The sequence below is a fragment of the Cheilinus undulatus genome, linkage group 15, assembly GCF_018320785.1.
Source record: "Cheilinus undulatus linkage group 15, ASM1832078v1, whole genome shotgun sequence".
NCBI lineage: Eukaryota > Metazoa > Chordata > Actinopteri > Labriformes > Labridae > Cheilinus > Cheilinus undulatus.
In genome coordinates, this window is record NC_054879.1 from 13,994,225 (window position 1) to 14,137,167 (window position 142,943).

A 142,943-nucleotide genomic window follows, 5' to 3' on the forward strand; every position below is an offset into this window, starting at 1 on the left:
AAGGAGTGAATTCAGGTAGTTTCCCCTGGGATTAGACAATTTTTCTCTGGATGACAATCTGTTTTGTTTTTCCAAGATAATAAGGAAATTACTCAAGAAATTTCCCACACTTAGTCTGTGGAATAAAATGCAAACATGCTTGTCCATCTAAGGTCCAAACTGCAGCATTTTCCATTTGTGTGAATAATATAAAAATGTAAGAAATTTGGGTGCTGATTTTTTCATAAAGAAGGTAGTAGTGGGTCCTGAGGCTGGAAGCACTGTTTTAAATGCTAAGGCAGTGGTTCTCACCTGGTGGGTTGGGACCCAAAAGTGGGTGGTGGAGCTGTTTTCAATGTGCCTGGCAAAAAAGTCAACAATGTTCTGAAGGCTGAAGCAGACATGCATCTATTTTTGATATGTATCCCCATTTTCCCATTATGAGGAGTAACTTTTGGCTGTTTTCCCAAGAATATGACTATTTTTCTCCATTTCCTGGGATGAAAAACCTGATATTTCCCATGATCACAACGCAATTCCTCAAAGAATTTCCAAAACTTCCGACCCTCAGAGGAAAATTGAGTGAAATAAATGTATGCAGGCATGTTTTCCCAGGACCTCTGCAACATTAAATTCTTTAAGCATGTTTGTCTCATCCTGTCTCTTTGTTTAATCTCGTGTCCTTTTCCACTTATGCTCCAAACAACATTTTTATAAAATGCATTCAAGTGGTTAAGAAATTTTCATAAATTTGGGGAATTCTGATTGAAAACACGACGGTGGTTCCTCTAGTTGAGACTAACTGTGCAAAGGGATGTAAATCAAAAGCAGGCAGCCCTTCTGAGTTCACCTGACGATAGCATCATTTAATGGAAAATCTGTGACTTTTTTGAGCATGTTTCAAGATAAATGATTGCTTCAGGATCATACGACCCTCCTTTGATTAAAAGGTATATTCAGAGAAAAAAATCCTCACAAATAAACTCATCTTACTCTCTGATCTCATGCATCTGCTAACAATAAAAAAGTCTTTCATGCAGCCTGTTCAGCCAAGCTGTTCTCTTCCATCCAAGCCACTACAGCCCGAGTGTCATGTTTAAAACTTGAACTTGTGCAGCCTGCAGGCTCCGATCGGCAGTGATGCTTGAACACACATCTGCTGGGTGTCAGACAGACTAACGCACACCAGCTGTGTGGAGCTGTACGCCCACCCTGCCTCCCCCCCTCCCCTGTTCTTCTTTTAACTCTATCATCGATGCTTCTCTCATCTGTGGCACATGTGTCACATCACACCCCCCTCAGCTGTGGGCTGAGACAGTCTGAAGGTCTTCATATGGACTCAGTTATGTTAATCCATACTGTATATAAATAATATTTCCCGTGGTTTTGCCAGAGAGTGGCGGTGTGGAGCCGTCTTACACTCAGAGGCCACATTACACTGTAGGGATGAGTCATATCTCTTTAGACTCCATTTATCTAAAGATGGAGAAACAAGATCTTTCTTCAGTGATATACTTGATTTAGTATTAGTAGCACTTGTTGACAGTATAATTAATTTGTGGATGTTTTTACTCTGTAATTAAGAGTTAAACCTGCTGCTTAAATTGAGCAAATTCAACAACGTGACATGGATTATATGACAGACATTTAGTGCAAACTCAAGTCTCAGACCACATATTATCTTGGGCAGATTCCCAGTGCTTAAAATAAATTTACCAGTCTTTCTGTACAGTAGATTTGTGTGGCTTAATGTAACACATAATCCATGATGAACTTTTACATAATTATATCAAAAACAGAAAGCTTCTGCAGGTACAAGGGACCAAATGAAGTGCCTTGTATTACCATTCATGCCACACACCGGCTTAGGATTCAGTGTGTCTCTACGTGTCAGCTCTATGATTGACTTGTATCCACCCCAGGAAGAACCCTGTCTCTCGCTCAGCGACAGTTAGGACTGCCTCAGCCCCCATGTACACTGTTAATATCGCAATGAGGATGGATGAGTGGATGAATCTTTGATTTAACACATATTTTTGACCACTTGGGGGCAGCGAAAACAATAGATATCCACAAATCTGGCATGTTTTAATCTCTTGGATGAGTAAAACTGTCATGTATTTAATTATTCAGGGCTACATTATTATTTAAAATTATAGAAAAAGTCCCTTACTCCTAAAGCTACAATATGTAAAATTTTTACTCTAAAGTCTATTTTAATCAAAAAACTACTCCTATATATATTTACAGTTGAGCCACTCCCCCAGACCTCAAATAATTGCAGAGAAATTCTTGATTTTTACAGTTGTAATTGGACATGTCTTGATACAGTGGCTGTAATATTCTTGTTTTTTCTTTTCCATGTTATGTGTAAGACTGCTACATATTACAGTGGGAGCTGCGGCTAGAAGCTGCTGTTCTGTTGCTGTATCTAATTCATGATTTGTAAAGCTTAAGCTGGCCACACACTATTCAATTTGTAAGCCTAATTTAGGCCAGATTTGCCCCCTCTTGAGAGGCATGTCCAAAGTCAAAGTCCCTCTTAAGTGATTATTTGTCCAAACGATCCTCAAGTGGGTGGTGTCCACATTATTATGTTACTGCTCTCAAAAGCATCTGACCCCCTGATTTCAGGTTGTAAATAGTAATAGTCACAATTTGAGCTTATTTCTCCTTTTGAATTAAGGACTGTTTGATAGAAAACAACTATACCTACACATCAACCAGGATTTCACCCATATTTTTTACGTTAGATTTTTTGCTGTTTTCATGTTGCATGCCAAAATAGTCAGCCTCCACATTTTCTTATGTTCTGAAGTGACATTTGATCATGAAGGTTTCTGTGAGATCTCATATGTGGGGAATTCTCACTGTGAGCTCGTTACTTGAGATGGTGTGTGGTCCCATGGGCTGTAGGAGGATTATAAGACAAATAATTGTTTGATTTTTTATGTCCGTGTTTTTCCATGTTTTTAAATTGGTTAAGATTTTTTTAAATTGCCAGTGTGTAGACAACCTTATTTGTGATAGACAACAATTATATTCTGCGGTCAGCTGTGAGTTAAATTACCATAAATTATCATCCATTGCCAACCTCGGCAGCTAACTTCTTATTTTGAATCAACTCTGATCAATAAGAACAGCACTTCATGAGGTGTTTTTACAAAACTAGTAAACTGATGTTTTGATATCATGGATGAATTCAAGTGAGTTAGTTTATGAGTAACTTGCAGCACGAACGAGGAAGGGCACTTTTAATTGCTTTTCTCTATCATTTTGTGAATTTCATCCATGACACTGAAACATTAGTTAACAGTTTAGTAAAGACATCACATGGAATGGCATTTTTTAATACACAGTGTCTTCTATTTGAGACAAGTTGTCTGTGCCCTCTCTGTAGCTTTCACAGAGGGAAAACCCTGCCTGTTGGGATTAAAAAGGAAGTAAATGACAAATGTGATGTTGAAGAAGAAAACAGTAAGGTTCCAGGACTGGAGAAGAAAACAATTTGCTGAAAAATGCACAAACACCAGTCCTAAAGAGAGCTGACAGCAGAGTCTAAAACCCTCTTTTACGTAGAAGTAGTTATGCTGACCACCAAATTATGATTATAGCTGCTCTTTTTCTGTAGTCAGCAGTTTGTTTGAACATTTCTCAGCCTGGTAAAGCATCCCTGCTATGTTTTTGGAGTCATTTTCTCTTTCTGTTTAAACCAAACGTCTCTGTTTTGTGGTTTTTGATTGGTGTCATCTAAGGTTGGCTTTTTAAAATGCTGTATTTAAGGTTTTTCTGAAACCAGTTTGAAAATTTACAACAAATTTTTGCAGTGAAGCCCATTTTTAGTTTATCTTTTGATTGTGTGCTTGAGTGAAGATCTTCCTCTTATCTGAGGAGGTCTAGGGAGTGCAGCGTGAACGATGTCTGTCATTGAGACTGATGGAAAAGCTGCTGTAAGTGTGTTTATATACGTGCGTGTTAGTGTGTGGTCTCTGCCATAAATGAGTGTGTGGGGTCCAGCTGCAGACTTGCTGCGGAGGGTGCATTTCAGCATCTGTCTTGCTCTGTGAATGCAAACTGACACTGTTAACCATGAAAGATACCACAACAGAAGATTAACTGTTATATACAATGTAAAGAATGGTATGTTTTACTCACTGTGTGACAAACTGCTCACTACTTAAACACTGAGCTCCCTGTAGAGGCTGTCACTTTTTGGTGGTTACTGCATGAGAAGTAAGAAATGAAGTGATTACTCATGCAAAGCTTCTCAAACAGTCATGGAAGATTGAAACATTTCAGACTGTGGTGACTCCTAGTGGAGGTAGCAAAAACAAGCTCTCTTAACAATGTATCTCTGCAGGGAACAGTGATGTAGAAAAACAAGGGGACAATGCAACTTCTGCTACAGGTAGCACAGTTAAGTTTTTATTTTGCAAAATAATAATTTTATCTTACTATCTTTAACCTTTTTACAAAGCAGCTTTGAGTTTTTAGTGATGTGGTCATGGGTCGTTTCTTGATGAAGTTTATGATGCAAAAATGAAGTGAAAGCCTGATAGCTGTGTTGATCATACTTCACCAGGTTTTATGTCCAAGCATAAATACATAATTTGCTGTCCAGTGATGTCATGTCATTTTGCATATCCGAGCCTTTAGTCAGGGATGTTCAGATGTTTTCAAAAGATCCCCCCACTCACTGCCAAGAGGGCAAAATTAAAAATTTAAAAAGATGAATTCAGGCTTTAACAAATGTGCCCCCATTAAAGAGAAAGGCCACAAACTAATGCTACAAAATAAAATATCTAAACCAAACAGAAGCCCTAATATTGGTAAAGCATCACTTTTGTGACACCCCTTTACTGTACAATTGATGCATTAAAATGAAAAGTCCTGATTTCCTTTATGATTAAAAAGCAGAGTGAGAATGAATAGGGGTTTGGATTACATCCATCATAACTGGACGCTTTATGGCTCTGTGACATGGTACAGTAAGCTATGTTTTACTGTGTCAGCGCTGCTTTGTCATGTGGATTTATAAACATAATTTTATGAATCCAAATGTGTCCATAAATACATTCCACCAGTTGAAGATCTATACAACCCATCCAGAATATCAACACTCAAATAATCTCAGAAAGATGAGCTGATCTGTCATAATTTATTTCTTACTTTCTACTGATTCCTGTTACCAGCATGCTTTCTATCACTCAGCTGCTGCATCAACAGTGACTCCGCCTCTCCTTATGTTACATGTATCTTCGAATCTCTCTTAATATAACTTTGTTTAGTAACACCGAGTACAGCCAAGGAGCTTAAAGGAGCATAAAGTAGCTTGAAAGTCAGACGGTTTATGTGCTGGGCAGTTAAGATAAAAACCTATGTATTTGGGTATTATATAGTAATATTAATCAGTCAGGATCCAAATCTTGACATTTGGGCAGGATGTGTTTTAATTTTACATTTTGTCGTAGAAATATGTATTGCTACTGCCCCCAGGTTGAAACCTACTGGACTATTTTGACTGATTTTTTCTAGTGCCTGATCTGGTGGGAGGCAATGTAAGTGGTGCTAGCTTTTACCACTTTAGAGCTTATCAGTGAATTGTGGCCTTCTTCCACAACCGTTAACGTCAATAGAAGCAGCTGACAAGATGCATTCATGAATTACAGAAAGCTTGCTAAATCAGGGACATTGCTCTCACTCTAGGATTGTAGGTAGTGTAGTTCAAATCCCATGGAAACCATGTTTTATTTTATTTTATTTATTTTTTGTTTTTTTGATTTTTTTTAAGGGTGATAATTACTTGGGTCCCTTGCAGGACCATACCATGGTTTCAGCTTGTTGGAAGTCTTGAACAGCTATGACATTATGGCTTCTAATCAAAAGACTGAATGATGTTGTGGCTGATAAGGGACAGTGGGAAGGAGGGTGTGGGTGTGGCTTATCTTCCATCCCTCCCAGCACCCTCCCAGATACTCTGGTGTTTAGTTCGTCTTTGATTTCAAGTCAAAAATATCTCCTTGCACTTATTTCAATCCACATGCAGTTGACATTCCCAGAAAAAAAATGTTTTATTTCTAGATAGAAAAAGCAAAAATAAGACGTGAGTAGGGAAACAATGGGAAATGATGCATGCTTATTAATTTCAATGGTGCATCTCAATCCAAGACAATTACATAACAATACAATTTCTGAACATGGATTTAAATGACTGCAATGAGAAATTATTCAGAGAATTAGTCAAATACACTCAGTGAGATTTGAATTCTGCAGTGTAATGTGTCAAATCTCACTGCATTCACACCCCTGAGCCAATCGAAAATAAAGCAGCTTTAAATTTCTGCAACTTGGATACGGCGTTGATGGACGATTTAGTTTCTTTCTTAATTTCCTCTGCAGAGTAATTCCTCTGTGCTGCAATTGTTTTGGCATGTGGTATCAGAGAAAACAGGACTCCACTGTGCTGCTATGTTTTCCTCTGTGGCTGCGAGGGGAAGCCACGGTGTTGACCACTGGCCTGGCTGGGTAAACTCTGCAGAGAATGAAGTGGCTTTTGAGTGACCTGAAATCACATGAGCATGAGTGGAGAACACAAACATCTGTTGAAGTGACCAAAAGAGGTTGAATTTCCTTGAAATAAAGAGACTTGGTCATTTAGGCGATGCAATATCTGGATGGTGACAGCATTGAGGGATACACGGTCCTCGGTAAGAAGTATGAATTCTGTACACAACACTTTTAAAACTTCCTTTACTTTCATTTATTGCTGAGCAGAGATTGTATTTTTATAAACTGGTTTTGAACGACCCCACCCAGTATACAGTGGCCAGATTTTTGGTGAATGCATAGTGTGACTCAGCTCAGTAGCTGCCTCCTCAGCTCTGTAACTTTCCTCACCCCCCTTTGAGCTTTATTTTTTCAGTTAAAAGTTACTAAAGCCGACTTCTTTCTGAAGCTCAAAGTGGACAGAAAGAAAAGTTTTCACACAGTGACTTCAGTGAATGCAGCTCATTGCTGTGTTGCATTAAACAGGACAGCCATGTGTTTATAATTCATTATTGCTGTGTATTGTGGATGGCTTTGATTCAAGCCTCTCTGACCCAAGTTTTCCTATCCTTATGAAAGGGCTCTTTTACTCTACAGCAAGAAAACATTAAATTTGAATGTGATTGAAGTGCTTACATTTATTAGGATCTGAGGCTAACTTGGTCCAGATTTTTTCCACAACTGAAGGCTAACAACGCTGGTATGTTTCATTGGCTAAAACTAAGTCACAATGCAAGACAGACAAAAAGTGCAATCATGTTTTATTTGTGTTCCTTTTGTAAGTTAGGCCTGTTTTTACACTTTCCATATCAGTCAGAATGTGTACATGCTGTTAGAAAAGTCCAAATATTTTGTTAGTCAGACTAAAAATCAAACAGGCACGGAGTCAAGCACAGCCATATAACTGAGATCAACTGATCTCACACAAGCCCTCATCAGCTGACAGCTAGCGGATTTCCCCTAAGCATGCTTTTGGCTAATTGCACTCATGCTGCCATATTTAAATGATGCTAGCCTGGCTAAGCTTTGCTACTACTTCTTCAACTCACTTGTTGCAACTTTCCTCCACCCCAGCTCCTCCTTCATTCTGCTTCTGACTCAATCAATGTCATTCTATTGTCACTGATGGCTGCTCTGCTCTGGGTTTTTGCTTCTCTCCCTGCCTCAGGCTTTCCTTGTAGGCACAGGAAAGGCAGGAACGTGTGCTGTCATTTCTTGATGCTTTCCATGTAGGCTTGTGAAAGGACAGGGGGACCAAATAAAAATAACAGCAGTACGAGCAAGATAAATAACTGCTTATAAAGAGCAAATTGTTTACTGCTTAAACCTGTTAGTTTGACTGAAATCAAACTAAATCTCATTTTTTTGAAGTTAGACTAAGACACCTAGATTGTGTGGTTGGAGACTGATCTACTCTTGCATGTATATACTTGACCTGGACCAAACCTGGACTGCACAGCTGTGCAGGGGTTACTCAGCACTGTTGCCTCACTGCAAGAAGATTCTCGGTTCACTTTTCTGTTTGTAAGTTGCATGTTCTCCCCTTGCATGTTTGGATTCTTTCCTGGCTTTCTCCAACCACCAAAGACATGCTAGTTAGGTCATGTGGCAACTCTATATTGGCCGTAGGTGTGAGTGAGCCTGGTTGTTTGTCTCTCTGTGTCAGCCCTGCGATTGACTGGCGACCAGCCCAGGGTGTACCCTGCCTCTTGCCCAGTGACAGCTGGGATAGGCTCCAGCCACTCGGGAACCCCGGACGGGATAAGCATTGTAGAAAATGAATGGATTGACCAAACCCGGTGTCCTGACACCTGGCTTTAAACAGTATAAATGCTAGGCATAGCAGACGCCACTACACACCTTATATGCACACTGTAAAGTAAAGAATTCTCCTAAATTTTGTACTGAATTTGAACCTTTTCCACATTAAAAAAATCTTCTTCTGGAACTATAGAACTTGCGTATAATGCTGTTCTTTAGGCAGCGATTTTAAGCTTTTGTAGTTGATCTGTCTACAGATAAAGTTGTTGCCCTCTTTAGGAGGCTGAAGTGGGAACTATTTATCATCATTACATTGTCTCAAAAGGATTTGGATACTTTGAGAACATTTACATGTTAAAAATGTTGGCTCCAACAGATTCTGTTTTTTAGGTGGAACTTTCATTTTCCCCCAAATGATGTAGATTTTTTGGCATTCTACATCTGCATTTATATTTGAAATTGCTTTTAAAAAGTGAATATAACTGCCTGATAACAAATTTCTAGGTAGCATGACGCCAGATCTTCCTAAGTTGGGCTAAGCCTGGGATATTTAACTCTCCTGTCTCCGCCCCTAGCAAGGCCAACAGAAACAAAGTCCAACAGGTTTTTGCAGATGATGTTACATCACAGTGAAGAAATACTATTAAAATGCTAGTATTTTGTGCTGTTTACCGCTATGCCAACTGTTTGAATTGCAGAAAAAATACATTAAAAATTTGAACTACTTTTTTGTTGCAGTCTGGTTTTGTTTGATAGACTTTGGCACTGCTTGGCATGGCCTGCCTCATTGTGACAGGAAATTGGTCTCTTTTAAGAGATCCAGATCATTTGGCTCAGCTCAGGATTAAGAGCTTGTCTTTTAGCCCCCAAACAGCTCTTCATTTGGTGCTAGTTTACCTTTTAAATGTATATTCCATAACAAAAAACTGGAGGAAAGGAGACTGTTAAAATTAAAGAGCTGTTTCATAGAACAGTTTCATAGAGGTCGTTCATTTGTACTCAGTTGTTTACCACTTTAAGGTTTATTAGGTTAATAGTATGTAATATCTGCCACTTACTTGGTTTTTCCTGGCTTTTCTTGGAACACTGATGGCTGTAGTATAAGGCCTTAAACAGTAAAGTTATGATTGAGTAGTTACCAGGAGGACCCCCAGACCTGCAGCTGCAGCTGCATATGCTATAGTTTTTAATGCAGACCACAAACAATGAAACAAATTAATTTTCATATCAAAGAGTTCATCCTATTATTTTTCAGGCTCCTAAGAGGCAGAAGTGATTTCTCAGAAAACACCACCAGAATGTGCTGCAAATTAGGTGGTAGAAGGTCATGTAATATTATAGCCTTTTCCTCTAAGGTGTGTTCTAATTCCATTTGTCACAGATGCTCTTCTCACACAAGAGAATTAAAAACACAACTTAGTTTCTACTGTCTTCTATTGTAAACTGTTAACTTCTGGGAAATTCTTTTAAACCCTCATTAGTTCTTCTGAAGTAAATCTATAGTTGACCATAGAACACTTTTCTCACACACTACAGCTGACCTCAGAGTTGTGCTTTTATTGCGTCTCTGCCAGCAGGTGAAGAAACCGTTAAAGAGGCTCTTAGAGCTGTCTGCCTTTCTGCCATCCCAGGCTGTGTGAGTTTTATGTAGGTTTTAAATGCTTGTGTAAAAATCATTAGTAATTGCAGAGAGGTGAGTCAGACAGATAGCAGCTGGAGGTTTGGGTAACTCTGGGTGGCGTTAGGGTGGAGACTTCCTCAGATCCGAGTTGCTGTTAAGGCTACGTTTTGGTTTTAAAAACAAAATCTCATCTCACTTTATGTCAGTGATGCAAATTTATCAGTTGTGTGTGTATTAAGGTTAGATATCTGGATGTGCTGCAGTGTTGAGAGAGTGGATTTAGGAGACTACATATGCTGGGATATCTGTTTTTTCTTTTTGGCCATAGCCTTTATTAGATGGGACAGCTGGGAAAGACAGGAAATGCAAGGAAGGGAGGGATGACATGCACCAAATGGTTGCAGGCTGAGAGTTGAACCAGCGGCCAGTGCACCAAGGACTCTGTCCCTATACCAGTTTGGATTAAAGGACACAGTTGTGTAAATGCACACATTGTGAAAGCAGAAAAATAGTTCAAGGCAGCGCAGAGATAAAGAGAGAAGAAAGTCAGATTGGGATGTTAGACTAGGATCCCAAGGGAAAAATCACTGTAAACATTCACATGGGAGATGCTCGCAGACGTTTCTAGTTGTGTATAAGGCTTGACAGCTTGACACCCACCAACCCGCTAATTGCAGGTGGATTTCAGCCGTGGCAGGTAGACTTCCACTTGCCACTTTTGCAGGTTGAATTCATGGGTGGCTCATTCTGGGTTTTACTATAAGAGGCTGTGTCCATAGCCGGCCTTTTCAATGCCGGTAGCATCAATAACCTTAGTCTCAGAGCGTTTTACATCACTTACTTGTTTTACCTCCAAAAGCCCTCCAGTATGCCCTTCGATTGAAGCTATCCACACCTCCTAGCTCCTACAAAACATTTTTTAATGAGCCTTGAACTTGGGTGACTTTCCAGGGTCTTTAAAGATTTAATCCACACTGGTAAGTCTGATTTTGGACAGCTTTGTATCAATTTATAATCCATTTTGCGACCGTTTCTGCAGCTAGCAAGTTAGCCCGCAGCCATATTTCTTTTTGTATCCCACAACGCATTGTGACTGGGTGGTGACAACCAATGGTTGGCTGAACAGCACATGTGCACAGACTTATAAACTGAAGGAGAAAGCCTGAATGACTCATAATAAAAAAGAGATGCAGAGAGACTGTAATTTGTCCCTAAGAGTCACTGCAGACAGGGACTGCTTTAGATAATTTAAAACACAGGCACTGTTCCATGGTTTTGCATTGTCTTTCATTTAAGATAGAACAAAAGGCTTCAAGTGGAATGAGTTCTGACAGTTTCAAATCAGTCTGGAGAGTATTCCATGCAGAAGGGGTGGCAAAACAGACCAATTTTGGGGCATAGATGGCCTAGGTTTTTAAGGGGCACCTCATGTATCCTGGGTGGCCTGGGTTTAAATCCAGCCTGTGGCCCATTCCTGCATGAATCTCATCCCTGTTTCTGATTCTATCCAATGTCCTCCTCTATCGCTAAAGGCACTAAAATCCCCAATTTTTTCACCAGTTGGGTTCTAACACTTGGAACAAACGGTTGGAAAATGTCACTTAACCTCAGGCATAGTGGCTTTTAGTTCTTTGAGAAGAGAACATAAATATGAGAGAACTAAGCCGGGAAGAGACTTGTTAATCAGAGTCAGCCTGTGAGAATACCTGCGAACACTTAAAGAAGGCCAGTTGGATTTTACATAAAGTTCACAGTGATGAGTGTGGTGACTACAACCAGTGACAATTGGCAATGTGTACTTTGAACAAAAGCTCATGAACTAAACAATGATAGAAGTTGACGACTGGCAAGAGAGGTTGCAGAATAACAGGTGAATTTACGGGACAGACATGATGAAAGTTTGTCTGCAGCAAGTATCAGGAGAGAAAGAGAGAGGGAGAGCGAGCGGACATTGCGTGCACTTCCTTGATCACAGATGGCACCTATCTCAAAAAATAGATATCTCAACATGCTACTAACATGTGATGGCAAGGTTAAGTTTATGTTTGGTCAATGTCATATATACATTACCTGGATCATATTTAACATACCAACACCGGAATGATGTGCAGAGAAAGAAAGCAATGGACAATATGCTGTGTTATGTTCAGGTGCGAAAAGGAGGACCAATAAGCGTCCAGCTTGAGGCTCAAATTCGGGACTGTCGGGCCAAAAGCCGGAGGTATGGCCACCCTATGACAGCATGAGCCAGAGTGAACATGTGCTGAATCGGTCACAAAGCCAACACACACCCAGGCTGAAACAGCCCTTACTGTGCTATATGCTTTAATCCTTTCTTTTCTTTAAAAAATGCTCAGTAATTATTCATAGGAGGTTGTTTTTGACCTGCAGTAGTAGCTCTCATCACGATAGGGGAAAATCTGACTGAATAGAAAACCCCCACCCTTGTTGTAAAACTTGATTTTCCTACTCAACACCCCTCTTAAGAACACATTATTTCTGAGTTGGAAAATTCAGTTTCTGCCAGAAGAGTTAATTACTAAAGCACACTGGCTGGCAAATTTAACAGGGGCTTTTTCTTGATCTGTATTTTGTGGTTAAAATCTGCTGCTAATACAATAACATATGCTGAAACAATCAACCTTACAAACTTAAGGGTTAAAACTGTACAAATGATTCCTCTTTTGTTCTAATTCAAACTGAGAACCCTTCTGGTATGACTGCCATGTCTGTTTTCAAGCTCATATGAAGCTAAACTTTAGTCATGGTTGCTGTAGGAAATGTCATATTTTGCTAAAGAAAGGCTGACAGGACATGTATTTTTCTGTTGTGCTTTGAGCCAAAGTTGAAATGTTTCTCTTAATACAAATAAGATAAAATTATGCAATTGTGTGAAGTATTCAGAGAGGCAAATGCTAAAGGGAGCGCATAACTTTTACCAAATCGAGCCAGAAGTACAAACTGTATGTCACTGCAAGCCACAACATCAATTTTACATAGAAACACTGAGTTGAATTAACTCAGTTTTTTGTAACCTGTTCTGAATACTTATTATAAACAAGTTACTTGTATTTCTTGGCCATAACAGCTGAAGGACTCAGTTAACTTTAGTTCACTTGGTTCAAACAAATTAAGTTGTATTTACTTAAAAATCCAAAACAGATTTTTCAGCTCTATTTTTATGAGCTGATAGAACATTTTAGTTTTAAGTAGGTACTCACACAATTTAAGTATTTTTGTTATGACTCAAATTTTTTGAGTTATGACAAATCTGAACCTTTCCAGAATGCCTTTGGGCACTAAACCTTTATGCACTCTGTTTGCTGCTGCTGTCTTGGCCAGGACACTCTTGAAAAAGAGATTTTTAATCTCAAAGAGGTTTGTCTCCTGGTTAAATAAAGGTTAAATAAAATAAAGAAATAAAATGCACCACAGGTGAAGTTGGATGGCACACTAACTTTAATGAAATATCAACTACTGGTTCAGTGGGTCACTAACAGCCATTGTTGCCAATGGTGCCACAAGTTAGTCCTCCTCAGGTGAATTAATAACTTAAGAAAAACTTTTGGCAGAGAGTACTATTTGACATTCTAAGGTAATCAGTTGACTATGATATTTTGAGTGCTATAAACTTATTGGTGTTTACAGATTACTAAAAATATTAAGTATTGCACACTCAAAGAAGATGATTTAGTGTAAGTGCTGCAAATTAAAATTAAAATTTGAATCTCAGCTTTGAGCACTTAAAATAGTTGATTTTAAACTAGTAGTGAATACTTAAATAGTTCATGTAGAACAAGTACTGCACACTAAAAATAAACAATTTTTTTTTCAACTCACAAAAGTCAAGTGTGGTTTACTTGTTATTTTTGAGGCAACAAGGTTAAATATTTTGTAAAGTAAGGTCAACTAATTTTGTTTTACAGTGAAGCTAAGACATCTCATTAGAGCAAGCAAAGCTTAAATATTGCAATGTTCTCTTTGATATACACTTTTACTCATTTACCTTTTTCAGTTAGCTTACTCAAATCTTTAGCAACATCCCTCCCCTAACCTGGAAATATGGCAGCCTGGTAAAATGATGCTTTGGTATTGTTAACCCTTTTTAATGCACAGGGCTCCAAGGTCTAATGGACAGGTAACACACTTTCTGGACCTTATCTTTTGCTAGAAAACATGTGTTAATAGTCCCTTTTCTGTTTTGATATTCTTCACTTTGTAGTTAGTTAAAGTTAATCTTCAACCCTGAATCTTCAATCCTATCAACATTACATTTGTTGAGTTTAGTGCTTAACTGGGCCCCTATATTTGCTGCTGTGACATTACTGTTTGCATGAAATGTTTAAAACACTCAAAGTGTCCTCTTAGATAATCAAAATATCTTCACAGAAAGAAGGGATAAGAGAAAGCTGTAACTTGAAGCAGTGAGCTTTGTTGTCTCCACATGAGCTTGCTAGGATGATGGTAATGCTCTCTATAGTCCTTACTGATATAAATTATAATTATATATTAATATAATGTGCATTGGAAATGGTAAATAGCTGTTGATTTTGAGTGGATGTTGGGATTGTAAGTGAATTTCATTGTCTTGGATGAATCGTATAAGCTGTGAACATAGAAAAAGAAGAGAATATGTGCAGGAAAAATGCAATAAGATCACAAACCAATCTCAATGTGGACAGTAGAGACACATATTAGTATTGATACATATGTGGTCAAATTCTATCTGATTGTAGTCCGATCACAGAAAACACATTTTAATACCACATAGAAAGGGGGTCTACTATGCCATCACACTGGATATCCCCCAACTTCAAAACTCCTTCTGGCACCACTGCCCTCCTCTAACAGGGAGAATCTCCCTTGTGGAGTATGTCAGGAAGATTTTGGGGTCAGCCTGCCTGAGATTTTCTGTACATTTAGATAGACTGCCTTTATTTATTTCAACACAAGGAAATTATTTTTTACGGTCTGTACAGACACATAGAAAGCAATACATCACATAATGACAGAAGCAAACATTGAACACTGTCACTGTCAGATGTTAGCGGGGAGGTTGAGTGAGGCTTTCGTAGAAATAAAACGGTTCATACAGGTGCTAATCAAGTTTCAATTTCAGTCATAATTTTGGCTTCTTTTTACCATGAAGAAAAAGATAATTGTGATTAAATGACTACTGGGCCACATGCTGTGTTGTGCATGTTTTGTTCCATAGGTTTTGTCATGTGGTTAATGTGTCAGTGTTTGCTGCTATATTTTAGTCATGGCAGTAATCATTTTTGTGTATGCATTGATAATATATCATTCTATTTATATCTTTTAACTAATTTTTGCAGAACATTCAATGTCTCTGCTAGTTTGTGGATGTATTGGTGAAGTATGAGTTAATGAGATGGGATCTGAAACTTCCTGGAAGTGGGCAGGCTTTGATAACAAGGTATGGCTCTTGCATGTGTGAGCTGGTGTATAGTTACGTCAAACTGTTTCTTGTTTTGCAGGTTTCCCCTTTGCTGTGATTGAAGATGAGGGGGCCACGGTTGTTACCGTTATGTGCCCTCCTGGGTGTCCTGTATGTAGGACTCCTCCCCAACCTCCATGCTCAGGAAGGTAAGTTGAACCAAGTTTATCTCAGTTACTCTGGTAGTGAGGTGTTTCCATTTTGCAGATGATCTGCCTGTGATATTTTTTCCCTCAAGGTTTAGCAATGTCCATTGGTAAATGGCCTCTTTTTCATTAAAATATATAATATATAACACAGTTGAAATTTAAAAACTAGGGAGCTAGGAAAAATAGAAAACAAGTTTAAACAGTTTGCAAATTTCAGGCAGATGCTTTACAACAACATAAATATGCTGTTAAACTTTCCCAAATGTGCCAGTAATATTGTTCAATGGTTTTAGTGTTTAGCACTGAAACATTATTGTTGAACCAAACACCAAGCATCTTTTCTCTGGTCTTCACTTCTGTTCTCCAAACTCTCCTGAAGACTGTGCACAAGGGTTGGCAGCTGATATATACTTTCTAGTGGATTCATCCTGGAGTATTGGAGAGGAGAACTTTGCACATGTCAGACATTTTCTTTACACTTTGACACAAGCACTACACCAAGCAGGAGGGGACAGGTTTAAATTCGCCCTTGTGCAGTACACAAACAAGCCTCACAACGAGTTCCAGCTCAACAGCTACCCAACAGCACAGGGAGTCCTGGCTCACATCAAGACTATGTCATACCGCGGTGGGGGAACAAGGACTGGCCTAGGCTTGGATTTCCTTTTCCGCACACACTTGACCACTGCTGCAGGTAGCCGTGCAGCTGAAGGAGTGGCGCAGTTGGTGGTGGTGCTGACAGATGGCCGCTCCCAGGATGACGTGGCCGAGCCGGCTCAGGTGCTGCAGCTGGCGGGCGTGGAGGTGTTTGCAGTTGGAGTTCAGGATGCGGTGGACTTTGAGCTCAGGGAGATGGCTAGCCAGCCCCATGACACTCATGTGTTCAATGTAGACACGTTCCTAAGGTTGCAGGATATAATTCAAGATTTAGTAGTGGGGCTTTGCGGCGCAGTGACCAGGTCAGGGGGGGCTCCTGTGGCAAATGAGGCCCCTGTGACTGGAGGAGGGACAGGTAATGAAATGGGACCAGTGTCACTACCATACTAATGTGTCTACATGTGCAGGAAGAAGCTGCTGCTTATATGGTTATAACTTGATTTTATAATTAACACAATCAAGGACTTTTAACCACAATAACCTTTCACTACCCACCTGCAGAAATTAACACCACTTGTTTTGCCTTACCACATTTAATACGACCCCTAATGCTTCAAAAATCCCCAAAAGATCTGCATGACATTTACACCTCAATATCATCTTAGATTAGGGTGTTCTGAAAAAATGATTCATATGCTTGTATAGAGTCCGAACAAAAACATGGAGAACAATAACAGTGATTTGATTAGTCAGTCAGTCATCCAACCAACCAAATTGCAAGACCAGTCAGTCAGTCATCCGTCCATCCGACCAAACAACCAAGTAACCACCCAACCAAACAAGTCAGTCAGTTAGTCAGCCAAGGAATTAGTCAGTCAACAAACCAACCAGTCAACCAACCAAAAAAGTCAGTCATTCATCCAAGCAATAAACCGACCACCCGACTGGCCAAGCAACTGACAGACAGACTGATTGGCCAACCAACCAGCCAGTCAATCAGTTTGTCAGTCAATTTGTTGGTCAGTCAGCCAAGGAACCAATCATTCAGTAAAAAAACCGACCAAGCAAAACAGTCAGTCAGTCAGCCAACTGACCAACCAACGAACCGACTGACCCAGCAACCAACTGATTGACCGTTTGACCAACAACCAACCAACTGACCAACCAACCAAACTAGTCAGCCAGTCAGTCAGTCAGTCAGCCAGTCAGTCAGTCAGTCAACCAACCAATCAACCAGCCAACCAGTCAGTCAACCAACCAGCCAACCAGTCAGTTTAGGAACCAATCAGTCAACAAACAAATCAACCAACCATTTTTTCCATAACCAAAAACAGTCAGACAGTCAGCCAGCTGATCAACCAACCAACTGACTGACCAAGCAACCAAGTGACTGACTGACAACCAACCAACCAACCAACCAACCAACCAGTCAGTTAGTGATTAATTATACAAGTAAACATGCAGTCATTCAGTGAATAAATGAATCAATAAACTTATCAAACAATTAAGCAAATATTTTGTAACTTATTCACTGTTTCATTGAATCAATCAATGTGCTAATAGTGAGACAATTCTGTCCATAAAATAATCAACCAACATACCATCCAACCAACTTACTAATAAACCATTCAACCTGTCAAACAATCAATAAACCTTTGCGTCAGCCAGTTCACAATAAATTATATCTCCAGATCTAGACATTTCTTGTTGTTATTTGATTCACAAAGACACAAAATTGATCTCCCATGAGTAACATTTATTAAGTTACGATGGCAAGGAAAAAACATCCCTTCAGTAGGCAGAAACTTTGAGGAGAACAAGACTCCTGTTGAACAGCTATCTTGTGAGGCTGTGTCTAAAATCATGAAATCAGTATAACCAATCAGAAATCAATATAATCTCGTTAACAACAGTCCTTAAGGAAAAAAAAAAACTGGAAAAATCCCAGTCTTGTTGATGCTCTTCTCAACATCACCTCTCCAAGTCAAAACAATGAGCCTTTAACAATAGCTAACCGTGCACCACTGCTTATGTGTCTTTTCTTTTGAATGTCTGTCTTTTATCAGTCACAATGTCTTATTTGTGTTAAATATGTGCAATATTCTGTATTTGAAACAGTGATGAACCTGTTTGGACTCATCTTTGACCTGCATAGAAGAGTACGATGAGAATATTTCATACATGTGTAGAATTCATAACATGTTGTTAATGTTCATGGTATAATTGAAAGAAAAATCTGATTTGGCATGAAATCATGTTTAAAATATTCTCAGGTACTGCTACCATGTTGGCACCAAGGATAGCCCACAGGCTCATAACTGGTCACTTTATCTGAGGTCTATAACAAGAGTCTGCATTGAACGGCTGAACACAGTGGAGGTATTATAAGAGATATATCAAATGAAATAACATAAACAAGTTTTCAAAGGTAAAAATGGTGTAATACCTTGGTTTCAAAATTTCTTGCAAGCAAATTTCTTGACTTTGACTTGCAGATTTCATCACAGTTTGGACTCATAAACACTGATAATTGTATTGAGTGGATTTTATTCTCAAAATTACATCCTGGATTCCTGAATTTTTGACCTTTCTTTCCCTTCAAAGCCATGCTTACACAATGATTTCAGCAACCTTTTGTTGAATTTGACTGCTTGTTTTCATGAAAATTGCATATTGAGTGCCAAAAATAGGAATGTTTGAAGGTGGCTTTTGAAAATGGCACCATCTCCATTGTCATATAAACTGGCAATAGGCAGTTGATCTGAAAACAGAGATTTTTTTGCACTTTCACATTGCAGTTCCAGTCAATAGCCATGCACAAGAAGTTGTTCCAACACAGCAATGGTAGACTCCAAAGTTCTTACATCTAGCTGTTAATAGAAATATCAGTGCACATGCACATGTTGTTGCAATACAAAGTCACTTAACCTACTTGCCTATCATTCATACTACAGCATTTTAAGTTATTTTTGCAGATTTGTGTGCACTCAACTTTTTTGAAAATGCAGAGGAAAATCAGTTCTGCTTTCAGATCGTTTTTGTGTAAACATGGTCTAAGATTGGTTAATTTTTTTTTTTATCTATAAGCACAAACTCACTTTGTATTTCAAAAACTAGAAGTCCCTGAACCATTTTAAATGTTTCTTTTTTTAAGTAGCAGCAGCTTTATTTCAGTCAGCATTTACAATTTATCTCACAACCAAAATAAACAGAAGGTTAAAATTAACAATTGTTATCAATCATATATTTTCCAAAATTCAATAAAGTTTTTGTAACATTCAAAATGACAGTAGGTCTAATGTGCTTTAATTTCATCATACTTCAAATATTTCTTTGATAGTGAGAAACATTTTTCTTGTAGATTTCAGATATACTTTGGCTGGCATTAAAATGCCTTTGTTGCAATAAAAAACATGACAATTCAGCCAAAATACTTTATAATCATTGATTAAAAACAAAAATGGTAACATTTTAGTCTAAGGTACACAAAAATTTCATTGTAACTGAATGAGTAACTAACAGCTAGTTAACCATTATTAAGGAATTTCCTGCTAGTTAACCTACACTAAATATGGTAATTGGTATCAAGTGACAAAGGAGTAACTATCTGCTAGTTAACTAAGAAGATAGAGTACTAAAATATTTTTATATTATTAGACAACCAATGAGGACTTCACCATAGTTAACCTTTGGTTAACAGGTAGATAGTGAGTTTTCATGGTTCAGGTTTTATAATGTACTTAATACCTTCAGTTAATCATCATCATTGATACTGAATCATTACTTAGAGATTTCCAATTCATTAGTGACTCTTTTTAGTGGCTCCTTTTGTCCCATATTGTAAAAACAACCATCATACTGAGGAGTTCTCTGTACTTAATTCTTACCTATTGCCGATTAAGTTTTGGTTATTAAGTAGGAACAATAATTTGTTACTTAGCCATTTTATTGTAATAGTGTTGCCACAAACATGATAACATTATCATAGTATTAAGTTTCATCCTGTTTGAAGAGTGACAAATTAAACCCCAACCAGCAGCTTCCATCTCCATAAGAAATCTCCCTGGTTCAGCCGACATGCAGTATGATGTGTTTTGCACTGTTGTTATTCATTTGTTCACTTTGAATGTCACTTGACTCATGCAGTGCTATGCTATAGCACTAGTTTTCTGATCTGAGTCTCTGTCTCACTGTGTTTACGCTTTCACAAGTTCCATTTTGTTCTTTCTCTCTCTCTCTCTCTCTCTCTCTCTCTCCTTAAAGCACAAGATTCAGCTGACCTAGTTCTCTTAATTGATGGATCAGAGAACACTGGAGCAGCAAACTTCCCCTTTGTGCGTGATTTTGTTGTGAGAATCATTGAGGGCCTTGATGTGGGCAGGGACACTGTTCGGGTGGCCTTGGCTGTGTACAACACCGACCCAGAGATTAAGTTCTATTTGAATAGCTATGACACAAAATCATCAGTCCTGGACGCTGTGAAGAGCCTCTCCTACTCAGGGGGTGATGAGTCTAACCTGGGGGCTGCCTTGGAGGAAGTGGCTGAAAACCTTTTGGGCCCAGCATCAGGGGGCAGGGCAGAGGAGGGCGTGCCACAGGTACTGGTGATTATCAGTGCTGGGCAGTCCACCGATGATACCGGTGCCGGTGACCGGGCCCTTAAGAGGGCTGGCGTTGTCACACTCAGCTTGGCCATTGGTGACACTGCCACTGCAGATTTGGAGGCCGTTTCTACAGATAAAAGATTTGTCCTGACAGCCCCCAGTTTCAGAGAAATGTCAAGCTTGGGTGATCTGCTGAACACTTACGTTAACGGGGTGGTCCAACGCACCATTATAGTTCATACTGAGTTCACAGAAGGTATGTAACTTTTCTGTAAACATTGGTAGGGTATTGTAGCTATGCACTAACATTTAATTATATGAAATCTACAAGGTAAGTAATCCTGAGTCATAGGCTTTAAACATAAGAGGCAATTTAGGCAGGAATTTCTGATTCTTTTTAGAGTTCTGTTCTGAAAATGCAATTATATATAAAGTCTTATCAATGGGTAATTCCTCAACTATGGTCATTTTTTCCCACAATGTGTGTAGAAACACTTCTTGATTATAGAAATGTGTTTTTACAATTTAATCTTACAATCAGAGGAAATCAACCAGAGTTGGGCACAATTAATCAAAAATTTATCTTCCTTAATCGTTAATATGTTAACAAAGCTGTTAACTTTGATAAAGGTTAATCAGTTAAATCTGTTCATAATAAGCTGTAGTTAAAATTGCAAAGATACATAAAGCCATAGTTACAAAGAGGCTCAAAACCTGTGCAAATTTATGCTTTTAGCTTTTCCTTAGGAGAGTAAATAAATTTTCTACAGTGTAAAAACAGAGGAGGTGGTTCTCTAGCCTTACTTCTATGCCTTGGATGGTATCCTTTAGTGATAAAGCTGGAATGTGGGGCCATCAAGTCTTTCAAGATCTGATTGCCTTAGTGTCTGTGCAGGCGAATAAGTCATAGGAGATTGGAGATGCAAAAGCGTGCTCGTCCACTAAAGGTGGTTCTAAAATTAGATAGAAGAGGTTGAGGGCTACATTGGGTCAAAAATATCTGAAAAGTTTGACACCAGGATGCATCATTCTCTTTAGGATGACAGGACAAGATGGCCCTGCAAAAATTGAATAATGACTTCCATGATTTTTTTAGATTTTAGCTAAGTCCATGGAATAAATAGCAGTCAAAACTGAAAATCTGAGGCAATCTTATGCCAGAACCAGAGTACCTCAACTTTTAAGTTTTGACTACCATTTGTTTTCAAGAGATTGGGCAAGTTATTCATTCTTTAATGTGTGGATTCCAACATTGTCTGTTAGCCACTAACATATCATAACGTAAAATCAGGGTAATATGAGCTCTTCTCTCAGTTCCAGTAACAAGCCTTGCAACTGCATTTTCAAAAGTCTGAAGACATTCGAGAGGTAGTTTATCAAGACATATGAAGGTTCTTACAATCATTTAAATTAACCACTCTATTGTACACCTAACTTAAGAAATTAAGCAAGACAGTTCCTTGGAAAATCTGCCCCGAAGTACAAAAGGCGGTACGCTCTTACTTAGGTTGTCTGCAATCTATCTCTATCCCTGAGTTCACTCTTTTACGACAAGACATCTTGATTAAAAAGGATAGTAGGTAACAAAGGTTGGCGACCGCTACTTGGATGTGTTCAGAGGCGCCATACCCCAATTTTCAAATCTTAAAAAACCTGCAAAACATGAGACCGCAGGCAAACTGGAAGGTCCCACTAGACATCTCGGCCAGATGAACAAGTAATTGTTTGTGTGGAGCCTCAACCTGGGACATCATCAAGAGTGACAAATCTGGCCAGACTTTATATCATGGAGTGCTAGCTTAACACTACAGCAATGAAAAGCACTGACACAATGACCAAATGTTTTTTTTTTTTTTTTTTTTTAGAATTGGGAGCATTTCCTCAACCTACCAGCCACAATACAGGGCAGGGATCTCATTAATAAATGTTGCATATGTACAAAACAGGGCCTGGAGTTGTTGTGCGCCACTTTCCACCTAAAATATGGGATCTATAAAAAACAGACCTGATGGTAAAATATGCACACCTGTAAGGCAACCTTTTAAAAACCTTTGATCTGCTGGCTCATTGATAGACATTTTTATTCATAAAGACCTTTGCATTGACCGTTTAAAGGCTAAATGTTGGTGTAAAGGGTTGAACAGGAGGCAGATCTAAGTACGCACATTTCCAGGTGGGCTGGGATTTTTAAGAGAGAATTGCGTGAAGATGTGCTCGGGCACATCTGGAAATTGGAATAATTTTAAATTTGTGCTATTTCAGAGATTTTAGCGCACGTACACTTTTGGTCTGGCTTCTACAAACTGTTGTGCCTTATTTTTTGAAAAAACCTTGAAATATGACTTAAGCAAATATGCTATGAGGCTAACATAATGAGACCCTTGGTTATTAAAAGTAACAGAGTTATCTGTGACAGAAAACAACATAAATTTAGCCTCTGACTTCTGCCTTTTCTAGTTTGACACTGAGGCAGGCAACCTTGCTTGGAGACCACAATGCCTAGTTCTGTCAGGGTGCAGGTTATGTGCTGGAATGGTTGTCTGAGTGTCACTTGGACCCAGTAGGAGCTAACATTTTTATCTACCACAGGTCTATTTGAACTGAAATGGGCCATTTCCATATTAAAAACCTCCTATAAGCAATAATCAATGGCTCAATTAAGATGTGCCCAGCTGCAAAATCAACATTATTCCTAAACATGCAAAATGACTTTTCAAACAGTTTAATAAATAATGTCACACGTATTTATCCAACTGTGAAATTGAAACTATTGTTTTTTTGTTTTTATTTTTAGATAACGAAAACATCTGTAGCTCCATTGTCTCAAGTCTGCCAATACATATTTAAAATTACATTTTATTAACAGACAACAGCCAAATAACTTAACTATTAACAACTTAACCATTAAGCAAAATGTCATCATTGAGGTAAATTCTGTCTGTTTCAAAGTTTTGTAATAAACAGAATACAATTGTTTAATTTGGATACACGTAAAATATTATAAATAGTTGGACCATTGGACAATGGATGATCATGACATCAAATAGTCTATTCATGTATGAAGCCATTCATTAACAGCATTATTTAGAATGAATTGATTCAGTATCGCAAATACAGATCATAATAATAAAGACACACAAACACACACACACACACACACACACACACACACACACAAAGATGTATTTAAGCCCTGAGGGAACATAGATCTGATAGTATGTAGATAGTATGTATTTTATTTTTTAATGTCTCTCTAAAAATAGGTGAATTTTCATAATTTTCTCGAGGATCTAACTGATATATCTTTGCTGGCATTGCTATGAAATTATATTGACTGCTTAAAAAAACAAGCAAAATTTAAACATTATCACAGAAACTGATAAGGATAAAATGCATGTATATTCCAAATTCTTGCTCAGTCATTTTTTAAAAATTTAAGTCAACATTTTTCTATGGATAAATTTGAGTTTTTGAGAAATTTTTGTTGGTTTCTAACTAAGGAGTTGGTGGTGGGTCCTAGTGATGGGAATTCCAGCTCTTTTCAGTTATCCAGATCATTTGGCTTGGCTCAGCACAAAGAGCCGTCTCTTTTGGCTCCCAAATGGCTCTTCATGTGGGTACAAGTTTGGCTTCATTTGACCTGCCAATTTTAGTAATATCATAACATATGACAAATTTTTGGCAGGTATTTTACTCCAATTATGCTCAATTTTTAGAATAGATAAAAAATATCATGTAACTATTTTTTCAAAATCCACTGTCTCCTTAAAACACCTTGCGGGTCAGATGAAATCTGCTCATTGGCTGGGCTGTATGACATGCCTGAAATAAAACATTAATGCTACACCATCAAACACGAGTCCTTAATGCATGGTGTGCCTGTGGTAGAGGCAAAAGATCATTCCTAGTAATCCATCAAATAAGACACAGACACACACAATCCATATAAAAATAAAATTGGTAATAGTAATAATGATATAAAATGGCTCTCAAATGGAATCTGGCACTTATTGTTCACCGACAAGAGCCGGCTCTTTGAACTGACTTGTTCACCAATGACCCATTACCAGTGGGTCCTGAATGCCAGTTGAGAAACACTGCTTAAGGGTACAAATGACCTGCCAAGGCATGCTTTTTTTTTTAATTTTTTATTTTTTTTTACATTTTTTTAGAATCTATGATAAATATTAATGATTGGTGTAATTGTGTTTATTGTTCTCAGATTTATTATCATAAGTTTCCATTCTGATGTTTTTTATTTCTTTTCTTTTTAGTCTTGGCGGTTGGAAAAAGAGACATAATTTTCCTTATTGACGGTACAATGGGTGCAACAGTCCTCGGCAGTGTTCGTGACTTCATCATAAAATTTGTCGAGAGAATGCCGATTGGTCCAGATGAGGTTCAAGTGGGTGTGGTCACGTTCAGTAATACCCCTCGATTAGAGATGGATCTTAACACCCATGGGTCCAAGGAGTCATTACTTGGAGCTGTGGGCAGCATCAGACCAAAACCTGGTCCCATAGTCAACATCGGATCAGCCTTGGACTTTGTTCGGACCAATATGCTGCGAGCTGACAGGGGCAGCCGTTTGCAACGGGGGGTACCCCAGCTTTTACTGCTGATGACCAGTAAAAAGTCCACTGACAGTGTGGAGGAACCTGCAAATGCCTTGAAGAGAATGGGCATATTGACATTGGCTGTAGGCGCCAGGGCGGCTGATGAGCAGGAGCTGAAAAATATCGCATTTGCTGAGAGCATTGTGTTTATACTGAGGGATTTCCGTATGCTGCAGCGCAACCCTGGGGCAGTCATTGATGCCCTCACAACTCTTGCTGGGGTGGTGGTGCCAGAAGGACCCACAGAGCCAGGTAAGACTCCGTCTCCTGTGCACATCAGTGTGTTTCAATGTAAATTAAGATAATGAATTAACTGATTTTCTTATGATAAAAATGAAAGATTAACGTGTGTACAAAAGTGTCCAGTGAAACATGATATTTCATGAGGATCAGTTCAGTCTGAGTTGCAGATTTATGCATTTGAGGGTTTTTAAGACGCATGAAAGCTTCTCAGGAGGTTTAACCACTTAAATACTTTGCTTTATAAACTTGGCTTTAGAAAAAATCAAAGGTTATTTTAAAATTTGATGTGCCATTATGTATACACAGGAATTTGAGTGAAAATAAACATTCATCACTATTCGACACAATTTATTTCAGTAGTTCAGACCTTTCGCTGGTCTGTGTTGGCATGTCAGCTCACATTTGATTGGTGGATAGTCATAGAATGCTAAGCTGCCAAATTACCACGTATTTGCAGTGCTACATGTACCTGGTACCAATTCTAGCAAACAGGTCATCAATCTAGGCCTGGGTTAGCCTAAAGCAGAAATGGCTGTCATCCAGATGGAGCTGCAAGAGAAGGTGGCAGAATTCTCTGAGCTGTGTCCTCTGAAGGATCCTATGGACCCGGCCACAGCGGTGTCATCAGTTTTGGGCTTTCCACAGCAGTTACAAAGCAGCAATCCTCTCAATGTAGCCAAGCTTAGCCATGTTTGTTGACAACTGACTGATGCTGGATGCAGGAGAAGGATGCCGTCCCCTCTCACGTGAATGTAGCGAGTCTTTCCCCTACAAATTAAAAAGATATCAAGCGAGTAAACTCTATTTACATGTTCAGAGTCACGTGACTTATGCGATCCTTCACACCTAGTGTGAACTAAAGTTTAGTAATAACTTAAGGAACTCTCTATGATTCCCAAATGAATGTTGTAAATATACAAAAAATATCAGAAAATACATGTTTAACAAAGATAGAAAGAAGATTTGTCTCTTTTCTTATTTGCTGGATTGATTTTGTTATACAATGATTTATTATAACGGAGAGAAGTTAAATGGCATAAATGATTCAATGACAGGGCAGAATTATTTTACGTTATATGTCACTAGTCACTTATTTTAAGCAATGGTACATATAAACATGCTCTTGAAAAAACATTTTCTGGTGATACCAACTTTTATTCAACACCTGTCAAATATTGTCCCTGGTGGACTTAGGCTCTGGATTGGGAGCTGGATAGTATTGTAGCCTGATGCCATCTAGGCTCAACTAAAGAGATGGTTTTGGGGTTAATGGGTGTACATACCGGCATGCTAATTTTGGCAGTTTGAGTACCCAAACCAAAAAGCACTTTACTGCAATGACACACATCAACATCATCTGACGTTTTACCTGCTATGTGTATTGTAACTTTTTATTGAACTTGAAAGTGTGAACCTAAGGTGTTGTCCAGTGGATAACTTGTGTTTTTGTGCTTCTCTTATAGTGGTGGAAATAACAACTGTGCAGACTCAAAAAGTGGTTCGGGACATTGTCTTCCTTGTGGATGGCTCAAACTACATTGGGAGTAACTTTCCTTATGTGAGAGACTTCATCATCAATGTGGTCAACCAGTTGGATGTACGCCCTGACAGGGTCCAGATTGGTCTCTTGCAGTTTGCTGAACGTCCAAGAATTGAATTTTATCTGAACAGCTACAGCAACAGACAAGATGTTGTGGATAAATTAACCCAGCTTAGGCTCACTGGAGGCTCGGCTTTAAATACAGGAGCTGCTATGAATTATGCCCTTTCCAACATGTTCCAGCCATCAACCGGATCACGCAGGAGGCAAGGAGTCCAGCAGGTGTTGGTTCTGGTCACAGCTGGTCCCACACAGGATGAAGTTAAAAGTGTAGCTGATAAATTGGCTTTGGCTGGTGTTTTGACCTTCACGGTCAGTTCTGGGCAAGCAGATCCTGACCTCCTGAGAACAGTCGCCTTTGTCCCAGATTTGGCCTACCATGATCAGACATTCTCTAATTTACCAGCTATGGCTGAACAAATCATGCCAAAGTTGACAACAGTGGTTGGAGATACCGATGTGACATCAGCAGTTTTCCCTGAGGAAGAAGGTTAGTTTTTGTAAAGAACCTTTTCTACTAAAAAAAAAAAGACATTGCATATGTGTAAGTTTGCCATTAATTCTTATTTTTTGTTCCTTTCAGTTGTTGTCACTGGAAATGAAAGGGATGTTGCCTTTCTCATTGATGGCTCTGAAAATGTAAGAAGAGATTTTTCCTATGTCAAGGATTTCATCATCAAAATAATCGAACCACTTGACGTTGGGATTGACAAGGTGCGAGTCTCTGTGGTTCAACACAGTGAGAGGCCAACTCCAAGTTTCTACCTTAACTCATACCAAACCAAAGATGAGGTGATTCGAGCTGTAAATGGTATGCAAGTTGTTGGTGGACGTAGCCTAAACACAGGAGCTGCTCTAACATTCATGAAGGACACCATCTTGTCTGAAAACTATGGCAGCCGGGCTTCGCAGAATGTTCCTCAGTTCCTGATCATCTTGGCTGGAGGCAGGTCCAGGGACAATGTGAAGGATCCTGCAGGAGCACTAAAGACAGAGGGAGTCATTCCGTTTGGTGTTGGTGTCAAGAATGCAGATCCAAAGCAGATTGAGGCCATTTCACACAATCCCTCCTTTGCCTTCAACGTAAGGGAATTCAGTGAGCTCAGCACGGTACCACAGAAGCTGAATACCTACGTAAGCCTTCCAAAGGAGCAGCTGACCGTAGTTCTACAGCAAGGTAAGCAGGCTCTCTTTTGTTATGCTGTCTTAAGCTTGCTGCAAGAGAAAGAGCTCTGATTAATGATGCTGGGTATTTTTGGAATAACTATTGTATTTGTTGTGTCTTAGTGCAAAGCAATGGTGTAAAAAGAGATATTGTGTTCCTACTGGATGGCTCTGATAACACAAGAAATGGATTCCCTGAGATGAAACTCTTTGTTAAAAGCATAGCAGAGAGCCTCTCTGTCAGTGAGAGCCAAGACAGAGTTTCTGTGGTTCAGTTTGCTGATAATCCTGAAGTCCATTTTGATCTGAATTCACACAAGACGAAGACTGAACTTATGAATGCCATTGATAATATAAGGCACAAAGGAGGGAGGCGCCTTAATATAGGAGGTGCTCTCCAGTTTGTGAGACACAGTGTCTTCACTTCCTCCACGGGCAGCAGAAGACTAGAAGGAGTGCCCCAGATCTTAATCCTTTTGGGTGCTAAACCATCCACTGATAGTGTAATGAGCCCAGCGTTGGCACTGAAAGATCATGACATTGTGCCAGTGGCTGTTGGAGTGGGGGAAGCAAAAATGTCAGAGTTGGAAATGATTGCCTTCAAACCTGGTTTTGCATTCATGGTCACTGATTTCTCTGATTTGCCCTCAATCAAATCACAAGTTTTAACTACACTGAACATAAACACAGGCACTGAAGAAGCTCTGACTGGAGTATCTGATTTAGTAGGTAAGAATTCAACATGCCATTAGGGCACTTTTTAAAATCTTAATAATCAAATCTGCACTCTGTATACCCCTATTTCTATTAAAATGCTTAACACAAGCTGCGTTTCCACCAAGCAGTCTGCTTCAGTTTTGTATGGTACAGTATATAATCATTTGCATTTCCACCCTTAAAGGTTGGGAAAGGTACCAAAATAATCAGATCCCTGCTGTCCTTCTTTTTGGCACCCCTCTGCAGGGGAACCTATAAGATCATTGATTGGCTGAAATAATCATCACTTCCAACAGTAATTGTGGACAAATACAGTATCTGCCATGTTCTTTTCTGAGCTGAAAAGCTTTTTGGATTCAAACGACAGCTCAATTCAGGATGACAGGTTACGAGCTGTCTAAAATGTTGTTTGCAAAGAAGCCAGTTCTAAAGCCCCATAAAAGATATATACTGTCTACTAAAAAAAACAGAAATGGTCGAAATTAAAGTGCTGTTTGGGAGCTAAAAAACAGGCTTTAATCACTGAGCCAACCCAAATGATCTGGATATCTAAAAAGAGATGGAATTCCTATCACTGTGTTTGAGACTGGATGAACTTTGATGCAGAAATGCTAGAAAGATCAGCTGCCTGTTGCACCAGTTATGTGTCAGTGATGTAAACAACCCTGTAAAGTGAATATAAATCTGTATTTAGGTTTTTTGTATGACAGGTCACTGTGTTATGAACCCCTAGGTCAAATTTCAGTCAAATAAAACATCCCTAAGTGTATAAAATTAAGCTTCAAAATTATTAAAAAATTAGACAGTGAAATCTGCTCTAGGATGGTGTGGGTGTGTCTGTTGAATGAGCTGAAGCTGCACCCACTCAGAAGAAAGCACTCACTCAACCACTTGTAAATATCGGCAGAAATTTCCACAACAGATGTTACTGCTATCATACTGATAATAATGTGTGTCCTTATCTTAAATGATCGTAAATAGTTAAATTTGTCATATTAAAAACCAATGTTCAAACTAGGCTACGCCTTAAGCAGAGTAAAGTATACCTGTCTATGCCAAACTGTACTGAACCAAACCAGACTGCTCTGTGAAAACACAACTTTACATTTCTGACATCATATGATTGGTGGTAACTCATTAGCTTACAGCTAAGTTGTGGTGCATGGAATAAATGGCTCTCTTTCCATTGAAATTTGTGGTTTTAAACCTCTCTGATCTTTTTATCTTAATCTTTTAAGTCTTTTTGCCTATTCTGTCTCTCTTTCCAACTCTCAAATGCAATGTTTGATTTGATGAACACATTTTTGTACATCTTTTCCTGTTAAAAGATGGTTTTTAAGCATTTCTGCTTGCAAAACCTTCAGAGCAATAGCTCATCTATCTTTCTCTGCTCGGTTTTGTTCCTCCGAGATTCTAACTTGCTCATGTGGAGAAACTGACATGAGCGTGTTGACTTCTTGATTGCTCAGTTTGTTAAATCTTTTTATTTATTTATCCATGTATCACCTTGTTGAAACAGGAAGCAATAAGAGGGATTTAGTGTTTCTTCTTGATGGATCGGATGAATCAAGAAATGGATTACCAGCTGTTCGTGAGTTCATCAGAAGAATGGCGGAAGAGCTGGATACTGATGAAGATAAGGTTCGAGTGGCAGTTGTACAGTATAGTGAAGATGCTACAGTTTACTTCAACTTAAATTCTCACAGATCCAAAAAGGCTATAATTTATGCTGTAAGAAGTCTGCGCCATAAAGGTGGAAGATCTCGGAACACTGGGGCTGCTCTGAAATATGTGCAAGATAATGTTTTCACGGCTTTGTCAGGGAGTAGACTCATGGAAGGAGTACCTCAGATTCTGTTTTTACTGACTGGTGGCAAATCCAGCGATGATGTCTCGGAAGCTGCTTTAGAACTCAAACAAATGGGTGTTCTGCCTTTTGCTATTGGCATGAAAAACTCAGATCAGGAGGAGCTTCAAAATATTGCCTTCTCCTCCAGATTTCTTTTCAGCCTGCCTGTCTTTGGGGAACTTTTGTCAATTCAGCCAGAGATAGCTGCATTTGTCCGGGCAGAAATACAAATTGAGCCCCCGACTCTCATAGGTAAGATGTGACTCTCATCGATACTTGAAAATCAACTGACTCCCTGCTTACTTTGTAGTTCAGTAGTTCTGCCATAGTCTGAATGGCGTTGAAACTGCATTATCTTCTGATGAGCCTGAGGAGATCAGTTTCATGTTTCTCAAATGGTCTTCACTGGCTTAAGACCGTGGTCCTTGTTTGGCTTTCATTCTTTACAGCCTGAAGAGTCTTCTCTTGAAAGCTTCAAATGTCATTTTACTCTTTTTTTTAAAGCTCTTTCTTGAGCCAGTGATATTCAAATCATTGACTTCATATTGTATTTAACACAGAAATTGTATTTCTTCAGCTCTCTTCATCTTTCATTTGTGAAAGAGGAAAATGCTCCTTTTGGTTGTGGTTTTGAACTTCCTCAAAATCTTCAGCAAGTTTTCTGTATTGATCTGGCAACTAACACTTTGCATACTGCATCATACAACATGAATTTCATTAACCACCTTTGGTACCTATATCATCTACTGTGTAATGATTTCACTTTCATATATTTTAGCTCATGAATTATACTGTTTTTCTGATTCTTAACAAGGTTTTTCTATTTCTTTCTAGTTGAATTAGAGTCCCCTCAAAGAGACATAGTGTTTCTATTGGATGGTTCAGATGAAACACTGAATGAATTCCCGGCAATGAAAAGTTTTGTCCAAAGAGTGGTAGAGACACTGAATGTTGGTGAGAACAAAGACCGTGTTTCTCTTGTCCAATACAGCAGAGACCAACAGACATATTTCGGTTTGAACACCTACACGGAAAAGCAAGATGTTCTTGATGCTGTCCGGCAGATAAACCATAAAGGGGGCAGACCTCTCAACACGGGGGCAGCACTTGACTATGTGGGGAAAATTGCTTTTGCTGAGTCCTCAGGGAGTCGCAATAATGAAGGTGTCCCTCAGATACTGATTCTGTTAAGTGGAGGGAGATCGCAAGATGATGTTTCAAATGCAGCTGCTGCTCTAAAACAGGAAAGAGTTGTACCATTCTGTGTAGGAACAAGAAATGCTGACATTCTAGAGCAACAAATGATTGCACATAACCCCTCATATGCTTTCTCTGTACTCCGGTTTGATGATGGGAGCGTCCATCAACAACTTGTTTCATTTGTGAAAAGAGTGCCTCGACAGCAGCCAAGACAAAAACTACAGAATGCTCTTGGTAAGGCTACTTTTATCTATCTATCTATCTATCTATCTATCTATCTATCTATCTATCTAGTCATTGAACTATCTCTAGCTGTGTTCTTGTCTAGCTAAGTAATAATATTGAATGTTTTAGATGCCTGTTTTGTATCCCTGACTATGCATCATCCTCTTTTTTTGTCAAAGTTTCTGCAGATCAAACTGAATTCATTCCCCATGACATTGTATTTTTGCTGGATTCGTCTGATGACATACAGAATGACTTTGAGGAAATTCTTGGATTTATTGAGAGAATGGTGGGGAGACTCAATGTGGATGAAAACAAAGATCGTGTTTCAGTAGTGCAGTACAGTACAGAACCCTCAGTTGAATTTTTCCTGAACACACACAACACACAGCAAGATGTTTCTGAGAATGTGAGAGTTCTAAGGCACAAAGGAGGCAGACCACGTAATACTGGTGCAGCCCTCCAGTATGTCAAGAACAATGTTTTCAGAGCCTCTTCTGGAAGTAGGCACCAACAGGGTATTCCTCAGGTTTTGGTTCTTTTAACTGGTGGAAGGTCCAGTGATGATGTCCGAAATGCTGTTGAAGACTTGAAAGGAATGGGTGTGATGACATTTGTGGTGGGAACAAGGAATGCAGATGCCCTAGAGATACAGTCTATTTCTCAGGACCCCAGTCTTGCTTTTTTTGCAGCAGACTCAAGTGATCTCTCTGACATTGAACAACAAATAATTTCTACTTTAAAGATGGGTGGCACAACTTTGATCAACCAGATATCATATGGTAAGATTGGAACTGCTTCATGTAGTATACTTAACCAATAACTACATACATTTTTAAGAAAGACAGGGACCTGTAGTTATCCATTACTCCTGACACCACTCTCAGATTATAAGCAAACAGAAGATGTGGATAATGATACTTGGATGGAAGACATATTTTTCAATTTGATTTTTAAACAATTTGACCAAGTAGTAATTTGAAAAAAACAACACATTTTTTATGTTCATTTTTTTCATATTATCTAAATATAAAATTATTTTTTCCCCCCAAAAATCTTACTCCATTAGTTGTAAAATTCTGATAAAAACCCAGATTATCAGACCACATTTACATTTTGGTCACAGTAGCTGTCTTGGTTTTCCTTTATTGTTCTGTAAGTGCCATCAATTTTAAGCAAGCAAAACCAAACTACTATTCTAGTGATGGGGCCATCTAAATCAAAGCTTTGCTTCATGAGAATCTGAACATGTGCATGAACAAAACACTTTTTATTGCAACTTTCATCATTTATTTATTTGTTTGAATGTCTGAACCATTTCAGATTCCGCAGGAAGAGATGTTGTTTTTTTGCTTGATGGTTCTGATGATTCTCAACGAAGATTTGCAGATATAAAAGATTTTGTGCAGAGAATAGTGGAAGACCTAAACATTGAAGCAAACAAAGATCGTGTGGCTGTAGTCCAGTACAGTGACACACCAGAGATCAATTTTAACTTGAGGCGTTACTCAACGCAGAATGATGTTCTTGATGCAGTGCGAAGCCTTAGTCACAAAGGAGGCTTTCCTCACAACACTGGAGCAGCTCTTGAATATGTGAAAGACTATGCATTCACCCCTGAGTCGGGAAGTAGACTCCTTGAGGGAGTGCCACAGATACTAATTTTACTGAGTGGTGGAAGAGCTGGGGATGACTTAAGAACTCCAGTCAGGATACTCAAAAAGATTGGTGTCATCCCTATTGTCATTGGAACAAATGATGCTGACACTCTAGAGCTGCAGACAATATCTCATGAGCCCAGTTATGCACTCTCTGTTACTGATTATGAGGAACTCTCCACTGTTAAACAGGATGTGATGTCATTATTAAGAGGTGCTTCCGGCCATGAAGACCAAACAGCTTCTGCAAAGGGTAAGATCTCACAATTTCAACTTTTAGCTTATAATAATGCAAGCTGGTGTAAAAAGGGAAACAGATCAAATTCAACCGAGATTGTTTAATTAAGAATGATGGAATATGGGGTACTGTCTAGGTAGTGTTTGTTGCCCCCCAAAAATCAAAATGACTTTGTACATCATTTGTTTGTTGCAGATTCTAAGAGACATGATGTAGTTTTTCTTATTGATGGCTCATACGACTCAAGGAATGGCTTTGAAGAGATACGAGGCTTTGTCATAAAAGTTGTTGAAAGCTTAAACATTGGTGAGAATGGAGATCAAGTTGCTGTGGTTCAATACAGCCGTGATGCCACTGCCAATTTCTACTTGAACTCCTACTCATCCAAGAGTGATGTTTTAAATTCCATCGGAACAATGAGGCATAAGTTTGGAAGACCTCTCAATATCGGCAAAGCACTTGAGTTTGTTAGGGACAATGTCTTTTCTGCTCCAGTTGGAGGCAGGGGTGCCGAATCAGTCCCTCAATATCTATATGTGTTCAGTGGTGGAAGATCAGGGGATGATGTCAGAGGACCAGCACAGTCATTAAAAGAAAATGGAATCAAGACTTTCACTATTGGAACACAGAATGCTGACACACTGGAAATGCAAACCATCTCTTTAACACCATCACACTATTTTCATGTCACAAACTTTAACAACCTGCAAAGCTTGCCTTCATCTGTTGAAGCCACTCTGAGGGGTGCTCAAGAAACAACAGTATTTCCAACTACTGGTAAGAACTGAATTTAAAGATACATTTTATTTTAGAGATATCTTGGAAATGGACATAATGACTAAAATAAAACTACATACATTTTTGTTCTGTAAAATGTTTTTATCAACTCCAGAAACTTCCACAAAAGCAGAATTAGACTTCCAGAAAGCAGACATTGCTTTTCTCATTGATGGATCTGATGATATGCAAGCAAGTGAAAGAGAAAGTTTGAACTTTGTCAGAGATTTTGTCCAGCAACTAAAATTTGGGCCAAACAGTGTACAAGTTGCTTTGATACAGTACAGCAACGAGCCCATGACTGAATTTCTCCTCGATACATACTCACAAAAAGACAACGTCTTCAGTCATTTGAGCAACGTTAAACTGAAAGGAGGCTCTACTGTGAACACTGGTGTAGCCCTTGATTATGTGAAGAACAATGTGTTTACTACTTCATCTGGAAGCAGAGCTCAACAAGGAGTCCCACAAATCCTGATACTCTTAAGTGGAAGAAAGTCGGATGATGATGTCATTGGCCCAGTGGATGAACTTAAAAATGCTGGAACTGTACTTTTCAGTATTGGAGTAAACAATGCAGATAAATTGGAAATGGAGAGAGTGGCACAAAGCCCTGGAGCACTATACTTTATAAAGGACAAATCTGACTTCCCTCTTGTGAGAGAGCAGGTACTCTCATCCATTGCACTTCACAAAGGTACTGGCAGCCCCAGTGTAGGTGAGTTTACCATGGTTGAATAGTTGGACCTTAAAGGCCTGATTTATATCAAGATACATTAAATCATAATAATCAGTCATCAGAGCTCCTTTTGCTTGTAAACTATCACCTTTACAATTGTGTTTGACTTTTCTAGGTACAGGATCCACTGTTAAAAGAGATATTGTCTTTCTCATTGATGGCTCGGATGATGTCAGGAGTAGGTTCCGAGCTATACGAGAATTTGTTGCTGATATGGTTGCAAATTTTGACCTGGAACAAGAAAGAGATAAAGTTGCTGTTGTGCAATACAGCAATACTGCTGAGCTCAGTTTTGACCTGAATACTTACAAGACAAAAGAAGATGTACGAAAGCATGTCTTGAGCCTAAAACAAAAAGGCGGAAGACCTCATTATATGGGAACAGCGCTACAGTTTGTGAAGGATAGTGTTTTTGTTTCAAAGGCTGGAGCTAGACATGATGAAGGGGCAAAGCAAATTCTTCTAATTTTGGCTGCAGGAAGATCTAGAGACTCTCCACGAGGTCCAGCAAGGATGCTCAAGGCTGCGGGAATTAACACATTTGCAATTGGATCAAGGATGTCGAATCCAGCTGAGATGCAAGTGATATCCTCAGACCCAAATTATGCTTACTCAATACCTGACTTTGTAAATCTGCCTGGTATTAAAAACAGTTTACTAAGTCATCTGACTCAAATGGGATTTCAGGAAACTAAAGAAGGTAAGGGCAAAGATGGTTGACTGGAAAACTTCCTTAGATCATAGTATTTTAGAAAATATGATGTATACAAAAATGAAAGACAGGAAAAAAACATTGGAACAGTTAAGGTGAAAACAAATAATGCTGCTCGAGGTTGAAGTGCTTATGAACATATTTATAAAACAGATTTTTAAAAGACTTGAGCCAACATCTGGCCAACTCACTTATGCTTCAGAGAGAAAGGAAGAGCTGTTCTGTAGTATGAATCTTAAAGCCAGACTAAAGATATTAGGAGAGGTAAAACTGATGTCTTCCTGTCTCTTCTCAGTAGACACTGCCCAAAAGGATGTCGTGTTCCTTCTGGATGGTTCTGGTGGCACAAGGAATGGCTTCCCTGCCATGCGTGATTTTGTTGAGAGAGTGGTGGAGAAAATGAATGTGGGACCAAACAATGACCGTGTCTCTGTGGTCCAATACAGCAGAGATTCAGAGGCCCATTTCTATCTGAACACATACAGAACAAAACAGGAAATTTTGGATGCGGTCAGAGGGCTGAGACATAGAGGAGGCACAGTCCCCTACACCGGGGCAGCCCTCCAATACGTCAGGGACAACGTCTTTACAAACTCCTCCGGGAGCAGGCGCCTGCAAGGCGTGCCACAGATATTGATCCTGCTGAATGGCGGAAGGTCTTATGACAATGTAGACACCCCAGCCTCTGCTCTCAAACAGCAGGGCATCCATGTGATAGGCATTGGAACAAAGAACTCTGACAAGGGGGAGCTGCAGAAGATATCATACCAACCTGATTATGCCCTATCAGTGTCTGACTTCACTGACCTCCCCAGTGCCCAGGAACAGCTCTCCTCTGTAATGAGCACGGTGCTCGCCAGGGCCACGCCAGTGACACCAACAGTAACTGGTAAGAAAGCCACAGATTGTTACATTCCAAGGTCATGCTAGGGTGCAAATTGAACAGTAGGAAAGTGTGTTCTTCCAAGTTGAGCTAAGCCAGCAGCAGTGTGAGAGAGCAGGTGTGCCACATTCAGTAGACTAAGTTGTAGAGTTCCAGGTTAGCCTTGCTCATCTGACTTTCACACAGGACACATTTGACACATGAGCCTGAACATGACTGCTATTCTTTTCTTCTCTAGTGGAGAGACAGCCAGCAGGAAAAGATGTAGTGTTCTTGTTGGATGGATCTGATGCCACTAGAAGTGGCTTCCCAGCTGTGCTTGACTTTGTCCAAAGAGTTGTAGAGACACTCAGTGTGGATGACAGCAAAGACCGTGTCTCAGTGGTCCAGTACAGCAGAGGTCCAACTGCCCAATTCTATCTGAACACGTACACCAGAAAGGCGACATCCTTGGCGCCGTCAGAGGCCTGAGGCACATAGGTGGAAGAGCCGTCTACACTGGAGCAGCTCTCCAGTACTTGAGGGATAATGTCTTCACGGCCTCTGCTGGAAGCAGGCTCCAGCAAGGAGTTCCCCAGGTCCTAGTTTTGATTAGTGGTGGAAAGTCCTCTGACCCTGTTGATGGGCCAGCCAATGCTCTCAAACAGCTGGGTGTCTTGACCTTTGCAATTGGAAGCGGGAATGCAGATAGAGGAGAATTGCAGAAGATATCCCATGACCCCACTTCTGCGCTGACTGTGTCTGATTTCACTGAACTGCCCAAAGTCCAACAGCAACTTCAGTCCACCGTGGAGGCTGTGGTTATCGAGGTCACCCCAGAAGCACCGACCGTGTCTGGTATGTTAACAAGCACGGCCCCACGCTGGCCTGAAATGACACCTGACTTGCCTGAGGCAAGGAAATTAGGCGTGACATTTGCGTAGTTGCATTTCAGGAATAGGGGATATGCTCCCCATTGTGTAGTATTGAATCAGGAGGTGCTAGGGATTCTGACCTAAAACAAAGCCAAACAATAACAAAATGTGACCACTCGATGATTATCCCAACAGCGTAGATTTTGCAGAAATGTTTACTTGATGTCTTCCTGTCTCTTCTCAGTAGACACTGCCCAAAAGGATGTCGTGTTCCTTCTGGATGGTTCTGGTGGCACAAGGAATGGCTTCCCTGCCATGCGTGATTTTGTTGAGAGAGTGGTGGAGAAAATGAATGTGGGACCAAACAATGACCGTGTCTCTGTGGTCCAATACAGCAGAGATTCAGAGGCCCATTTCTATCTGAACACATACAGAACAAAACAGGAAATTTTGGATGCAGTCAGAGGGCTGAGACATAGAGGAGGCACAGTCCCCTACACCGGGCAGCCCTCCAATACGTCAGGGACAACGTCTTTACAAACTCCTCCGGGAGCAGGCGCCTGCAAGGCGTGCCACAGATGTTGATCCTGCTGAATGGCGGAAGGTCTTATGACAATGTAGACACCCCAGCCTCTGCTCTCAAACAGCAGGGCATCCATGTGATAGGCATTGGAACAAAGAACTCTGACAAGGGGGAGCTGCAGAAGATATCATACCAACCTGATTATGCCCTATCAGTGTCTGACTTCACTGACCTCCCCAGTGCCCAGGAACAGCTCTCCTCTGTAATGAGCACGGTGCTCGCCAGGGCCACGCCAGTGACACCAACAGTAACTGGTAAGAAAGCCACAGATTGTTACATTCCAAGGTCATGCTAGGGTGCAAATTGAACAGTAGGAAAGTGTGTTCTTCCAAGTTGAGCTAAGCCAGCAGCAGTGTGAGAGAGCAGGTGTGCCACATTCAGTAGACTAAGTTGTAGAGTTCCAGGTTAGCCTTGCTCATCTGACTTTCACACAGGACACATTTGACACATGAGCCTGAACATGACTGCTATTCTTTTCTTCTCTAGTGGAGAGACAGCCAGCAGGAAAAGATGTAGTGTTCTTGTTGGATGGATCTGATGCCACTAGAAGTGGCTTCCCAGCTGTGCTTGACTTTGTCCAAAGAGTTGTAGAGACACTCAGTGTGGATGACAGCAAAGACCGTGTCTCAGTGGTCCAGTACAGCAGACGTCCAACTGCCCAATTCTATCTGAACACGTACACCAGAAAGGGCGACATCCTTGACGCCGTCAGAGGCCTGAGGCACATAGGTGGAAGAGCCGTCTACACTGGAGCAGCTCTCCAGTACTTGAGGGATAATGTCTTCACGGCCTCTGCTGGAAGCAGGCTCCAGCAAGGAGTTCCCCAGGTCCTAGTTTTGATTAGTGGTGGAAAGTCCTCTGACCCTGTTGATGGGCCAGCCAATGCTCTCAAACAGCTGGGTGTCTTGACCTTTGCAATTGGAAGCGGGAATGCAGATAGAGGAGAACTGCAGAAGATATCCCATGATCCCACTTCTGCGCTGACTGTGTCTGATTTCACTGAACTGCCCAAAGTCCAACAGCAACTTCAGTCCACCGTGGAGGCTGTGGTTATCGAGGTCACCCCAGAAGCACCGACCGTGTCTGGTATGTTAACAAGCACGGCCCCACGCTGGCCTGAAATGACACCTGACTTGCCTGAGGCAAGGAAATTAGGCGTGACATTTGCGTAGTTGCATTTCAGGAATAGGGGATATGCTCCCCCATTGTGTAGTATTGAATCAGGAGGTGCTAGGGGATTCTGACCTAAAACAAAGCCAAACAATAACAAAATGTGACCACTCGATGATTATCCCAACAGCGTAGATTTTGCAGAAATGTTTACTTGATGTCTTCCTGTCTCTTCTCAGTAGACACTGCCCAAAAGGATGTCGTGTTCCTTCTGGATGGTTCTGATGGCACAAGGAATGGCTTCCCTGCCATGCGTGATTTTGTTGAGAGAGTGGTGGAGAAAATGAATGTGGGACCAAACAATGACCGTGTCTCTGTGGTCCAATACAGCAGAGATTCAGAGGCCCATTTCTATCTGAACACATACAGAACAAAACAGGAAATTTTGGATGCAGTCAGAGGGCTGAGACATAGAGGAGGCACAGTCCCCTACACCGGGGCAGCCCTCCAATACGTCAGGGACAACGTCTTTACAAACTCCTCCGGGAGCAGGCGCCTGCAAGGCGTGCCACAGATGTTGATCCTGCTGAATGGCGGAAGGTCTTATGACAATGTAGACACCCCAGCCTCTGCTCTCAAACAGCAGGGCATCCATGTGATAGGCATTGGAACAAAGAACTCTGACAAGGGGGAGCTGCAGAAGATATCATACCAACCTGATTATGCCCTATCAGTGTCTGACTTCACTGACCTCCCCAGTGCCCAGGAACAGCTCTCCTCTGTAATGAGCACAGTGCTCGCCAGGGCCACGCCAGTGACACCAACAGTAACTGGTAAGAAAGCCACAGATTGTTACATTCCAAGGTCATGCTAGGGTGCAAATTGAACAGTAGGAAAGTGTGTTCTTCCAAGTTGAGCTAAGCCAGCAGCAGTGTGAGAGAGCAGGTGTGCCACATTCAGTAGACTAAGTTGTAGAGTTCCAGGTTAGCCTTGCTCATCTGACTTTCACACAGGACACATTTGACACATGAGCCTGAACATGACTGCTATTCTTTTCTTCTCTAGTGGAGAGACAGCCAGCAGGAAAAGATGTAGTGTTCTTGTTGGATGGATCTGATGCCACTAGAAGTGGCTTCCCAGCTGTGCTTGACTTTGTCCAAAGAGTTGTAGAGACACTCAGTGTGGATGACAGCAAAGACCGTGTCTCAGTGGTCCAGTACAGCAGAAGTCCAACTGCCCAATTCTATCTGAACACGTACACCAGAAAGGGCGACATCCTTGACGCCGTCAGAGGCCTGAGGCACATAGGTGGAAGAGCCGTCTACACTGGAGCAGCTCTCCAGTACTTGAGGGATAATGTCTTCACGGCCTCTGCTGGAAGCAGGCTCCAGCAAGGAGTTCCCCAGGTCCTAGTTTTGATTAGTGGTGGAAAGTCCTCTGACCCTGTTGATGGGCCAGCCAATGCTCTCAAACAGCTGGGTGTCTTGACCTTTGCAATTGGAAGCGGGAATGCAGATAGAGGAGAACTGCAGAAGATATCCCATGACCCCACTTCTGCGCTGACTGTGTCTGATTTCACTGAACTGCCCAAAGTCCAACAGCAACTTCAGTCCACCGTGGAGGCTGTGGTTATCGAGGTCACCCCAGAAGCACCGACCGTGTCTGGTATGTTAACAAGCACACGCTGGCCTGAAATGACACCTGACTTGCCTGAGGCAAGGAAATTAGGCGTGACATTTGCGTAGTTGCATTTCAGGAATAGGGATATGCTCCCCATTGTGTAGTATTGAATCAGGAGGTGCTAGGGGATTCTGACCTAAAACAAAGCCAAACAATAACAAAATGTGACCACTGATGATTATCCCAACAGCGTAGATTTTGCAGAAATGTTTACTTGATGTCTTCCTGTCTCTTCTCAGTAGACACTGCCCAAAAGGATGTCGTGTTCCTTCTGGATGGTTCTGATGGCACAAGGAATGGCTTCCCTGCCATGCGTGATTTTGTTGAGAGAGTGGTGGAGAAAATGAATGTGGGACCAAACAATGACCGTGTCTCTGTGGTCCAATACAGCAGAGATTCAGAGGCCCATTTCTATCTGAACACATACAGAACAAAACAGGAAATTTTGGATGCAGTCAGAGGGCTGAGACATAGAGGAGGCACAGTCCCCTACACCGGGCAGCCCTCCAATACGTCAGGGACAACGTCTTTACAAACTCCTCCGGGAGCAGGCGCCTGCAAGGCGTGCCACAGATGTTGATCCTGCTGAATGGCGGAAGGTCTTATGACAATGTAGACACCCCAGCCTCTGCTCTCAAACAGCAGGGCATCCATGTGATAGGCATTGGAACAAAGAACTCTGACAAGGGGGAGCTGCAGAAGATATCATACCAACCTGATTATGCCCTATCAGTGTCTGACTTCACTGACCTCCCCAGTGCCCAGGAACAGCTCTCCTCTGTAATGAGCACAGTGCTCGCCAGGGCCACGCCAGTGACACCAACAGTAACTGGTAAGAAAGCCACAGATTGTTACATTCCAAGGTCATGCTAGGGTGCAAATTGAACAGTAGGAAAGTGTGTTCTTCCAAGTTGAGCTAAGCCAGCAGCAGTGTGAGAGAGCAGGTGTGCCACATTCAGTAGACTAAGTTGTAGAGTTCCAGGTTAGCCTTGCTCATCTGACTTTCACACAGGACACATTTGACACATGAGCCTGAACATGACTGCTATTCTTTTCTTCTCTAGTGGAGAGACAGCCAGCAGGAAAAGATGTAGTGTTCTTGTTGGATGGATCTGATGCCACTAGAAGTGGCTTCCCAGCTGTGCTTGACTTTGTCCAAAGAGTTGTAGAGACACTCAGTGTGGATGACAGCAAAGACCGTGTCTCAGTGGTCCAGTACAGCAGAGGTCCAACTGCCCAATTCTATCTGAACACGTACACCAGAAAGGGCGACATCCTTGACGCCGTCAGAGGCCTGAGGCACATAGGTGGAAGAGCCGTCTACACTGGAGCAGCTCTCCAGTACTTGAGGGATAATGTCTTCACGGCCTCTGCTGGAAGCAGGCTCCAGCAAGGAGTTCCCCAGGTCCTAGTTTTGATTAGTGGTGGAAAGTCCTCTGACCCTGTTGATGGGCCAGCCAATGCTCTCAAACAGCTGGGTGTCTTGACCTTTGCAATTGGAAGCGGGAATGCAGATAGAGGAGAACTGCAGAAGATATCCCATGACCCCACTTCTGCGCTGACTGTGTCTGATTTCACTGAACTGCCCAAAGTCCAACAGCAACTTCAGTCCACCGTGGAGGCTGTGGTTATCGAGGTCACCCCAGAAGCACCGACCGTGTCTGGTATGTTAACAAGCACGGCCCCACGCTGGCCTGAAATGACACCTGACTTGCCTGAGGCAAGGAAATTAGGCGTGACATTTGCGTAGTTGCATTTCAGGAATAGGGGATATGCTCCCCCATTGTGTAGTATTGAATCAGGAGGTGCTAGGGGATTCTGACCTAAAACAAAGCCAAACAATAACAAAATGTGACCACTCGATGATTATCCCAACAGCGTAGATTTTGCAGAAATGTTTACTTGATGTCTTCCTGTCTCTTCTCAGTAGACACTGCCCAAAAGGATGTCGTGTTCCTTCTGGATGGTTCTGGTGGCACAAGGAATGGCTTCCCTGCCATGCGTGATTTTGTTGAGAGAGTGGTGGAGAAAATGAATGTGGGACCAAACAATGACCGTGTCTCTGTGGTCCAATACAGCAGAGATTCAGAGGCCCATTTCTATCTGAACACATACAGAACAAAACAGGAAATTTTGGATGCAGTCAGAGGGCTGAGACATAGAGGAGGCACAGTCCCTACACCGGGCAGCCCTCCAATACGTCAGGGACAACGTCTTTACAAACTCCTCCGGGAGCAGGCGCCTGCAAGGCGTGCCACAGATGTTGATCCTGCTGAATGGCGGAAGGTCTTATGACAATGTAGACACCCCAGCCTCTGCTCTCAAACAGCAGGGCATCCATGTGATAGGCATTGGAACAAAGAACTCTGACAAGGGAGCTGCAGAAGATATCATACCAACCTGATTATGCCCTATCAGTGTCTGACTTCACTGACCTCCCCAGTGCCCAGGAACAGCTCTCCTCTGTAATGAGCACGGTGCTCGCCAGAACCACGCCAGTGACACCAACAGTAACTGGTAAGAAAGCCACAGATTGTTACATTCCAAGGTCATGCTAGGGTGCAAATTGAACAGTAGGAAAGTGTGTTCTTCCAAGTTGAGCTAAGCCAGCAGCAGTGTGAGAGAGCAGGTGTGCCACATTCAGTAGACTAAGTTGTAGAGTTCCAGGTTAGCCTTGCTCATCTGACTTTCACACAGGACACATTTGACACATGAGCCTGAACATGACTGCTATTCTTTTCTTCTCTAGTGGAGAGACAGCCAGCAGGAAAAGATGTAGTGTTCTTGTTGGATGGATCTGATGCCACTAGAAGTGGCTTCCCAGCTGTGCTTGACTTTGTCCAAAGAGTTGTAGAGACACTCAGTGTGGATGACAGCAAAGACCGTGTCTCAGTGGTCCAGTACAGCAGACGTCCAACTGCCCAATTCTATCTGAACACGTACACCAGAAAGGGCGACATCCTTGACGCCGTCAGAGGCCTGAGGCACATAGGTGGAAGAGCCGTCTACACTGGAGCAGCTCTCCAGTACTTGAGGGATAATGTCTTCACGGCCTCTGCTGGAAGCAGGCTCCAGCAAGGAGTTCCCCAGGTCCTAGTTTTGATTAGTGGTGGAAAGTCCTCTGACCCTGTTGATGGGCCAGCCAATGCTCTCAAACAGCTGGGTGTCTTGACCTTTGCAATTGGAAGCGGGAATGCAGATAGAGGAGAACTGCAGAAGATATCCCATGACCCCACTTCTGCGCTGACTGTGTCTGATTTCACTGAACTGCCCAAAGTCCAACAGCAACTTCAGTCCACCGTGGAGGCTGTGGTTATCGAGGTCACCCCAGAAGCACCGACCGTGTCTGGTATGTTAACAAGCACGGCCCCACGCTGGCCTGAAATGACACCTGACTTGCCTGAGGCAAGGAAATTAGGCGTGACATTTGCGTAGTTGCATTTCAGGAATAGGGATATGCTCCCCCATTGTGTAGTATTGAATCAGGAGGTGCTAGGGGATTCTGACCTAAAACAAAGCCAAACAATAACAAAATGTGACCACTCGATGATTATCCCAACAGCGTAGATTTTGCAGAAATGTTTACTTGATGTCTTCCTGTCTCTTCTCAGTAGACACTGCCCAAAGGATGTCGTGTTCCTTCTGGATGGTTCTGATGGCACAAGGAATGGCTTCCCTGCCATGCGTGATTTTGTTGAGAGAGTGGTGGAGAAAATGAATGTGGGACCAAACAATGACCGTGTCTCTGTGGTCCAATACAGCAGAGATTCAGAGGCCCATTTCTATCTGAACACATACAGAACAAAACAGGAAATTTTGGATGCAGTCAGAGGGCTGAGACATAGAGGAGGCACAGTCCCCTACACCGGGCAGCCCTCCAATACGTCAGGGACAACGTCTTTACAAACTCCTCCGGGAGCAGGCGCCTGCAAGGCGTGCCACAGATGTTGATCCTGCTGAATGGCGGAAGGTCTTATGACAATGTAGACACCCCAGCCTCTGCTCTCAAACAGCAGGGCATCCATGTGATAGGCATTGGAACAAAGAACTCTGACAAGGGGGAGCTGCAGAAGATATCATACCAACCTGATTATGCCCTATCAGTGTCTGACTTCACTGACCTCCCAGTGCCCAGGAACAGCTCTCCTCTGTAATGAGCACGGTGCTCGCCAGGCCACGCCAGTGACACCAACAGTAACTGGTAAGAAAGCCACAGATTGTTACATTCCAAGGTCATGCTAGGGTGCAAATTGAACAGTAGGAAAGTGTGTTCTTCCAAGTTGAGCTAAGCCAGCAGCAGTGTGAGAGAGCAGGTGTGCCACATTCAGTAGACTAAGTTGTAGAGTTCCAGGTTAGCCTTGCTCATCTGACTTTCACACAGGACACATTTGACACATGAGCCTGAACATGACTGCTATTCTTTTCTTCTCTAGTGGAGAGACAGCCAGCAGGAAAAGATGTAGTGTTCTTGTTGGATGGATCTGATGCCACTAGAAGTGGCTTCCCAGCTGTGCTTGACTTTGTCCAAAGAGTTGTAGAGACACTCAGTGTGGATGACAGCAAAGACCGTGTCTCAGTGGTCCAGTACAGCAGACGTCCAACTGCCCAATTCTATCTGAACACGTACACCAGAAAGGGCGACATCCTTGACGCCGTCAGAGGCCTGAGGCACATAGGTGGAAGAGCCGTCTACACTGGAGCAGCTCTCCAGTACTTGAGGGATAATGTCTTCACGGCCTCTGCTGGAAGCAGGCTCCAGCAAGGAGTTCCCCAGGTCCTAGTTTTGATTAGTGGTGGAAAGTCCTCTGACCCTGTTGATGGGCCAGCCAATGCTCTCAAACAGCTGGGTGTCTTGACCTTTGCAATTGGAAGCGGGAATGCAGATAGAGGAGAACTGCAGAAGATATCCCATGACCCCACTTCTGCGCTGACTGTGTCTGATTTCACTGAACTGCCCAAAGTCCAACAGCAACTTCAGTCCACCGTGGAGGCTGTGGTTATCGAGGTCACCCCAGAAGCACCGACCGTGTCTGGTATGTTAACAAGCACGGCCCCACGCTGGCCTGAAATGACACCTGACTTGCCTGAGGCAAGGAAATTAGGCGTGACATTTGCGTAGTTGCATTTCAGGAATAGGGGATATGCTCCCCCATTGTGTAGTATTGAATCAGGAGGTGCTAGGGGATTCTGACCTAAAACAAAGCCAAACAATAACAAAATGTGACCACTCGATGATTATCCCAACAGCGTAGATTTTGCAGAAATGTTTACTTGATGTCTTCCTGTCTCTTCTCAGTAGACACTGCCCAAAAGGATGTCGTGTTCCTTCTGGATGGTTCTGGTGGCACAAGGAATGGCTTCCCTGCCATGCGTGATTTTGTTGAGAGAGTGGTGGAGAAAATGAATGTGGGACCAAACAATGACCGTGTCTCTGTGGTCCAATACAGCAGAGATTCAGAGGCCCATTTCTATCTGAACACATACAGAACAAAACAGGAAATTTTGGATGCAGTCAGAGGGCTGAGACATAGAGGAGGCACAGTCCCCTACACCGGGGCAGCCCTCCAATACGTCAGGGACAACGTCTTTACAAACTCCTCCGGGAGCAGGCGCCTGCAAGGCGTGCCACAGATGTTGATCCTGCTGAATGGCGGAAGGTCTTATGACAATGTAGACACCCCAGCCTCTGCTCTCAAACAGCAGGGCATCCATGTGATAGGCATTGGAACAAAGAACTCTGACAAGGGGGAGCTGCAGAAGATATCATACCAACCTGATTATGCCCTATCAGTGTCTGACTTCACTGACCTCCCCAGTGCCCAGGAACAGCTCTCCTCTGTAATGAGCACAGTGCTCGCCAGGGCCACGCCAGTGACACCAACAGTAACTGGTAAGAAAGCCACAGATTGTTACATTCCAAGGTCATGCTAGGGTGCAAATTGAACAGTAGGAAAGTGTGTTCTTCCAAGTTGAGCTAAGCCAGCAGCAGTGTGAGAGAGCAGGTGTGCCACATTCAGTAGACTAAGTTGTAGAGTTCCAGGTTAGCCTTGCTCATCTGACTTTCACACAGGACACATTTGACACATGAGCCTGAACATGACTGCTATTCTTTTCTTCTCTAGTGGAGAGACAGCCAGCAGGAAAAGATGTAGTGTTCTTGTTGGATGGATCTGATGCCACTAGAAGTGGCTTCCCAGCTGTGCTTGACTTTGTCCAAAGAGTTGTAGAGACACTCAGTGTGGATGACAGCAGACCGTGTCACAGTGGTCCAGTACAGCAGAAGTCCAACTGCCCAATTCTATCTGAACACGTACACCAGAAAGGGCGACATCCTTGACGCCGTCAGAGGCCTGAGGCACATAGGTGGAAGAGCCGTCTACACTGGAGCAGCTCTCCAGTACTTGAGGGATAATGTCTTCACGGCCTCTGCTGGAAGCAGGCTCCAGCAAGGAGTTCCCCAGGTCCTAGTTTTGATTAGTGGTGGAAAGTCCTCTGACCCTGTTGATGGGCCAGCCAATGCTCTCAAACAGCTGGGTGTCTTGACCTTTGCAATTGGAAGCGGGAATGCAGATAGAGGAGAACTGCAGAAGATATCCCATGACCCCACTTCTGCGCTGACTGTGTCTGATTTCACTGAACTGCCCAAAGTCCAACAGCAACTTCAGTCCACCGTGGAGGCTGTGGTTATCGAGGTCACCCCAGAAGCACCGACCGTGTCTGGTATGTTAACAAGCACGGCCCCACGCTGGCCTGAAATGACACCTGACTTGCCTGAGGCAAGGAAATTAGGCGTGACATTTGCGTAGTTGCATTTCAGGAATAGGATATGCTCCCCCATTGTGTAGTATTGAATCAGGAGGTGCTAGGGGATTCTGACCTAAAACAAAGCCAAACAATAACAAAATGTGACCACTCGATGATTATCCCAACAGCGTAGATTTTGCAGAAATGTTTACTTGATGTCTTCCTGTCTCTTCTCAGTAGACACTGCCCAAAAGGATGTCGTGTTCCTTCTGGATGGTTCTGATGGCACAAGGAATGGCTTCCCTGCCATGCGTGATTTTGTTGAGAGAGTGGTGGAGAAAATGAATGTGGGACCAAACAATGACCGTGTCTCTGTGGTCCAATACAGCAGAGATTCAGAGGCCCATTTCTATCTGAACACATACAGAACAAAACAGGAAATTTTGGATGCAGTCAGAGGGCTGAGACATAGAGGAGGCACAGTCCCTACACCGGGCAGCCCTCCAATACGTCAGGGACAACGTCTTTACAAACTCCTCCGGGAGCAGGCGCCTGCAAGGCGTGCCACAGATGTTGATCCTGCTGAATGGCGGAAGGTCTTATGACAATGTAGACACCCCAGCCTCTGCTCTCAAACAGCAGGGCATCCATGTGATAGGCATTGGAACAAAGAACTCTGACAAGGGAGCTGCAGAAGATATCATACCAACCTGATTATGCCCTATCAGTGTCTGACTTCACTGACCTCCCAGTGCCCAGGAACAGCTCTCCTCTGTAATGAGCACGGTGCTCGCCAGGGCCACGCCAGTGACACCAACAGTAACTGGTAAGAAAGCCACAGATTGTTACATTCCAAGGTCATGCTAGGGTGCAAATTGAACAGTAGGAAAGTGTGTTCTTCCAAGTTGAGCTAAGCCAGCAGCAGTGTGAGAGAGCAGGTGTGCCACATTCAGTAGACTAAGTTGTAGAGTTCCAGGTTAGCCTTGCTCATCTGACTTTCACACAGGACACATTTGACACATGAGCCTGAACATGACTGCTATTCTTTTCTTCTCTAGTGGAGAGACAGCCAGCAGGAAAAGATGTAGTGTTCTTGTTGGATGGATCTGATGCCACTAGAAGTGGCTTCCCAGCTGTGCTTGACTTTGTCCAAAGAGTTGTAGAGACACTCAGTGTGGATGACAGCAAAGACCGTGTCTCAGTGGTCCAGTACAGCAGACGTCCAACTGCCCAATTCTATCTGAACACGTACACCAGAAAGGGCGACATCCTTGACGCCGTCAGAGGCCTGAGGCACATAGGTGGAAGAGCCGTCTACACTGGAGCAGCTCTCCAGTACTTGAGGGATAATGTCTTCACGGCCTCTGCTGGAAGCAGGCTCCAGCAAGGAGTTCCCCAGGTCCTAGTTTTGATTAGTGGTGGAAAGTCCTCTGACCCTGTTGATGGGCCAGCCAATGCTCTCAAACAGCTGGGTGTCTTGACCTTTGCAATTGGAAGCGGGAATGCAGATAGAGGAGAACTGCAGAAGATATCCCATGACCCCACTTCTGCGCTGACTGTGTCTGATTTCACTGAACTGCCCAAAGTCCAACAGCAACTTCAGTCCACCGTGGAGGCTGTGGTTATCGAGGTCACCCCAGAAGCACCGACCGTGTCTGGTATGTTAACAAGCACGGCCCCACGCTGGCCTGAAATGACACCTGACTTGCCTGAGGCAAGGAAATTAGGCGTGACATTTGCGTAGTTGCATTTCAGGAATAGGGGATATGCTCCCCCATTGTGTAGTATTGAATCAGGAGGTGCTAGGGGATTCTGACCTAAAACAAAGCCAAACAATAACAAAATGTGACCACTGATGATTATCCCAACAGCGTAGATTTTGCAGAAATGTTTACTTGATGTCTTCCTGTCTCTTCTCAGTAGACACTGCCCAAAAGGATGTCGTGTTCCTTCTGGATGGTTCTGATGGCACAAGGAATGGCTTCCCTGCCATGCGTGATTTTGTTGAGAGAGTGGTGGAGAAAATGAATGTGGGACCAAACAATGACCGTGTCTCTGTGGTCCAATACAGCAGAGATTCAGAGGCCCATTTCTATCTGAACACATACAGAACAAAACAGGAAATTTTGGATGCAGTCAGAGGGCTGAGACATAGAGGAGGCACAGTCCCCTACACCGGGCAGCCCTCCAATACGTCAGGGACAACGTCTTTACAAACTCCTCCGGGAGCAGGCGCCTGCAAGGCGTGCCACAGATGTTGATCCTGCTGAATGGCGGAAGGTCTTATGACAATGTAGACACCCCAGCCTCTGCTCTCAAACAGCAGGGCATCCATGTGATAGGCATTGGAACAAAGAACTCTGACAAGGGGGAGCTGCAGAAGATATCATACCAACCTGATTATGCCCTATCAGTGTCTGACTTCACTGACCTCCCCAGTGCCCAGGAACAGCTCTCCTCTGTAATGAGCACAGTGCTCGCCAGGGCCACGCCAGTGACACCAACAGTAACTGGTAAGAAAGCCACAGATTGTTACATTCCAAGGTCATGCTAGGGTGCAAATTGAACAGTAGGAAAGTGTGTTCTTCCAAGTTGAGCTAAGCCAGCAGCAGTGTGAGAGAGCAGGTGTGCCACATTCAGTAGACTAAGTTGTAGAGTTCCAGGTTAGCCTTGCTCATCTGACTTTCACACAGGACACATTTGACACATGAGCCTGAACATGACTGCTATTCTTTTCTTCTCTAGTGGAGAGACAGCCAGCAGGAAAAGATGTAGTGTTCTTGTTGGATGGATCTGATGCCACTAGAAGTGGCTTCCCAGCTGTGTGACTTTGTCCAAAGAGTTGTAGAGACACTCAGTGTGGATGACAGCAAAGACCGTGTCTCAGTGGTCCAGTACAGCAGAGTCCAACTGCCCATTCTATCTGAACACATACAGAACAGAACAGGACATCCTTGATGCAGTCAGAGGCCTGAGGCACATAGGTGGAAGAGCCGTCTACACTGGAGCAGCTCTCCAGTACTTGAGGGATAATGTCTTCACGGCCTCTGCTGGAAGCAGGCTCCAGCAAGGAGTTCCCAGGTCTTAGTTTTGATTAGTGGTGGAAAGTCCTCTGACCCTGTTGATGGGCCAGCCAATGCTCTCAAACAGCTGGGTGTCTTGACCTTTGCAATTGGAAGCGGGAATGCAGATAGAGGAGAACTGCAGAAGATATCCCATGACCCCACTTCTGCGCTGACTGTGTCTGATTTCACTGAACTGCCCAAAGTCCAACAGCAACTTCAGTCCACCGTGGAGGCTGTGGTTATCGAGGTCACCCCAGAAGCACCGACCGTGTCTGGTATGTTAACAAGCACGGCCCCACGCTGGCCTGAAATGACACCTGACTTGCCTGAGGCAAGGAAATTAGCGTGACATTTGCGTAGTTGCATTTCAGGAATAGGATATGCTCCCCCATTGTGTAGTATTGAATCAGGAGGTGCTAGGGGATTCTGACCTAAAACAAAGCCAAACAATAACAAAATGTGACCACTCGATGATTATCCCAACAGCGTAGATTTTGCAGAAATGTTTACTTGATGTCTTCCTGTCTCTTCTCAGTAGACACTGCCCAAAAGGATGTCGTGTTCCTTCTGGATGGTTCTGGTGGCACAAGGAATGGCTTCCCTGCCATGCGTGATTTTGTTGAGAGAGTGGTGGAGAAAATGAATGTGGGACCAAACAATGACCGTGTCTCTGTGGTCCAATACAGCAGAGATTCAGAGGCCCATTTCTATCTGAACACATACAGAACAAAACAGGAAATTTTGGATGCAGTCAGAGGCTGAGACATAGAGGAGGCACAGTCCCCTACACCGGGGCAGCCCTCCAATACGTCAGGGACAACGTCTTTACAAACTCCTCCGGGAGCAGGCGCCTGCAAGGCGTGCCACAGATGTTGATCCTGCTGAATGGCGGAAGGTCTTATGACAATGTAGACACCCCAGCCTCTGCTCTCAAACAGCAGGGCATCCATGTGATAGGCATTGGAACAAAGAACTCTGACAAGGGGGAGCTGCAGAAGATATCATACCAACCTGATTATGCCCTATCAGTGTCTGACTTCACTGACCTCCCCAGTGCCCAGGAACAGCTCTCCTCTGTAATGAGCACAGTGCTCGCCAGGGCCACGCCAGTGACACCAACAGTAACTGGTAAGAAAGCCACAGATTGTTACATTCCAAGGTCATGCTAGGGTGCAAATTGAACAGTAGGAAAGTGTGTTCTTCCAAGTTGAGCTAAGCCAGCAGCAGTGTGAGAGAGCAGGTGTGCCACATTCAGTAGACTAAGTTGTAGAGTTCCAGGTTAGCCTTGCTCATCTGACTTTCACACAGGACACATTTGACACATGAGCCTGAACATGACTGCTATTCTTTTCTTCTCTAGTGGAGAGACAGCCAGCAGGAAAAGATGTAGTGTTCTTGTTGGATGGATCTGATGCCACTAGAAGTGGCTTCCCAGCTGTGCTTGACTTTGTCCAAAGAGTTGTAGAGACACTCAGTGTGGATGACAGCAAAGACCGTGTCTCAGTGGTCCAGTACAGCAGAAGTCCAACTGCCCAATTCTATCTGAACACATACACCAGAAAGGGCGACATCCTTGATGCAGTCAGAGGCCTGAGGCACATAGGTGGAAGAGTCCGCCTACACTGGAGCAGCTCTCCAGTACTTGAGGGATAATGTCTTCACGGCCTCTGCTGGAAGCAGGCTCCAGCAAGGAGTTCCCAGGTCCAGGTTGATCCTGCTGATTAGTGGTGGAAAGTCTCTGACCCTGTTGATGGGCCAGCCTGCTCTCAAACAGCTGGGTGTCTTGACCTTTGCAATTGGAACGGGAATGCAGATAGAGGAGAACTGCAGAAGATATCATGACCCCACTTCTGCGCTGACTGTGTCTGATTTCACTGAACTGCCCAAAGTCCAACAGCAACTTCAGTCCACCGTGGAGGCTGTGGTTATCGAGGTCACCCCAGAAGCACCGACCGTGTCTGGTATGTTAACAAGCACATTGCCTGGCCTGAAATGACACCTGACTTGCCTGAGGCAAGGAAATTAGGCGTGACATTTGCGTAGTTGCATTTCAGGAATAATATGCTCCCCCATTGTGTAGTATTGAATCAGGAGGTGCCTAGGGATTCTGACCTAAAACAAAGCCAAACAATAACAAAATGTGACCACTCATGATTATCCCAACAGCGTAGATTTTGCAGAAATGTTTACTTGATGTCTTCCTGTCTCTTCTCAGTAGACACTGCCCAAAAGGATGTCAGTGTTCTTCTGGATGGTTCTGGATGGCACAAGGAATGGCTTCCCTGCCATGCGTGATTTTGTTGAGAGAGTGGTGGAGAAAATGAATGTGGGACCAAACAATGACCGTGTCTCGGTGGTCCACTACAGCAGAGATTCCGAGGCCCATTTCTATCTGAACACATACAGAACAAAACAGAAATTTTGGATGCAGTCAGAGGCTGAGACATAGAGGAGGAACAGTCCCTACACCGGGGCAGCCCTCCAATACGTCAGGGACAACGTCTTTACAAACTCCTCCGGAGCAGGCTCCAGCAAGGCGTTCCACAGATGTCCTGATCCTGCTGAATGGCGGAAGGTCTTATGACCCAATGTTGAGACACCCCAGCCTCTGCTCTCAAACAGCAGGGCATCCATGTGATAGGCATTGGAACAAAGAATGCAGACAAGGGGAGAACTGCAGAAGATATCCCATGACCCCTGATTCTGCGCTGACTGTGTCTGATTTCACTGAACTGCCCAAAGTCCAACAGCAACTTCAGTCCACCGTGGAGGCTGTGGTTATCGAGGTCACCCCAGAAGCACCGACCGTGTCTGGTATGTTAACAAGCACGGCCACGCTGGCCTGAAATGACACCTGACTTGCCTGAGGCAAGGAAATTAGGCGTGACATTTGCGTAGTTGCATTTCAGGAATAGGATATGCTCCCCATTGTGTAGTATTGAATCAGGAGGTGCTAGGGATTCTGACCTAAAACAAAGCCAAACAATAACAAAATGTGACCACTCATGATTATCCCCACAGCGTAGATTTTGCAGAAATGTTTACTTGATGTCTTCCTGTCTCTTCTCAGTAGACACTGCCCAAAAGGATGTCGTGTTCCTTCTGGATGGTTCTGGTGGCACAAGGAATGGCTTCCCTGCCATGCGTGATTTTGTTGAGAGAGTGGTGGAGAAAATGAATGTGGGACCAAACAATGACCGTGTCTCTGTGGTCCAATACAGCAGAGATTCAGAGGCCCATTTCTATCTGAACACATACAGAACAAAACAGGAAATTTTGGATGCAGTCAGAGGGCTGAGACATAGAGGAGGCACAGTCCCCTACACCGGGGCAGCCCTCCAATACGTCAGGGACAACGTCTTTACAAACTCCTCCGGGAGCAGGCGCCTGCAAGGCGTGCCACAGATGTTGATCCTGCTGAATGGCGGAAGGTCTTATGACAATGTAGACACCCCAGCCTCTGCTCTCAAACAGCAGGGCATCCATGTGATAGGCATTGGAACAAGGAACTCTGACAAGGGGGAGCTGCAGAAGATATCATACCAACCTGATTATGCCCTATCAGTGTCTGACTTCACTGACCTCCCCAGTGCCCAGGAACAGCTCTCCTCCGTAATGAGCACGGTGCTCGCCAGGGCCACGCCAGTGACACCAACAGTAACTGGTAAGAAAGCCACAGATTGTTACATTCCAAGGTCATGCTAGGGTGCAAATTGAACAGTAGGAAAGTGTGTTCTTCCAAGTTGAGCTAAGCCAGCAGCAGTGTGAGAGAGCAGGTGTGCCACATTCAGTAGACTAAGTTGTAGAGTTCCAGGTTAGCCTTGCTCATCTGACTTTCACACAGGACACATTTGACACATGAGCCTGAACATGACTGCTATTCTTTTCTTCTCTAGTGGAGAGACAGCCAGCAGGAAAAGATGTAGTGTTCTTGTTGGATGGATCTGATGCCACTAGAAGTGGCTTCCCAGCTGTGCTTGACTTTGTCCAAAGAGTTGTAGAGACACTCAGTGTGGATGACAGCAAAGACCGTGTCTCAGTGGTCCAGTACAGCAGACGTCCAACTGCCCAATTCTATCTGAACACGTACACCAGAAAGGGCGACATCCTTGACGCCGTCAGAGGCCTGAGGCACATAGGTGGAAGAGCCGCCTACACTGGAGCAGCTCTCCAGTACTTGAGGGATAATGTCTTCACGGCCTCTGCTGGAAGCAGGCTCCAGCAAGGAGTTCCCAGGTCCTAGTTTTGATTAGTGGTGGAAAGTCCTCTGACCCTGTTGATGGGCCAGCCAATGCTCTCAAACAGCTGGGTGTCTTGACCTTTGCAATTGGAAGCGGGAATGCAGATAGAGGAGAACTGCAGAAGATATCCCATGACCCCACTTCTGCGCTGACTGTGTCTGATTTCACTGAACTGCCCAAAGTCCAGCAACTTCAGTCCACCGTGGAGGCTGTGGTTATCGAGGTCACCCCAGAAGCACCGACCGTGTCTGGTATGTTAACAAGCACGGCCCCACGCTGGCCTGAAATGACACCTGACTTGCCTGAGGCAAGGAAATTAGGCGTGACATTTGCGTAGTTGCATTTCAGGAATAGGATATGCTCCCCATTGTGTAGTATTGAATCAGGAGGTGCTAGGGGATTCTGACCTAAAACAAAGCCAAACAATAACAAAATGTGACCACTCGATGATTATCCCAACAGCGTAGATTTTGCAGAAATGTTTACTTGATGTCTTCCTGTCTCTTCTCAGTAGACACTGCCCAAAAGGATGTTGTGTTCCTTCTGGATGGTTCTGATGGCACAAGGAATGGCTTCCCTGCCATGCGTGATTTTGTTGAGAGAGTGGTGGAGAAAATGAATGTGGGACCAAACAATGACCGTGTCTCTGTGGTCCAATACAGCAGAGATTCAGAGGCCCATTTCTATCTGAACACATACAGAACAAAACAGGAAATTTTGGATGCAGTCAGAGGGCTGAGACCTAGAGGAGGCACCGTCCCTACACCGGGCAGCCCTCCAATACGTCAGGGACAACGTCTTTACAAACTCCTCCGGGAGCAGGCGCCTGCAAGGCGTGCCACAGATGTTGATCCTGCTGAATGGCGGAAGGTCTTATGACAATGTAGACACCCCAGCCTCTGCTCTCAAACAGCAGGGCATCCATGTGATAGGCATTGGAACAAGGAACTCTGACAAGGGGGAGCTGCAGAAGATATCATACCAACCTGATTATGCCCTATCAGTGTCTGACTTCACTGACCTCCCCAGTGCCCAGGAACAGCTCTCCTCTGTAATGAGCACGGTGCTCGCCAGGGCCACGCCAGTGACACCAACAGTAACTGGTAAGAAAGCCACAGATTGTTACATTCCAAGGTCATGCTAGGGTGCAAATTGAACAGTAGGAAAGTGTGTTCTTCCAAGTTGAGCTAAGCCAGCAGCAGTGTGAGAGAGCAGGTGTGCCACATTCAGTAGACTAAGTTGTAGAGTTCCAGGTTAGCCTTGCTCATCTGACTTTCACACAGGACACATTTGACACATGAGCCTGAACATGACTGCTATTCTTTTCTTCTCTAGTGGAGAGACAGCCAGCAGGAAAAGATGTAGTGTTCTTGTTGGATGGATCTGATGCCACTAGAAGTGGCTTCCCAGCTGTGCTTGACTTTGTCCAAAGAGTTGTAGAGACACTCAGTGTGGATGACAGCAAAGACCGTGTCTCAGTGGTCCAGTACAGCAGACGTCCAACTGCCCAATTCTATCTGAACACGTACACCAGAAAGGGCGACATCCTTGACGCCGTCAGAGGCCTGAGGCACATAGGTGGAAGAGCCGCCTACACTGGAGCAGCTCTCCAGTACTTGAGGGATAATGTCTTCACGGCCTCTGCTGGAAGCAGGCTCCAGCAAGGAGTTCCCCAGGTCCTAGTTTTGATTAGTGGTGGAAAGTCCTCTGACCCTGTTGATGGGCCAGCCAAAGCTCTCAAACAGCTGGGTGTCTTGACCTTTGCAATTGGAAGCGGGAATGCAGATAGAGGAGAACTGCAGAAGATATCCCATGACCCCACTTCTGCGCTGACTGTGTCTGATTTCACTGAACTGCCCAAAGTCCAGCAGCAACTTCAGTCCACCGTGGAGGCTGTGGTTATCGAGGTCACCCCAGAAGCACCGACCGTGTCTGGTATGTTAACAAGCACGGCCCCACGCTGGCCTGAAATGACACCTGACTTGCCTGAGGCAAGGAAATTAGGCGTGACATTTGCGTAGTTGCATTTCAGGAATAGGGGATATGCTCCCCCATTGTGTAGTATTGAATCAGGAGGTGCTAAGGGATTCTGACCTAAAACAAAGCCAAACAATAACAAAATGTGACCACTCGATGATTATCCCAACAGCGTAGATTTTGCAGAAATGTTTACTTGATGTCTTCCTGTCTCTTCTCAGTAGACACTGCCCAAAAGGATGTCGTGTTCCTTCTGGATGGTTCTGATGGCACAAGGAATGGCTTCCCTGCCATGCGTGATTTTGTTGAGAGAGTGGTGGAGAAAATGAATGTGGGACCAAACAATGACCGTGTCTCTGTGGTCCAATACAGCAGAGATTCAGAGGCCCATTTCTATCTGAACACATACAGAACAAAACAGGAAATTTTGGATGCAGTCAGAGGGCTGAGACATAGAGGAGGCACAGTCCCCTACACCGGGGCAGCCCTCCAATACGTCAGGGACAACGTCTTTACAAACTCCTCCGGGAGCAGGCGCCTGCAAGGCGTGCCACAGATGTTGATCCTGCTGAATGGCGGAAGGTCTTATGACAATGTAGACACCCCAGCCTCTGCTCTCAAACAGCAGGGCATCCATGTGATAGGCATTGGAACAAGGAACTCTGACAAGGGGGAGCTGCAGAAGATATCATACCAACCTGATTATGCCCTATCAGTGTCTGACTTCACTGACCTCCCCAGTGCCCAGGAACAGCTCTCCTCTGTAATGAGCACAGTGCTCGCCAGGGCCATGCCAGTGACACCAACAGTAACTGGTAAGAAAGCCACAGATTGTTACATTCCAAGGTCATGGAAATTGACCAGTACAAAAGTGAATTATTTTCTTTCCCCATCGTTGAAATGGCACATCGCTGTATTCATAAATTCTACAATTTCCTTTAATATTCTTCATTTTATGTGCAATTTTCTTGTTTTTTTTTTTCATGCAGGCTAACCCTTTACAAAGGAGTTATTTTATAACTTTTGCTCATTTTTTAGTTTTCAGTTTCTTCTCATTGCCTACAGGTTGAATTAAACTCTTGGAAATGTATATGAGAATTAATTTCCATTAATTTGATTGGAACTCATTTCCAACTGTTTCATGTTTGCAATGATTTCAATTTACATAAAATCAAAGGATTTTTATGTATTCAAAACTCCAATATAAAAACAGGTATCCCCCAACTTTTTCTTCCCAAAACCCAAATGAGATCTTTGCACTCACCCTTAGACCAAAAAACATGTATCATGTGTCACAATAATATTGACATATTGCCAGTTTTTTCACAACCCTGCTGTGATATATTTATTCTTTATGCTATTCTTTTGTTTGAGTATTATATCTCCAATCATTTTACAGCATGAATTTGTATTTCTGTGGAAGTTATTTTGATATTTTTGTACACTGCATCTAAGGATTAGGCTGTTTTCAATCTGCAAATCAATCAGTGCATGTTTGATATTTCTGTTGAGAAAATACAAAAAAATCCAATGTGTGAGGAAAAGCAGACCAAAAAAAAAAAAAAAAAAAAAAGTCAAACACAGTAATAGTGACCCTGTTTTGGTCAAGTATTGAACTTAAACATTTTCTCCAGAAGTCATACTTCTTCTAATACTTTAAATTATTTCAGGCTTAGTAACCCTTGAGGAGGCTCAGTTTTGTTCAAAGTTCAGTTCAAAATATGCTTTAAGGCAGTTTTTCCCAACCATTTTTCCTTGGAGCCCCCCTTATGTGTACCTAAGAAAAGTGGGGGCCCCCCAGGACCCAAGAGAGAAGAAAAAGTGACATCCTGACATCAAAAATCATCACTGATTTTAATTGCTTCACTTAAACGACCCTACAAAAAGGCCTATGCATGTATTTCTTCACAAAAGATCTTTGTATAAAATACTTAAAAACTGCTTTATCATGGTTTAAGTCAAAATTTGCCAATCTAATTTTGGCAGCCTCAGATCAGACAAAGCCTCGCGCCCCCCTGAAGATCTTTAATCTTTAATCTTTATAATTTTAATTTGTGTTTCAGAGAGATGATGTATCACTGGTTCTTTAGCTGATAATTTTCTTTAATATTTTTAAGCTGGTCAGTCTCGGGGCAGAGGCTGTTGTTCAGAAAGGCCAGGTGATGGTATGATTCAGGATCAGCTTCTAGGTGAACCTGGAACTTAATGGCTCTTTTGATCATGTGTAGAGAAAGAAGGAATTTCCCCCGTTCTGCTCTACATGCCAGGTTTGGACAGTTTCTGTGGACCTTTAGGGTCTCTTTAAAGAACTGGAGATGGAATGTTTCTATTGGAGTTAAGTCCCAGGATGTTTGCCACTGTTTTAGGACATAGCCCCACACTTCACTTCTACACATAAGAATATGACTAATTAATAACATTACTAAATAATTTAAGCCAAATTTTAATTGAGGGATTAAGTTTATTTAGAGATGTTTTAAAGCCGTAGTAGGCTCTTCGTGCCTTATCAGTGAGAGAGGTTATAGCTTTGTCAAATTATACTCCATTGAATGCTGAAGTGTGCTTCCTCTGATTGTAAAACTTTTTTTTTTTTTTTTTTTGGATCTGGCCTTTTTTTGAAATATGATTTTTGTTTTCTGTAAATTTATGTCAAGGGCCCAGTCTTGACAGAGCTGCTCTAACAGTGAGATATTCTGGTGTAGTCAATGTTCTGTTGGAGACAGCAGAACCAGGCTATCTGCATACATGAGAAATTTGATGTCTTTACCTTGAAGATCTAATCCAGGTCTATATGACTGTTCTAAAGTAGTGGCAAGATTGTCAATATAGATATTGAAAAGGTTGGGGGATAAGTTACATCCCTGATGTACTCCTCCTTCTTGTTTAAAGAATTCTGTTCTTTTATTTCCCAGTTTTACAAAGCATTTGTTGTTGGAGTATTTATATTTTATTAAGGTCATATACTTTGCCTCCAGTCCCACACTGATTAAGTTGATAGAACAGACTATTGTGCCAAATTGTGTCAAATGCCTTTTGAAAACAGGCAAATATTTTACTTTTTGTTGTTTATGAATGGGATTTTGGATGAGGGTGTGTAAGGTATAAATATGATCAGAGGTTTGATGGTTGGGTTAAAAGCCAATTTGGTTTTTCGACAGGCCATAATGCTAAATGAAGTATGACAGTATCCTGAAGTTTAAGATGCTACAGAAGAGTTTGCTGAGGTTACTGTAACACAGATTCCTCTGTAATTACTGGGGTTGTATTTGTGTCCATTTTTAAGAATAGGAGCAACAAGACCTTCATTCCAAGTCACAGGGAAATGTCCATTAGCAAGCACCAAGTTAATGAGCTTCAGGAAAGCAAACTGAAGTCTGGCATTACTATGTTTTAACATTTCCGAGTTTATACTGTCTATACCACAAGCCTGACCATTTTTAATGACTTTGAGTTATGGAGAAGTTTCCTGTATTGTTTTTAGGGCCAAGAGATATTCAAGTCTAGCCCCATGGTCGTTGGGGTTATTGTGGGGTTTTTTTTTGACAGTGCTCTTAAGTTCTGTCAAGATTTAGCACATTCTCTGTCAAACCAACGTTGCTTTTGTTTTACATTATGTTTACGTGTTTGTACTATTTTTAATTTAGATTCTTTTGTCACTTTAAAAAATATGTTCTGAAGGTGTTGTGTGGCCAGATTCATGTTGTTCTTCAAGTTTGGTCTCAGAGATAGTGTTAAGGACTTTTTAAGGACTTTTTAAAGGGATACTTCAACATTTTGGCAAATTCGCCCATTGCCATAATTCCTATAGTCTCAGTAACAGGTTCTTTTCCTTTAGTTGTTGGTGCAAGCTGTTTTAGATCTGGGGGGACCGATATACCAGCTGCACAGCTAACACTATGGAAGCAGACGGTATTTTTTGCTTTCCCTCATCAAACTCATCAAATACACAATCCAACAACTCAAAAACGCTCTCGTGGACAAGTTCTGACCTGTACATTCACCACGCTATGAAATAATCATGGAACTTTATGAGATGGAGATGTTTTAAAGTTAAATGCAAAGCCAGAACTACACTACAGACATGGCTGCTGCACTGTGTCACTCCTCCCAGTGGCTTACTCAAGAAATAGTTCTGAGTATTTGCTTCATGTATCGTAATGTTATATAATTATACGTTATTATTTCACAGCGTGGTTAATGTGCAGGTAACAACTTGTCCATGAGAGCGTTTTGGAGTTGTTGGATTGTGTATTTGATAAGTTTGATGAGGGAAAGCAAAAAAACTGTCTGCTTCCATAGCCTTAACTGTGCAGCTGGTATATCGGTCCCCCAGATCTAATAATAGCTTGCACTGACAACTAAAGGAAACAAACCTATTATTATGACTATAGGAATTATGGCAATGGGCGAATTTACCAAAATGTTGAAGTATCCCTTTAAGGAAGTCTGGTTCTCTACCAGTTCTGGTATTAAGATCACCACATATTAGGACTGATCCTAAACTTTGAAAGAAAAAAAAAAACAATTTCTTTTTGGAGTTATTTAAGACATTCTTCTGGGAAGTAAGGAGAGCTTGAGGGTGGAAGGTATATTGCACACAGATAAACATCTCTGTAATTTTCCAGCATGCTTAAAATAATTTGAATCCAAATATATGATTTACTTTCTTTGCTATTGAGAATTTGTTTTTGTATCCCTTTGTACCCCAGAAGTAAGCCACCTAATGTCTGCCACTCTTGGTAAAATCATGTATTACAGATGATATATTGAGTTCTATGTAGTTTGTTTGATCGTTTTTTGATTTGTAATCCATGTTTCATTTAAAATGATCACATTAATATTCTTAATACCATTTACAAAGTCTGTGTTTGTAGATTTTAAACCAAAGACGGAGTAGGGCAAACCTTGCATATTCCAGCTACTGATAGAAAAAGATGTTTCTGTTCTTGTCCTAAGTAATTGGTGTTCCACTAAAAGATATCTATTTAATAAAGACAAAGACAATTAAATGTGATGTTGTTCTAAATGTGTTGCTGTTGCTATGATCTAGTTCCTTTATTCTTTTCTCTTTTTTTTCTTTTTAACTAAGTAATTTCATGCATATTAATGAGATAATGTCTCTTATCTGACTGACATTCTGTTCATTGGGTGGAGGAGACCCAGCCATAGCAGTAGCATAGCTGTTACTTTAAGCAGGTGTTTGAGGTGACAGTTGATGTTGTTGCCTGTTTTCTCGGCCCGGAAAAGATGTGGATGAAGGGCAAATTGTAGAGGGGTGGGTCTAGGGTCTTGTGGAAGTGGGGTTCCTGATCTTTGAAGAGGGATGAGTCCTGGACCCTGCAGTTGTGGAGCACTGGTGTAGTGTTGAGAGATAGGTCTGATACCTTGTGGTGATGGAGCTCTGGTGTAGTGTTGAGGGGTGGGTCTGTGGTCTCGTGGTGGTGGAGCTCTGGTGTAGTGCAGGGACGTGGGTCTGTCTTGGTATTGGTTCCAGCCACTGTTGATGTATCTGCCTGGTGGATTAAGTCTCCTTTGAAGGTTCTGGTGGAGGGATGGCTTCCTGCTCATATTCATATTAATATTAAGATTTCTATTTTGAGGCATTAACTCTAAGATGAGGCTTCTCCTCTGCATTTCCAAAGGCTTTAGAAAGCCAACGTGACTTTATATTTTTGCTCTGACATCATTTAAAATGCAATTTTAAGTGTCACTCAGAGTCAGCTACTGCGGCCTGGACACTGTACTGCAACTGCTGATGTAGGCCAAATAATAATAATTATTATTATTTTGATCAATTTTGAGATCACAGTTATTATTCACTGTAAATTTATAAGTTTAGGGATAATATTTTCATGACCTGTTGTGTATTTTGAAAATCTTATAACCTGCTAATAACCTACAGACAGGAACTGCGAAAAAATTCCACTGTGGCATTTTGGCCCAGACTGGTGTCTAACTAGTCAAACATGACATTTTGAAATCCCAAAGAAAAACTACTGTTATTTATCCCCATCTATGAATGTATATTGTCAAAAGGTGATTAATATTTCAGCTTACTTTGACTGCCTTTGGGAGTAATTCAGTTAATTTAGACATTCAAAGGATTTTTGTTGCAAACTTATGAGGGCACACCAATCACAGAGCTGGAAGCACAAATGAGGACTGAGTTATTAGCCCCCCATGAAAATCTCACTTACTTTAAAAGTATTTCCCAAGTACTGTTAAACAGAGAAGGGAATATTTCACAAGCTTTTCCAACATTCTAGTTTTTTTTTGTTTTTGTTTTTTTTTTTTTTTTTGATACCTTTTTTTTATTTTGTACACAGAAACAAATGTTTTTTCACTAAAAACAAAAATTGCCAGGGTCAAAATTATTAGCCACCCTGTCTTTTTTGCTGGATAACAGCCTGCAGTCATTAGTTTTAGTTTTCTACAAGTCTTAGACATGTCTCCTGAGGAAGCCCAGCCCATTCTTCTTCATCCAATACCTCAAGTTCCTCCAGATTTGATGTTCTTCTGACATGGAACATGGTCTTCAGTTCACCCCACAGATTTTCTATGGGATTCAAGTCAGGGCTTTGTGCAGGCCAGTCAATAACATTTTCTTCTGGAGGTTGTTCTTCACCAGGAGCCCTGTATGTTTTGAGTCACTGTTGTGTTGGAACAAAAAGCAATGATCCAGTTCCTGATGATCCAGTTCCCAGTTCAAGACGCACTAGAACATCCCCACAGCATCATACCCCCACCATCGTGTTTTGCTCTTGGGACGTTGTTCTTTGGGTTTAAGCCTTTTTTTTCTTTCTCCAAACATAGTAATGTCTCTATGGTAGAGAGCTCTAGTTTGGTCTCATCTCACCAAAGGATACGCTTCCAGTATGCATAACCTTTCTCCAGGTTGTCCTTTGCATACTTTAGTCCAGGCCGAAGGTGTCTCTTTTGCATAAATTGAGTTTTTCTTGGTCTGCAACCTCTCAGTCCATTCCTGTGCAGGGCTCTAGAGGTGGTCTTCTTTGGGACTACAATTCCTGACTTGGCTAAGTCATTCACTAGTGTCTTGACAGTTGCTCTGGTGTCTTTTGACACATCTCTCACTAGTTTTCTTTCCAGAATCTTTCTCCTCCTACCTCTGCTAGGCTTGTTGTGGGCTGTGTGGCTCTTCTTGAATGTCTTGATGTTACTTTTCATTCCAGTTCCAGACAACTGGAAATGCTGTAAAACTTTGTATATGCTTCTCCTGCCTTGTGACCATCAACAATTATTTCTCTAAAGTCTAAACTGATGTCTTTTGTGTTTTCCATGATGCTTTCTCCATCAGCAGCTCAAACCCTTACTGAAGTTTTTACACTGTATGCAAACCGGAGGATAACCCTCAGTTTTAACTTGATTTTACAAGCTTTAAACATTTCAAGCTGAAGTATATAATTGCACAACAGTGGTTTGTGCTATGGATCAACAAAAAAATCAGCTCTAAAGGGGGCTGATATTATGACCTTGGTAGTTTTTGTGAAATGCTTTTGTTTCTGTGTGTAAAGTAAAATACTGTAAGCATCCAAAGTAAAACTAGGATGTTTCACTGGATGAATATAGAATATTGAATGAATTACTTTCTTCATTCAGCCTAATGGGTTTTAACTGGTGGGTTAGCAGAGTCCTTCATAGTGCCTCGATAAAATTTCGCCAAAAGGCTCATGAAACTCTCGATGCTTGTTTTGTTCTGTCTACTTGATATATATATATATATATATATATATATATATATATTTATTTATTTGAATATCTGAAATGTGGGTTGGGATTTCTCATTGAGGAGTTGAAGGTGGGTTGAGAACCACTGATAGAAATTGATCTGATGAAATTTCAAAAAGAAGGTGTAAAATACTTTGACCCTGAAGGCCTAGATGGTCCTGACAGTTCCCCACTTCTTGTTCCTCACTTGAGTCTTGTGCAATGCAATGATGTCTGTTGCAAAATCTAATAAACCTTTTTTCTGTCTCTTCCAGCTGAGTCCCAGGGTCCCCGCAAGGATGTTGTTTTCCTCATTGATGGATCTGATGGTGTTGGACGAGAATTCCCTATTATCCAGGAGTTTATCCGTAGAGTGGTTGAGAATCTAAATGTTGGGGAGAACAAGATTCGCATCGGCGTGGTCCAGTACGGGGACTATGCTCAGGCTGACATGTATCTGAACACACACACGACCAAAGAGGGTGTTCTGAACGCCATCAGGGGACTGAGGCAGCGTGGAGGGAGACAACGTAACTTGGGCCAGGGCTTACAGTTTGTTGGTCAGGATGTCCTAACAGCGGCTCGTGGCAGCAGGAAGGAAGAAGGTGTACCACAGTTTCTAATTGTCGTCTCCAGTGGACCTTCAACGGATGACATTGGTCGGCCAGCAGTTTCCCTCAAACAATCAAGAGTTCTCCCCTTTAGCATCGGCACCAGAGATGTTTCCCCTACAGAGCTCAGAACGGTGTCATACGTGCCTAACTTTGCCTACAGTGTAGATGACCTCCCAGGCCTGTACACAGTCCAAGAAAACTTGATCAACACCCTAACTGAGCTGTCAGATGAGGAAATCGCCAAGATGCGTCCAGTGTTGACCTATGACGGTAAAATATTATGTCTAAAATATGACTTGAAGCAGAAACATATTCTCATGCACCCACTTTACTTCAGTATGAGTTTAAACTATTTGTAGAAGTCAATGTGAATTATTATTCTAGAAATATTACTCTGCTGTCGTATTGCCCTCTATATGAAGATCTTCTAATCATATGTCACTGTTCTTTTGTCTCTTGAGCAGTCATCACACCAACACCAAGAGAGGGCGAAAAGAGGGATGTTGTATTTCTCATTGACGGCACGACTGCTGTACGAAGCGAGTTCCCTGCTATACGGGAAATGATAAGAAGAGTTGTGGAGAAGCTCGACGTAGGCATTGATAGGGTTCGTATTTCAGTGGTACAGCACAGTGAAGATCCAAAGATAGAATTCCGTTTGAATGATTACTCCACCAAGGAAGAGGTGCGCCAGGCCGTGATGGGTCTCCGAAGCAAAGGTGGAAACCGTCTAAACACGGGCCGTGCTCTTGAATATGTGGGCAGAACTGTCTTCCAGAGGTCAGCTGGAAGCCGTATTGAAGATGGTGTGCCTCAGTTCCTCATTGTAGTTACAGGGGGAAAATCTACAGATGATGTTTCCACTGCAGCCGACCAACTGAAGAAAAGCCAGGTTGCACCAGTCGCCATTGGATCAAGAAATGCAGACCCCACTGAACTGAGACAGATTTCCCTGAAGCCTGAGCTTGTATACACAGTGGACAACTTCCAGCAGCTTCCAGCAGTAGAAACACAACTTATTGATTCAGTCAAAACAATGTCAACGGCTGATATAGTCAGTGGTTATGTTCCTGCTCCTCCGGTAGTGGATGTAGGTAAGGAATGCTACATTAATTTTACCTTTATTTTACCAGTAAGTGTCAGAGATATTAGACAGGTAGCAGTCATAGAAACTCACCAACACCTTAAAGTGACAAAAGGATGTGATGTGAATAAACCCTAAGCAGACATGCATCCATTTTTTGCCCCATTTAGCTGTGTTAACAAGTAAATATGGTTGTTTCTTCGGGTGTTAAGCATGATTATCTTAATATTTTAAGATACCAAAGCTAGTTTTCCCAAGATAATGTGTTAATTCCTTTAGATCTCCAGAAAAAAAAAAAAAAAAATTTGTTTTAACAGTAAACGGACTCAATTAAAATATATGCATGCATATCTATCCAGGGCTTCTTTGGTTATGCATTTTTTTGTAAAACCTTTGTTTCATCCTGTTTGGTAGTGTGTTTCATTCTATCCATGGATCAAAGTGCAACTTTTCTGAATCTGTCTGAGTAGTTGAACATTCTTATAAATTTGGGTCACAATTTTAAATAGGTATATAGTGGTAGTTCCTTAGGTTGTTGACATAATTGCCATTTCCCCTTGGGTTTGTGTCCCACTGTGTCATAGAGCATTGTAAATATACTTGGCTTTAAATGACATAGGCTATATCATGAAGGATATTTCTAGAGACTACACAGGAAAGTAGAGGTAGTAAACAATTGGGCCCCTCTTAACAATAGGATTTTATTTTTCTTGCTTTTTATGTATGTATTAATGAACACCCTGGCACCCCAATTCATTACAATCTCAACATTTGAAAAAAAGAGAATGCATTAAAGTAAAAGTTGTTGCTTATTATTAATTTATTTAAGGCTGTGACAATCCCCTTCAAAGAAATCCAATTTGCATGTAGTATATGAAAAAAAACATTGTCTTGTTTACCACATCAAAAATATCAGGGGTTTTGTACTTAAATTAGCATGTAAAGGGTTAAATTTCCCTAATAATTCAATTTTAAATTTAAGATCATGTCTGACCTTAATAGAGAAAGTAAAAAAAAAAGTAATTTTTTTTTTTTTTTTGCTATTTATGCATTTATAAGAACCCCAAGTGTAAAAATGTATTAAAATCTTAATATCAAAAAAACTATAGTGCATAAAATTAAAGTTGTTGCACATGATTGACATATTCAAGGCTGTGATAACCCTTGTCAAGGAGACCAAATTTGCATTAGGCTATATACAAATATCTTTTTTTTTTTTTTTTTTTTTCAGTTTAAATGGCATTCAAAGGGTTTAATTTTCAAAAATGAATTAATATTTGATATTTATGATCAGGTTGATTTTGATAGAAAAAACGTCACTTAAGAAGTGAAAAAAAAAATAATGTACAGTATTTTTATTGTTATTTATGTATGCTGCCATTTTTTTGACCCAAAGATCCTCACTGGTCCTTACTTTCTTTGAGGGCAGTTGAGACTCAAGCTCACTAAAGTCTACAAAAAATACAGAAAACCATAAAATGAATGAATGAATAGATAAATGACTGATTGATTAAATAAATAGGTAAAATTAGAAATACAAATACATTTTTAATAGATAATAAATGAATGATAATAAATAAATAGAAAACAAATAAAAATTGGAATCCAAAAGTTCGTTTTTGGTTGTTTTTCTTCCAATAAACAATAACGCAGTCTGACATTTGCATGAATGTGCATATAAATTTACATGAGCGAGTTTAAACAACATTTTTTCAACACTGCTGCATCGAAAAAGCTACATTTAAGGAACTACCTGCTTAATATGAATAAAAAACATGCTCAAGCATCTCCATACCTGCAGTAACAGACACAGAAATCCATGAACTGTGCAATCTGTGCATCCGCGTCTCTCCACGTACGAGTAAACACGTCATCAACGAGGAGCGACGTGAATTCCCACCCAGTAAAGTGACTAACATATCACGCTAACATTAGCTGTTTATATCATAACTAAACAGATTAAAAGCTTAAATTAGCGGACTCAAAACTGTCCAAACCTGATGCAGAACGTGCCAGATATTATATTGAACCGAACACAATAGTTTGGCAACTCAACAACCGTAAATAACAACGTTAAGGGACATTTATCAGCGGAGAGTGGGTTGATATTGACCTACCCCTGAAAACGACTTTAGCCAGAGCACACGACACTCACGCATGTATCGCGCGTGCACGTACGTCCACAGATGGAGAGAGAGAGAGGGAGAGAGAGAGAGAGCCCACAATATGCAGGGAGGAGGATGCAAAAAAATCTAAATGTGAAATATGACGAAAAATCTGTGTTTTTGTGAAATTTAAGATTTATGAAACTGCTACACTCTGGTTGCACAGGGATAAATCAAGGATATAGGACATTTATTCAGAGGTGGGAGGAGTATAAGACTCAAGTAAAAGTACAGTTATTTAAGTTATTATTTACTTAATACAAGTACAATAGTGGTGTATAAATCTACTCAAGAAAAAGTAAAAAGAAGATTCAAAGTTTACTCAAAGTACTGAGTACTTTTGATAGCTTGTACAGGAAAATATGATCTTTACTTAATGTGCAATAACAACAAGAGGGTTTGAATCTCTAACCAGGTTGTTTATAATTAAAGTGTAATTAAATAAAATGCAACAGCTGTTTTTGGGTGAAACATGGAATCATTTTCTTGCAAAGTGCTTCTGACTGTCATGTGATGTCAAAGCCAAACTACTGCCCAGTTTTAAGTTGCTGGCAGAAGGCTTGTACCTCTTTGTTTTGGGTTTTAATGCTTAACTTTTTTACTCATTTCTTAATACTTTTTAAAATGTAGTGAATTACACTTTTCCCCCCAAATATGTAAAAGTTAGGCTACTGATTTGAAATGTACTAAAAAAAGTATAAGCACTCAAAAAATATAATAATTTAGTAAATAGCAATTTGAGTAAATGCAATAAGTTTCTTTCCACCCCTGTGTTTACAGTTAATCTTACTGTAGAAGTCAGGGCTACCTTATTAAGACCAGTATCCTCGGGTAACATCATGGAAAAATTTAAGAAGCAACCAATTTTTTTTTATTTTTTTATTATTATTATTATTATTATTATTATTATTATTTTTATTATTATTATTTTTTTATTATTGTGAGACAACCCAAGAAACAAAAGTTACATAAAACAAACTTATTTTACTTTCTCTAATACCATGGATTTCTTTATTAAAAAAGAAAATAAAAGAACCTTTAAGAACTCTATGAAAGCCCACACTTAAAAGAAAAAAAATTTTAAAAAATGATCAAAAAACTTAACTAAGGCAATGTTTTTATAGTTATTTTAGTCATAATTTTATGAGAAACCATCATAGAATTTCTGAGTTTTAAGAGTTTAAAAAGGGCCCTGACCTAGTATTAAGTGCTGTAAATGTTTGTACTTTTCAGAAGGGCAACATTTCTGTTTTAAAGTGCCTTTTTATTGGTTTTAAGTAATTCTAATTTTCTGGGATACTGAATTTGGGTTTTCATTTGCTGTTTGCCATAATCATCAAAATTAAAAGAAATAAACACTTGAAATACATCAGTAATCAATCTATATAATAATTGAGTTTCATTTTTAAATTGAACTACTGAAATAAATCAACTTTTGATGATAGTCTAATTTATTGAGATGCACCTGGATTACCAAATAGCATAAACAACAAATTAACATACAGGATGGCCATACCTACAATCTCAGTTCATTGTTATTCTGTGGTAAAATGCTGCTGCATTATTTACAAAACTGACATTATTTTCTCACAGTAATAAGATAAACAACCAACCAGTAAACATTTTAAATTTCTGGTTTATAAAAACATATTTAAAAATGAACAACACACATTACAATTTAAAGTTTAAAGTTTAGTCCTCTACTGCAGAGACTAAGAACTTCTTTTTCTTGGGAAAGTCTACTGAAAATTAAAAAGCGATATTTTGTTTTCTGACAGAATTCAAATTGAGCATATCTCTTTGGTCTTTGTTTTCCTCTATTTGCAGCCACCTTGGATCTTGGAAAAAAGGACATTATCTTCCTTGTTGATGGCTCACAGACCACGGGTGCTGAAGGCCTTGCTCATATCCGCGACTTCATCCTCAACATTGTCAGGCAGCTTGACGTCCGGCCTGATCAAGTGCGCGTTGCTGTTGTCCAGTATGCAGACAGAGTCAAAACTGAGTTCTCTCTCAACTCCCACAACAGCAAGTCAGCTGTTATCTCTGCTGTCCAACGGCTTCGTCAGATGGGTGGCCGGTCATCAGATTTGGCTGATGCAATTGAACATGTCATCCAGAATGAATTGAAGCCCTCAGCAGGTGTTCGTCTGGCTGACGCCTCCCAGCATCTCGTTGTGCTCACAGGTGGACGTTCACCTCAGGATGTTGCCATCTATGGACCTCTGCTTAAGGGCTCCCGAGTCAACTGTATTGGTGTTGGCGCTGGTGGTGCTAACACTGAGCAGCTGAGGCAAATTGCAACAACTTCAGAGGATGTCCTTCCAGTCCGATCGTTCCCAAGACTGCCAGAAATCAAGGACAGGTTTATTGCCAGATTGAGAGGAAGTATCCCTGTGGAAGTACCCACTGAACCAGATCCTAGTAAGTTATGTGAAAATACAAATACAGTAGATGCACATACACATACAAACCTTTGCCATAGTCTCAGGAAATCTATTTAAGTCACTCCATGTCCAGTTCTCCATTTCCCTCCCTTCTTACCCTACATATGTTGATATATTTTCTTTTTTCCTCTGCATTAGGCCTGCCTGCTCCAAAAAAAGCAGACATTGTGTTTTTGGTGGATGGCTCAATGAACTTAGGAAGATCCAACTTCGCAGAAGTGATGAGTTTTATCACCAACCTGGTGGATCTGTTCTTCACTGAAAGAGACGACCTGCAGATTGGACTGGCTCATTATGCCACAGATGTGACAGATGCCTTCTACCTCAACACTTACAAAGACAGGCAAGACATCATGGACGCCATTGGCCGAACAGAGTACAAAGGTGGACAAAGGCTTAACACCGGTGCAGCCATTCGTCACACTCAAAATGTGTTCTTCACCAAAGGAAAAGGCAGTAGAATTGATGAGGGTGTTCCTCAGATCCTCATGGTCATCACTGGAGGGCGCTCAGCTGATGATGGCAAAACAGCAGCTCTTGGTCTGAAGAAGAAGGGAGTGAGGATCTTTGCTGTTGGAGTAGGAGACACTGGTAATGAATTAGAAGAAATGGCAAGCGAGTCTACCACTGTGGCTAGAGCAAGCACTTTCGGGGAACTTTCAGAACTCAATGAGCAAATCTTGGAAACCCTCGATGATGAAGTGAAGGGGAAGCTCTGTGTTGTTGTAGATGATACTCCAAAAGGTAAGAGACAAAGTAATATTTCTTCTCAGCAACCTTACTTCTAAACTTTTGAAATTTAATTTAACTCAAGTCTTTGAATTCACTGAGTTGCAAGGGGACTTTCACATCAGGGAGCGCAGTGATCTAGAGGGATAATACAGCACTATGAGCTCTTTAAGATAGGTTGATGCCTCACCATTTAGAGCTTTGTAAGTAGAGCTGGGCGATATGGCCTAAAATTGATATCCCGATATATTTTTGCTATATCCCGATAGGAAATATATATCGCGATATTTTGAAATGACCTCTCAGCAGCAACTAATCATCGTTTTGAACTGTTAGACTGAGAAAAGGCTCCGTAGTTGTGGAGAAGTGAATCACATTTATCCGCTGCTGGGCCATGTTGTGTTACTGCCGCTGTTATCTAGGAGTCATCTTGCAGCGTATTTTAACAATTAGTGTGTGAGTTTGACCTTTTCCTTTTTAAAGCTGAACCCCTGCCAGCTGACAGATCCTGCACTGTTTCTCATTATCTGTCTCTGAATGCCGCTAACTAGCCGCTAACTCACCATGCTGCTCTGTTTACCCATAGTGTTTACCTACTTCCCTCTCCCATGCTTCCATCCTCCACTGATACAAAACGCGTATGTGTGGAGGAGAGTTTTCTGGATGGGTGGGGGAGAGGGACTGCTCTCTGCTGTGAGAGATGTGTTCAGGGACAATGGGAGAAGCAAAACTCCAGCGAGAAATGCACGCTGATGGCTCAAAAGTTCCACATAATTTATACTCAGTGTTCGGGATATAGTCATTTTATACATTGTGTGTGGCAAAAGCTGTGATACATCAAGTATACTTGATATATCTCCCAGCCCTGAGTCGGCGTAACTTCCAAATGAGTTGTGCGACCCAAAATTCAAGACTGAACCGGATGAAATTCGCACAATGTGTGCCTGGCTTAAGGCAGTGTCATTATTAGAAAAAGCTTCTCTTAGTTTAGCCAAGCACAATAACCTTAGTCTTGTCTGAGTTAAGAAGCAAGAAATTTCTGGTTATCCAGGTCTTAATATCTTTAAGGGCATGCTTCTACTTTGAATAACTGAGTTTTATCATCAGACTTCATGAATACATACGTTAGGTATCATCCGCATAGCAATGAAAATCTTTGGCATGATCACTCATCATGTCACCAAGAGGAAGCATAAAAAAGGATGAAAAGAATCAGTCCAAGTATAGAATCTTGAGAAGTGCCATAGTAAATTTGGTGTAAGCACAAGACTTATCATTTGACATGTACAAACTGAGATCAATCTGAGAGATATGATTTAAACCAGCTAAAGGCTGCTCCTGTAATTCCAAATAATTGCTCAAGTCTTTGTAACAGGATATTATGACTAGTTGTAACAAATGCAGCGCTAGAATTGAATAAAGCAATTAGCAAGAGAGAAGACCTCTGTCAGAAGCTAACAGTGGATCATTAATCACTTTAACTAATGCAATTTCAGTGCTACTCAATCAGACAGTACCCTAGAGCTTTGATGGGCTCTAAATCCTGATTGAAAGTCTTCACATAGACTGTTATTTTGAAAAGTCACTTAACGGATTGGCCACTACTTCCTCAAGGATCTAAGTGATAAAAGGAAGATTAGATATAGGTCTATAATTTTAAAAGGTGCCTGAATCAATTGTAGGCTTTTTAAACAGAGGTCCAATTACAGCTACTTTGAAAGACTGTGGCACATATCCTGTCAATAATGGCATATTGATCATTTCCAAAATAGACAACATTTCAGGCATTAGGACAGAATCCTCTTGAAAAGATGGTCTGGGGAACGATTCACAAGGCCTCTGTAGCAGGAGATGTGAACACAACCGTATCCTGTTACAGGACCAAGAGTTGGAGCAGCTATAAAACATCTACAAAATGTCTTTCACCAGTTTGGCAGCATGTCCGCACTTTTTTAATGTCCTGTAGAAATCATTAGAATCTAGTCAACAGAGCGTCTACTATTACTAATCTTACAGATGACCACAAGTGGTAGTCATTGAGCAGAGTTGAAAAGACAACTCTAGACATCTCCTGTCTCTCAAAACATGTCTTATCTGCAAGGTAGATATAGAAGAGGGTCATTGATAGCGTATTTGAAAAGCATCCATTGTAGCAGGATGGGGTCCATTGCACGCATAAGACATAAACAGTCAATGCTAGCTTGAAGGGTGAAGTGATTGCCATGGTTGCGTCTTCTTGTTAGTGGATTTGCAAACCAGCTGGCAAACTACCACCTACTGCATGCCGGATGCAATTAACACAATTGTACCTAATGTGAAAGCACCTTAAGGCTGTGTTTAATAAAAGTACACTAAATTAAACTGTCCTCTGTTTTTTCAGCCTGCAATATAGAGGTATTGGTGGGCTTCGATGTTTCTGGGCAGAACATCTTCAGCACTCAGACCAATCTCCAGAGCAAGATGGGTGCTATTCTGCAGAGAATTTCCAAAATGGCAGGGATAAGTTGCTCATCAGGGCAGATTCCTTCTGTGCAAGTTGGCATGCTGGCAATGGGTGCTAATTCTCAGCCGGTTCAACTGGACTTCACAAGCAATGCTGATGAGCTGTTTGAGGGCTTCAGATCTCTGCGAAGTCAAGGCCCGTTTGTTCTCAACAGCCAGACAATCACAGCCTACACCAACCGGTTCAAAGCCAGACAGGACAACGTTGTCAAGGTTGGTTACTGAAAACATTTTTATCAGAGGCAAGCTGAGCTGATAATGAGTAAATCTAAGCTTTTAAAAGATTTTAAAATGCTGAAAAATTAGATTTATATTGAGCTGATCTTTACTGTGTCAAGTCTGTGTCTTTCTGCTAGTGTATTGCTATTGCTTTTTATAACACATAACATTGTAAAGCCTATAGACCTTTTACATGGATTTGCACAGTCTGTTCCACCTGTCCCAATCCAGCCTGGGAAAAAAAACGGATGCCAGTGGATGCCAGTGTTGAATAACAGTGTTGTCCACACATTTCTGCAATGATCTGTGTAGTGGTCATATATGTTGTGTTTTCATCTCTTTTGATGATAAAAGGTCAAGCATATGTTATTGTAATACTGTCATGGTAAATGCCAGCTAAAGTTTTAAATGTCTTGTTGAGGAAACAGATAACTGATGCATATTTCTACAAAAGAAACACCTTTATTTTCATTATATCCAGTCATAAAATTAACTTTGCAAAGTTGAATAGTCCAGATTCTATGTCTGTCATCAGGTGAATCCAGATTTTCTTAAAAGTCCTGCCCTTCCAAAACACTTTTTATGGAAGACTTCCTAGATGAATGTGAAATACAGTCATGTTCATAAGTTTAAGGCATGTTGGGCTCTAAGGATTCATTCAAGGTAGATGTGCCACAATCACAGGCTTGAGGGCTATGGCGGTCTGAGTCAGACTTGACACATGTCGACACACATGTGCAAAGTCAAGCTCAACAGTATTTATTTTGCTCTGGCTTTTTTTTTTTTTCACCTGTGATGATAGCTTCAGAGACCAGTTTTCGGACCCTTGGGACATCCACAGCACAACCAGGGGCTTGTGGCAACCCTACTACAGTACCCTAGGCCATGCTTACCTGCAACATCCACCCCCCTTACTGACTTTCTTTCAACAGATTTTCCCTTGCCCCTGTTAAAAGACAATGCATCCACAGCACAACCGGGGCTGTGCCAATCCTCCCTCTTGTCCTCAGGCAGCTTACTCATTTTTTGCCCCAGCCATGCCTAAAAGTTCTGCAGTACTCTATATCCCATGCAATAGATATATGACAGGTATCTAGTGTGTCAGGTTATCGAAAAGTTAAGACAACTTAATATTTTTGAATCAAGAAATACTTGGAAGCAGATCATGGCATACTCCTCTTGCAGTCTTATATTTTTAATGACATTTAGGTCTTTAAGTTGATCAAATCAGGCCCAGATAACCTTAAATGTTCAATATTAAGACTTCAGATAAGGATCTCAACCAAACTTCAAGACATCCCTATTTAAAAAAAAATGTACAATGGAAAAACATAAGGACATTGGGTACTAAATTGTGTTTCTCTCCTGAAGGTCATCATTCATCTGACTGATGGTCTAGATGCTCCATATGCAGAAATGAAAAGCCGAATTATGGATCTCCAGCAGTCAGGTAAAAATATAAAAAATACCCTTGGTGGCAATGTGTACTTTAACCTCTGCAATTTAATGAATTTTTTAAAACAAAAAAGTGAGGATAAGTTTGTTTTTGGAACTTGTGTGCTCAAAACAGGAGTGAACAGTTTCATCCTGGTCGGGCTGGAGCGGGTGCCCAACTTTGAGGAGGCTTTACTCTTGGAATTTGGTCGTGGCTTCAGATACACCCGACCTCTGCGAGTCAATATCATGGACCTGGACTACGAGCTAGTGGAAGAACTGGTGAGTACTATTCAGCAAGATATCAGAGTTTCTGCAGCTTTGTTTTTCCTTACAAATGACATAAACTTTATTTTTTTTTTTTTTTTTTTTTTTTTTAGGACAACATTGCAGAGAGGGAGTGCTGTGGAGTGCCATGCAAATGTACCGGTACCAGAGGGGACAGAGGAGCAGTTGGGCTTCCAGGGTCAAAGGTATCCAATGTCAAATAACACTGATATATTCAATGTAAAAAAGGGCGTCCTTTAGGTACCAGAGATAACACTGGCCTGGTTTGTTTTTCAGGGTGGTCCAGGATTACCAGGAAGCCAAGGACATCCAGGAGATGAGGGTGGACCTGTAAGTTTGAATGCAGCCCGACAATATTTTCCATGATTAAATTTACACACTAGCTGAAAACTGCCCTGTTTTTTTGACTGTTTGATCACATTTAAAAAAATGTCTGAGCCTTTATTATTGATTAATTTGTTTCTGTTTTGAACCACATCATGTTCCTCCACAATGAAGCCCTCCAGAATCTCACCATGGTATTTCATCATCTTTATGTAATTATGACAGGGAGAGAGAGGTCCTCCTGGTGTGAATGGAACTCAGGGTTTCCAGGGATGTCCTGGACCAAGAGGTCTTAAGGTAAGGATGGTATTTTAACTTCAACTAGAGATGCACAGATCCAGCTATTTAAAGACTAACTAAACCCAAGAGCATCAACTGAGGTGCATCAACCCTGGAATTTCAAAGTATGCTTTCAGAACATCATGGAAAGGCCTGGGAGGGAGGGGCATAATATACACCTTATCCGTCCTTCCTGCTGTCCCTTATCAGCCACAACATATTTCAGTCCATGCTGCTTTTTAGATGAATTTATCCGCTATAATGTCATAGCCATTCAAGGAAGGCTTATTAGCTACATCAGAGGAAAATGATAAATGGTCATGTGGAACACACAATTTTGTTTATCATCCACAAAAGTTGGTTCGAATTGTGAAATGAAGATGTATGGTAATGACAAAGACACAAGCAAGTATACTATCATGCTTGTTTTAAATCTATCTCTTGAAGGTTTCTGCCATCTTTGCAGTACATTTGAGTGCTTTGTTTTGTTTAATTTGCCTTATTGATTTATTTAACCACCACCCAAAACATGGGCTGTGCATAAACTGTAGTTCGGTCAGGATTACTTTATCAAGACACATACATAATTTGTGGTTATAGATCATTTTCCTCATAAGCAGGCATCAATGTGCACTTAATGCTATTATTTATATTTTGCGGTGTGGCTGTTCTGGGATGCCCCCTGCACTTCCATGATCCTATGTGGAAAGCATCAAGCAGGAACAGCACATGTTCCTGTCTTTCCTGTGCCTACAAAGAAAACCTAAGGCAGGATGAGAAGCAGCAAAAACCCAGAACAGAGTAGGCATCAGTGACAACATAATGACATTTGATTAAGTCAGAAGCAGAACAAAAGAGTAGCTGGGGTGAAGAAGGGTTTCAAAAAGTGGCTTGCAGACAAAGCAGCAAAGCCAAGCCAGGCTAGATCAGTTTGAATATGGCATCATGAGTGGGATAAGCCAAAAGTGTGCTTGTTCTTAGCTTCCTCTATATCTTATCTGCAGATTAATTAGCTTAAAAAGTGAAATATTGGTATCACTAGAATAAAAAATTCTGTTGATATTTACAACCAATATTTTGGATATAAAAATCTGCCTGTACCAGCTGGAAATGTTGGCCATACAAACAAATAAGCTGATGGAGTTTTAGTCTGAACCAACAGGCCTACATCAGCTTAGGGTTTTTTTGTATTCATCATCATTCCTTACACTTTTAAAAGTGTTTGAACGACTGACATTTGTTCATTTGTTTTATTCCCACACTGTAAATTGTGTGTTTTAAGGACTGAAGTTTCAGATCTGAACCACATTTAAATATTAATAGCGGCTTCAATTGATTTGTAAATGTCGGAATATCTGATATCAGCAAAAATCCAATACCGTGCATCCCTACTATATACAGTTACATCTAAGAACTTAGGAGAGTGATATTGCACAGGCACAAGCTTGCTGTAAAGAAAGAGTGGTACAGAACCTAACAGTTAAGGATCTAGCTATTTTAGTCAGAAATGTACTGATATCAGATACCAGGATTGGATCTGTACATCCCTAACTTTAACATTCTGAAAATTATTTTCTTAGTGTAAACTGTGTACATTTATTGACAAACACTATTTTTTCTACTGTTTAGGGGTCTCGTGGCTACTCAGGAGAAAAGGTAAGTGCTTTTCTTTTTTTTTTGTTTTTTTTTGTTTTTTTAACAATTAAACGTAGGTTTCAAAATACAGGTATTTTAATTGATAACCCTACCCACTTTCATTGTATTGCAGGGTGAACTTGGAGAAATCGGGCTTGATGGAATCAACGGAGAAGAGGTATGTATCTTTGTTTTTTTCTGTTTGGTCTGATTGTTGATATTCATTTTATTTTTCCCAGAGTTCTTAGCTTTGTTTTGATAAAGACTGTTGTAAAGATCAATTTTATAATGTTATATCCATCTAAAGTATGGATAAAAATTGTAGTTATACATTGGTTGGAGTTGTGTCACAAATGCTCTTGAATCGTGACTTTAATAGAAATCTGCTGTTTGATTTCAGGGAATAAGTGGAGTGGCTGGACCCTCAGGAGAAAGAGGAAATCCAGGAGGAAGAGTGAGTTTTTGATTTGCATTTATTATCTTAAATAGTGTTATATTGTATGTGTTGGTAATGCTCACTAAAGATCTTCTATATTTTAGGGTCCCAAAGGTCTTAAAGGGCAAGCAGGAGACAGTGGAGATATTGGCCTCAGAGGAGACCCTGTGAGTATGATGGAGACAGTCTTTAGTGCCATTGACTGTTTGATTAAAAAACCTTATGTATGCTCTATGCACTAATGAATCGATTTAACATTGGTATCTGCCAGTATCAGCCCAGTTGAAAAACATTGGCCTTTGGTAAATAAGGTAGTAATTAGAGATATCAGTAGCAAAGGTTAATACTTAATTGCTCAATTAAATGAAAGATTTTTTATAGGGCAGAGAAAGTCACCTGTTGGACAAACTTTGATCTGTTTAAATGAACAAACATAAGGGAAACTGCTAGCATAGTGGGAGTGTTAACACCTAAAGAAGTGGTGAAAGATGAACTAGTTTTGGCCATTGGCTAAATAGTTATTTCAACCATCAGTATTGGCCCTAATTTTCCCAGTCAGTGCACCTGCGATGACTTTGTGTTTAATGTGGTTATATGTACGGATGAAGTGAGGTAATACGATGTGCATTTCTTGCTGAATGCTCAAGTGCATGTTGCCTTTTAGCTCACTCTGACAAAAAGTCAGCATAATGCCCATGTTTACATTTTTCAGTTGGATGGGCTTAAACTGCAACCTCCACCTAGTAAAAGCAATTTTTTGGTGTTTTTGAAGTTAGGTTGTACAACCTTAATTCCAAAAAAGTTGGTATGCTGTTTAAAATGTAAATAAAAACTGGATATGATGATGTGCAAATCTCATATTTGATTCACAGTAGAGCTTGAACAACATATCAGATGTTGAAACAAACATTTCACAATTTCATGAGAAGTATTAGCTCGTTTTGAATTTGATGGCAGCAACACATCTCAGAAATGTAGGGACAGGGCCATGGTTTACATAATGTAGCTTCCCCTCTCTTGTAACAACAGTTAGTAATAAAACTGGGAAGTGAGGCAAAGTTTTATCAGACAGAATGTGGTTTTATAAACTATCCTTCAACTCTTATTTCAGCCTTAGGTTATTGTTTTGATACATGAAGTCTACAATTATCAAAAATAATAATAAAAAAGTCATTCTTGTCTAATAGGGCACACGGGGACAAGATAACAACAGTAGAGGACCTAAAGGAGACCCTGGAGATGCAGGACCACCGGTAAAAAATATAAATAATAATAATTGAACATACTTTGGCGTTACAAAGCTGTTGGTGTGTTTATGGTTTGTTTCACCTGGGTTTGTGCTCTGATAGGGAGAACCTGGTGAGGATGGAAAGAAGGGAGGCCCTGGTGAAACTGGACGACGGGTAAATAATTGTTCCATTTGTCAACTAGTAAATATGTTTTTTTCATTGTTTTTCTTTACCGAGACCTGTTACTTCCACCTTTCTAGGGCAATGATGGCAGAAGAGGCTCACCTGGACAGCCTGTAAGACTTTCTTTAGGTGTTAACATAAACTATTTATAATTACCATCATGGAAAATATGTAAATAATCATCAAATTTGTCATTTAAGGGACCTCCTGGCAAGCCAGGAGCAATCGGTGTTCCAGGAGAGCCTGGTATTGCGGGATCTAGAGTAAGTTGGTCATTTTTTCTAAAAATATGCCCTGTCATTCCTGTTGATACTTATCTTGGCTGCATAAGCAATATGACATATTTTTTTGACTGGACTGGACTGTGTCTTAATGCTTTGCTTGTGGGTTGGAAATTCTGCTCTTTTATGTAAGAAACCTTCTGGTTTGTCTTTTTCTAAGGGCCCACCTGGACCAAATGGTGTACCAGGAAACAAAGGAGAAGATGGAAACCCTGGACCAAGGGTAAGTGCACCTTATGGTGCCATTGTGTTAAGTGTTCTCAATATCTGTGACTTTTGGGGGCCAGTTCACAGAGAACTGATTATCTTTTCTGCCCCAACATCCAATTCACAAAGCACAAACACAACAAGGTAACACCAGATAGTTGTTGATAAAAGTACTGAATAAAATGCATGTTTAGTTTTTTTACAGATATAAGAGAAGGCTATAGTGTTCAGTATTCACAACCCATGATATTTCTCATCTTCACTATTCATATAATCAGTCTGACCCTTAAATTCGACATATTCCCTCAATTACGTTCTATATTCTGTTCTCAACTCTTTTGGCTCAACCTGAGGCGGTCTCTCCTGTTTGGTGCCTGGAACATGACTCTTGCATACCTGTGATTTTAAGGGAGGCTGCTTGGCTTGGGATTGCTCTTGCTGCCTTTTCTGAGGTTAAGCACCCTGGCACTGGTGAGACTCGCGTGGATGGGTAAATCCCTAACTGGTCCAGCCAGCCAGTGGATGCCTCACTAGGGGGTGGCATTGGCAGTTGTGAGCTGACTGGCCCTGTTTTATATCTAAGGCAAGACCTGTCAATGAGCATGTAATGCATATTAGACTGACCCATTTGTTGGGCTCAGTCTTGTTTGTTGCAGTCTGTGCTACCAGGGGGTAAGTAAACTCAGTCCATGTAGAGCAGATCAATCCAAACAGGAAAAAGAGAGTACAAAGCATCCATCATCTTAAAAATACAACACAGTGACTGGCTACCAGTCCAGGGTGCACCCCTCGCCTCTCTCAAGGACAGCTGGGATAGGCTCCAGCCTCTCCGAAAGCCTCAACAGGATAAGTAGTGTAGAAAATGGATGGATGAACAACGGGTCATCTGTCGGTCAGAGGGTCACATGGGCAATAAAATGCCATACACAAAGAAAATACATTTTTGATGTGGTCAACCAATGGTTTATATGCCAACAGACATACTTTGGAGTAAACATAAACCTTTAAATTTCCCCAGTCTACTCACCCATGGTAGGAGCAAAAAAAATCACAGAAAAATATCAAATTTAACAGTAAATCATCCTCAGAAAGGCAAGTGTTCTGTTATTTACACGCTACTCTCACATTGGACTTGTTACAGTATGATTTCACAGTTTGTAGGCAAACCTGTAGTTTGATTTTGTGATCCCTTGCCTTCAGCTGCTCTGGGCTGCAGTCCACTGTGCTATGCATGTCCACTGGGGTATGCATGAAACGCTGCAGACACAAAGTATGTGGAATTTACAGGTGACAGAAAAGCAGTAGGAGCTTGTATGTATTTATGTGTGAAGCAGCATGAATGAGATCATGAGCAGGGATGCCTCTAGATCCAACTAAACTAAAATGCAGTGTCTTCAAATGTCTTTGGGTCTGTGAATAACATGCAGAGACTTAACATTATCTCCTGCTGCTGTGGAACAGTTACCCATGATTTTCACATACACGTCTGGGCTGTGCTTTCGCTGCAGTTTTGAGGGCGGGTGACCTTGTTTACTGGATGTATGTCTAGAACACTGTGTAACCCAGCAAAGCTCAGCAGCTCGAGACAAGAGGGGAAAAAATCACGGGAGAACGTCGAGTTCATGTAGAAATAGTGTGTCAACAGTGGATTATTTTGCCTTTTGGTCATTCATTTCCACATGATTTCATGAATTTATTCCCCCATGGGTGAGTACATTTTGAAGTTAAATGGGTGTTTACCACAAAGGATGTGTGGTTTTATGAAAAAAAAAAAAATCTGTGGATTTACACCTCAGATTTTAACTTTTTCTTATAAATATGTCATTTCACATGCCATTGTAGTTCTGGGGCCCTATGACCTCCCAGTGACCTTTTGTTTGTGCTGCAGGATGGGACCTAATGTTGATATAGTGATGAATTATGACTGGGAGTCCACTCGTTTTGTTGTATTTTGAAGTTGGCCAGATACTTTTACGTTTTTCTGGGTGTTTACGTCACTCTGCTCTATGTTGAATTATGTGGTTTGGCGGTGAGCACTGAAAATAGACCCCTGGCTTGCCTCCAACAAAGTGGAGCCAAGTGGCACTTCTGGAACGTGCTGCAGCCAGACAGAAGCGTGGACAGTGGAACTGATCTGATTGAAAGGGTGTGGTTTGCTCCACAGTGCGTTTTGCTGGTGGGTTGTGGTGCAGCCATTCTATGTAGAAATCGGAAGTTATCCTACTCCACTCAAAGCAGCTGCCATAACCACCCAAAACTAGCTCAATAAATCAGGGTCACTGTGTCTGTATGTGCCAAGTTGGGTGACTAAAACTTTTCATGGCCAAATTTGCTTTGAATGGCTTCATAATTGATCAGTCAAAGACATGTAAAGCAGCACTAGAGCACAGTGCAACCCCATTTAGGCAGCATTTAACCCTTTGTATGTGCTTTGTGAATTGGATGGCCTCTGAGCCTTAGAGCTCAGAACTGAAACCCTACCTGTTAACCCGTTATTTAGGCCTGTAGTCAACAAAAGAAAAATTTAGTCAACCAAAATCAAACCCAGGCACCAACCAATTGATTGGTCGTTCAGGTAAAAAATAAATAAATAAATGCAAACATTATTAAAAATCACATCGTTGGGGACCAGTTTAATCCATTCAGGTTCCATACTGCACCTGTTTGGTAGTCTAAATGATCCAAAAATGAACATAACAAGCCATTTGAAGCATTCGTACATTTTCATCACGTCATACTAAAAAAAAAAAATTAAGAGACGGTCAGTGTGCACCTGCCTTTGATATGATTACCGTGATCCCGACGCGGAAACTCTTTAAACTCATATAGCCTACAAAATAACTTCAGAACCTTAACCCTATTGTTTTTCATTCATTTATAACAGTAACAAATAACAGGATCACTTGATCCAGCCCACGCCGTGTCATTTACGAGCGTAATGCAGACAGCATGCAGCATTTACGGAGGTGAGAGGGAAATAGTTTGCTCAGACTTAATCACCCGCAGACATCATCTTTTACCTCCTCTGCTTTTTGTCTGTCTGTAAGAGAAGCTCACGCTTACTTGAACATTTTAAGGAGATTATAAAAGGAGATGATGAGGTGAATTAAACTGACCGCAGGAGTTAATGCTGTGAGGGATGGCAGAGCGGAGACACAGCAGCGCCACCTCAATACAACAAGACCTGCAACTTTATGATGAGTTGAAGATGCATTGTTTCTGAGTTACTTTGAGCATTACTGCTGAAAAATGATCAGAAAATAGCCCTTTCTGCATTACTTTGTGTGCTTCTTTACCTGTATTTCCCAGAGCTGCATTGTTCTCCTCTGTCTCATATCAGTCAGCTGTGCACTAATGCTTCTCCCCCTATCTGCCCCCCGCACATTGGGGGCAGATTGGTAGGGGGCACAACTCGTCAACCAGGGTGATCTTGATCGGACAAAAATTTTTGACCAAACAATCGACCATTCAACTCAGCTGTCAGCCTTACTGTTGTTATCCTTTTTTAATACCCAGATCAACCTGGACCTGTGAAAAATTGAGCTCAACCGGACCTGTGATCACATTGTTTGCATACAGCCTCTCATTTTTGTTTGAAGTGTTTTATCTTTTTAGCTGCAGTGCAATCAGTGTCTTAATAGCAAGGGCAGTGGGCTACTTCATGTTGATATTCACACACTTGTGCACACTGTACATGTTGCACACATTGCGCATGTTGCACAAACATACAAGCAGTGGTAAATAAGACTACCGCAGCATGTTTTCTTTCTCTCACAGATGCAAACACACACTGGCAAATTGATGCATACCTCAGTGCCATAAAATGACTGCCCACTTGTTTATACTAAATCAAAGACTGTTAAAGGAAAAAAAAACTTAAAACTTACAACAGTGGGTGACATATGTACTTTGAAAGTAATTCCCTCAGGCTCCTTCAACGCATTTGCCAGTCCACATATGAGCTAATAAAGAGGTAACACAATGGTAATCATTGTTATATAAGCCCATATTTTGTTTATTTTTACCTATGTCAAGACCCCTGAAACTATAGAATTTTATTTTCTACCCATAGCTGAACCTATTCGCAGTTACCTGCCCCACGCAGGACTCTACTTTACTCTACTCAAGATGAATTTTAATAAAAGTCCTCTTTTATCCCATCTTTTTGTTTTTAGGGTCCTGGAGGTGCCCCAGGTCCTGCTGGAGAAAAAGGAAGACGAGGACCTCTTGGTCGAAAGGTACTGTGTGCAGTGTAATTTGCTGCGGCTTATATTCTTCCATAACATCCGTGTTTCATTTCTAAACACAAAGGCCTGAGCCCAGCTCTCTCACATTACTGGCCACACATGTGAAGTCAGTTTGAGCAAACATGGGAGCGCTATAAGAAAAACATTAAGACTCTGCTTGAGATCAGCTATTATGAAAACATATGATTGTAATTAAATCTATAGAAAATGAACTGAAAGTTTAAAGAAACATTTCACTGATAAAAAGCGTTGACATGTATTTGAATTATTAACTCTTTATGGCTGTCTCCTGTGCCTTTGTAGGGAGAGCCAGGAGATCCAGGACCTAAGGGTGTTGTTGGACCTCTTGGTCCCCGTGGAGAGCCGGTAAGAATGATCAACATCTTTTTTATTTTACACTTATTTTAAAGCTACAAAAAGATGATTGAAATAACATGATTCTGCTTCTTATTTGTGCTATTTAATGCCAGACTAAAAAGGTTAAATTATATTGTTTAATGAAACCAAATATCAGTGTTATATAAAAACCGTAATGGGTGATCTTTAAGATACACTTCTTTGACAACTGTCCTCATGAATATGGGGATCTTTACACCAGTGTTGTGTGGTTTAAAGTTAGACTTTGGCTCAATCTTATTTGTAACTCTTACCTCTACTTCTAGATGTTGAGTACCCTCTTGCCCCTTGAAACACAGTTACATGGTGGGGAAATCTTTACTTATAAAATGGGACGACCCTTCAAGCTCCTCATACATCAGCAGCAGCTGTTGGCTGCTAAACAGACCTCAAAACAATTCAAGACATTTCTACTAGGAACGTTTTTATAAATGCTTGTTGGAAATCTTAAGGACCAAAACACTGAAATGGTACCTAACTATGGCATTAGATAATAGTCAAAATTTCAGATCTTATTTTTGAAGAAACTACAGACACTTGTAGACTTTTTGTGCTGCCATGTCCTTGATGATTCAAAAGGCATTCTTTGAGAATAACCATAACACTTGATTTGGAGTGAGCCTCTGGCAAATCTTTGTACCCTTAGAACTTCCCACTACCCTCTTTTCTAATAAGATGAGCCCCCCTAGTTAAAAACACGTAAAATGTACACCTAGCAATATTTGAGAATATGTGCTTTTTTTTTTATGTGATAGTGTATGACTGTCGTGTTGAGACAAGAGGTGGGCGTGATGTTCTTGTTTTAATCTCAGGACCAAGGCTGTTTGCTGCCAACTAACTAAACAGTTTACACAGAGAGTGAATTAACAATCTTGACTTCTTCACAGGGTGAGGATGGACAAGATGGCTACGGTGTTTTAGGTCCTAAAGGAAGAAAGGCAAGTATGATGCGAGGACTGTATTTATTGTTGTAGGATGCGTTGAATAATGCAAAGGGGTTTTTTGTTTTGCATTCAAATATTTTGTTAAATTGAAATTTCACAAATATAAAAATAACAGACTAAAAAGGAAAAGTATGATAATAAAGGGTGAAAACAGAGCAGTTGGTTAATCGACTATATTTTTCGTCAGCTAAAAGTACAAGTGAAAATGTTTGTCATCTACCTTTTTTACGTTAGAGGAAAACAAGGCTAAGACTAGCCCAAAATAGATCTTTGATGATAAAAACTCAGACAAAAATTGGGTGTAGTTTTCGCCAAAAAGACTAAAACAAGAAGGGAATGTTGCAGTGGACTGTTGGACATTTAAAAAACTATGATATTTTTCTACCTTGCTTATAAGGTATGTAAGAATATTCATCAGTATATTACAAATCAATATTGATAGTGCATGAACATAAATGTTTTCCATTTCTATTGATTTTACAATTTATCTGATTGCATGGTCTAAGAGAATAAACATTGTGACTTAAAGTTAAGACTAAAATGTAAGGACTTTCTGTGGAGTGAAACTTCACCAAAATTATACCGGTGAAAAATGATCAAATGTGACTAAAACTTAAGCTCTAAAGAGTGAGACTAAATTAGAAATAGCTGCCCAGTATAACCGTGGTATGAGCAACCTTTCTGAGAGTGTTTGGTTTTAGTTTGTGAGTCTTTAAATGCACATGAGGACCTTCTCATCCAGTCCCTCTCCTACATGGGCTACCTAAACAGTTACCTCTGTAATCTGCCTTTGCAGTTTTTAAGTGTATCCTCATGGCTGTTCCTATTTGCCAATATAGAGACAGAGACTGAATATTTTACTCTATCAAACATGCAAATGTCACTAACCCTACTACTGAATTAAACAATACACTCTTACAGCTGCTAGCATGTCTGCTCAAGTACTCTCTGTCAATGCTTTTGGAACAGCGAGTTTGCTGTCAAGTATTACCTCAATGAACCTTTCTCGAATAGTGATTGGTTCAGAGTATAGCATGCCGGTGCCAGGAAGAATTCAAAATAAAATCACTCTGTTCCCTGTTCATCAATGCTGAACAGGGCTTTTACTTTGAAATACACATACTGGAGGTGTACTTGTACTGTATTTATCTTTTCTGTGACATATTCTACTGGTGTGGAAACAGAAATCTTCTGTAATAATAGGAGATTAGAGAGCAGCTTTATTAAACAGCTTTTGGCCTTCGTCATGGTCATCAAGGAACAGACTGTAAACATGTAATACTAATGTGAACATGTATATTCGCTACAACAAGATAAATATCTTTATTTACCATTTTCATGTCTATCTTCACCAAAAAACACTAGCCTTGCATGGAAAAAAGAATAGGAAAGCCCTCTAGATTCTTCTCTAGATTTTTTACATCTGAGACATGCATAATAGGCGAGTTAACTACTGCATTTTTACAGGCAACCTGAAAGCTCTGACTTGTTGACATGCAAAAAACGTTTTTTATGGTATTTCGTCTTTAAGAAAGTACATATACAAACTGAAAAAGTTGCATCCAAAAAAGGAAAACATCTACAACTCTCTAAAAATACAATCCAACACAAACACTTTAACAAAAACTATTTTGAAGAAACCTTTAATTAAATGAACTAAAACAGAATTTCCCCATGTCCCATGCAGATTTAAACTACAATAGAGTTATAAAAAATACTTACAAAATGCCTGTGTTTGCTCAACAGGGTGATGACGGCTTCCCAGGATTCCCAGGACCAAAGGTAAAGAAGAATACCCTGACATCTGGCCTTACATTATCACGGGATTCAAACTTCAGTAGCTTTTTTAAAGATTTGTCAAGCAAGCTTTTTATTTGACATGGAAAATTGCATTTACTTCCTTTTTTTCCCTTTTCATTTCAGGGAGCAGCCGGTGAGTCTGGCACCAAGGGTGGACCCGGACCCAGAGGAAACCGTGGACAGAGAGTAAGTTTTCAGAGCTAGCTTTTATTAGATAAATATGTGAATATTTCTTTAAATGCAAGAGCACAAACTAAGTGGTATATCTAAGTGTCTTTATCATGCTTGTTTATGAAAATCAGTCCATACAAATCTCTGTTCATACATTGTATGCTTGTCCTGACATTAAGTGTGCAGTCCACGTTTTTCAAATCTTTGAAGGGAAACCTCTTAGGCTAGTTAATGACTGACAACTTAATAGCCTCAAACTGAATTATTTTCTTTTACCATTTTCTTTTTTTAGGGTGTCTCTGGAGGTATTGGTCCCGGTGGACAGAAGGGAGAGGTTGGATATTCTGGGCCTTACGTAAGTTACTGAATCTACCTTCTACATTATTGATATTTAAATGTATAGATTTCATTGTCACATGTCAGTAATATTACCCAGGGGTCAGCAGATATCTGACTGTATGTTGCCCTTTAGATGACTTACTGACACTTTATCTTTGCACAGCATTGTTTATAGACAATAGTTTTTAACTCTGTAGCTTTACAGCACAATACCAGACATGATAACCTTCACAGACCTTCACTATGCTCACAATCTGATTATGGACCAGACAGAGGAAAATCAAATTAGGCACAGCAGTCTCAGTGAAAACAATCAGAGCTTTGAGGCCAGGTTTCATCATGATATTCTTGACCCTTTCTTCCAAAAATTAAAAATATGAGGGATGTTTCTTTGAATGTGTCCATCTATAAATGGAGCTGTTTTCCAAATATAAACTCTATTTAGATGATTTTACATGCGTTTTGTTGAGCATTTACATAAAATTACTACACTTGATTTTAAGTTATTTAACAATCTGGTTGGATGAGCAATTTGAAATATTGTTTTTAAAAACCTTGGCCAGCTGGTGCAGCTGTTAACACGTCTTTTATTTCCCTTTTATTCTCTTCACAGGGTCTGAAGGGACCAAGAGGGCCAGGTGTTGTGGTATGTTTTCAATCATTTGGCTGTTTAAAATCTTATCAAGTTAACAAGACAAAAATAATCCTATTGGGATTTGTCTGGAATAAAAATCTTTAAAACCTTTTTCAATCCTTTTTTGTCTTCAGCAATGCGACCTGGTCAGGAAAATCAGAGACAACTGTCGTAAGTGTGATTTGATAACTATCAAAAATAGATTTTAACAAGAATCAAAGCAGACATTTTCACAAATTTTGTGCTCATAACATGTTTTTTTTTTTCTTTTGGTCACCAGCTTGCTGTTTTGGTGAGTATCGAATAACGGTATTGATCAGATTATATTTAAAAAAAAAAAAGAGTTAATGTTTTTGCACTGTGTGATGTACTTGTGAAAAAAGAAACAACTCTTGTATGTTCATTATTAGGCAAGCAGGAATGCCCGCTGTACCCCACCGAGCTGGCTTTTGCCCTTGATGTCTCTGAAAACAGTCGGGACTTCAACAACATGCGTGACACAGTCCTGCGTCTGGTCAAAGACATCACCATCGCTGAGAGCAACTGTCCCAGAGGAGCTCGCGTTGCTTTGACCCTGTACAACAATGAAGTGACCACTGAGATTCGTTTTGCTGATGCCATGAAGAAAAATGACCTGATCCGTCACATTGAAGGACTTCAGACCCTGCAGACAAAGAAGCAACGCAACCTGGAGTTGGCCATGAGCTTTGTGGCGCAGAACACCTTCAAGAGAGTGCGCAGTGGTTTCCTCATGAGGAAAGTGGCCATCTTCTTTGTTGGTGGCAAAGTTGGACGGAATAAGGCCGTTACTAATGCTGCTCTCCGGCTCCACGATGCTGGAATCTCCACGTTGTTTTTGGTCAACAGTGCGGACAGAGATCTCCGCGCGGCTCTGGAGGTAAAACCAAATGATAAAATGAAGTTGACGCTCACACTCTGGGCAGAGTTAGCTCATTTCCAGTTTCATTTAATGTCATTAAATGACGCTTTTAACACTGCTTTTGTAAATCAGGCATGTGTATTGATGATGCTAATTTGCATAAAATCAGCTGTTACCTTGGTGGATATGCTTCGACATCATGCTCATAGCAGAAGGCTCAAATGCAGGGATAGTTTTTTGTAATTTGGATGCTGCAGAAAAAAAAACAATATAAGGTCCTTTCCCATTTAGTTAAAAGCAATCACAGCAAGTAAACAGAATATTTTGAAGCATCTTTTTTAAGGTCAAAAGGCAAATCAGCTACAGGACATACCCAGATTTACCAATACCTAAATATCACTAACAGTCCATCAGCTCTTTGAAGAGCATCATAACTCATCACACTATTTAGTTATTTACAAAATACCTGTACATTGATATACAACATGCCATACACCAGCAGAAAGCTATGTTTGTCAGGATTCCAACTATGTAAACCATTCCAGGATAAAACCACCATAGCACAATGATGAAAAGTGACACAGCTCACTATTAGAAGCTCTGCTGTACTCTCCTGATTATTATATTAAATCAAAAACAGTTCTGCTGCAGCAGAGTCCCCATGAGCTAAATCCAGTCAAATGTTTTGTCCAAAAACAGGATAACATCCATAAAAATCCATGGGCTGGATTTGTACAGGGGGCATAAAAAGTATTCACCCACTTTGATGTTTTAGACTTGTATTGATTTTATGAATCAATCATGGTCATATATTTTGGTTTTTTGACAAAAATAAGCTGCTGAGATTCATCCCCACCGCATTACACTGCAAGTGCCATGCTTCACAGTGGGTATGTTGTGTTTGTGGTGGTGTGCAGTGTTTGGGGTCTTGTCTGATGGCCAAAAAGCACCATTTGGTCTCATCAGAATCAAAGAACTTTCTTCATCTTGACCATGGAGTCTCCCACATGCCTTTTGGTGAACTCTAGTCCAGATTTAATTTGAGTTTTCTTCAACAGTGGCTTTCTCTTTGCCACTCTCCCATAAAGCTTTGACTGGTGAAGAACCTGACCAACAGTTATTGCATGCAGAGTCTCTCCCATCTCAGCTGCTGAAGCTTGTAACTCCTACAGAGTAGCCATAGGTATCCTGGTGCTCTCGCTCACTAGTCTCATTCTTGCACAGTACCTCAGTTTGTGAGGACTGCCCAGGGCTGGACTGACAATCTGGCATACCTGGCATTTCCCAGTGAGTTGATGTACTTTGGGGTTCAAGCTGAAAATGCCAGGGCCAAATTTTCTCCCCAGTCTAGCCCTGGGACGGCCCAACCCAGGCAGATTTACATGTGCCATGTTCTTTCCATTTCTTGATGACGGATTAAGTGGAACTCCAAGGGATGTTTCCTTTTGTGTCCATCCCCTGATTTATAATTTTCATTCACCTTTTCTTTGAGTCAGTCACTTTAAAAGGGGTCTAATATTTATGGAATCACTTATTTTAGAGTACATATTTTTATTTAATTGACAATTTTTGTAGAAAACTTTTTACCATTTGACATTGAGTTTGTAATTTGTTTTTTTTGTTTGTTTGTTTATTTATTTTGTTTGTTTGTTTTTGTTTGTTTGTTTTGGTCAACAACGCCAAATTATATTGACCATGATCAATTCATAAAATCAATAAAAGTATAAAACATCCATGGAGGTGAATACTTTATATAGGCAATCTATAATTCCAAATGTGTCGCAAGAGCTTGGTTCCTGTAGGAATTTGATCTGGTGTTTGTCTAGTTTTTTTTTTCTTAGTTTAAATAAACTGAGCAGCTGTGAATCCCTTAGATGTTATTTGCTCTGCAGCATACTTTTTATCACTTCACCCTCTAATTGTGCTTTGAAACTTTTTTATTTCTTAAGTCAGGGGGTACAAAAGACATGAAACCCTAGGCACATGGGGTATCTTACCATTTTAACACCTTTTTTGTTCCCTTATTATGCTTCAGGTCAACAACACCGCTCTGGCCCAGGTGATTGTCCTTCCTGCTCCTAGAGATTCACAGTATGAGACAGCCCTCCAAAAGATTATGGACTGTCAAATCTGCTATGGTAAGAGCTCTGCATTTGTGTACATACATGGAACTTAGAGGCTATAGCTAAGACAAATTTTAAGTCATTGTGGCCACTTTAGGTTAATCAACATTTCTTTCTGTTGCATCCAATGATTTTTTCTTTTTCCTGTTAAAGAAATGAATGCCTTTGTTAAGTCAAGGCTTGTTTAGAAAAAGAGCAAAGCAATTCAAACAGCTTTACAAAGACAAAACCAGATCATAGTGTATATAACATTAAGAGATTCAAAAGATGGCAACATTGGATGTCACGTTACATGTTAACATGTATTTTCTTTTCTAGACTTCTGCTCTCCAAAGCCAACATGTGGTTACAATCCCCCACAAAGCAGCCGAGATAGGCGGTCCTTCACCTCAGACATCGACATCGACATGGCCTTCGTCCTGGACAGCTCTGAGTCTACATACCCAGCAGTCTTCACAGAAATCAAGCGCTACATTGCTCGCATGGTAGAGCATCTATACGTGTCCTCAAATCCTGCTTCATCTGCTCACCACGCCAGAGTGTCTGTGATCCAGCAAGCTCCTTATGAGTTCATCTACAACAAAACTGGCTTACCCATCCAGGTGGACATTGGTTTGACAGAGCACAGTTCATCTCAGGATATCATCAACGCTCTGCTGGTGAAGACGCCACAGCTGGAGGGAGGCAGAGCTTTGGCAGCAGCTATCGAATCCACACTTGAGCAGGTGTTTGAGAAGGCTCCTCTCCAAAGGACCAAGAGAGTGCTGATACTCTTTGTGACTGGACATGTGGCGGAGGAAGAGGAGCGCCTGATCCGTATTGCTACTGAGCTCAAATGCAGAGGCTACTTCCTGGTCATCCTGGGTGTGGGTGAGAAGATACGTGCTGAGGATGCTCGTGTGTTGTCTCGTATGGTCAGTGAGCCATCAGATGTCTTCTTTAAGCGGCTGGAGAGCATTTCCCAGTTTTATGACAGACACATTCAGACCTTTGGCCAGTTGATTCCAAAGTACATCAGCAGTAAGTCAAAGACAGGTCCATTCCTGATATCTATTTTGTGTAATGGCTTGTATTATTCTGGCTGACGTACCTTCTTCTCTTGTTTTAATTCACAGTTGAAAATGCTTTCTACATGTCCCCTGAAGTCTCCAAAAACTGCACTTGGTTCCAGGCTGACCAGCCACTGAAAAACCCTCCCACAGCTTCAAACCAAGAGGAGTAAGTGTTGGTAGCACTTTACAATAAGGTACACCAAAATTGGCACCAAAAAGTTACCAGGTGACAAATATGTACCTAACTACTAGCTTTTCAGAAAACAAATGACAAATTCAGTACTTGTTAACCAGAACTTGCCCTTTACATGGCAAGTAAGCCCTCAGTATGAAGCTGTACTGTGCAATTGGGACATAAATGAGTATGTTATCATTTAGTAATGATTCAGTAATGGGTAAACAACGCAGTGTAGGTTGTTTACAATAATGTGATCCCATATGATAGAGGACAGGAAGTCGGGGACAGCCATTAGGAATGAGTGGAAACTGAGGAAAGTTAGTACTCTGCCGCTCTAAATGGACCTCTACGTTGAAGCTATCTTCAGAAAAATTCTACATACTCTCAGAAAGATCTCTACACTCCCTACACAAAAAGGGATTTTTTTTTTCCACGGTTTAACCAATTTATCTGGAGTGGATCAACATCACATATTACTCAGTCTAGCAGACCTCCTAGCCCAGTGGTTACCAACCATTTTTCCTTGGAGCACCCCCTACTCGTTCAAAGACATGTTTAGCCCCCCCAGGACTTTAACAAAAATTGTATTACCATATGGTTGCCAAAAATCATTATCCATTTTTTTTTTATAAAACCCTAATGAAGTGGCTCTTCACAGGTTTTTCTAACCAAAAGACCATGGTATACACTGTTTATTAAGTGCTTTATCATAATTTTACTTAATATTTGCAACTCTAATTTTGACAATCTCTGAGCAGACAAAGCCCCGTGCCCCCTGAGATCTTTGGTGCCCCTCCCAGGGGGTCCCGGACCCCAGGTTGGGGTACCACTGTCCTAGCCTACAGTGTCATCTACTGTGACGAAGGGTGGCAAGAGTCTTGAGGAGTCCTATACTGAGCTGAGAGGCTAGCTGAGCCCCTTTTACAATTTAATAATCCCCATTTTGTAACAAACATGCTTTTAACTGTAATGGTAATGTGTTACCAACCGAAAAAACTTTCTGGGGTAAACGACCAAGTAATTATGTGCTGCTTATGAATGAGACTGTTCTACAAAAAGGCTTCTGACTTTGTTCCCATTTGAGTGCCAGTCTCCTTTCCACCGTCCTTTGTTGTTATTTAAGCCACATTTAAAAAGCCAATTTTTCACCGAATGAAGAGCCTTTAGGGAGCCAAACAACAAGCTCAATTGAGCTGAGCCAAATGATCTGGATCTCTTAAAAGAGAGATTTTCTGTCACAATGAGCTAGACTGAAGGTTGGAGAGACAAACATCAGCTGAGGGAATACAGGTAAGATCAGAATTAATGTCTGAACTATGGCAAAACTGTACTGAACCAAAGCAGACCATTTGGAAATGGGCCCTACATGAGTCTTATGTGACCCTGGTCGTCCAGGCTTTAGATGGAAGCTTTTTTAATTCCCGCCTGCTGCCCTCTCTATGTTTTTTCTTTTTTACTTTTTTGCCTGAATATTTCACTACTTCCTGGACACAAAAGTAGCTTGACAATAGAGAAAGTTTTTATTTTCACTCTTTGAACTTGGCAGTAGTTGTAAACAGCTCAAAACATGTCTTTTTGGTAGCATTTCTTTATGCAGAAACCACTTTTGCCCCCCACTGGGAGTTTGCAGAATTTCTTATCCTAAATATCGATTATGCTTAACTCTCAGGATTTCAAATTAGAGTGCCCCTGATAGTTGTCTGAGCAGATCATAAAATCACTGAACACACCTCAAACCACCAGAAAATCTGTCAAGATAATATTGAGAAACAACTGATGATTGGCCTTTGCTGACTTTGGTTGTAAGTGGGGAATCAGGGCAACAATGGCACCAGTATCTTCTACTGAGAACCTCTCTTACCCCTCTCACTATTTACCCTTTAATTAATGATTAACTAGCAGTTAGGTCCTCACTCTCTCCCTAACAACCACATTTTGAGTTCCTTATTGAATAGTAGTTACTAATTCACTGCCAAATCAGGTCAGGAATGGGAGCATATGCAGGTTTGGCACTTAGTCGCGTCAGCTGTTCCATTGTACAGGCCAATTGTCAATTTTTCCTGGTAACCTCACAGTGGACCCCCCACCCCACCCAAGTATGTGAGTAAGTCATCCAGTATGTATTAAGGTGGATTAAGATTGCATGGAGCAATTGCCAAGTAATCATGCCAGTTTTGGTGCACCTTACTGTAAATTGTTACTTGGGAATTTTTATGTCACACCATTGAATGCTGTTATTCCTTACACAAATTGATGGTTTAATTCCTTATTTATGTTTACATTTACAGGAAACGTCAGAAAAATCATGACAAGCACCAAACAGTTAATCAAAAACGGCACCATGGTAAGACTGTGCATCATCTGACATTAAACTACTGATACTTTAGAATGAGACATTAGAGGTGATAGTTTGTTTGTACTTTTCTTTATTCTGTTTACTTTTTACATCATGTCACAAATATAACAGTTATGTGGCTATCCAACTTAAAAGCCTGGTTGTAAGTGAGTTTAAAGGACAACTAAACACCACAGTTTTGACCGAAGTACATTCACCCCAGAATTGAAAAATGTCTTTTGAATGTCAGTGTATCAGTATGGATAGGGACAAAGCTCAGAGATATATTTTACTTCATTGTTGTTCTGATCTTACATAAAAACTTGAATTTTTATTTGCCTCAGTGACATTCCTCTTCAGCAGCCACCTACTTACTTCTGCTGTAAAAGTGATTTTTCTGCACATTGACACCCTTTTCTCTCATCCCTTCAGATGGTGATGAGCTCCACGTCTTTAACGTCACCTCCAACAGCTTGAAATTGCGATGGAGCAGCCCAGATCCAAAGCACTTTGTTTACTTCGAGGTAGCGGTGACACGCCTGCAGGATCACACATTGGCACTGAAGACCAACGTCTCCGGAACAGAGCTCTCCGTGGACAACTTGGAGAGTGCACAAACGTATCACGCTGTGGTCACGGCGTACACTGCTGAGGGTCAAGTCGTCTCCACTCGCAAAGGCATTTTCACCACCAGTAAGTCTGTTGATATACCTGCAGAAATTTGATCTAGACTTTCTTTTTTTTACAAAAAGATGACACAGAATGTTGTGTTGAGCACTCTATTTATTACAGTAGCTATTTAATGACTGGTGGTTCCCCTTTACAGAAGCAGCACCCAAAACAGAACAGAAACCAGTCAGCGAAGTCATCAGTACTTTAAATACAGCACCACTGGAGAAACCAGAAACAGGTGAGTGACTGTGCATGAATATTCATGTTAGTGTTGTGTCTGTATCCTCTATTTGGTTATTCATGGGCCTTCAGGATTTGGTAGAAAAAAAAGCTTTTCAAGGTGTAATATGCTGTAAGACTGTCGATCCAGTAGATATTGCACCTCAGGAAAAAGCAGGCCTCCTCCTCCATGTCTCCCCCTTGCTATCTCTTTCCAGTTTCTTTATCTATCCACTGTCCTTTCTCTCTAAGTTAAGGCATTAAAAGCCAACATGTATATCTTTAAAAAAATATAAAGTTCATTCAGAAATTACTTCACTTTTTATTTTTTCTTATGTTGCAGCCTGGTGCTACAGTAAAAAACATTTCATTCTTATTAGCCTGCACTCAGTACCCCATAATTACAAAGTGAAAACATAATTTTGTACATCTTTACAAATGTATTAAAAATAGAAAACTCAAAAACCAAATTGACATACAGTATGTTTCTATATGTTTCTCCATGTTTCTAAACCATGATTGGAGTCCAACTGTGATAAATTAAATAAATTGGACATGAAAAGGCAAACACCTCTCTATAGAAGGTCTGACAGCTGACAATGCATATCAGAGTAAAAACCAAGCCATGAGGTCAAAGGAACTGTCTGCACAGCTCAGAGGCAGGATTGTTGCAAGGCATAGATCTGGGGAGGACTACAAAAAATTCTACTGCACTGAAGGTTCCCAAGAGCACAGTGGCCTTCATAATTCTCAAATGGGAGAAGTCTGGCACAACCAGGACTCGTCCAAGAGCTTGACGTCCAGCCAAACTGAGCAATCAGGGGAGAAGGGCTGCAATGATGGTTGTTCCTCTTGAACTTTGTCCCATCTCCATACAGGATTTCTGGAGCTCAGTCAGATTGACAGTCTGGTTCTTGGACACCTCTCTTACTAAGATCCTTCTCCCCAAATTGCTCAGTTTTACTGGGACCAGCTCTTGGATGAGTCCTGGTTGTGCCAAACTCCTTCCATATGATAAGTATGGAGGCCACTGTGCCCTGTGCAACAATCCTGTCTCTGAGCTCTGCAGGCAGTTCATTTAACCTCATGGCTTGGCGTTTGCTCTGATATGCATTGTTAGCTGTGAGGCCTTCTGTAGAGAGGTGTGTGCCTTTCTAAATCATGTCCAGTCAATAAAATTTACCACAGGTGGACACCAGTGAAGGTGTAGAAACATCTCAGAAAAGATGTAGAGAAATAGGAGGCTTCTGAACTGAATTTATCGCATTTTTGCATCAGGCTGCAAATGTAAGATGGAAAAACATGAATGAGGTCTTAATACTTTCTGAATGCACTGTATATTTACTGGTTGAAATGCACATAATAAATGGGCAAAGCACAGGGTTAAAGGGAAGTTTCAGTGAGAGGAGGAGAGAGAGAAAGGGAACTGCAGCCACTGCTCTGTAAAGTCAGTCATCCATTTACAGAAGTTGGACGGATGTAAGTAGCGCAAAAAAAAAAAAAAGCCTGTTCTGAAAAACAATGACTGATGAAATTCTGACAGTGTGCGGACACTATTTACATAAAATAAGACAGCATTTCATCTTCAACTATGGCTATTTTGGATGAAAGAAACTGAGTCAAAGGCCTTTATTGTGACTTTAGACTTAAACTCGCTGCGTCCCACCTCTGAAAAGTTTTCAAGGGGTTTTGTGCGAGCTTGAAAGCAGCTTATGAAACATTTAAGCCCTTAGAGTTAATTGAGCTTAAGGGAGTGCTGACGCAGCAGTGTGAATACAGTGCTGATAACAACAAACCCAGAGATAGTTTAACCTTGCTCTTTTTTACAACAATTATTTTAGGGTAGGTGAATTTTACAATAACGAAAGAACACAAAGCAAAGTGAAAGAAGGCATTAAGTTGTAGTCTAAAAGATAAATTGGACTTTGAGCTCAACAAATATTCTTGATTTTCTGCTGACCTCTGGCCTTTAAAACCACATACAAGAGCAGCAGCACAGCAATGAGATCCATTAAAAAAATGATTTAAGCAATGTCATGTCTTTGAACTTAGAACCATTAAATATGCTTTTGTGTTTCCCTTGTGTTTTCATAATGGCCTCTACTAAGTTTTTTGGCTGAGTTTCTGAGGCAGAAAGTGAGTCATAAATAAAACTTTACACTTCAATTTAAAGACCGAAACGTGCTTGCTTTTGTGCAGCAATATTTCAAGTAAAATTCTACAAAAATGTGAGACTGATCCATTCTTCAACTCATGCCAAAACATACTGTCTGTCATACAGGAAGACTCTAAATCTGCTCTACAAACTCATGGAGTTTTTGGTTTGTAGATTTAATTTCTTCATGATGACTAAGTAGATTTGAGGTTGAGCTGTTTGCGTCATTTAGGAGGAAAATGCCTCTTAGGGGAGAAAAGGAGAAGATATACAGTATACGTATTTATGTTGGGGTGAAGCTGTACAGCTGCCGTTCCTTATGGAAAACATACTGTAGACTTCAGATGATCTACTGTATCCTGCTGTAAACTTTTAAAAAGTCAGTGCAGGTTGTACCGTAATACCACAGTAAGGGCATGAACATGATTCTTCCAGCACGTAATGAACTAACATTAAGAGAAACGGTTGTTTTAACTCACTAACCTTTCAATTCACCTTTGGAGTCCTTTATTTGAACTGTTTTCTTTTTACTGACTACATTCATTTATTTTTGAATGTCAAAACTGAAACAATGCAAGAGCTTATCCCAATAGTAGCATGTTGTGACATTATGTGAATGTGTGATAAAGTGAATGCTGTTCTTTTCCAGCCTTCAGGATGAATCTGCATTAGGGCTGTCAGCGCTAACAAGTTTATTTGTGATTAGATTTAGGTCTTATTTAAAAGTGTTTCATTGTTAGATGCATTAATCATGCTCTCTCACCCCACCCCTTGTTGACTTTGATTTGCCAGCAAGGAGAACCAATAAAACTGTGCAGCGCTGTTCAAAAGTTGAGCACTAGAAATCTTGGACTATACTGGCATCGCATTAAAAATGTGCACTATCTGCACAAAAAAGGCAGCTATGGACATTGGCCGTAGGAAGTCCTGGTTTCAGTGGCATTGCAGCACTTATTTAAGTACTATGTAGTCTCAAAATAAGGTATATAAAGTCAATAAAAACTTAAAAATGTGTTTTTTATAAAAAATTCAAGCCTTTGATAAGATGATATAATTCATTATGCCTAACTCTTAAAGTTCTGCATTAATTAGGATTTAAACAGAATAAGGTAATCATCTGACAGCCCTAATAAGCACTGATCACCTCAACCTTTCCAACAAACACTTTTTAACAGCTAACAGTTACCTCTGTATGCCTCATTAAGTATGAAGCTCTTAATTCTTCATACATATGCATCCTTGCTCCTTGACTGTCCTCATCACTGCTGTTGTTTTTTTTGTTTGTTTGTTTGTTGTTTGTTTTTTTTGCATGTTCTAGTCAATGAACTTGCAGGCCCATGCTCACTTGACTTTGACCCTGGAAATCCATGCAAAGACTATCAGGCTAAGTGGTTCTTTGACAGAAAGAGCGGGATCTGTACACTGTTCTGGTATGGAGGTTGTGGAGGCAATGAGAATAGGTTCGACACTGAGACCCTCTGCTTGAAAAACTGCATGAGGTCAGGTGAGTGATTGTCAGAGACAGGATATCTGAGGGGATGTGCTGTACCCTCAAGTTATGGTGTTGTATAACAGCTTTTACTACAGTTTTTCTTATTTTAAATTTGCAATTTGCTAAACTTTTTTAAACTTTCATCACACCTGGTTTCCTTGGTTACTGGTACTAGTTTTGACAAAATCTCTTGTCATTATTTTAACTCCATCATGTTTACATCTTTAAAGCCCAGTACAGACTAAAGAATCGTGACTAGTTGAAACTTGCAACTGCTTGCAACAGTCCAACCTGTGATGTTCTAAACTCCTGCTAGTCCAAATCTCTGTGACTGTAAACACCGCCCTATAAAGCTGGCTTCCCTTCTGATTGCACTCTGCAATGGATCTAAGAATATGTGACATATGCTGTTCTCCATATTTGTTGCTCACAGTGGTAGTAGATGAGAAGATGACTTTGCTGCAAGAGCTGAGTAGCTGCAGCCAAACACAATCCTGTAATCTGCCATTATTGTTGTTGGTGGTGGGGTTAGCACATGCAGGTTAAGGGGGCTATGACGTTATCGTTTCAGAAAAGCCCGTTCTCAGGCTCCCAAAAACGTCTGTCCTGTGTAGATAAGATTAAAAACTTTTGACGATACTTTTTTCCACGTGGACAGCCCCTTAGATTGATGCCAAGTACTAGGTTCATATTCTAATGGAGGCCGCATTGTTTTATACTTTTGTAATTTGCTGCAGGCCAATTCTGAATGGACCACACTTAGCCCCGGGCTGCATTTTGGACACCCCCACTCTAGAGTAGAAACTGAAAAAGCAACTTAACAATGACCACAAAAAAAAACAAAAACAGTTGTATCTTTGCATCAGAAAACATGTTGAAAATCCAAGTAGTTTTCAGCAGCTGTTCTTTAAAGCTAAAACTGCATTTATATTTTTTCTTTCCCACAGTGCCTGAGCCTCAGCCAAACATACAGCAGGATGAACAAGTGGAGGTTATCCCAGCTCCAGGTGAGACCCAATATACAGTCACTGAATACTATTAACAGTTTGCAGCTTTTATGCATGATTCTGTTTCTCCTCCCCTTTTACCTCCTTTATGAAACACTACCGGCTTTGACTTGGGTGCATGTCCATGCAAATATAAGCCTTTTGGAATCCCTCTTATGTGTAGCAATAAAAATGTAAATCAAGACTCTGAAAGTATGTCTTAAATCAAACATTGCAGACCACCCTAATATTTCACATACATCTGGACATAAAGAAGCCGCTTGTGTATGTTTTATCACTGTTACGTAATTCAATTTCCTCAGCCTGTGCTCACTTAACAAAAACAATAAGGTCTTTGTTTTCCCTCTACCCAAACCCTACTGCCCCTCAGATGATCATAATGACAGATGGAACGAGAGGAAAGCCAAGCATGGAAAATTGAGAAGGTCACACTTTTGTCACAGTAGCGAGCCAAGTCATAACCACAAATAAAATGAATGGAAAGCGTTGTTCACTGTTTCATTGTTTTTTGGAAACAGGCCGTGTGCAAAGAAAGATGTTAGGACTTCATCATTGTTTGAGAAATTTGGCACAACATGCGTGCAAAAATACGCAGTTGACTGGATCTAGCATGCTATATCTCATGAGGATAAAACTGAGCAATAAAAGAGTTTTGTTTTTTATTTGACACATTTATAGACCTTATGCGGATTTCCTTTACACAACACTGACAGGTCACTGAGAAACATCGCCATCATGTCTTCATTATCAGCCTTTATATATAACTGGAATGTTGTTTTAAATCTGATTGAAGACCTTCTTGTTTTAACATGGTATAAAACTTAAGTCTGGCACCATACCAGAGTCATTTTCTCTTGTAGTTATGTGTTCTCATGCTTTTCTTTAATTGTTTTCCTTTCTTGCAGCTTCACTCAAAGCAGCGTCTCCAGCAGTGGACATCTGTCAGCTTGCCAAAGAGGAGGGAACTTGTGCCAAATTTGTCCTCAAGTGGCACTTCGATGCCCCCAGCAAGAGCTGCGCGCGCTTCTGGTACGGAGGCTGCGGAGGAAACCAGAATCGCTTCAACACGCATGAGGAGTGTATGAAGGCTTGTGGCAAACAGGGTAGGTTGTTTTTCCTCTGTGGATCAGGTTTTGCCTACACACAGTTACAGGCAGTTATCCTTCACTAACAAGCATCCTAAATGTTGAATAAACAAATCTTTATTGTGCTGTTATTTTTTATTTTGGCAGTTCTCTGATAAAAGCAAGCCAAACACAACAAGGCCAGGCAATTTGTGTTGGCATGAGACTCAACTACTGCCCAATTATCTCTGGAGTGCAGAGAGGAGTTACTGGATTTACATTGCACTGCATGAATCATGCTGAAAAACTTCTGCACATCTATTCTGAGCAGTTTTGAGTGAAAGCAGATTGCATGCATCTAAAGAAAATTGTTGGTTTTCATATATGAAAGAGAAGGTGAGAGAGGAGGCAGAAAAGGAATGAACAAAATCAAGTATGAATGAAGCCAGAGCCAGAAATTAAACTTACCACAATTTGATTTGTCTTTCTTTGTGCTTTCTTAGTGAATTAGAAAACAGAGACAGAGATATCAAAAACACACACGAGTTTTTTCGTGCCATTTTCATGTGCAGCTGAATGCTGAAATGTTATGAAGACTGATACATCTCCTCTTGGTTTAATGAGCTTTTAGTAAAAAATAAAAAATAAATAAAATAAAATTTAAAAAAAAAGAAAAGATATATATATATATATATATATACATTGTTATCTTTCTCTTTTTTCTGCACTATAATGGAGCTCAAAATGGTGACTTTCAGTAATAAAAGTCATAATTATTTGATCCATAGTGAGTTTTATTATTAATATAATTTTATTATTTATTAGTAGTAACAACGTCCCTCTAGCGTGTGGTACATGTTTCTGCAGAAGATGCAAGTTGGTGTGATAGAAACCTAATTTTCAGACAGACATGGGTTATTTTCAATCTCAGGGAAAAGAACTACACTACCCATATTCCTATAGTGTCATCTCTGATTGGTGGAGCCCTCTGTTCCTATAGAAATGTTAACCACCTAAGCAACTTTCTGCTGTTGGCTGTTGATAATGATTACCATAAATCCTCAAACAGTAACCAGAGCCTTTATCTACATAACTGCAGAAGGCAAAAAGCCTTTATATGAAGGAGGATTGAGGGCTTTCACACTAAATATGAGGCCTTGAAGGATTGGGCAGTATCCTTTAAAAAAATTTTTTAAACCTTTCTAAAATTTTCCCAGTGATTTATTAAAAGTCACACTATGCAGGAAGCAAGTCTTACCAAGCACTTGCTAACATGTATAGCATGCTCCTGATAAGCAGAGTGCATGCCTCCACATGTGTGGATATTATTTGCATTTTTATTCATATATTAAAAATATGTCTTTTACCAACTCTTAAACTACCATTTGGGCACTGGAAGGGATTGATACCTAAACCTTACTAGCAAACAGATTTACATTACTACAATTGATCAAACTAACTCTGTCTGAAAGGGTAATGAAACATGTTAAGTTATTTGATTAAGACCTACAAGACAGCTCCATCCTACGCTGCAGTGAGTTGAGCTTGAAAGCATTTAATGTGATTTCTCATCACTGATTTCCTCAACTGTAGATTACATTGCAACAGGTGGTTGTACAGTTTGACCTCTGGAGGATCACGGCTCAGTGCGTCACACAACTTGAGTGTGAGCATGTCTAGCTAGAGTGCTATTTATTTTACCATTTAATCAGTTCACTGACTAGTCCTACAAAATTAACAGGAATTCTATTATCACTTTTACAGTATCTTCAAAGAGAAAATGGAGCTGCTGCTGGAAACAGACACAGATTCTTAAGACATCTATTACAAATGTGCAAAATACTGAGCAGACTTTATCATGATGTAATCAAAACAATAATGTGACTACTTTTGAATACCCCTGAATACATATTACCAACCACTCCTAAATGTAAGCATATCGTCAGCTTATAGACTTAGTCTCTCGCACAATTTATGTGAACTCTGGCACAGACTGAGAGGCAAAATTGTTATTTTTTATTTTTTTATTTATTATTTCTTTATGTGAGTCCATATGAGGAGATTCATAACAATCATAAAGGGTTTTTTTGCCGGAAAGAGTTGTATTTTGTAGTGCATGTACAGAAAAACAAACCACATCTAATTTTTTTTCTCTTTCATTTGTCACCAGCTGCCATCCAGCGAAGAGGAGTCATTGCAGCAATAAGAACATAGGACCAAAGTGGCACCCATGGCCAGCTTTCGCCTCTGTTTAGGGGATTCTGAGGAGAAATATCCAAAGAGGCCATAATTTAAGAATGCAATACCAAAGTGATGGTGGCTGCACTGGATTCCACTAAAATGAACTGTATCCCCAGAATTCTTGAAGTAGTATTTTTTCACAACAAGAAGGAAAGCAACACGATTTGCTGCATGATTTGTTTTAACCTACTGGTGCTACATAGTATGTTTGTTTTACAGATGAGTTGTACATTAAGTCCATGCATCATTTTCTGGAACAATTCCATGACAGAAGTTTCCTTATTTTTGAAACACAGTTTTATAATGAAGCAAGTTTTATATATGAATATCTTGGACAGAGATTATCACTACATAAATGCACACAGAACTGCCATTACTCAGTAATCTTTTTTTATGTCTTTTTTTACATTCCACATTCACACAGTTTGATTTATACTCACTCCTTCCCTGTGGAATCATCACTTCATGTTTTACAGTCACACAACACACAGATATGTTTGCACAAGCCTTATATGGTGATGTGTGTATTTAAATGACAGTGACCAAATGCTAAATGATTAAAAAAAAACATTGATGTTATGTTAAGTGCACTTCTGGATCCACTGCCTCAAACACTTAAGTTACAGCTGTTAAGAAGGGGAATGTACTTGTCAAGCTGTTTTTTTAAATTTTTGTTTTATTTGGTTTGACTGAAATCTGTGTTTCATCTGGGTATAGGGGAAATAAAAATGAATTAGACTTTCTAATAAACATGAGCAACTCATTCTTTTCTTTCTTGTTTTGAATTAAAACTTACAGATGTTTGCAGTACAAGTCAGAGAGATAAAGTGACTTCTGACAGACGCAGCACAAAGAGGGTGTCACTTCAGACTTTTTTCATTCATTTTATAGTTACTAAGTTCAGTTATATTGGAGTATAATTAGAAAAAAAAGGAGGAGCATCTTATTAAGAGCTCATGATATAAACAGTTAAATTGCTTAAATTCAGAAAATGTTTAAGGCTGTTAAGTTACAATCCATTATTACAACTGGTTCTAAAAATGAGAAATACATTTTGTTTTGTCCATATGTGTATTATTCCATAATATTTACACAAGTGGTTATCAACTGGCTGGGCATCAGGACCCACCACCAGCTCCTTAAGAGAAATTGCTTCCCAAATATTTCTACCCAAAAACCTGTCAGCTCAAGGGTAGTGCATGCGCATGTCATTTTGTCTCGTTGCTCTGATTGGCCCATCATAAATGTGACAGGCAGAATGTTCCTCCAATCACCTTCAAACAATTTTTTGAAAAGTCCTGCCCTTTCCAGACCCTTTCTATGGCAGCTTTCCCAGATGAACATGAAAAATATTCATGTAGTAGATAAATGAAAAGTAAATCAGACATGTCAGATTAGCAGTTTGGACCTCAAGCTAAACAAAGAAAAAAGACGAAATATACACAGTTAAAAAGCACATCATTACAAAGGAACATGCACAATTGCATTTAATTTACACCATTTTCCCGAGATGGCATGGAGAGTTTAGTGCATCTCAATCTTGGTAAAACCAGCTTCGTTATCTAAATAAAAGTAAATAAAAAATTATTAAGAAATATTGACAAAAATACTGAGATTTATCTGTTTTTATAAGAAAAGCCAAAAAAACTACTACTGTATGTATTTATTGTGCATCCATGTAGGGCTTCGGTGCATAGACTTTTTGCCACATTTTTTGTTCTTGTTACACTCAAAAGGACTTCATGACCCACTATTGTGTCCCAACCACCAGTTGAGAGCCACTACTCTCTATAAGAGATCAGGTCAGAAATACACATTTCAGACAAGGAGGCCCAACTGTGGGGCCTCAGGGATACTGTTGATGGACAGTGAGAGGTAATTTACATCTAAAAATCACAGAAAAATAGATTAGACTTTTAATTATAAAATACTTGAATGCATGTTGTATCTTCAGAATTTTAAGAACTGACAAATCACAGCCAGAAGAAGCCATATCACCTATTTATTATTTATTTTGTCTGATTTACACAGCTGTTGTTATGGTTTAACCTCACAAAACTCCAGGGGCCCACCAGTGGGCCAGACTTCTTAGCAAATATTAAGTTATTTGCTAAATGTAAATATAACATTTTATACACCAGCAGAAAGCTCAGATTCTCAGGGTTAGGACCACGTAAACCATCTCAGGATAAAACACCACAGCAGCCACAATTAATAATAATGGACATATTTCACATTCATCTTGGAAAGCTCCCATAGAAAACGTTTGGAAAGGGCAAGACTTTAATCAGAGTGACAAAACAAAATTATGTGCTTGAGGCTGCTTGAGCTGACAGGCTGTGGATTGTTAATGGTTGAGCTCCTCTGTGAATAAAACTGATGCTAAAGCACTGACAGAGCATGTAGGTGACTTTGAGAATGTAGGTGACTTTGCAGATGCCTGATTATAACAAAATAAATGTCAGTGACTCATTTACTCTGTGACCCCAAAAACACTTTCCAAGTAATGCCTATGTATCTGAAAGGACAGCATTTGCATTAAAATTCCCTGTTTAGGAGAAAAATAAGATAAATACATGGTAAATATTTGAGTCTGATGGTTTTGCAAGGGTTTTGATGGGCCCTATTAAAACCACCGTGCTGCAAAATATAAATTGTGTTTCAAACTCACCACTGCTCCAAAAATACTGCTGTTCACATTCAGTGTTTTGAACAATGCCAGGCTCCTACAGGTTCCAGGGCCCATCGCTGTCAATAAAAAGTTTATCTTTGGATACACAAAAACAACTGACTTTAGTGTAGAGGAGAGGATAGAAAGTGAGAAGGTAAGAAAGAAGCGTAGATTTAATAATTAGATTTATTTGGTGTAAAATTGCAGCTAGTAGCTATTTGCACCAAGGCCTATTTGCATAGGAGGAGAGCAATTGTGTGCAGAGTTTTAAATATTCCCTCATTGCTCAGTGCTCTGTGGATCAGACTTTTTTTGTTTTTTTCTTTGGTCTTTTTTTTTTGTTTGTTTGTTTGATTTTTTATTCATCTATTTTTTTTGAAGCAGTGCTATTCTTTAGGGATTTTGGCCCTCAGTTGTTAATGGTTTTTTATTTTAATCAGTTGGTGGTAAAGCGTCACAAAGTAATTCAGTAAAAAGTAACATTATGCATCAAATCTGCAACTCAAGTAATCGATTATTTTGTACCTTTTTCAAAAAAGTACTCATTTACTAAACATAGCTAGCAATGTCCTTAGAGAGATCAGACTTTCATCATTTCAAAGCAGAGTGAAGACGTGACTCATGAGCACTTCTGGAAAGAAGAAGATAAAATATTTGGTCAGTGGATGTAAATACCCCTGGGATGTGTTCCCTCTCTCTCTGACCACAGAGAAATCTTCCAGATGTTTTTTCTCCTGCGAGATTCAAGTAGTTCATTGTTTTGATGAACTCTGCGGACTTACTCTCACACTCTTCACTTCATGTCAAAATTTCATCACCATCTTATTCACAACAAGGTCTGACACTTTTCCCAGCACTGAGGGAATCAGACATCCTCGATTAGGAGTAAAACTTTATGTGCTGTTAATTACACTGTGATGAAAACAGATTCTACACTGTTTTATGCATTGAGGATATTTCTCAAAGTTTATGTTCTGTGTATTGAATAAAAAGCCTAACACAACCCAATGCCTCCTGAAGATGCATTGAGATCTAACAGCTCAGACAACATACAGGGGGTCTAGTTTTTCTTTATCCATAGCCCCCTTCCTTTTGCAGCTTCAACAGCCTCCTCTTCTCTTGGAAGGCTTTCCACAACATTTCGAGTGTTTCTGTGGAAATTTGTGCCCATTAATTCTGTAGAGCATTAATGAGGTCAGGCACTGACGTTGGACATGGAGTCCCAGCTTGCAATCTCTGTTCCATTCCATCCCAAAGGTGCTGGATGGGGTTGACATCAGGGCCTTGTGCAGACCAGTCAAAACCATGTCTTTACTCTCCTTGCTTTGTGCTCTAGGGGACAGTCATGTTGAAATAGAAAAGGACCTTCCCCAAACTGTTGCCACAAAGTTGGAAGCATATCATTTTCCAAAATTTTTTGTTATGCTGAAGCATTAAGACAGGCCTTCACTGGAAATAAGGGGCCTGGCCCAAACCCTGAAAAAACGCCCCAGACCTTATCCCTCCTCTAGCAAACTTCACAGTTGGCACAATGCAGTCAGACAGGTAATGCTCTCCCAGCATCTATTAAACCCAGACTCACTCATCTGACCGCCAAACAGAAAAGCATGATTTGTGACTTCACAGAACACGTTTCCACTACTCCACAGTCCAGTGCCAGTGTGCTTTACACCAGCTGTTCACAACTGTTGGGTCGAGACCCAAAAGTAGGTTGTAAAGCTCTTTCCTATGGGTCATGAATGGGTGCCTGTAAAAATGTGTCCAAAAGTATTTAAAAGTATGTAGACATACAGTACAGCCACACATTTTATTAAGTTTTTACTTGATAACAAGGAAATGTAGGTGTTTCTCTCAACGTTTCAACTTATTTACATTATTTTCCCCTGTGGCACAGTTTTTGTGCTTACATTAATGCCATTGGAAGTTCAGAACTCTGCACCGTGCACCTCAGCAGTTGTTGACCCGACTCAGTGGTTTTACGTGGTCTTCTGCTTCATGGCTGAGTTGCTGTTGTTCCTAAAGTCTTCCACTCTCTATGTTATATCACTTGCAGTTAAATGTAGAATATCCAGCAGGGAGGAAAGCTCTTCAGAACGACCCCTTAAGGATCACAAATGTTTGCAAATGAGACCACATGGCTATGTGTTTGATTTTATACAGCTGAATTCAATGATTAGCAGGTGTGGCCAAACACTTTTGTCCATGTAGTGTTCTTGTGCTTAGGTGTGAGACTGACAGTTACCAAAGGCCACAGGCCACCAAAGACCAGTGGACCAATCACAGGGCTCCCAGTCAGCCTTATTTTGAAGCAAAGCTTAGTTTTTTTAGGATGTGCATGTCAGGATATATGTAAAGGCTTCTGTGTCAATTCAGGGATTTGCAAACCTACAATGTTTGCTACTGTGTGGCTTTAGTATAAACCAGGAATAAGGCTCAAACAAATGCCATTAATTATAGAATGAGACATTCAGATGTCCATATATTTATGTTCATAATAGGCTGAAGTAAAAAAAAAAAAAAACCCTCTCTGTCAATTTGGCTGTTTTGGTTTGCATTTCTTGCTACTCCAGCCTTTAGTTAAAGCTGACTCCCCCACATCACATACAGTTAAATCTTGTTAGCATATTATAACATCACACAAGAGGATGATTACTCAAATCCATCCCCTTACTGAAGACAACTGCTCACGATTAGTGGTGAGACATGAAGTATTTACACCAGCTCTGTCTCTTTCTCTCTATGGGTGGGAATTTTCACTCTTAGACAGATGTGTCAAATCTCTGTGGGACTGTTGCTCAATGATGCAATAACTTACATTTATATGTACAACATGCAAACCTTGTTGCACAAGCTGAAAATACTCTGATCTGTTACACTGCGGGGTGTATCCAAGAGATCACATTTGTCTCAGCAGCCATTTCTCATCTGTTCACAACAATCTACTGAGATTTAAAGAGCTCTGTGCTTTTAGAAGGATTACAAATGAGAAACAATAGAGTAGGTTTCCAAATCATGCTGCCATCAGTGCTTTTGGAGCAAACATAGTGTCAGAAATAATGCAGGATATTTCAAATATTGCTCAAATTCTTTTTAAACACAATACGTATGCTAAAGATCAAATTGTTTAGAGGCTTCTAATGACCAGACTCTTTGTTTAAATTGACAAAAAAGTGCAATTTAGAAACACATTTCTTCTAAACTTTAACTCAGCCAAAAAACATTGAAGTAGCTGGCATGGGCCTGCACTATTAAGCAGGATTTTCAGTAAGTTAGCAAACATCAAGGTTAATGGTTTTCAATACTGCTTCATTTCTCACTTGGGTAGATCTCTGTGAGAAAAAAAGCAGTGGGGTCTTCTTTTTGCATACATAATATAGAAATAAGTAAATTTACTGCTTTAAACTGTAATGTTATATTCCTTTTTTAAAGTCCCATTATGCCCCAAGGCTGCAGCTGAAATACAATGGGCCAAGGTCAGATAAGGGAGCATATGCTGGTTTGGCACCTTGTCCTGTACTTCTTCCTTCCTGTGCCTGGACCAGCCCCCCTGGTCACCCAGTATGCAGTCAGCATTTTACACACAGTCCTGCCAACAATACTGCAAAGATGTGTCGAAGAGATGTTGGCTGATCACACTGCCAGGGTAGGTGAACTCCTCTACAACCTCCATGCTCTCACGATCCACAGACAGATTCAATTTCAGCATCCAAGGCATCTCTAAATGCCTGGATCTTTGTTTTGGCCCATGAGGCGTGCATTCTCAACACTTCAGCCTCCTCACTCAGCAAGATAAGAACCCCATGAGGATATCTACAATCTCAGCAAGGATCACAGCATCATCAGCAAAATCCAAATCAAATGACTACCCCTTTTACCTGCCCCCTTTATCCAGTCCATACAGGTACTGAAGAGTGTAAGGGCTCTTCAGCAGGGGTGCCCTTCAATCTGAAGTTGAAGGGTACCCCTGCTTGACCCTAGAATCAACTAGGAAGAAGTCAGAGATGGTGCCTTCCCTGTACCAGAATATAAGGCAGACATCAGGTGGTTAAGCAAACATAGGAGAGCTCCTCCAGGGGGCCCAAGGTTAGAATTTAATCTTTTGTCTACCTGCCTCTGTGGTAACCTTGCAAAGCAGATGGATGGACAATGATTTTGGTGCATTTGCTTCTCTATATTCTGCTTCAGCTCTCCTAAAAAAGAAGTTAATCCCTTACTTTTATTTTGAACAGTATTCCACTTTTGACAAAAACTATTCATCTTATTCATGTTTTTTCCCAATCATGTTATACAAACCAGTGGACACAAAGCCTGTCTGTCAGTTTAGCCATCTTTTTAAGGCTTGCACTGATGTGTCAGTGTACTTCACAGTCAGTGAGGTGAAAATGCAGAGCAACTGTGCAATGAGAATAAAATAAATACAGAAAAAAAGCTGCCGTTCATGCGTGTTCAACATAACAAAGAGTCCACAGGAGCTGGTTCTTCTGTGTCAAAGTTTCCACAAAGAGCTGAGGGTGACTAACGGCAGCTCACTTTGGTTCACTGCCCAGACACTCAGACCAGGCCAAAACTAACCGCCCTCTCTCTTCTAACACGCAAACACCCTGCAGAAAATGAATAAAACAATTATCCTCAGCACTTTTAAACAGTGCAAATCATTATTTTGATGAATGCATCATAAAGAGCGTGTGCAGAAACGGGGGTCCTTTTCCACTCCATTCAATTTCATGTAATTCATGCTGCCCTTTAATGACACTCTTCTGTATTTCAGTCTTATTTTGTTTAAAAGCAGTGGTTTCTCTTTGGCTGTTTTTACTTTCAACCTTCACATTCTGCCATTGTTCAGGCTCTTCCTGGACGTTCTTATCAGCTACATACAGTGCTGTGACAAGGTATTTGCCAACTTCCCGATTTCTCCTGTTTTGCATAAAAAAATGCGTTTTTTAAAGGATGATTTCATTTATTAAGGCCATTTACGAAAGCCATCCAAACCTATCTGAAAAAGTCATTGCCACACCCACACTGCTCTAAGTTTTCTCCATTTTTAGATAATGGCTTGCACCATAGACAGATGGAGTCCCAAAGCCTCAGAAATGGCTTTGTAAACATTTCAAGACTGATTTATATCAATGACTTCTTTTCATCTGATCATGTATTTCTTTAGATGGCACCATGATGTGTTGCTTTTGAGGTATTTTAGCCTACTTCCCTTTGTCAGACATGTTCTTGGATGTCCTGATTCAGGTCTGGCAGTAATCAGAGAAACTGAATGTGGTTAATCACAGTTGATTTAAGATTTCAAGGGGGAACAACTTTTTCAAATAGGGTCAGATAGGTTTGGATGGCTTCCTTGATAAATGAATTCATCATTTAAAAACTGCGTTTTGTATTTACTCTGGCTATCTTTGTTTCATTTTAAAATTTGTTTGATGATCTGGGACATCTAAGTTTGACAAATATGCAAAAAGTAAGAAATCAGGAAAGGGGTAACTCTTTAACAACACTGTGCTTGGTTTCTGATAATACGCCTGGGGTAGTTTAGTGAATAAGCAGACTTTTGCGGATGTGAAGTCTGCTTAGAGTTTCCACAGTGGATTTCCTGGTGGATATTTTGATTTGGCTTATAGCTAAATAAAGAAAATAATCTTCAGGGTAAACGAAGACTTATGATATGAACACAGTTTGTTTTTAATCTTTCATTTGTGGCTTTAGAAATCCGATTGCTTCAACATGGAAAGCTGTTTATTTCCTCAGCCATTGAAAGCCTTTTCATTAACTTCTCTCTAATTCATAATCAGGGAGATTTTCAGCCTCACGTGTAAAATTTTCAAATCCACACAAGCAGCATAATGGATGAGAGTGCCTTTGGTCTCTTCCAGTAACTGAAGATGCTCCGTTGGTTTTACCAAACCAGTGGTTGTGTGGCTGGTGATTCATATAGAGCCATGGGAGTGCCAGTATAAACACGGCTGGAGGAGAGACGGTTGCTGAGCTTTGTGCCACAAACTTTAACTTCTCAAAGACATCATTGAAACATGGGTGGTTTTTTCTGAACAGGTCTGGAGAAACTTTGAAAACCAAAGTTCATTGGTTTAATCTGCATGAACTTCTCTGAGCGGGATTGAAATAATAATTGATGGTTCAAACTGTGTGTTTGATGTTGGGAAACCCAAGCAGAGGAGCATTTAATGGGGTCTTGAGGCTGAATGATTCTCCTGCTGAAAGATCGTGTAGTTGTGGTTTGCTCAACTATTTTCCGATTGGTAAACTTGGCAAGGTTAAACTACGAGCGTGGGAGCTCCGTCTCTGGTGGCTTTATTCAGTGTGCGGCCAAGAGAACATGAGGTGGGGAAAGCAGTGAAGATTTTTTTTTTTTTTTTTTTTTACTGCTGTAGCTGCACACATGCAATCCTTCCATCCATGACTCACTCGCTGGCTCTGCATCTTTCCACAAGAGCCATAAAAGTCAGGAGCCTGTAATGACTTTCACATTGAGCAATGCACTCCCACTATCTGCAACTCCTGAGTCACAGCAGAAACCACCAGCAGACTCATCTTTTACTGTCCCACCAGCTCCCTTGGCTCCCTCTGCTTAAAATGGGCAGTCTGTGGCATCCCCGACATGCTTGTAATCTGCTGTGTCTTCATGGTCAGGCTGAATGCTGAGCAAAAAGCCCCTCTCCAATGAATGCTTGCCAAGTTAAACTCCTTACGTGGGGAGACAAAAAGATCTGAGACAACAGAATAAACAGAGGATACTCAGATATAGACATAACAAGGGATAGTTTCTTAACTTTGGCTCTGAAAATCTTGGAATGGGCAGAGTATTCTCCTCTCTGTTCCCATAGGTGTTACCAAACCAGAGAGATGATACACAAATGGACTGAATATTTAAGATATATGTTTTGAAAAAAGCTGAGACAAACATACTTTTGTAAAGCACAAAATTATTAACTCATGAGATTATCTGAGCCAAAAGGCAAAGCTCTCAAATACAAACTTTGTTCTAGCTCTTCACCTGTGGTCATGAGCTCTGGGTAATGACCCAGAGATTGAGATCCCAGGTTTGAGGAGTTAAAGGGGACATATGCAAAAATCACTTTTTCAGGCTTTTCTAACACAAATATGTGTCCCTGGCCTGTCCATAATCCCCTCAAGTACCAGAAAAATCAATTCCCTCTCCCCCTCTCTTTGTCCAGCTTTCAGAAAATGCGTGCTGAAACAAGCCATTCTCAGATTCCCAGATAACCCAGTCAGGACCTAAACATTGGATGAAAGTGTCTGTAACATCAGGAGTGCTGCATCCACTTCCTGAGAGGGGTGTGGTCAGGGGTGGAGTCAGACAGCTCATTACCATTTAAAGGCACAGAGACAAAAACAGCTCGTGAAGAGTCTAGACTGAAGGCAGGCCAGATTAGGACCCGGATGCTTCTCCTGTGAATGCTGTTGTGATGGACAGTGATGGGCAAATTACTGAAACATAGCAACTAGTTACAGTTACTAGTTACTGCTCCCAAAAAGTAACTGAGTCACTGTCTTTGAAACGTACCTGGTTACTTGAAAAGAAACTCTGGCGTTACTTTTTATTTCAATCCTCATTAATGTACACATCACATTAATTAGTGTTTTTGTGGCTTTGTGAGAGGAAATAACTCTTAAATTTCCTTTAACTTTGTAGCTATTCTCATCATTATCATGGTGAAAGTGGTGAAACAATAGAACACTGTAGAAATGATTTTAAACTTTTGACAGTACCGGTATTAAAATATGTATCCTTGTCAAGCTTTTTTACACTCTTTAAGAAAAGTAAAATTGCTGTACTGCATTGACAGTGTGCAAATTTAGATAATCATTACATTCTTAATGTTTTCTGCACCTCTCGTCTGTATTTTGCTCATTACTTTCCTGAAGGCGGCAGACTCTACGGATGATATTCGAAGCATGCCTTTAACAACAGCTATCAGTCTGTTTGGTGCTTCCTTTGTGTCACACACTGTGTGCTGCTGGCAGTGATTTAAAATCAAATCTTGGTTGTTTGGATGGAGTGGCTCCTCCTTGGTGTGCCGAGATAACATGAGCTGTATGGGTTAGCAGTGTTTGTAGTGCACAGCCCTCTGGTAACTAACTGAAGCCTACTGTTTAGCTTGGTGCTTCATAAGGCAGTTTTCTTTTCCTTTTTTTGTCCTTTATCTAAAGGAGAGAAAAATGTTGATTTTTCACAGACAGGAAGCTCATGTTTGAGTGTTCAGCCATGGTATGTGTGTGCCTTTCTTTGCCTGTGTCAGTTTGAGTGTCCCTGGAGAAGTGCTTTTCTTTCTCCCAGGGTGCTATGCTTACATTGGTGACAGATTGTCCTCTCAACTGGTTTTCTAATCTTTATCACCAAGTTGTTAGCTCAAAAATTACAAGTTACAAGCACTCTAAGTTTTCTGTAATTGTACCCCATACCATCAGAGATGCAGGCTTGATAACAAGCTGGATGGTCCCTTTCCTCTTTTGTCCACAGAACACAGCATCTGTGGTTTTCAAAAAGAATCTAATATTCTGATTCATCTGACCACAGAACAGTTTTCCATTTTGCCTCAGTCAATATTAAATGAGCTTCAGCCCATAGAAGACAGCAGGGTTTCTGATTTGTGCTCATATATGGCTTCCTCGTTGCGTGATAAAGCTTTAACTTGCATTTGTGGATGATGTGGTGAACTGTGATGACAGACAGTGATTTCTAAAAGTGTTCCTGAGCCCATGCAGTGACTTCTTGTACAAAATCAGGCCCGTTTTTAATGTAGTGATGCCATCTTAGGGATCTAAGATTACCCTTAGAGCATCCAAAATTGACCTTTGACCTTGTCCCTTGAACACAGAGATTTCTGCGGACTCATGGAGTCTTTTGTAGGTGTTATGGACTGTAGATGGTGGGATATTCAAATCTTTGCAATTCATGTTGAGGAACTTTTTTTTCTTTAATTGTTCTTCTTTAGTTGTTCAATTTTAGACATAGTTTTTGCAGACTGGTGAACCTCTGCCTATCTTTACTTCTGGGAGACCCTGCCTCTTAAATGCTCCTTTTATACACAGTCATGTTACTGACCTGTTGCTGATTCACCTCATTAGTAACAAAATGCTCCTCCAGCTGTTTTTCATCAAAACTGCTTTATTAACATTTTATACGATGCACCCAACTTTTTTGGAATTAGGGTTATAAAGTCATGAAATAAAATGTAGGTTTTCACAAGAAACATAAATAAATGCACGTGTTTAAGGGTTGAGCTGAGTTGATGTTCTGACTTATTTTTTTTATTGTTTTTAATCTATTTGAACTGCAAAGAGCCTTTAAAGGGTTAATATGTTTTAGTCTAGCTATAATTGCATTCATATAAACAAATACATTTTGTGAACCGTTACACTGTGCGATTCAGTTGTCATTACTGTAGGAAAAAGTCAGTAAAAGCATGTTGTTTACTGAGTATGGATGACTACTGTGCTCCTCTTATCAGGTAACGCTGCTCCCTGTGGGAGATCTTAATACACAACAAAGCTAAGTGAACTGACCAACAGCTAAACCAGCTTCCCTAACAAAACACAACCATGATTGGTTTCATTACTGACTGATCATCACACTTAACTGATCTGTATTACCAGAAAAAATATGGTCAAGGCAACTCTCTTGTAATATATCCTGTCAGTTTGTCAAAATTATCTGTATGTTGTTTGGTTTATGATATTAAACACAAAACAAAACTAACCAGTAACATGCAGCTTGTTTTCTATGTAGCTTTAATCTTGATTTACGACTGTAAAGCAAAAAAAAAAAGTTAAAAACATTTTAAAAAACACATGCTAAACCAATGATTCTTTAAGACCAATAAAGACTCCTGATAATGGACTCAGGTCAAAGACTCAGCCTTGTTCTCCCTGACTGAGGCTCCTGGAGGCCCCTGACCTCCAGTAGGTGTGCTGTAACAGCAGCTGGATTCTGTAGAGTAAAAAGATGAGATTAAAAACACACTGATAAGAGGAGTCTTTTCTGACAGCATTCCTCAGATTCTCTCTGGGGGCAGCAGATGTTTTCACTCTGACATCCTTCTCTTGTGTGTAGAGAGAGTTAAGAAATATGTGGAATACGGCAACAAAACACTGCATTAGGCTGTTTATGAGCACGCTCAGCAGTCTTTCCCAATTTAGTGGTATAAACATAAAGCTGAAAGCTTTAAGTACCTATTAGGGTTGGAGAGTGTTTGTTTAATCCAAGAAACTGGAGCGTAAGGGCTGTAAAAGCAGCCTCATGTTTCTCTTCACATTCACATTATAAAGATGTTGAAACAAGATGGTAAAACTTACACAAACCTTTTTTTTCACCTACATTTTTATGCATTCTTTAAGGTTATAGGATACATTGCAGTTCAACATCAGTGATCTCAGCAGTGGAGGTGGGATATGTGGGTTTGAGTCTGCAGCTACTGATTAGAATACCATGAGGTGGCTGAGTGGAAGCTGAGCCTCTTTGACAGGAACACATCATAAATGGTCAGTGATATGACAGTTGACATTCTGGGTCATGACATCTCTAACATGCAGCAAAAGATAAACAAGAACTACAACTACCACCTGGTGATTATATACCTCCATGAAGAAACTAACTGTAGGACAGTGAAGATTTAGAAGAGTGTCAAAAAGAAGGGCGGAGGTGTTTTCTGTGGTAGTGTGATTCTTAGAAATGTTATAAGTGTGTACAGTAGCATCCCTAAATTTAATCTCTGCACCTAAAAAAGACAAGGGCACGACCTAACCACACTTTTCAGCCTGGGTATGTATATTTTCATTTTCCCACTATGACTTTGAATAAAGATGGCAAATGTATGTGCCATTTGGTGATTCTCAACACTTGCAAAGATATCTGCATGTAACAATGTCTTCAGGAGCTGGGAGCTAACATTGCCCTGCTTGAATCAAAATGGATATTTGTGCAAAGTTTGAAGAAAATACCTCAAAGTGCTCTTAAGATATTGCAACCTTTGACCTTGCATTCCTCCAAAACGTCCATCCATCCATTTCCTATACTGCTAATCCTGTCCAGGGTCGCGGGGGGGCTGGAGCCTATCTCAGGGTACACCCTGGACTGGTCACCAGTCAATCGCAGGGCTGACATAGTGATGCACAACCAGGCACGCTCACATTCACACCTACAGCCAATTTAGAGTCACCAATTAACCTAATGGTGGAAGGAACCCAGAGAGAACCCATGCGTGCACAGGGAGAACATACAAACTCCGCACAGAAAGGCCCTGACGGGAAGCGAACCAGGGACCTTCTTGCTGTAAGGCAACAGCGCTAACCCCTGCACCGCCGTGCAGCCCTGCCTCCAAAATGTAAATAGTTAATCCTTTAGTTATGATGGACATGTGTATACAGTTTGAAGAAAGTCATTCTTAGCCTTCTAAGAATATTACAAGGTGACTTCTGCTCTGCCAGTTGTCTCTCAGTAGAAAGGTCAAGGGTTCAATCCCCAGTTTCTACAGTCACATGTTGTTGTTTTTGGGCAAATTGCTCCCACTGTTGTCCATTTATCCTTCTCAGCCTGATGTGTTCGTTTACAACGAGTAAAGACACATGTCATGAAAAGTTCAATAGCTTTTGAACCATAAATCATAGCCTCTTTTTTTTTAGCTAGCCACTGTGCTGGTCCAATGACGCTATCCATGCCTTTGCACTCTTTATGGAGGCTTTTCTATAGCAAGCCCGGAACTTAGGTGACTCACTGAAGACTTTCAAGATTAAATCCACACCAGTAAATCCAATATTGAGTGTCTTTTAATCAATTTTTTAACCATTTTTGATCATTTGTCACCTTAGCTGCTAATGCTAATAGCCATATTTTCCCCCAGTTGCTGTCACATTGTTCGGTGTTTAACTAACTATCATGGTGGAGATGGCCTGAATAGCTCATAAATGAGAGAGGGAGAGGCTGAGAGTTGGTGCTGTGGCCCTGGATGTGGCCCTCTGTGTCACTGCAGACAAGAACTGCTACGAGAAATACCTCAAATAGAGCCTTTCACTTTTCAGCCCCATAGAGATGAGAAAAGAAGTTTTACAGGTTCAATCTGAGAAAGACTGATCCAGTCCATGCTGTTACTTAGTAAGATGAATCAAAAACATCCTGAGCAAGAGAACTAAGACTACTGTATGAAAGAGAAGAAATAACCTGAATAACCTACCAAAATGCCCATCTCTGCACTGGGTGCTTTAATTGTGAAATACTGATAGAGGTTGTTTATGATAAAGTATCTGTTATTTGTCGATTTGTCAATAAAAACAGTTTTTAATCCATCACGACCTAAAAAACTTCATTCTGTGCATTCATGTGAACATTAACTTCTGTTACTCATAAACAGCGACCGATTAGTTGCAATCAAAGTTAGCAATTTGTCAAAGGATTAACAGTTAACAGTTAATTGTTGGCCAACAATGCCCACCTCTTTGAATATTAGATAAAATCACAGCAAAATCTCAAACTGATTTTTTTCGGTTGCCTTGTAAAAGCCATGAGTTTGGCATTTTGGCCCCTGTAGTCCTGGTTTCCTAATACCAGAAGTATACCTGGACAACAGACAGGAGCTAACACTGGGCCATGGATTAGAAAGTGCCAGAGCTGAACCGTCTTTGCCTGTGGCAAAAACATTAGTGGGCTGATTAGTTAGTTAACCATTGTTTATTCAGTGCAGAGTAAAATTTCCTCTTGTGGTGGCAGCCGACCACCACAAGATCATTTATTAGACTAAAGGGAAAAACAGAGCTTGTGAAACTAAGCTGTCAATCCCCTTCTGGGAGAGAGCGAGCAACACATGAGTAGAACAAAGCTGGGTTATTTAAAATCACTGATCTCTCTTTACTTCCCATCAGATTGTCTTTGGGGTCAAGCCAATGCCGATCCCTTATGCACTGGCTGAAAATTAAATCAATCTGACAAATGCTTCAAAAACAGGGTGTATGTTCCTGGAAATGTCTGCAGATTAGGGCTTATAAAGCAATAATTAAAAAAAAATTCACTCATACAAAAGCTGGTGAGTTCTCAGTTGGCCTGCCAGTAATTTAAACCACACAAGGCAAGTTATTTAAAACTTATATTTAGAAAATGAAGAAACAGATGTAGGGAAGGGCGTATTCAGGGGGTGATCAGGGGAGACAGAACACTGGTATATATGTGATTAACTTGGATTGATTACAAAACCTGCATTTAATTTGATTAATTTTTTTCAAAATAAAGATTGAAAAATTGAGCATATAGCGTTAGATCAGACAGGCCACATAGTTGAGCGCTGCCATATATTCAAGATCAGCTGATCTCATGCAAACCCTCATCAGCTGACGTGCTCTAAGCATGCTTTTGGTTAATTTCACTCATGCTGCCATATTTAAACTGCTTCTAGTCTGGCTATGCTTTGCTGCTCCCTCTGCGAGCTGCTTTTTATGACCCTCCTCCACCCCAGCTCCTCCTCTTCTCTATGTTCAGATACTGTGAGTGCCACATCTCCTTGCTCAGAGAACCCTTCGGCCTATAGGAAGACCAAGTCTGCAGTTGATCCCAGCCTTGCAGTCGATGGATTACGCTGACAAGGTAGATGAACTGCTTTACAACTTCCATGCTCTCACCATTCACAGGCACAGATACAATGGCAGCATTTAAGGTGCCCCCAAATGCCTCAATCTTTTTTTTAGGAGACGTGCATTCCCAGCATTTCAGCCTCATCACTCAGCAAGTTAAGAGCTCCCACAAGGACATCTACTGTCACTTCAAGGATCACAGCATTTTTGGCAAAGTCCACATCAACAAATGACACCCACCCCATTATCCAGTTCATATAGGTACTGAAGAGTGTAGGGGCTAAGCTGCACCCCTGCCTCACCCCAGAATCAACTGGGAAGAAGTCAGAATGAAAGAGCCACCACGCTAGAATATAGAGTAGACATCAGCTAATTAAAGAGTACAAAATCCAAAATTAAATGCACATTAGCGACTTAAAGGGGAAATAAATCATGATCAACTACAGGAATTCAGAGATTAATTACAATTTTTGACAGCCCTAATTTCAACCTAAACCATGCATAAATCAAATCCATTCCTTGCTGAATGCATGTTTAGCACTTCTGTGGTTTTATATAGATGTGATGATGTAATTACATTTATGTCAAACACATGATGTGCGTTACAAGATTTGAACCTTCAGATTTAAGCTGACCCAGTATTACTTTGGATTAAAGCCAGCATGGTGGATTTTTTTCTCCCCAGTTTGTCAACAAACTGAAAAATGATCAATTCAAAAACAAAGAAAAAGCACTCTTCCAACTTTCTCTTTCATCCAGTCTTTTTTGATTTTTATTCATTTCTTCTTCCTCTCTTTTTTCCATTTCATGCTGTGGCAGTTTAATCAGACAGCAATAAAACTTCAAACTTTACCTCAGCCCTCACTAGACAGAAAACATTCCTTCCATCTTGTGTCAGCTCTGTGAAGTGTTCTGAGAAAAGATAATTAGATTAAGAGATTAATCTGAGATGTCCTTATCTCTGACTTCAAATAAAGCAAACAGGAAGGACTGATGATAATAGGTAACGTCACTGATGGCACTAGTCTTATCATGGTGTGTATATTTTTGTATTATGATTATGTTTTCATTAGTGGAACTACGGAGCCATCCCAGTGATGAGTTCATCCACCAAAATCACCGCAGTGCTGGTTTTTGTGTAGCAGATATTGACTTTACAAATTAGACGTCCATGACGAGTTGCCTCATTTACCCTCTGTAAGTCAGGGACCTTTAATGATCCACAAATGGAAACAATCATGCTTACAAAGAGGGAAACTGGCACTGAGAGAACAGAGAACAACAACTGCTTTCATTTGAGCAGCTCCCTCCATCAGTTGAAGTTTTTGAATTTACAATATTAATCCCAGATTGACTAAATGAATGCCAGATCGCCAACCAGTGCAAAGTCACATGTACTCAGAGCCTCTGCAAAGGCTTTATGAACTGGTTTCCTAATAACATCAGCCTGTAGTTGAAATATTTTTCTAGTTTTTCTCTTTCATAAGCTAAAAGTAGAGTTAATTCAGTGTTTGAGCTCCAGGAATCCCAATCAATGCGTTATTTTCTTTGATTTGATCTGACTTTATAGACAGCATGAAAGAGTCAAAGATCTTTAAGAGAGAAATTAACTTATTCAGCATACTGAAGCTGGCTGCAGCACCACCAGGATTCAGATTCAGTCATGGATGAAAGTATTTGCACCCTTGGAATTTTACCTGAAAATACACCATTTCTCCCAGAAATTGTTGCAATTACAAATGTTTTGGTATACACATGTTTATTTCCTCTATGTGCATTGGAACAATAAATAAAAAAAGAGGGAAAAAAAGACAAAAATGACATAATTTTACACAAGACTAAAAAAATGGGCCGGACAAAATTGTTGGCACCCTCAACTTAATATTTGGTCGTACTACCTTGGGAAAAAATCACTGTAACCAATCAATTCCTATAACCATCAACAAGCATCTTCCACCTCTCAACTGGAATTTTGGACCATTCCTCTTTTGCAAACTTCTCCAGGTCTCTCAGATTTGAAGGGTGCCTTCTTGCAACAGCAGTTTTGAGATCTCTCCACAGGTGTTCAATGGGATTAAGATCCGGACTCATTGCTGGCCACTTCAGAACTCCCCAGCGCTTTGTCTCCAACCATTTCTTGGTGCTTTTTGAGGTATGTTTTGGGTTGTTGTCCAGCTGGAACACCCATGACCTCTGACGCAGACCCAGCTCTCCACATTTCATGATTCCTTACACACAGTGCCAGAGGCAGCAAAACAACCCCAAAACATCTTTGAACCTCCACCATGTTTGACTGTAGGTACTGTGTTCTTTTCTTTGTAGGCCTCATTCCATTTTCTGTAAACAGTAGAATGACGTGCTTTTCCAACAAGCTCTACCTTAGTCTCATCTGTCCACAAGGATTGAGGCTCACTCAGGTACATTTTTGCAAACTCCAGTCTGGCTTTTTTAAGTCTGCAGTGGAGTTCTCCTCAGTCTGCTGTGTGTATACCAAAAATATTTGTAATTGCAACAATTTTGGGAGAAATGGTGTGTTTTCAGGTAAAATTCCAGGGGTGCAAATACTTTCATCCATGACTGTATAGTATGCACAAGAGACATTCCAATGATTGTACAACCCAGTTCTAAAAAAGTTGGGGCACTGTATAAAATGTAAATAAAAACAGAATGAAATGATTTTCACATCTCATAATTTCATATTTTATACACATTAGAGCATAAGCAACAAACCAGATGTTAGAATCGAGACATTTTACATTTCATGAAAATTATTAGCTTATTTTGAATGAGATGGCAGTAAAACATCTAAAAAAAAGTAGGGACAGGGCAACAAAAGGCTGGATAAGTATGTAGTACTACTGAAAAACAACTTGAGGTGCATTTTGCAACTAATTAGCTTAACTGGCAACAAGTCAGTAACATGACCATGTAGAAAAGGTGCATTTAGAGAGGCAGAGTCTCTCAGAAGTAAAGATGGGCAGATGTTCACCATTCTGCAAAAAACTAATATTTGTTGAACAATTTCAGAAAAATGTTCCTTGCAAACAGAATATTCTACGATCTATAGTACATAATATCATAAAGAGATTTGGAGAATCTAAATCTCTGTACAAGGGACAAGGTCAAAGGTCAATTTTGGATGCTCATGATCTTCAGGCCCTCAGGCTGCCCTGCATTAAAAACAGGCAGGAGTCTGTACTGGGAATCACTGCATGGGCTCAGGAACACTTCCAAAATGATTGTTTGTCAACACAGTTGGCCATGCCGTCCACAATTGTGAACATGATCCAGAACACTGCAATCTTCTCTGGGCCAAACCTCATTTAAAATAGACTTAGGGAAAATGGAAAACTGTTCTGTGGTCAGATGAATCCAAATTTGAAATTGTTTTTGAAAAAAACAGATGCCATGTCCTGCCAACCAAAGAGGAGAGGGACCATCCAGCAAATAACCTGCACACAGTTCAAAGGCCTGCAGTCGTTGGTTTCAGGGAAGGCCTTGACTATTTCAGCAAGACATTGCTAGATCACATACAACATCATCATGACAGCATGGCTTCACAGTAGAAGAGCCCAGGTGCTGAACTGGCTTGCCTGCTGTCCAGACCTTTCACTAATACTAACATTTGCCACATAATAAAATGAAACATCCAGTAAAGAAGAGACAGGTCTGTTGATCAGCTAATTGTCTTCAACATCTAGTATGTTTTTATGTTCTGTTGTGGATAAGATATGAGTTTATGACATTTGACAATCATTTGATTATGTTGTTATTAATATTTTACACAGCGCACCAACATTTTTGGAACTGGGGTTTTAGATATATGATTTTTTTTTTTTTTTTTAAATCAGTTTGGACATTTCATGAAGAATTCACACACTGACTTCACTTCACAATCCTACAATCCAGCAATATCAATGTTTACATTAAAATGTACACTTAGTACATTCAGTATTATGGCTGGTGGCACCACTCACAGTCTGTTAATGGATGATTCTGTAATGCTTCTGTATACCGACAATAAAAATCCGGCCTGGTATTCTTCGTCTGGACACCTAAACTCCTGCTCACCTCTGGATCCTTCTGCTGCAGCACATGTGTGAGGAGGAGTCGTTTTACTCTGGACTTTTAGAGTAAATGTTATCACAGCAGCAGCTAGCAGGAGTCTGCGTGGCACTGACATCATCGACTATAACTCTGTTATTTTTAAATAATGAATGTGTTATCCTAAATCATTTTGCAGCTCCAGCCTCGGGATAATTTTCCTTTTTTTCCTCTGACTTTTTTTTTCCACTTCACCTTTTTGCTTCTTCAGTCCTGTGTTAATCCTTTCATTTGTACTGCATCCAACTTTTATTTCAGCCTGTTTTATTGTCTGTTTCCTGTTGGACCTGTGACACTGCGTGAAGGGATATATTATAGGGGATTCAGATGGCAGGCATTAGAGAAGACTTCCACTCAGTTAAAGTTAACTTTTTCACATTTGGAGGCCCTGTAATCAAAACTTATGCCAAAATAAAACTCATCCAGCTGGAAAGCGATTTTATTCCCTGACAGTGCAGTTCCCCTCACTTTTAGGGCCGTCCTGGCTGCCCATTATGCAAGCCAGTCCTACCAACATTTAGTGTTCATGTATTGCAATCCACAGTTACCCATGTGAGATAACTTTTTTTGTTGTAACAAGTGATAGTGCTAGCGCTGCAATTTAAGAAACCCATTATTTAGTAATTTTCCTCATCAAATACGCTGTTAATAATAAACAATGCTGTATTTACCTTTCCCTATTGTTGCCGTTAAAAAGGGGAAAAAAGAAAGCCTTAGAAACATGTGCACTGTTTCTGTTTCTCTCCTATGTTCCAGACTGGAGCTTTGCAAGTTGGATCAGCCTGATGATGACATGGAATCTGGACAATCCATCTGCTTCAGCTACAAGGTTAGTACTCATGTGCAGAACTGTCCTGTAGTCTTATCTGTCAAAAACAGCAGAAGCCCACCTTGTCAAAACAAGTGAACAATGTGCTCTTACATAAAAAAACAGATTTTTGATCAGTTTTAACTCATCAGAAAAGTGGGCGGTTGCAGTAGCCAATCAAACGCTCTGGTAAAGAGATCCAGTTTAATCAGAACTGATGCCCACTGTGTGCCACAGCAGAGTTCTTGACTTTTCCTGTGTTATAAAACTCCTCTGTCACTGCACACTTCTTTCACTTTTCCCCTCTCTGTGCAACAGAGATTTCACTCTTCTCCTCTCTCACATCTGTGACTTGGGTGTCTGTATTCTTCTTTTTCTAATTTTACTACTTTACTTCTGTAGTGAAACTACATCATGCACAAAAAGTTGTGCACAGCTTTACCCAGACCAGGAAGACACGTCCAGAACAATTGTGCATGGACATCGATTGGACAACGGTCACTCTTTTGCAATGAAATTTATTTCTACATTGGCAGGATTGGATCAAAATCTCCCTCTTGATCTAATTATAGGGTGCATTTTTATTCTTATTAGGGCTTTTGATCTGATTAGTTGTGTCCAAGTAAAAATAACTATTTAAACTGACAGTGATGGGAAGTGCAATGCAAGAACCACTGGTTTAAAGGGGAAAAAGTGTTGAAACTTACTGTGGCACATTCCAGCCTGCTGTGAGGTAACTCAGTCATTTCCTTCGTCTGCTCCTCTGTGCTCGCTGTGACTTCTGTGACGAATAGAGTGAGAAACACAGTCAACAATGAGAAGCAAGTGATGAAAGACTTTAATCACATAGCTTCTGAATATTTCCAGATTTGCTCTAAGTTTTAATGTACCCTCTCTCTTGAATTATGAGCATCACTTTGGTCTAAACTCGATAAACCAATCAGGAAAGCTGTCTTCATATCCTTGTTCTGTAATTAGCTGTGACTGATCTTAAATATAGAATAGTCATGTTTACCAAAAACTCCCAGACACCACAGCTTTAATTAAAGAAGGATTGAAAATTACATCAAACCCAGTTTTACAGCTTCTCTGGTGTCTTTCTGAGCTGAATTCTCAGTTTTTCTATTTTCAGCTGACTTTTCTCTAAGGTGGTGGCCTTTTCTGTGGAAATGAAACTGTGTTCTATTTGAGCCTACACTTTCATAAGCTTATGACCTCCATACACCATGTTGTTTAGCTCAGTAAGACACAGAGTTAGAAGAAGCATGAAACTATAGCATTATACTCATTACTCATAGCATTATAATGCAATCTTGTATGTTGTGCAGCTGTGGCTCTTTTGATTAGATTAGATTTATTATGATCTCTTTGCCCAGAGGAGTCAAATGCTACTTCCTGCTTGAAAGAGTGACCATGCCAGGTGGAAACAATCCGTCAGAGCTTAACAGTAGTGGCTCAGAAAACACTGCAACATGATCAGACACTATTATGAAGGGTTTTGTTTTTTCCGACCGTTTAAAACCCTAACTTTCAAGATGGTTTTCTCCCTGAAAGGATGAGGGAGTGAAAAAGGCCAGTGCCTGTTGGATGTAACACTACATTACGTTTGGCTTTAACAGTAGTATAATGTGTTACATTACATTTACTGTGAAATAATACACTTGTTACTTGCATTACTGGAAATTCTTCAACTCCATGTAAAACAGGAGCATAGAGAAAACAAATAAAGCAGCACTTTTTTGCAACACTTGCTGTACTACCTCATCATCATGCTCTACCCCAGGGGTGTCAAACTCAACCACAGCATTGGGGCGGACACTGGATCCAAGTCTACCCTAAAGCCTGATAGGGTCACCATTTAACCATAAACTGTCAACCTCCTTTTAACCAGTAACAAAATATAATAATAATAATAATAATAATAATAATAATAATAATAATAATGATAAATTGTTGATAAATTATTTTGGAATAAAACATGAAAATGATACGTTTAAAGGCTCAAAATCTTAAATAAAAAGTCCTATTTATTGGTTCAAAAAGGACAAAACATGAAAATGTAATGGAAATATATTTTCTAAAAGGCTAATATATAAGAAAAAAAGTCAAAAGTTTGAAATATGAGATAAAGTGAAAATTTAATATGAGATAAAATTCGAAATCATGACTTTAGTGGTCAAATATGATTCAAGGATTAAAATTGAGAGACTAAAAGGTCAAAATATGGGATTAAAAGCCAAAGTTAGGAGCTGAAAAGTCAGAATATGAGATTAACTGAGACAAAATATGTCAAAAAGGTCAAAATATGACACAAGATTTAAAATTGTGAGTCTAAAATGTTCAAAATATGATATAAGGGACAAAGCTTTTACTGAAGCGAGCTCGTTACCACCTCAGAGTCCTGTACCTCCGGCTAGAGGGCAGTAGAGAGGAGTGAGTGTGGAGAGGATGGTCTGAGTCCCTGCTGACTGTCCGAGCCATGCGTGTCACAGCTTTATGGTTGAGGTGGGAGAGGTCTGTGGTGGGCAGATTGATGATTTTGGATGCTATGTGTGTGACCTTAGTGAGTCTATTTCTGTTGGTGATGTAGAGCATATTGAAGGATGGGTTGTATAATACTGCTGTACAATAGTGAGAGGAGGTGTGGGGCGACAGAGAGGGTACTGAGCTTATGAAGGATGTGGAGTCTTTGTTGGGAGCGTTTATGAATGTCAGAAACATGTTGTTCAAAGGTAAGTTTATTGTCAAGTGTGAGTCTGAGGTATTTAAAGTGATGAACACGTTTAACTGTTTTGCCATGTATGATGGTAGGAGCCAAGTCCAGGATGAATGAGTAACTCCTTTGTCTTGTTCACTCTCAGCTCCAGATAGTTTTCCGAGCACCACTTGGTGAAGTGGGTGACAGCCTGTTGGTAAGCAGTGATGGAGTTATTATCCGTGAGCAGTGTGAGAATGGCAGCGTTGTCAGAGTATTTGAAATATGTGGTGATGGGTGAAGAGCTGGTGGTGGTGAAAAATATGAGTTGAAAGATCAAACTGCAATATTGTAACTAGGTATTATAACTCAGTACTTTTTGACAGAGTGACTAATAATGTGTCATGGATTACCCCTACACTGCTAACGTATTATCTGTGTTTTAATTGTCACATATTTTGTGAAAAGGATAAAGGAACACTACATCAGATCCTCTAACTGCAAAATAACTGCCAATCAGAGGGGCGCCGTCATGACCCTGAACATTTTGAATAGGTCCACCAATGTAACAGATCATCAACTCCTGCATTCCTGTAACCTCTGCACCCCTCGTTCGTGAAACGGTCCAGCCTCACCTTGCCGCTCTCTGTCTCTCTCTCCATGCATGCCCCCGACACACACACTGGGAGCCCAGCAAGACGTTGACATTAAAAAAAGTTTTCTTTTTCCTCGTTTATACAATGCTGAACGGACCGGATGTAGAGATCCATAACAGCTGAGAAAGTGAGGAGTCAGCTGATGAAGATGAAGGCCACAGGTCCTGACAGGATCAACCCAGGACTCCTGAAGGACTGCAGACCAGCTCTGCTTCAGGTCAACCTGAGCCTGACTCTGGATAGGGTACTGACTTTGTGGAAGACTTCCTGTGTGGTTTTGGTCCTGAAGACTTAGCACCCCAGGGAGCCAAACCACTTCAGACCTCCTCCTCTCACATCAGGTGAAGACCACCTCAGTAACCTCCACCCCCTGGTGAGCAAGAACCTGGACCTGCTGACTCCCCTTGCCAACTGGAGACTGGGGTGGATGATGCCACCAGTGGGGGTCATGTTCTTTGACTCCTCCAGCGCCTTCAACACCATCCAGCTCATCGAGCTTGCACTGCCCACAGGGAAGCTGAAGAGGACTGTAAATACAATTATCTCTACTGCCATTTGTGTCTGCTGTATTCAGGTATTACAGGCACGCTTTTTCTTTTTTCTTCATTACTTTTGTCCTTCTCTGTAAGCTGATGTAATAACCAAATTTCTTGTTAGATAAACTCACATTAACACTCTAATCCTAGCTTTAGCCATAATTTCTATAATCAATTATTTGTCTTAAAGCCATGCATATTACCATGAAAAGTAAGATGAATGTGTAAATGTGTGAACTTACACCATTTTATCACATATTTTAGTCACTGTTAGCATGAACCTTTCCTCTAAAGATGCCCAGAAGCCAATAAAATGCTCTAAATCGATTTGACATACAGATTAGGCTTATGGGACTGGAGCTGATTTCCTGCTGCGGGAAGTTGGATCTGTGCCTTTTTATCTAATTTTTGACCCTGTAGCTCTAAAATCTGGAACCAGCTCCAGGTCGGACTCTTTTCCAACAGAGAGAAAAGGAAAGAGAGAGAAGACATAACTTTTACCAAACTGTAGAGGAGAGGAACATCTAGCATTAAGACATGTTTGTGTTACAAAAGGTATGACTCATAGCTGCAAATATCCGGAGAATTCAAAGAAAGTGAAAAATAATAAGATGAAACAGGGAGTCTGTGGTTTACCGTGAACCACAATGAGATGTTTGGACAGATCCTTTGGGAACACAAGCTCCAACTGTGCAGAGTGGTCAGCTTACAGCTTATAGAAGTGCAGTGTTATACACTAATGTACTTATGGGTGATTTTTCATTTTCTCTTCTTTTAGTTTTTAAAAGTTAAAGCTGCAGCTTTCTGAAGGCTGTTTCATTTTAACAGTCTTCATAAAAACAGCAAAGCCAAGAGTGGTTTTCTTTCCTGTGGTAACAATACATTTAAAGCTGAGAACTGTCCACTATATGCAGTTTTATTTGAAAGAAAAACTTAGGCTGTAAATATACATGCAGTTTTTTTTAACATGTTTTCAGTAAAGGTATACAGCAACATACTGTTTTTTTTAATCATTTTAACTTTTCATTTCTTTTTCCTGTTTTACTGCAACGCTTGAATTTTCAGTCTGGGGTTTAAAAGAATGATTATTTTGCAGGATGTGTAAGGACGAGCAAGTTTCTGGTGTTTGGAGGAGGGAGGGATGTCTTTTGGAGAAGACATTGGTTATCACCATTGCAACACAGCAAAGACCAACAGTGGCTGGATGATAAAACCTGGGTAAAACCTGGATTTGTTCGTTGTTATAATGATAATATATATGCAAATAAAACAGAGTCGCACACAATATAAGAGCATTTTTGTAGAGGTCATTCTCCACAGCAAATGTACATCAGTAATTAAAGTCTTTGTGAAACACAATTAAATGGTCTCTTCTCAATGTCCTCTTTGGCTCATACAGACGATTGATCAGACTCACTCAGTGGCACATCCTTATATATACACTCCCTATATGAAGTCGTCACCCCCTTGGATGTTTGAGCCTTTAATTGATTTTACAAATCAATCATGATCAATATAATTTGGCTTTTGTGACAAAAAAATTCAAAACACCTCTTTGCAGTTTTTCTCAGTTGCTTTGGTACGTTTCTCAGATCAGAATTGAAGTTCTCAAAACTACTTGTTCAATCTTCACATCATTGTGTCACTTGTGCACATCATAAAAGCAGTTTCTCATTTCTTTCAACAAGTTGCAAATGCTTTGGTACATTCATGCAAATGATTCTGTACAACTCTCTGCTGTTTCCTACATTTTCATTTGCTTATGTCATGTTGATCAAAATGTATTATAATGGGTCTCTGTTGAATAGTCTCACCCCCCACAACATTTAAGCATTAGTTCATTGCATAAGTCTTCACATGCAAAATGGTTGAACATGTTGTCATAATATGTCAAGCATATTTCTATACATTTCCATTAGACTTTTTTTTCTACATCTGTCCTGAATGGGTAAATTGCTCCCAGGTGAATCTTGACTTTCTCGAATGAAGGGAAATGTGTGAAGCATTAGATCAACCAATGATCAAGGAATTTGACTGAGGAAAATTTGATGATTGAGGAATTTTCTCAGCATGGAGATGGAAAGTATATGACCGCTAGTCACATACACAGATGACCCTTCTGGCTGCCATGGATGCAGCGTGTGATGACATCACAGCAGATACCTGCAGAGGCTGGATAAGACACTAAAAGATTCTTTCCACGCTGTGTCAGAAGAGCAGATATTCGTTATGATGTGGATGAGAATTTGTGGCCCAACAGACAGGAACATCAGGAGGTGTAGGACGACTGCACTGAAATTCCTACAGCACTGCATGTACAGTTTTCCCTAAGAGGACTGTCCTATGATCACATTTCTACTTTTTTTTTTTCTCTCTTTGTGCTATGCAGTGCTGTATTTTTCTTTCTATATCCCAATGACATGGTCTGTCAACAAATTACAGTACAAACAGTAAAAGCATGAATGTCAATCTTGTCTGGTCTCTTGCAATCAATCTCCCACATACACTGAGGTGTATCTTACAATTTACAATAATTGTCATCAAAACTTTAGCCATAGTTTACATCAGAACATCCCTCCAGAGTACACTGTTATATTGACAACATGACTAAGCAATCTGACAGTCCTATCCGTACACAATGACACAAGGACTTGTCACTCTGATGGCACTGACATGTTCATTGACACAGATATTTACATTTGAGAAATGAACTAAGGATTTTGAGCAGGAGACTGGCTTTTACAGGTAATCCATGGTGTTTTGCTATTTGTACGAATTGTTTGAGAAATGCACTTACTGTTTTGCAAATGTCGAGGATGATTCAAGAAATGTACCAAAGCGGCTGAGAAAAACTGTAATTGACATTGCTTTGTTTTCACTTCAACATTTAGAGGTTTTATTTTTGTCAAAAAGCCAAATAATATTGACCATGACTGATTTATAACAATAAAACACAAACATTCAAGGGGATAAATTCTTGTTGTAAGTACTGTACATTAAACCTAAAATGCATATTTTATCCCATTACATGAACTTTAAGGTTAATCCTAGGGTGAAATCAGCTGAGATCCACTGCTCTAATAGATCCCAGTGCACCAGTGTGCTTTACTCATGTATTTATTTGGACTTTGGAGAATGATGGAGTTCTATGATGCTGAAGTTGGCTCAATAACACAAACAGGAGTAAACGTTTAGTATGAGGGATAAAAATATCTATTGCTTCTGAAAGCCAACAAAAAAAAAAAAAAAGAAAATATCTTGAACTAAACAGTGACAGAATTAATGAGTGATATAGCCCATTAGTAAAGAACAATGTGTAAACAGCAGCCAGCTGATTGCGTATCTCTGCTGAGTCCTGTTAACCTGCCTGTCACTCTCTGAGCATAATTCTCTCCAGAAAGAGTTATGTAACCCTGAAGCTGCCTTAATTTAAAAAATGATTCTGGCATTAAGCAGGAATTTTTATCTAACCTTGTGAATTTTTTAAATAAGAAACGACTAAAGCAAAATAAAATGAAAACATATTTTCTGGGTCCTCACTGCACCCTGCCAGTGATCTGTGTCCATTTTCCTCACTTCATATCCTCAGCAATCACACAAAGTCCAAAGGTGACGTCCTCAGGAACACGACATGAATGAAGGGTACATGCTGGGCTCATAAAAGAGCCTTTCAGATTTGGCTGGCAGCAAAGAAGTCCAAGCCAAGATGAGTCTGGCTGGATATGTGGACTTTTAATAGAGGATTAGATAATCTGGAGGAGAGATGTGAGGGTTCAGGGCCCGTGGTCATTATCTGGAAACTCTTACAGAGGTCATGATGTTGGAAAACAGCTGCATCCAGAAACTGCATCTAATCCTGGTCCTGTGAGAACCATTTTTCATGTTTTGTGAGTTCTCATGAGTAAAGCAAAGATGCAGCAGTCAGTGGTGCTGCATTAATACAATGTGTTTTTTATTTTCCTCTGAATAGAAGAGGAAAATATCCATTTTTCTGTAGACATCTGCAAGCCTTGGCGGACACTAAAGAGATATTCTAAACTGCTTCAGAGCAGTTTTAATTTTGGAAACTAGAACTATGACTAAAACTGTTTGTCAACAACGTTTTTTTACAAGAGGAAGATGAGCCTGAGACTGGCTGAAAATACTTTTTTGATGATAAAACCGTAACCAGACAAAAAGTATGTTGAAATTTCAGCCAGGTCCCCGGTTCTCCGCTGGTGGGTCGGACCCAGAAGTGGGTTGCAAAGCCATTTTAATTGGTTCTTGGATGTGCCTGGAAAAAATATGTGGAAGACAAAAAAGAAACCACTGATGAGCTTTTATTTTGATGGATTAATTAACTCCAGTTCATACTGATGCATTCTTCGTAACATTTAATTATGGTTAAAAGAAATTGGTTTGTGATTTGTCTGGCCCTTCTGTAACAATTCTGGGGCCTTTAATTGTATTTTTTGCTTTCATTTTTGCAGTTACTATGCTGAGATGAGGATATCTGACAAGATGTTCCTTTTTTAAAGAATTTTTGAATTTCAGCATAGACACTATGTAGACAAAAAACTCCACTGTGTAGACCAAAAAAACTGACAGTCACCTCCATGGAGCCCTTTTTGGCCCTATTGACTATCATTCAAACCTCATATTTTCATTCTACTGCTATTGCATTTCAGAAATATGAAATCCTGTTAATTCCTCTGTTACCCTGCCTCTCAGAGGCATATATATCAATATATATTGATATAAATGGTGGTCGTTCTTGTTCAAATTTTGACTCATTTCAAAAATGGTCGAGTTATGGCCCGACAAAAGTGAAACAGGCGGTGGGTGATCGTTTTTTTTGGTCAATATTTGACTCGCTTCAAAAATGATTGATTTTTAGCCTGGAAAGTGAAACAGGGCCGCCGGTGCCCAATTTTTCTTCGAATCGTGACGCCTTTACACATGGTTGATTTTTTTTGCCCAAACTCTGCAACAGGGCTTTAGGTGCTCTTTTTGAGTCAAACTTTGCTAGTTTCTAAAATGGTCAACTTTTCAACCCCATTCTTTAAGCAGAGCCGTGGTCGCTTGTTCTGGGTCAAATTTTGACTATTTTAAAAAATTGTCATTTTTTTCCCCAAAATGTGCAACAGGGCCATGTTTGTTTATTTTTGGAGAAGTTTTACACGGTTCAGAAATGGTCGATTTTTTTGTCCCAAATCTGCAACAGGGCCACGCTTCAAATTTTGACTCATTTCAGATATGGCCGATTTTTTTGCATGAAATCTGCAACAGGGCTGTGGATGCCATGGTTTGGGTGAAATTTTTCTTCTTTAAAAAAATGGTCAATTTTTTACCCCGAAATCTTAAGGCTTTATTTTACATTAATGTGGCTGCAGGGAGACAATTCTTCTGATCAGGAACGATAAAACATGATTTATTTGATTGAAAATAACTAATACACTAATTTTAGCTCTTGGCACATCATGATTGATACATTTGTCCAGACACCCCTAGTTTTTTTTGTGTCCATGATTAAGACTAAACTGTAGAGCTTAAAAATATTTGAAATGGTACTAACAGTGAGGAATATTTTAATCTAAAGATTAAAAATAAATCTGAGCTTGCTGCCAACATTAAGTCTGCGAGGGACTGTTATAGGTGGAAAAGGGGTATGTCTCCTTTAATTACCTCTTTAAACAGCTGTCCTGGCCTAGCTTAGGGTTTTTCCACTTTGTGTACATCATTTCAAACATTAAGTCCACTTATATCTCGTAATACCCGGGTGCTGTAACGTGTGACATTCTTCTGTCATAAACCACATTCAGCTTCCAGCCTCTGTTTCTGTCTTTCATCCCTCTGCAGCAGATGTTAGTCAAGTTGGCGCTCATACAGAAATGCCTCTATAATGGTTCCATCACTCTCCTCCTCCTCATTCTTCCGACCAGTTCTTCCAGCTCTGGCTCCTCCCAGCCCCTCACACCATCTCTCCTCCTCCTTCTCTCTCTGATCCCACTCTTCTCCCTCTTTTTCTCATCACCGCCCTCTTTTCTTCTCCCACATCCTCTTGGACTCTTCTCTCGGTCTCATGCTCATGACTCACAGTCCCACATGGAAACATTTTCTCTGTGGATGTGAGGCAGATTTTACTGCAGTTAATGAAAACTTAAACAACAACCCCCACGAGTTGCAGCAGATGGAAAATATGGGAAATAAGGAAATCTACTTTTCTCCTCTTATCCAAATATTGTTACTGTGGATGAAGCTTTATGGAGCTGTCTGTGCTGTGTTTCAGTATCTGAACCTTCATGTGTCATGTCAGAAAAGCGTGAGCTTACGGTCAGTGAGATTTCATGAACTTTGAGTAAAGACTGCCCTCTACTGGTCCAACTTATTTTTCTTATAAAATCCCCCTCCCATTCCAAGACATTTCCGCTTTTATTTAACCTCTCTAGATATTATGGTAAGATCCTCATCCTTTATTGAGACGGAGAGATGAGTGGAGCAACAGAAGTTAAGTAACAATGTGAAACTATCAAATCCCCACTTTTAGGAAAACTAAATATACAAAATGGTCTTAATTGTCTTTGTTTGTGACACAGGTGGACAAGGTGCACAACTGTGGGCTGTCATTTGGCGATGTCCAGACCAATCTGGACTTTGGTGATGATGGTGTGATCCTTGTGGAGACTGTAGATAACTTGCTGAGTGAGGGGGCTGAAACGTTGGATCTGTGCATCCCCATGGCCAAAACAAAGATCCAGGTTTTTGGGGATGCCTTGGATTCTGCCATTGAATCTGTGTTTGTAAACAGTGAGAGCAAATAGCAGTTCATTTATGTTGGCCGTGTAATCCATCAAGAACGCGGATGAGAAGGGTCAGTCACTGGAAATAGGAGCGGCAGCTGCAGTGACTAGCACCTGGTGCACTTTCCAGGGCCTGGTGCAGCTCACCACATACTGCGTGTCGAGGGCCAGGTGGGTTGGAGCAGATCTCAGGGGCAGCCACATGTGTAATGGGGGGTTTAGCTGGGAGGATACCTGGAGAGATGGGGCAGGGCCTGGCCCAGGCCTGGACGATGGTCATCAGGAGGCCATAGCATACAGGACCAAGGTTGATGTGGCCAAGTGCTGAACCGGCAAATGCTCCCATACCTGACCTGATACCCTGTGTTCAGACACAAACACACCACTACTACTGAGCTAAATCCATGCCAAAGGTTTTGTTAGTTTGGAAAAAAAAAAAAAAGAAAAAAAACAAGTTTAAATGAAAACATTAAATTTGAAACTGAAAGTATAAATTTTGATCCTGAATAAAAAAAAATTAAAAACACTCAACTGAAACTAAAAATAAGCATAAGCGAAATATTTTTCAATTTAAATATATTTTTGATTCAGCTCTGTAATTATTTTAATAAAATCATTTATTTTCATTTTTACTGATTAAATATTTTCTCTCTTGAGGTAAATCACATTCTGTTTTTTGTTTCACCAGCAAATTGCGTTACCTCTGTCCTGATGGAGGTGGTGTGTCACTACAGGGTTCTGCAAGAAGGAGTGTCTGAGAGCTGCCATCTGCAGCCAGACCCCTCTCATAATCTTCACTTCCTTTATATAGCACCTTCTTACAAATATGACACCCAAAGTGCTTCAGAAAACAAGTTTAGAAATACAGTTACAACTAAAAACAGTAAGATATTAGAATATAACGAAGCATTCAAAAGCAAGCAACAACAACTGGGAATAGCCAATAGTTTAATGGGATCTGGCACCAACTGAACATCTCTTAGTGAGACTTTGATATAACAAAGAACAGATGTTAAAAAAAGGCAACAGCATATTTGTTGATAAACAGAAATTGGTGGTGAAGCTGGCAATATGTCATGAGAAAAGCTAAAGAATCACTGATGAGAAAATGTTCTGGATTTTGAACAAAAATGATCCTGCTAGTGTCTTCAGCCCATTGTGTTTGTGTATTCAACAGTTTCCATGGTGCTTATAGTCTCTAGCTAAAGATACATCCCAGTCTACCATGGATCTTGGAAGTTCTCAGTTGCCAGTCGGGTACGTCATCACAATTATACCCTGAACTCGGAGATCCAACTCAGAAGCTCGGTGCAACTTTGGTACTCAGAGTTACCAACTCGTTCTAACTAAGACAGGTTCAACTCGGATATGATATCATCCTCAGCTCCAACAACCCACCTCTGAGGTAAATGAAACGCAGCATGACACACTGGTGCAGCTAATTTATTATGTGCTGGTTGAAGCTTCTGCATTTATAAAGTTTACGTGAGGCTCTACAAGGAAAGAGACAACTTTTTAGTGCAAGATGGATTTTTTTTTCTGTATTTGTCTGCAAACCTGAAACATAACTTGGGTTGTATGACTTTCTGCAGTCTGTAAAGCTGCTAAACATTGGACAGTGATGCAACGATGACTATACAGACAAACGATACAGCAACAATCTGCTACGAATACTATCAGAAGGATTCTGCTGTCAGAGTATCGCTTTTGGCCTGTGGCTCTCTCTTTTTCTCTTCTTAGCTTCATCTGTCACCGTTGTCTCCCATCTTAGAGTCCAACCCTTATTTCAAACAGTACCGAGACAGGGTAACTGGCTTCTTTTTAGCACAAAGCTGGTGTATGAACCAGAGCTTTAAAGCTTTAGGCACTTCTTGTAAGAGAACCATTGCTTGCTGCCAAAGTTTCATTGCCATGGTGTTTTGTAGGAATGGGATAGATGTTCTTCTCTGTGTTGAAAGTTATTCTACCGTTAGACCAGTCTGTTTTAAGTCAGAAAAGTAAGTTATGGTTGTATTTAAATCAAACAAGGCATTAAAAATCAGCACATTAATATCAAATAATATGATTGTTACTGAAGAGATTAGATCTGATTGGATTAAACCTAATTTAAGGCCAAATAAAACATAACACAAAAACTGGAAACCCCCCCGTTAAGTAGAACTTGTTTTAACACCAGTCTTTCTGTCCTTCATAACATAATGTCAGTGGTATGTATGACGCACGACAGAAGTCACCTTTGACCACTGTAAGAGTGACCTCGGCTGTGAGAGCCCAGGATCTTTGTGACAATTTGTGCAAAAGACTCTAGAAAATTTAAAGAAGAGAAATGAAAACAATAGAATAACAAAGTCTTTCCTTCTGTCATCCTCTGTCTTCTGAGTTCATGCTTCTGTAATCTGCTCTCAATCTGGAGACAGAAAAGGATGATGGTACAAATGAAAGAAAACAGTGATCTCAGCAGCTTCAAAGGCAGCAGGTTGGAGTGAAAACATGTGAGTGACAGACTGTCTGAAATGTGGAGGCCATTTGTACGAGTATGTCAGAGGGCCAGCAAAGGCAAGAATGTTTTCAAAGTGCTGACGACGGCTGAGGTTTGTTACAGAGCAGTTGTGTTGAGGGACACAGTGTAATCTGGGGCTTTCATGTGACCAACAGCAAGAATTATTAACAATGAAAGTCACACCAAAGCACAGGAAATGCTGACAGTTTAAGATTCTCAAATCTCAAGCGAGTCACACCAGATTGACATGTCTGATATTGACTGGTTCAAATCACATCATAGATTTCCAGCGTTCAGAAACAGTCAACAGATGCATTATCACATTGGCCACGACAGACTTAAAGCTCTGCTACTCACTTCCTGTTGACTGTGCTAACAAGATAGTACAGAGTTAAATGATTTTATGCCAAATGGTAAATGCATGACCAGACTTTAAAGAGCTGTACATTTTGTACACAATATATGCTTTGCTTTTGGTATGAATGAGATGACACCATACCTCTAGCAGTTTCAGACCGTGTGTGTTGCCTGTGTGACAGCTGAGATACATGTCTGCTCTGGTTTGTGCTGTCACAGCTTTCATACACAGCGCAGGAAGACAGCATGTTGGCTGTGTCTCTGTGCTTTCAAAGCCCTGCTTTCCCCCCTAAATTTTACCCCAATAAATCTCCCTACAATTGATTCAACGTATTACTAAACTGGGAAAATTTTTAGAATTAAACCCTTCTGTATGAACGAGGCGAGTTTCTCCACCGAATTGCCAGACCAGGCTTTTACTTTGAAAACTGAAAGTGACATTTAGAAGGTATGCATGTAGGATGACAAGATCCTAACTCACCAGATGTGGGGCAAAGACTAAGTTTGTGTGGGACAATGTGGGATACCAATGCATAGAGGCAGTCAAAAATAACTTCAAAAATAAATATGTCTATATTCAGCACTTTGCAGTTAGTGATGGTGTTTTCTTTAACATTTAAAGAGTCAATATGTGCTCAAGTTGAAGTACACACGTGGACAAAATTGTTGGTACCCCTCTGTTAATGAAAGAAAAACCCACAATGGTCACAGAAATAACTTGAATCTGACCAAAGTGATTATAAATAAAAATTCAATGAAAATTAGCCAATGAAAATCAGACATTGCTTTTGAATTGTGGTTCAACAGAATTATTTTAAAAAACAAACTCATGAAACAGGCCTGGACAAAAATGATGGTACCCTTAACTTAATATCTTGTTGCACAACCTTTGGAGGCAATCACTGCAATCAAATGATTTCTGTAACTTTCAATGAGACTTCTGCACCATTCAGCAGGTATTTTGGCCCATTCCTCAAGAGCAAACTGCTCCAGTTGTCTCAGGTTTTGAAGGGTGCCTTCTCCAGACGGCATGTTTCAGCTCCTTCCACAGATGTTCAATAGGATTTAGATCAGGGCTCATAGAAGGCCACTTCAGAATAGTCCAATGTTTTACTCTTAACCATTCTTGTGTGTTTTTAGCTGTGTGTTTTGGGTCATTATCCTGTTGCAAGACCCATGACCTGCGACTGAGACCAAGCTTTCTGACACTGGGCAGCACATTTCTCTCTAGAATGCCTTGATAGTCTTGAGATTTCATTGTACCCTGCACAGATTCAAGACACCCTGTGCCAGATGCGGCAAAGCAGCCCCACATAACACAGCCTCCTCCATGTTTCACAGTAGGGACAGTCTTCTTTTCTTGGTATGCTTCATTTTTGCATCTGTGAACATAGAGCTGATATGCCTTGCCATAAAGTTCCAGTTTTATCTCGTCTGTCCACAGGACATTCTCCCAGAAGCTTTGTGGCTTGTCAACATGCAGTTTGGCAAATTCCAGTCTGGCTTTTTTATGATTTGTTTTCAACGGTGGTGTTCTCCTTGGTCGTCTCCCATGAAGTCCACTTTGGCGCGACGGATGGTGTGATTTGACACTGATGTACCTTGACCTTGGAGTTCACCTTTAATGTCTTTGGAGGTTGTTCTGGGCTCTTTTGTTACTGTTCGTATTATCCGTCTCTTTGATTTGTCATCAATTTTCCTACTCCGGCCACGTCCAGGGAGGTTGGCTACAGTCCCGTGGATCTTACATTTCTGAATAATATGTGCAACTGTAGTCACAGGAACATCCAGCTGCTTGGAGATGATCTTATAGCCTTTACTTTTAACATGCTTGTCTATAATTTTCTTTTTAATCTCCTGAGACAACTCTCTCCTTCGCTTCCTCTGGTCCATGTTTAGTGTGGTACACACCATGTCACCAAACAGCACAGTGACTACTTGTCACCCTTTAAATAGGCTGACTGACTGATTACAAGTTTGTAGACACCTGTGATGCTAATTAGAGGACACACCTTGGTTGAACATGTCCCTATGGTCACATTATTTTCAATCTTTTCTAGGGGTACCATCATTTTTGTCCAGGCCTGTTTCATGAGTTTGTTTTTTAAAATAATTCTGTTGAACCACAAGTCAAAAGCAATGTCTGATTTTCATTGGTTAATTTTCATTGAATTTTTATTTATAATCACTTTGGTCAGATTCAAGTTATTTCTGTGACCATTGTGGGTTTTTCTTTCATTAACAGAGGGGTACCAACATTTGTACACATGTGTATGCTTAAAGATGCCTTTCAATCAGAGATAGTGTCTTTTATGTTGCCAACCATTGTATTCCCTTGTTTAAAAAAAAAAAAAAAATTTGAAGTTGTTTTAAAAGTATCAATTTAGTACTGGTATTGGTATTGGCATATATATATATATATATATATATATATATATATATATACCCAACCTCAAGGCTCTGTCATTCACATATTCCTATATTAAAGCAAGTAGACGGTGCTGTTTGTCTCTCTAACACTAAGGTTGAATTACATGAGAGGAAAACATATTCTGCTGTTCTTTTTTCATTGAAACAAGATGTAAATGTTGAAGTTGCTGCTGTATCCAGAGCTGTAAAAATGCTGAGAGCCTTTTTTGGAGAGCAGAGTGACCCTGCATCCTCACTTCAAAGTCTCCACACAGCTGGTCCACAACATGGCTTTGACATATTTTATGTATTATATGAAGCTGTAAAACTGAGCCTGAAGCATCAAGTTACTCAGCATTAATGGTCTTAAAGGGTTTTAAAGGGCAGCGAAACTTCACTGTTAAGAATGATTTAGTACCCGTATGTATGGCACCCACAAGGACACACAGCAGGGCTTCGCCTCTGCTCTACAGAAAACATGAAAGTAAAAACAAAAGGGTCAGTAAAAG

The 142,943-nt window shown here is 40.5% G+C and overlaps 1 protein-coding gene and 2 pseudogenes across 1 annotated transcript; all 3 read left to right on the forward strand.

Annotated features, from left to right (window-relative positions):
- Positions 1-15,892: 15,892 nt before the first annotated feature.
- On the forward strand, positions 15,893-106,070 carry col6a3 (collagen, type VI, alpha 3). Its single transcript, XM_041807570.1, has 44 exons — positions 15,893-16,526; positions 20,375-20,971; positions 24,990-25,583; positions 27,038-27,664; positions 27,758-28,351; positions 65,591-66,199; positions 66,394-67,023; positions 71,006-71,602; positions 71,764-72,369; positions 74,735-75,069; positions 76,447-76,525; positions 76,646-76,791; positions 76,890-76,982; positions 77,074-77,127; positions 77,347-77,418; positions 79,030-79,056; positions 79,169-79,213; positions 79,436-79,489; positions 79,576-79,638; positions 80,659-80,724; positions 80,821-80,874; positions 80,961-80,996; positions 81,084-81,146; positions 81,325-81,387; positions 85,547-85,609; positions 85,922-85,984; positions 86,902-86,952; positions 88,705-88,740; positions 88,882-88,944; positions 89,222-89,284; positions 89,882-89,914; positions 90,037-90,073; positions 90,183-90,194; positions 90,313-90,800; positions 92,818-92,920; positions 93,224-93,925; positions 94,021-94,123; positions 96,424-96,479; positions 96,903-97,163; positions 97,297-97,380; positions 100,835-101,020; positions 101,956-102,015; positions 102,921-103,118; positions 105,250-106,070. Exons 1-44 carry the CDS (start codon positions 16,130-16,132, stop codon positions 105,291-105,293), a joined length of 9,207 nt encoding a protein of 3,068 aa, XP_041663504.1. The 5' UTR covers positions 15,893-16,129; the 3' UTR covers positions 105,294-106,070.
- LOC121522893 lies at positions 38,326-41,060 on the forward strand (annotated as a pseudogene).
- LOC121522894 lies at positions 51,756-52,870 on the forward strand (annotated as a pseudogene).
- Positions 106,071-142,943: the final 36,873 nt, after the last annotated feature.

Bases quoted from the DNA above. Each gene is read 5' to 3' on its own strand.
- col6a3 (XM_041807570.1), top strand. From the start codon at position 16,130: ATGTCATACCGCGGTGGGGGAACAAGGACTGGCCTAGGCTTGGATTTC. The intron at 16,527-20,374 runs GTAATGAAATGG...CTCTCCTTAAAG, and splicing joins TGTGACTGGAGGAGGGACAG to CACAAGATTCAGCTGACCTA. The intron at 93,926-94,020 runs GTAAGTCAAAGA...TTTAATTCACAG, and splicing joins GATTCCAAAGTACATCAGCA to TTGAAAATGCTTTCTACATG.